The following is a 102,597-nucleotide window of genomic DNA, read 5'->3' on the forward strand; positions in this document are numbered from 1 at the left end:
CAAGTATTTTTACGGAATTTATCATTTTTTTAAATAAGTATGCCTCATTGTGCAGCATATAAATGCCACACTGATGCTAAAAAGAAAGCACAAGCTGGAACTAGACTGCATTTCTGCAGAGAAAATGCAAAGTGTGCTTGATCAGGTGTGGCAAAGTATCAGCAACAGAAATATATATATATATATATATATATATATATATATATATATATATATATGAGATCTAAGAAAGTGTGTGACAGTGTGTGTAGTGTGTGTGTATGTGCCTGCACGCTCTAAAATCTTGGTTTAAAATGGCTCAACTCGCGGCGCAACTTGACACTTCACACTCTAAAATCTTTCTTTTTTTTTAACATGATCTACAGCTGATGCTGGGTTGATTAACAGAGAGAGTGTGGCATGGTTTAAAACACAGATTTTAGAGTGCGAGGTGAGCAGCGTGACATGACACTTAAGGTTTTCTCCCAAAACTCCATTCATTTGAATGGGGGGGGAAATGCCTCTCTCTCTCTCTCTCTCTCTCTCTCTCTCTCTGTTAATCTACACAAAACCAGATGTAGATCATGTTAAAAAAAAAAAAGATTTTAGAGCTCAAAGTGTCATGTCACGCTGCAAGTTGAGCCATTTTAAACCGAGGTTTTAGAGCACAGACACACACTTTGTCACACACACTACGCCACACACTTTTAGATCACGTAAAAAAAAAAGATTTTGCAGGACCAGGTCTCATGTCTAATCCAGTTTCTGTCGCTGAGGCGAGCAGCATGACAGGGCACTAAGGTTTTCTCCCAAAACTCCATTCATTTGAATGGGGACAGCAAAAAAGCCATACACACTCTCTGTTAATCTACACAGAACCAGCTGTAGATCATGTTAAAAAAAAAGATTTTAAAGTGTGAAGTGTCATGTTGCGCTGCAAGTTGAGCCATTTTAAACCAAGATTTTAGAGTGCAGACACACACTTTGCCACACACTTTTAGATCATGTGTAAAAAAAAAAAAAAAAGATTTTGCAGCACCAGGTCTCATGTCTAATCTAGTTTCTGTCGCTGACACTTTGCCACAGCTGATCAAGCACACTTTGCATTTTCTCTGCAGAAATGCAGTCTAGTTCCAGCTTGTGCTTTCTTTTTAGCATCAGTGTGTGGCATTTATATGCTACACCATACTTATCCACCCTCATGACATTACCGTGAGACTCACGATATTTTTTCACTGAATCGCGCTCACACTTCCACTATCAAATTCTCATGATTTTTCATTAAAAAAAAATTATTCATGGAAAACAAAGCATTATCGATGCGCCAGTGGGTGCAATGTCCACTGAGTACATGATATTGCATTTCCAGAAGCCCAGTGAAAGAACTTTTGAAAGGATGTTCGTGATCGGTTGGCTGCAGGAAGTCGACCAATGAAATCACATCTTATTTTGTCTTCATCATTTCCACGTTACCAGCGGGAAGGACGCACATGATGAAAATGAGTGATCGCGATTCTGGATCTGAGGGCCCTCCAAATTCTAAAAAAACAGAAAAATTTCAAGTATCAAGGTGCAGCTGAGTATGATACGAAGTTTAATTCCAACTGGACCAAAATTTATCCATGCATTATCGCTGATTCAGCGAGCAAGCACCATTTCCGATGCACTGTTTGCAACAGGAGTATCAGTTGTAAACATCAAGGCCCTCAAGATATGTTAAACAATTTTTTGTGTTAAATGTGTTATTAATTTGTATTTCTCGGTATATAACCCCTGGCAAAAAATATGGAATCAGTGCACTTGGAGGATGTTCATTCAGCTGTTTTATTTTGTAACAAAAATAAATAAATCACAGATACGACATAAAATTAATTAATTTAACAGCTGAACATTCTGGCTTTGTAAAATATACACCTCAAAAAAATTAAATGAAATTGTAATTAGTGGCACTTTTTTTTAAGATCAAGTAGAGGAAAAAAATTATGGAATCATGAACTGTTAAGGTTCCCCCAGCTGGAACGGCTTCTTCTCGAGACCAATGCCCTCGTGCCACCTGCAGAATTCTGGAGCGAAAACACCGCGAAAAAAAACAGAGAACCGGAGATCGGGTTCACTGCTGTTTATTCACAGTTTTCTCGCCAAAGATGAAATATTACAAACAACCTTTTATAACAAATTATAATCTCTCTAAACGGCAGCTGTGTTTATGTATTGTGTCTGTCGAATATGTGTGTGTGTGTGTGTGTGTAGAATGTGTGTGTGTGTGGATTGTGTGTGGCCTTGGCTATGTACGTGCGTGTAGAGGGGTGGGTGTAGGATGTGTGTGTGTTGTGTGTGCGTATGTAAATGTGGATATCTTGTGTTAAGTCAGCAATCATGGAGTTCCTTAATTCCATTAATGTGTGTGTGTGTGTGTGTGTGTGTGTGTGTGTAAATGAAACCTTCAATCATAAGCAAAATAATATTTCATATCAACGGATGTTTCAGCAATTTCAGCATTTATGCACGTCAAAGCGCGAAATGTTTTTATGACAATTCTACTATGTGAACCAAAAAAAGTCACCATTAGTACTTTGTTGCACCTCCTCTGGCTTTTATGACGGCTTGAATTCTTTGAGGCGTGGAGTTCACTAATGAAAAACAATATTCTTTGTCAGTCAGGTTCCAACTTTCTTGTATAGCAGTTGACAGATCAGCTTTGCAAGATGGAGCCTTGTCATGGACCCCCCCCCCCCCCCCCCCCCCAAATTTCCACCATAAATTTTCAATCGGATTGAGATCCGGACCATTTGCTGGCTGTGTCGTTGAGTTGATCTGCCTTTCCTGAAGAAAAGTTTTAATGTTCTTTGCTCTGTGGCAAGATGCATCATCATTCTGAAAATGACTTCATCACCAAAAGTACTTTTGATTGATGGAATGAGAAAAGTGTCCAAAATTTCAATGTCCACCTGTGCATTTACTGTAGAGGTAATTAATGACTGCCATCTCTGCAGGTCCTTTTCCCGACATCCAACCCCATATCATCAACGACTGTGGAAATTTGCTTGTTTTCTTCAGGCAGTCATCTTTATATGTGTCATTGGAACGGCACCAAGCAAAAGTTCCAGCATCATCTCCTCGGCCAATGCAGTTTCGTGATTCAGCACTGAATATCACATTCATCCAATCGTCCACAGTCTATGACGGCGTCTCTTTAACCGACTGTAACCTTGTTTTCTTCTGTTTAGGTGTTAATGATGGTTTACGTTTGGCTTTTCTGTACATAAATCCCATTTCCTTCAGCCGATTTCTTACGGTCTGGTCACAAACATTGGCTCCTGTTTCTGCCTGTATGTTTGTTTTTCATTTCTTTTGTTGTGCATTTCCTATTTTCAAGGCGTATTGCTTTGAGTTTCCTGTCCTGATGCTTTGATGTTGTCTTCCTTGAGCTACCTGTATGTTTCCCTTTTACAACCTTCCCATTTTATTTGTACTTGCTCCAAATTTTGGAGCGGCACGGTGGTGCAGTGGTGAGCACCACTGTCGCCTCACAGCAAGAAGGTTCTGGGTTTGAATCTGTGTGGAGTTTGCATGTTCTCCCCATGTCTGTGTGGGTTTCCTTCGGGTGCTCCGGTTTCCCCCACGGTCCAAACACATGCAGTTAGGTTAACATGGGGCAGCCTTGGGCTGAAGTGCCCTTGAGCAAGGTACCTAACCCCTAACTACTCCCTGGGCGCTGTAGTATGGCTGCCCACTGCTCTGTGTGTGTGTGTGTGTGTGTGTGTGTGTGTGTGTGTGTGCACGAGCTCTCTTGCATGTGTTATTGTTTATTTGGCATTGTTTTGTTAATACATGTGGTGTCCTCATGAAGCTATTTTTTTTAATTAATGGTAACAAAAAAGGTGAAAGCTAAATATTCATCCTAAGGCCACCAATCCCCTCTTAAAGTTGGCAAAATCATTTTTGGCTGGGTGGGCTTTGCCCCCTAGACCCCCCACTAGGGCTTTGTTCTGGACCTGACCGGGACCTACAGCCCCTGGACCCCAGCTTTCTGACTTCTTTTTTTATTTTGGGGTTGACATCTATGCTACACAATGAGGCATGCTTATTTTAAAACTGATAAATTCAGTAAAAATACTTGTAAAACTACAATGTAAACAGAGAATATAAAAAGCTGACTTGCTCCAAGCGACCGCTACCTGATGTCATCGCATACATCAAGCCCATCTGGCCTTTTAAAGAAAATGAATTTTTCTTGAAGACTATTTGGTTTCTGAAAATGAAAGTTTGGTTTGTGAAATCTGCGACTACTTTTATTTAAAATAAGTTTGAGAATAAATCCACTGGAGGATCCCTTTTAATGTTTTAAATGAATGCATTTTCAATTTGAGTATCAGGATTATATCCAGATAGGGGTTGTCATCATAAAAAAAAGTAAGTGCACCCATTTATGAAGATAATCCATATCCAGGTATAATCCAGAGCGTAAATGGGGGTCACATGATGCCTATGTTACTTGTTAGCACCTTTTGAAATCTCCTTCTTTTCATGCCTTTATTCCATCTCACTCTCTTGGTCTCTGCAAACTGCATCCCTGTATTTAACATGTACTGTCTCGAGATTGTTGTGCAAATTTATCAAGGGATAATAAAATCATGTGCATTAAAAATTACACCGAAGAAGCATTATTATTATTTTTTTCTCTGCAGTACTCGAGGAGGTGTTCGATTAAAATTCTGTATACACCCGGTGGACTTAATAAGTACACCATACTTTTTGGTGACTAACTGCACACATTTCAACAGAAAAAACAGGCTAAGCATACAGCTACTTTAGCTATGTAATCTAATCCTCTAGATTAGTCATGCAATCTTATCCACCTCCCTGTGTGTGTTGGGTTTTTTCTTTCTTTCTGAAACAATCCTGTAATCCTGTTGCTTCAGTCTACAACCACCCTTTTTGTATGCACAACACAAGAGCACAAACATATAAACCTATGGAATTAGCAGGTTGTTCCGTATACCGTACTCTGGTTACCAGAGGTCGAGTGAGAACAAAGGCAGTCAGTGCTTCTTATGCAACATCACAACCCAACCCTTATAATATTATCTACACTCTCCATGTTTCTTGCACAATCAACATTTTTACACACTCTAAAACAAATGGTGCACCATCCAAGAGGCAAGATAAGTCCACTATACTCCAAAGCCACCTGATTTCACCCCGGTTTCAGTAAAACATCCCATGAAACCTGCATCTGTAATTCACAACTTGGCTAACGAGTGTTATTCAGCTCACTCTCGGAGACCATGATGACGTCTGATGACATGTAATAGTGTCTGGAATGCCAACATGGCACTTTCTTTACGCTTGGAATGCCTTTATCATGAAAACGGATCCATTCGAAGAATGAGATGAATGAGAAGAGGCACTACACTGCAAAAAATGGCCTTTCAAAAATAAGAAATAAAAGATTAAAACAAAGCATATTTGCTTGAATCAGGTGAAAAAAATCTGCCAATGGAACTAGTCAAATTTGACTTGGTAAGATTTCTTAAAGTAAGATGAAAAATCTAACCTGTTTTTAGATGAAATAATTCCAAAATAAGATTGGGGAACTTATTATGCGAGATCTGATTAACTCAAAATAATCAAAATAGTTCTTATAACAAGATCGTACTTCTTACATTTAGCCATTCAAGTCATTTTTATTTATTTCATTTTAAGGGTATTTCACTTAAATTCATGGCAAAGTCTTAGCAGTAAAAACTGAATTTAAGATAAATATACTAATATTAGGATTGTTAAATTCTACAACTAAGCATTGCTAGCTTAAAAGATTCTCCTTTTGTGACCTGTAATTAGTAAAATACTCTAGATATGAGACCAGAGACCATCTTGAATCAAGTTGATGACACGTGTAGCATTGCAACAAGTTTTTTTTTTTTTTTTTCCCATTTCAACATTCAAACATTAAAACATCTCTTAAGATTCCACTTCCCCAGGACCTCAGGCACCAAAATAATAATAATAATTTAAAAAAAGTCTACGCATTTTGACTTGCAGTGCTTACACAACGCCAAAGCAACAGTGCATTTTGGGGGCACTGACTATTCATGCGTACGAGGGGTTTACAAGATCAGGCACAAAAAAAACCCAACCAACTAAACAAAAAAAAAAAAAAAAAAACACTGAACTTAACTCACAGCATTCCAAAAAGACCTCACTAAAACGCCCTCCACTCACTCATAGCCTTTTTGAAGGCACTTGTCTGGTCTAGATTATGTACAGCATCTACGGTAGAAGGACCTCAATCTGAATGACTGAGAAAACAGTCGCAGTAAACTTAGGATATGTAAGGTGGAGTTGAATTGTAATGAAAGATTCAAAGATTTCAGTAAAGTTCATTTATTCACAAAACAAGCATACTTTTTTTTTCTTGAAACAAGATGAACCACATTTGACAAATGTCCAAAATGTACTTACTTGTTTAAAAAAAAAAAAACAACTTGTTTTATTTTCAAAGGTGCTCCAAGTAAGACTTTTTCAAGACATTTTGTCTATACAAGATTTTCAAGATGGACTGTCTTAAAAACTAGCCTTTCTAGCTAAATGAGGTTTTGCTTGTTGGGCAATTATGTCTTATAATAAGGGTGGCTAGATGTTTTAACTTGAAAATAGACAAATAAACTTCCTAAGATTTTTATTTTTTGCAGTGTAACCTTTTGTCCTCAAAACATGTCATTCCAAAATATGTTTCTGGAATGTTGCTATGCGTTCATGTTACTTCTTACACAAGGTGCATATTTCAGAGCAAGCAATGGGGACGATGTCTATTGTAAGAAAATGAAGACAAGAAGTATTTAAGATCATGGAATTAAATTTATGAACTGGAAGGGCACTCGGTAGAGTTCATACCTCTGCCAAGCCATATATTATCAACATCAAAATCAAATCACTTGAACCTTGGATAATACTTAAGCTGTACACCAAATTTCATCCAAATCCATTCACTATTTTTTGAGTTACTTTGGGAACAGGCAAAAAAAAAAAATCCTGGATCCGCATGCAAAGAGTATCTAGATCCTGGATCCACAGACATATCTGGATTTACATCAAAATCTAATCAGTTGTTCCTTGGCCCATGACTCACCTTTCCTCCAAATTTGACTAAAATCCGTTCACTACTTTTTGAGTTACGTTGGGAACAGATAAACAAACAGAGGCGAAAACATAACCTCCTCCAACAAGGTTGGCTGAGGTGAGCTGAGGTGAAAAGGCCAACAGTACAGTACATTTCCCTGTAATCCCTTATCAGATTAAATCCATTTAAAGAAATTGGACTACACTTCAAAAGTTTAACACTACAACACTAAACCAGGGCTTTGAACCAGTTCAAGGAACGAAAATGAAAACCAGGAACTTTTTCTATTTCACATGGAACAGAAATGAAACCAGAAACTTTATTATTTTTTATGTTCCGGAACAGAAACGCTTATTAAAAATAATGGTAACCGGTTAATACCGGTTTTTATTTCGTTCCTCAAAGTTTCCGTAGCCTACAAATAAAGTCATTCTTCTCCTGCGCAAGTTTCTATGACCCGCTGGGGTTCACTTCCTGTGTGATGTTCGCTGACTGAATGGAGGGAGCGGGAGGGTGGACTACTATCACGTCTCCACATCTTAAATAAGAGGTAAATATTGCAGTCTATCGTTATTCGAAAACGTCAATTTCAAACACGATATCAATATATTTGTCCACATTAATGAGAGGCTCGCGAACATTAAATGACGTTAACCTCTGTTAGCCTATCAATGCATAGGGCCTGACTAGCCTTTGGTAACACACTAAACGAATTATCTTTCATTTTTGGCACTTTTTCTGTTTGTGTAGATGGGAAGACATACTGAGAATCCAAATCGCCAACATTTGAAATAATAATTGTTTTGAATTATTTCTTGTCTTATTTAATGAAGGTTGTAATAGAATTAGCCTACATTTGGCTTAAGCTGGATGAGACAGAGACATAATTTTATAGCCATTTGTTAAACAGCTGACAGGGAACGTAATTAACCGTTCCGGGAACGAAATTTTTTTGTTCTAACCGGTTCGGGAACGTCTATTTAATGGTGGAACCCAAAACCGGAAACGTTAAAATTCCGTTTCTGTTCGGAACGAACCAATAGGAAAAAAATTCTGGTTCAAAGCCCTGCACTAAACCAAACCAAATCTGATTTCTGAACCTGTCTGATTTTGGTATCGGTCTTTACAGTGAACAGTCATTTCAACAGCATACAACATCCTAAAGTAGATGAAAGCTATTGTTATAAGATGGGACTTAAACTTTTTCTGAGGTTATGTTTACGTAAGCATACTTTAAGTATTTTTAGTGAGGTCTTGGCTACTCTGTTCACCTCTCATCATTCCTAGTGACATTACTTAAAGGTTCTGACTGCAAAGTTGAATTCTGAGCAAAATGTTCTATTTCTATTGCCGTTGGAGTTTCGAGATGTTTCGCTGCTGCACACACACACCGTGTATCCCATGTGTAAAACATTTTGTCGAGATAAAATGCGTCCTGCAGTATACAATTCTGGAGATCGCCGAAGCAAGCGAGCAACAATATCACGTGACCACCGTGGGGTGTGTTTTTGACCTACTTTTAACCAAAACAAGTCGGCGTGGGCAAACATGGCGGACTCGGCTCTCCCTTCAGCTAAAAGGCAGTGGAAAAGAAAAGGAAAGCCTGCCTAGTGAGTGCAACTACAAGATACAGCAAGGTTATATGGCGTGTCATTTTTCTGGACAGATGACTAAATCATTCTAGCTAGCGCTTAGCTATCTTAGCCTTAGAATGCATGGGCTAGATTCCACGGTGGCGAGTATGGAGTTGTACACCGAATGTTTTGATCTTACAGAGAAAGAAACAAGAACACAAAAGCAGGAACAGAGAAAAGATACAGTATATTTGTCTTTTGTTTCACGGATCTATTCGCTAACATCAACCACAAATTACATCCCTACGACTCAAAACTCTCCAAGGCGATGCAGAGTTATGATGTTTTCCATGCGTCACCATCTCAGTGTGATGCAGTTCCATAGTTATGCTGATTAGTTAAAGCTCCTCACATTCTGCTGTTTCCATAGGGCCATACTGTTTACCTCGAGAGGGAGGAAAACGGTCCCAAAAGTGACCCTCAGGACATCAAAATGATCACATCTCGTCTGCATGATATCGTTCTTGCGGGACATAGGAAAATACCGTGCAGAATAAAAAATTACATTTCAGATGACTTTGCAGTCAGCACCTTTTAAAGAAATCAGATTACTGAATGATATGTTCTCCTGTTAGATGTGAACACATCAATGCAATAAGTACTGAAATGAAAGTGAACAGTTTACACTGTACATATGTTCAGTGGCGTGCACGGATAGACACGAGGTGGTGCTCAAGCACCTGCCCCTCTGCCCTCTGTCCAAAAAAGTGCCCTTTTGAATTTTTTTTTTTACAGTTTACTGAGGCCAATGTCGACATGATCTTTTAGAAAAGCCGCGGCATTAAAAGCGTGTGTGAAAATAATGTCCCGATGTGTGCCCCCTCCGCACACACACCGGACCTCTGTCTCTCTTGCTCTGTCACGTGAACAAGCGTGCAGTGCATTCAATGGGAGGTTGCAGCAGCATAGCGTCCTGGAAGCCACGGCCTTGTCGTAGCGCAGACAACACATCGGGCAGTCAGTCAGCTCTTCCCCTGCCCCACCAGCCAGGTAACACATGAATCGAGTGAAAATGTATTGTTTGCCCTCTAAGCCCAAGCTGTAATTATTTTGTCGTGAAGTAGCCCGTCGCATACAGAAACAACTGCACATAAGTATTATATTTTTGCTAGACCATTTTCAGATTTAGGAAAACAAAAATTTCTTTTTCTATTTTGTTCAACTAGAGATTCCTGGCAAAGTCAAAAAGCCTTGATGTAATAAATTAAGTGGTCGTTTTACACCTTTAAAAACTAAAACGGGTCAGTGGCGACCCGAACACAAGAGGAGGGTTAAATCTCAGACTTTTATAATAAGGTGTTCCACATGTGCAAAAAAGTGCCCTTTTTCACCCCAGAGCACTTGCCCCCCAAAATGTCTGTGCACGCCACTGCATATGTTGATCTTGTTTTACAGGAAATACTGCATAACTCTTTGTTGGTTCTCTTCACCAGCAAGGTGTTTTCTTTGTGAACATGTCGGTGTTGACCTGTTCACAGCCATTATAAATATAGGCCACTTTAAATACTGTAAATGGTCACTTAAAACATAAAATGTAAATGTGACCAGACAAATACGGCCAAAACACAACATTAGGAACTGATCTCTCTCGATGGGAGAGAAATCCTAAATCTATATTCCTTGGTGCAGTTGGCATAAAAGAGGTCATAGACATTGTAAGGAGAAGTGAAAGTAAAACCTCCACTGACTGGAATGATATTGATATGAGTTTAATAAAAAAAGTTATTGAAGAAATTGCAGAACCATTTACTCACATATGTCTTTTCAATCTGGTAAATTTCCAAACAACATGAAAATAGCTAAAGTTATACCTTTATATAAATGTGGAGATAGACACCATTACACAAATTACAGGCCAGTTTCTTTACTCTCTCAGTTCTCCAAGATCCTCGAAAAACTGTTCACAGCAAAACTAGACAACTTCATTGAAACATATAAACTTTTAGCTGACAGTCAATACGGATTCCGGAAAGACAGATCAACAACCCTGGCATTAATGGAACTTATCGAGAAAATCACAAATGGTATAGACAATAAAAAACATGTTATGGGAATTTTCATAGATCTAAAGAAAGCATTTGATACAATAAATCACGACATTCTATTCAAAAAATTAGATAGGTATGGTATCAGAGGGGTTAGTTTGGACTGGGTGAGGAGCTACTTAAGTAACAGGCAGCAATTTGTAAAAATTGGAGATCACACATCTGAGTATTTGCCCATAACATGTGGAGTACCACAAGGGTCTGTCTTAGGTCCTAAACTGTTTATATTGTACATTAATGATTTATGTAATGTATCAAGTATAATGAAATGCATATTATTTGCTGATGATACAAGCATCTTTTGCTCCGGGGACAATCACAACTGAAATGAATAAATTAAAAAGGTGGTTTAACGTAAACAAATTGTCATTGAATTTGAGTAAAACAAAGATTATGTTATTTGGAAAATATAAGTCGAACCCTCAAGTTGAATTGAAAATTGACAACATAACCATAGAAAGAGTGTATGAAATAAAATTTCTGGGTGTGATTGTTGATCATAAAGTCTGCTGGAAACTGCATATTAATCATGTTAAAGCAAAAATAGCAAAGATTACTGCAATTTTGGGGAAATCAAGACACATTCTGGACTATAAATCACTACATACTCTGTATAATGCACTCATACTTCCATATCTGAGCTACTGTGTGGAGATATGGGGTAATACCTACAAATCTAACCTGCAGCCGTTATGCACATTACAAAAAAGAGCAATAAGAATCATCAATAATATGGGATATCTTGAGCATACAAACGCATTATTCGTAAAAGCACACACTCTGAAATTCACTGATCTGGTTAAACACAAGACTGCACAAATTATGTATAAAGCAAGACATGGCCTTCTTCCGGGTGAGGTACAAAATACGTTTATGGAAAGGCAGGGTGGGTATAACCTGAGAGAGGAAATGAATTTTAAGAGAGTAAATGTTAGAACAACTATGAAAAGTATGTGCATAACAGTCTGTGGGGTGAAATTGTGGAATGGTCTGGATAATGAACTCAAAAATAGCACCAACATAAAACTGTTTAAAAAATTATATAAAAACATGTTAATAAAAATATATGAGAATGAGGACAGGCAGACTATATAGGTGATGATGAAATTGAGAGTAAGTCTGTGACTGGTCATCTTGTATTTAGTGTATAGCTATAGGTATGTGTATATGTATGTACTGTATATATGTATTGTATGTGTGTCTATATGCATAACATAAGTATCTGTATATATGATTTGATTTGGTCGATATTATACCATGTCGGTATGTTTTGGTATGTTGGTATGTTTTCTTTTTTGTTTATTGCTTTTGTTTTCTTTTGTATATATAGTTTATTATGGTGGAAAGTGACATTTGATTAGCGGTGGTATAGAGGGTTAGGATTGGATAAATTATTACTTCTTCCTAATCCTTTCTGAACATTATGTTATTGCCTTGTGGCTACGCTATTCTGTTTGTTTATGATGATGTTTTGATTATTGTATTTTTTATTTAAATTTTTATTTTTATATCTTTCTTCTTTATTGTTCAGAATAAAGTAATCAATCAATCAAAAATCAATCAATCTTAATGGACCATCCATGGCTTTCCTGGGAGAGACAATGGGGGTCGCCATGACACCCGCCTCTCTTGGATGCCGGCCTTTTGAGTTCTGGTTTATCCAAGCGGCTGAGGGAGCCGAACGTAGCCGAGCAACGCTAGCTATGGCAACCATGTTTTAGTCAGAGGATAATGTCTTTTTAAATGATGTCTTTTTCTGGTTCAATGTGTGCCATCATCAGGTGCACAAACAACTCGCTGAAGCTTAAAGATTTTATGAATGGAATCTGTTTTGAGCACAAATGGACTGGCACTGTTGACGCGTTGTCTAGCACCATACACTGCTCGTCTGTACATGCGATTCCTGTCTTTCCACTAACCGTTGCATTTTGGACCTGAATCAGCAACATCAATGTGTAATTGTTGTTTAGATATTGTACATTATTCAAACATTACAGTCATTTAGCTGACGCTTTTATTCAAAGTGACTAACAATAAGTGCACGTAGCCTCGGTAGCCAAGAGAATCCAAGAGCTACCAGTGCTGAAGTACGAGTGTGAACAAATAGCCTGCAAATACCATCCAATACAGTGGCATGCAAAAGTTTGGGCACCCTTACTGAAAATGTCTGTTACTGTGAATAGTTAAGTGAGCAGGAGATGAACTGATCACCAAAAGGCATAAAGGTAAAGATGACACATTTCTTTTCAGCATTTTCTGCAAGATTTGTGTATTATTTTTGTTTTGTACAGTTGGAGAGTGAAAAAAGAAAAGGAATGCCATGCGAACGTTTGGGCACCCCAATACATTTGAGTTCTCAGGTAACTTTTACCAAGGTTCCAGTCCTTAATTAGCTTATTGAGCTGTGGCTTGTTCAAATTCTTCGTTAGGAAAGGTCAGATGATGCAGATTTCGAAGCTGTATAAATTCTCTGACTCCTCAAACTTGTCCCTAAAATCAACAGCCATGGGCTCCTCTAAGCAACTCCCTCGCATTCTGAATAATAAAATAATTGATGCTCTCAAAGCAGGAGAAGGCTACAAGAACATAGCAAAGTGTTTTCAGGTAGCTGTTTCCTCAGATTGTAATGTTATTAAGAAATGGCAGTTAACAGAAACAGTGGAGATCAAGGTGAGGTCTGGAAGATGAAGAAAACTTTCTGAAAGAACTGCTCGTTGGATTGCTAGAAAGGCAAATAAAAGGCAAGGCAAGTTTATTTATATAGCACATTTCATACACAGTGGCAGTTCAATGTGCTTTACAGAAGTAAAAGCAAAACAGTAAACAATAGAGAATAAAATTACATAAAATAAATGGGAAAAAATATAATAAGAATTAAACAATAGTAGAAATAAAATAATAAAATGAAGTAGAAGTTCAAATAGGGGGAGAAAAAAAACAGCAGAATAAAATAGAATAAAAGTTAAGTAAAATTTGAAACATGCAGAAACTGTAAAAGTACAGATTATAAAAACATGTAAAGAAGACAATATTAATTATTTAACAGAACGCATTTGAAAACAGCTTGGTCTTTAACCTAGATTTGAAGCTGCCAACAGCAGGAGCATTTTTAGTGTCCTCTGGCAGTTGGTTCCATAGCTGCACTGCATAGTAGCTAAAAGCTGCTTCACCACACTTTGTTTTAACAACAGGTTTTAATAGTAAATTTTTCTGTTGCGATCTAGTAGATCTGATTGGGTTAGGCCGCTGCAACATATCAGAGAGGTAATTGGGCCCTGTACCATTTAGAGATTTGTACACCAGCAGCAATGCTTTAAAGTCAATTCTGTAGCTTACTGGAAGCCAGTGAAGGGACCTTAGAATTGGAGTAATGTGCTCTGTTCTTTTTGTTCGTGTGAGAACCCTAGCCGCTGCATTTTGCACCAGCTGAAGTCGTTTGATGGTCTTTTTTGGCAGGCCTGTGAAAAGGCCATTGCAGTAATCAACCCTACTAGAGATGAAGGCATGTATGTTTGACTGCAGAAGACCTTCAGAAAGATTTAGCAGACCCTGGCGTGGTGGTGCACTGTTCTACTATGCAGCGACACCTGAACAAATATGACCTTCATGGAAAAGTCATCAGAAGAAAACCGTTCCTGCGCCCTAGCCACAAAATTCAGCGTCTGAAGTTTGCAAATGAACATCTAAATAAGCCTGATGCATTTTGGAAACAAGTCCTGTGGACTGACTGATGAAATCAAAATAGAACTTTTTGGCCACAATGTGCAAAGGCATGTTTGGAGAAAAAAGGGGGCCAAATTCCAGGAAAAGAACACCTCTCCAACTCTGAAGCATGGGCGTGGATCGATCATGCTTTGGGGTTGTGTTGCAGCCAGTGGCACAGGGCACATTTCATTGGTCAAGGGAAGCATGGATTCGAATAAATACCAGCAAACTCTGGAAGCAAACATCACACCATCTGTAAAAAGGTTGAAGTTAAAAAGAGGATGGGTCCTACGGTACAATAAGACGATGATCCAAAACACACCTCAAAATCTACAATGGAATACCTCAAGAGGCCCAAGCTGAAGGTTTTGCCCTGGAACTCACAGTCCCCTGACCTAAACATCACTGAAAATCTGTGGATAGATCTCAAAAGAGCAGTGTATGCAAGACAGCCCAAGAAACTTGTAGAACTGGAAGCCTTTTGCAACGACGAATGTGTGAAAATCCCCCAGGTAAGAACTGAAAGATTATTAGCTGGCTACAAAAAGTGTTTACAAGCTATGATACTTGCCAAAGGGGGTGTTACTAGGTACTAACCATGCAGGGTGTCCAAACTTTTGCTTCGGACCCTTATCCTTTTTTGTCATTTTGAAAATATAAAAGATGAAACTTAAAAATTGTATTTGCTTAAAATATAAAAGGAATGAGTCAACTTTAACTCTATGCCTTTTGGAGATCATTTCATCTTCAATTTGCTTAACTGTTCACAGTAACAGCAATTTTGACCAAGCGTGCCCAAACTTTTGCATACCACTGTCTCTGGAATGATCAGGGTAGTTAAGAAGTTGAAGAAGCTTGGACAAATACATAGACAAGGAATTATTTAAGTATGGTTATTGTTTCCAAAGTTTGACAGTATTTGTGTTAAAATGGTTAGCCTATGCTTATCTCCTAGCTTTTGCTTCTTGAGCCGGTACATATACATATTGAGCCTATATGATATTTGGCAGACAATTTTGTCCAAAGCGACTTACTATATATAAATACTACATTATTAGTAAACCAATACAATAATACACTCGCTCTACTCTGACATAGCCTACCTTCAAGATGATAGCTGCTGCATGACTGCAGGAGTTCCCTTTGTTTTGTTTTGTTTTGTTTTTTTGTTCTGGCTAGGCTCAACCTTAGCCTTTCAGCAAACAAACTCACCCTCTCTTTTACAAATCATTTTGCAAGTTTTATTACTGTGTAGATAATTGTACGCCTCTGTGCTTTTGTAGTTCCTTAGCTCCTCGCCATCAACGCCCTCACTAAGAATAAAATAATTGACAATGTCAATGTAGTTGATGTCGGGCCACAACTTCATGTCGTCTATCCATTCCGTGAGGGTAGACGGATGAGGCAGTTTGATCATCTTATCCCCACAGCACGTCAGAAAATCGGACCTGTGTAACCATCTTTTAGTCATCTTTGATCTTAACTACCTAGCAGTTAGCGTTAGCTACAAATGTCAACACAGTGGAGCGGAAGAAAAAATCCCGGCTTCTGCTATGACGCAGCAATGAATCACGGGAAAGGTCAGAGTTCCGGAAAGTTAGTACAATTCATTAGTTATTTTAAACAAAACATGATCTTATGAGGGTGGCACGGTGGTGTAGTGGTTAGCGCTGTCGCCTCACAGCAAGAAGGTCCGGGTTCGAGCCCCATGGCCGGCGAGGGCCTTTCTGTGCGGAGTTTGCATGTTCTCCCCGTGTCCGCGTGGGTTTCCTCTGGGTGCTCCGGTTTCCCCCACAGTCCAAAGACATGCAGGTTAGGTTAACTGGTGACTCTAAATTGACTGTAGGTGTGAATGGTTGTCTGTGTCTATGTGTCAGCCCTGTGATGACCTGGCGACTTGTCCAGGGTGTACCCTGCCTTTCGCCTGTAGTCAGTTGGGATAGGCTCCAGCTTGCCTGCGACCCTGTAGAACAGGATAAAGTGGCTTGAGATGATGAGATGATCTTATGAAAAATGTAAAGGAATTAAAATGCACCTAGGTCCAGTGTGTGTATACAGTGGAGTTTCTTCTACCGTATTTTACAGGGACACACCTATAGCCCTACCTACAGCAGTAATGTCTCTTATAAGTTCTTATAAATTGTTTAAGAGTCAAATTAGGGCTCAGTTTTGACCTTGTGGTCATTCCATTTAACTTTACTTTAATTATTACACTTTGATTTTACTGGTTAAATTCAGAATTGCATTTTTAGCGCTAAGTAGGTTTTACTTTGGGATGATTTACAGTCCCTTTTATTCACAATAGAAAGATATTTAAGTGGAAGTTACATAATTTTGTAAACTAAGTGCCTCTGACAGGATCCTTTGTCCGTCAGAAATGTCCTCTCCAGAAAACACTCACCATATGATGAGGTTGTAAATGATTTTTTTCATAAAACATTTGTCTCTTTTGAAGCAGAATACTCTGTTGCTGCACAGTAAAAAATAAACAAAAAAAAAACAGGACTTGAAACAGATGTGAGACGCATTTGATTTGCAGCGGAGCTTCACATGTGGTTGAAATGCGAGTCTGTCAAAAAATGCCTTCTCCGAAAAACCACAAGGATCATCACCACTTCAGTTGTTATTCCAGTTACCACCATGCACACACATCGCTGCACAGGACATGAAAATTTGTACTTAACAGACATCACATCCATTTTAGCAGTTTTTTTCACTTTGTATACCTTACACTTGTGGACTATAAGAAAGTGGGACAATTTTAGAAATACACAACTGTATATGCGTTCTTCTCACCACAAGTAACACGCCCAGTATGTGACCTGTAGCTCTGAAATTCTGCACAGTTCATTTCCATCTCAAAAAGGTCATTTTTGGCAGCAGAGAAACACAAAAATCTGAGGTCTGAATTCTGGACTATTGTGGACCTGAAAAGTATACCCTAATTGCCAAACAGCCTTTATATATTTGGTTACGCTGCATATATTATGGGGGGGTGGCACTGTCGCCTCGCAGCAAGAAGGTTCTGGGTTTGAGCCCAGTGGCTGACGGGGCCTTTCTGTGCGGAGTTTGCATGTTCTCCCCGTGTCTGCGTGGGCGTCCTCCGGGTGCTCCGGTTTCCCCCACAGTCCAAAGACATGCAGATTAGGATAATTGGTGGGTCTAAAGTGACCATGAGTGTGAATGTGAAGGTGTGTGAATGGTTGTTTGTCTGTATGTATCAGTCCTGTGATTAACTGGCAACTTGTCCAGGGTGTACCCCACCTCTCGCCCATAGCCAGCTGGGATAGGATCCAGCTTGCTCACAACCCTGCACAGGATAAGTGGTTACGGATAATGGATGGATGCATATATTATTTGGTCTGAGTAGGAGCTAGTATTTTCCCAATTTCTGACATGCCACGAACGCAGCATTACATGCAAAATTCAGAACTTTGAAATCACCGTGCAAATTTTTTACTTTTCATGTACTGCATGTACTGTGATTTACAGCTTTTTCCACCAAAATCAGAATACAAACAGTTTCCAATCAAATTCCTTCCCTCACCATGTGGTGCATAGGGTGGCACCGATCTCCGTTTCCATAGCCCTCTGCCTCTCGTCTATTACATAGCTAGGGTTACAGTGGGGGGCTAGTTCTCTGGTAACCATGAGAGTTTGACTCCCCACTCACATCTGTATTGCAGCATCCCTTGCTGCATGCTCGCTTACTCACTCGAGTTTGTTGACGGTGTAGTGGCTGCCGCTTTATGTCCCGGGGCTCCCTCATGCCTGTGTCACCTTCTGGCTCTCCCCTTTTAATTATGCTGTCATAGTTAGTTGCCGGAGTCCCTGCTTGTACTCAGTGCAATGTGTATACTCTTCCTACTTATTCAGGTGACACTGGGCATACCTAACAACCTGCATTTTCTCTCCCCCCCCCCCCCAAATCTGTCCCTCTGAGTTACATGTTGGTCCTGGGATCGAGATGCTGAACCTCTTCTGCTCCTCGGACCTGCCTGATCCATCCTGGTGCCCTGTGTCTGGTTGGAGTCTCATCGCATCGCTCCTGTGGAGGGCGGCCCCATGTGGACAGTTGGGGGTCACGCCTGGAGGACGCTCTAGACTCTTGCAGTGGTGCTTTTGTGGCTGGGCACTGCAGTTGACTTGCTGACTTTAGGACTGCAGTTGACTTGCTGACTTTGGGACTGCGGTTGTCATGAACGGTTTTGCGCTCGGGTTTCTGTCGGTGGGGGGTTTATAACATCAATGAAGCTGACTTTATGTTAGGACTGCTAATGTTATAGTCATGTTGTCTGTTGTTGCCCAGATGAGGATGGGTTCCCTTTTGAGTCTGGTTCCTCTCGAGGTTTCTTCCTCATGTCGTCTGAGGGAGTTTCTCCTTGCCACCGTTGCCACAGGCTTGCTCATTGGGGATAAAATTAGCTCACATTTTAAGTCATTCAAATTCTGTAAAGATGCTTTGCGACAATGTTTATTGTTAAAAGCGTTATACAAATAAACTTAACTTGCCATTTTTATGATGGGCTTTGGTATGACCCAACCGTGAGTAGAACTTGCAATCCCCCAATCGAGAGGCAGACACACTAACCACTAGGCCAACTCACGGTACAAATGGTTTCCCGTACGGAATTTTGGACAGCCTCTTGCTTCAAATTTGACAACATGGCGGAAAAATTTTGGCTCCATTTCTATAAAATGGAAGAACATGGAGCCACATTGTCCATGGTTGTTGTTTTTTTTTAAACATTTGTTGATTACAGTACTGCATCTGTGTGTGTGCACTTGAAATATAGAAGGCCTAGAAATTCATATATTTTTTCACCAGCCAGCCGGGCTAGTTACCTTCCAAAGTAACTAGCCAAACAGAAAATCAACTAGCCAAAATTTGTTCATGTATGAATTTTACTTCTCTCAAAAATAACACAAAAGAGAGTAGTTACCATTGTTCATGACTAATGTGCGTTTATTTCAAGATCCAAGTATTTTGATACTGTTGTTAAATACATAAATTAGAACAACACAGAGCACCATAATATAATATCAACAAATAATAATATATTGGAAAACTTGGCAACTTGGTGTATGAGTACTGAAAACAAATATACTTACTATCATGACTATAGCACCCAAAATATGTCCAACATGCTTTCTGTATTTAACCATTTATGAGAGAGAAAGCATTAGGAGCTTCATATTGACTAGGAATCAACTTGAAAAAAATTAATTATTCCATAAAACTCATGGGGTGGCACGGTGGTGTAGTGGTTAGCGCTGTTGCCTCACAGCAAGAAGGTCTGGGTTCGAGCCCCGTGGCCGGCGAGGGCCTTTCTGTGTGGAGTTTGCATGTTCTCCCTGTGTCCATGTGGGTTTCCTCTGGGTGCTCTGATTTCCCCCAAAGACATGCAGGTTAGGTTAACTGGTGACTCTAAAGTGAGTGTGAGTGGTTGTCTATGTGTCAGCCCTGTGATGACCTGGTGACTTGTCCAGGGTGTACCCTGCCTTTCGCCGGTAGTCAGCTGGGATAGGCTCCAGCTTGCCTGTGACCCTGTAGAACAGGATAAAGCGGCTAGAGATAGTGAGAGGAGATAAAAATCATATCGCAGCCAAGGCCTGCCCTGCTCCCACGTTTGCTTATAAGTCCTCTGTCGTTTCTCCTTCTCGTACGCTTTATCGGTGGCCTTTTTCTCCTCTTCAGACCGAGGTCGCTTTGTCCCCGTCTCTGGCGGTTTCTGTACACCTTTCAGAAAATTCCACATCGCAACATACGGTAACTTTGGCAGATGTAGATGTAAACAACAACAACAAAAGCACATGTTTAAATGGGCGATAATGTGGTCACATCTATTGAATTTGATAACGTGATTACGGTGATATTCAACCAGATGCGTTATATGCATATGCAGTAGTGAAAAAACCGACAGCCTGACTCGTACACGATATGATTCGGAATTCTTCGGTAGTTTCCGTCCTGTCGATAAACACAGACACGGCACACGCTTAATATGTGGCGGCTTCAGTTGACGGTGTGTCTGAATCTCATCTCATTATCTCTAGCCGCTTTATCCTGTTCTACAGGGTCGCAGGCAAGCTGGAACCTATCCCAGCTGACTACGGGAGAAAGGCAGGGTACACCCTGGACAAGTCGCCAGGTCATCACAGGGCTGACACATAGACACAGACAACCATTCACGGTCAATTTAGAGTCACCAGTTAACCTAACCTGCATGTCTTTGTACTGTGGGGGAAACCGGAGCACACCCACAACATGCAAACTCCGAACAGAAAGGCCCTCGCCGGCCACGGGGCTCGAACCCGGACCTTCTTGCTGTGAGGCGACAGCGCTAACCACTACACCACCATATTTTCTACGGTATTTTGTCAAAACGTAAACAGTTTATGGTGCCATCACCAAAGCTTTCTTCTTTCTATAGCCACAGTAATAAACTTCTTTTCTCTTTTAAGTTTCTTCAGAAAATCTTCCTTTTTCATGCCACCCGTTTTGATTGATTACGCATGCAAATTGAAACGATGACGTCATGGCGTTATTTCAGAGCCCTGATGAGGCGTGAGAGTGAAAAGCCTGCGTGGCCCTTTAAAGCCAGGGTCCTGCCTCCTGCTGCTCATCAGTTCCTCATCGACTCTGGTTACCTGTCGGCAGGTAGAGCACAGGACGGGAGCTGTTTGATTTGGGCTCAGCGGGAAATGATAATGAGGCGAAATTGGATTTGTTTTGCCTTCAGAAGTCACTTGCACATTGGGATATAAGAAGCAGAAAAGGTATCTTGTCTGGTGTAATTTATAACCTCCTTTCGGCGGTGTGTTTTGTATTAAATCTTGGTGTGAACACCTGTGTGGGCACTTTATAAACACTGGGGAAAGATTACAGTCTTTAGGTTGAGCCGAGTTTGGGTGTTTATATGGTAGAGTATGGGAGTTATGAATATCAGGTTGTTTGTTTGAAAACGCCTGAGAGAGGAAGTGGGTTGTGTTGCTGAACTTGATGAGTCTGACAGCCTTCCTGTAGGAACCTCCTCCGCAACACTCAAAGAACAACTTTGTTTGGTTTTTAAACCAACTCTGAAACGAAGTGACACTTATTTTCAAGTGGATAAATTGTTGGCCGCCAGTGTCTGTGGCTTATTGTGTAATTGTCGGTGTTTCCAGCTGTTTTGTGCTGAAACTCCTGGATGAATAGAAGGATGTCGGCCAGAGGGAGCGCGAGCTCTATGAAGACGCAGCTGGTGAGCGCGATTCAGCTCCAGGAGTTCGAGGAGGCGGAGCTTGAGGAGGCGGAGCTTGAGACTGTTGCAGCTGCCAAACCTGTGGAGGAAATGAAGGGTAATTAGTTGCAATTAGGGCAGCACGGTAGTGTAGTGGTTAGCACTACTGCCTCACACCAAGAAGGTCCTGGGTTCGAGTCCAGTGGCTGCAGGCATGGTTTTAAGGGGTGGCAAAAGGTGGCAGTTGCCACTGTAAAATATGTCTTGCCACCCCAGTTGCCCCCGTATTTTAAAAAGAATTATTTATTAAAACACACACTTTTGAAATTCAATTATCTATCTACAGACATACTAAGCCCTCATCTCATCGCTACCTACCATTATTTCACACCCCACCCCACCCCCGGAATTTTGAAATGGTTTCACCCAGTATGCTATTCATCTCATCTCATTATCTCTAGCCGCTTTATCCTGTTCTACAGGGTCGCAGGCAAGCTGGAGCCCATCCCAGCTGACTACGGGCGAAAGGCGGGGTACACCCTGGACAAGTCGCCAGGTCATCACAGGGCTGACACATAGACACAGACAACCATTCACACTCACATTCACACCTACAGTCAATTTAGAGTCACCAGTTAACCTAACCTGCATGTCTTTGGACTGTGGGGGAAACCGGAGCACCCGGAGGAAACCCACGCGGACACGGGGAGAACATGCAAACTCCACACAGAAAGGCCCTCACCGGCCACGGGGCTCGAACCCAGGACCTTCTTGCTGTGAGGCGACAGCGCTAACCACTACACCACCGTGCCGCCGGATTTACATATAAAAGGCATATACATTTTAAACTCATCTCATCTCATTATCTCTAGCCGCTTTATCCTTCTACAGGGTCGCAGGCAAGCTGGAGCCTATCCCAGCTGACTACGGGCGAAAGGCAGGGTACACCCTGGACAAGTCGCCAGGTCATCACAGGGCTGACACATAGACACAGACAACCATTCACATTCACACCTACGCTCAATTTAGAGTCACCAGTTAACCTAACCTGCATGTCTTTGGGGGAAACTGTGGGGGAAACCGGAGCACCCGGAGGAAACCCACGCGGACACGGGGAGAACATGCAAACTCCACACAGAAAGGCCCTCGCCGGCCCGTGTGCTATTCAGTTTAGTGATATACTTAATTTGTTTCTTTTAGTTTTACGGAAATCGAGGATGAACACATCTGTATAAATTTGAAGTCTTCAGTAAAGATCCACAGTCTAAACCGTTCGCTATCTGTCTATTTTTTGATACATCGCTAGGGCAGAATAGTTCCATTCATTGCTTGGGAATATACTTTCAGAAAAGATGGTTTAGATGATTTGAATCCGTTTTCCTTGATGGTACAATAGCTCAATACATATTTGACAAGATGACTTGATTGTGAGTCTTTCTTGAGCGTAAGTAAAACTGATTTCTACGATTTGCATAAACTGCTGCATCGACAACCTATGCCCCCCTCCTGGAACCTATGCCCGTCCTTTGCCACCCTAAGGAAAAATCTCTGGAGCCGCCACTGAGTGGCTGGTGAGGGCCTTTATGTGTGGAGTTCGCATGTTCTTTCCGGTTTCATCCAAAGGCTAATTGGTGGCTCTAAATTGAGTGTGAGTGGTAGGGTGGTCCCAAATTTTTTTTTTTTTTTTTAGGATTTTGTTACGACCACCTTACCTTTTTTTACATTGCCTAAAAAGTTATTCTGCGAAATTTGGTTAAGCTTGAACAATGTTTAGAGGTGCCACAAAGCCATTAAAAAAATTTTCACTCAAGACACAATATAAAATAATACAAACAATACAGTAATATAACTTCCTGTGTTCAAAGTAACAATAGCTATTACTTGTCTGTGATTTTCTAAACCCTTCGGTATTATGGTATCTTGTGGAGATAAAAGAACACACTAAGGACTTCCCTAGCAGAAGGAAGCTTTCTCCCAGACAGTTCCTTGGAAGTGGGACCAATTAACCAAACATAATTGTCCTTTCTGGTTTTGTGCTTTGCACCACCGGTACTACTTGTATTACTGTTGCTAGCCATGTGAAAAACATAGAAAGAAAAACATTCACAACTTCATCAGCATATTACGATCAGTGCTCATTGTTTAAGAACCCCTTAGTGCATGAAAGTTAACCTTCTATCAGTCTATAAACTCTTCCTGCCTCTTCTTTTTCATAGAAGTGGCATATTCCCTCTAGAACTGTGACTTTTTGGGGGTTTGAGAGCTTCTCTGCAACAGTCTACGCACCAACTAATGTTAATGGCTTAACCCGATTTGCAACCTCGTGTGGCACCTCTAAATATTAACCAATTTTTCTGAAATTTTGCTTGTTGCCTTCTTTTAGCCTATGTAAAAAAAATGGTAGGGTGGCCGGAATGTTTTGGTAAAAAAAAAAAATTTTCCCATACATTTCGGGACCACCCTAGTGAGTGGTTGTTTGTCTCTGTGTCAGCCCTGCGATGACCTGGTGACTTGTCCAGGGTGTCCCCTGCCTCTCACCCATGCCTGCAACCCTGTAGGCAGAGCCAGTTCAGACCTCCATGGGGCCCTAGGCAAAATTCTGCTAAGGGGCCCTCTTAACTGAACCCCAAAATGTTCAACAGTCGCATCTGACACCCAGTGCTTCCACTCATCCCCCCCCCCCCCCCCCCCAAACATATTGCACTAGTGTCACCACCTGTTGGTCTAACTCCAAATAAATACGGACCAGATCAAATCGAACTAAATGTGTAACAAATTACTCACCATTAAAAATGTCCCTTTCTGGATGCAAAATCATCAATAATGTCGTCATATGATATTTGCTTCCCCACATCATGGTTGATGCTCATGATGGCCAAACCACTCAGACGTTCCTGGGACATGGAAGATCTCAGATAGTTTTTGATCATTTTTAACTTGCTGAAGTTCCTCTCAGCTGAGGCAACTGTCACAGGCAGAGTGACAGCAATTCTCAGGGCTATCCGAAGGTTAGGATAGAGTTCCTCCAGATTTTTCTCACAAAGGAAAGAAAGCAGCTCAAAGGCAGTCATATTAGCTGGTGGTAGGTCAGGTAAATTTCTTGATTTCGTTTGCCAGATCAACTCCACTGATGTCACAGTCTTGGTTGAAGGTCAGAGTTTTCTCAAGTTCCATACACTGAGCCTTTAAGGAGTCACTGGACATCTGACATGCAGTGCTGAAGTTCAGCACTACTCCATATTTAGTCTTCACCTGGTTCAGAGTTTCAAATCGTTCATCAGTGGATGCTATTGTGGAGTCAACCACAATGTTGAAGAAGTTGACCTCAAGATTCTGCAGTGCATCAGGTCATCAGGTGCTTCGTAGCTAAAATGCTTTTTGCTGGTTCTCAGCCTTATGTCCTTCAAAACAGCTTCTACATTCATTTCCTCACAAATGCTTCTGGCTGTTGTCTGGGCATCTGAGAATAATCTAAATTATTATAACGAATGGGCGGCATGGTGGTGTAGTGGTTAGCGCTGTCGCCTCACAGCAAGAAGGTTCTGGGTTTGAGCCCCGTGGCCGGCGAGGGCCTTTCTGTGCAGAGTTTGCATGTTGTCCGCGTGGGTTTCCTCCGGGTGCTCCGGTTTCCCCCACAGTCCAAAGACATGCAGATTAGGTTAACTGGTGACTCTAAATTGACCGTAGGTGTGAATGTGAGTATGAATGGTTGTCTATGTGTCAGCCCTGTGATGACCTGGCGACTTGTCCAGGGTGTACCCCGCCTTTTGCCCGTAGTCAGCTGGGATAGGCTCCAGCTTGCCTGTGACCCTGTAGAACAGGATAAAGCGGCTAGAGATGATGAGAGATGATACTAATATATCTGCATCTATATTTGCCTGTGGGCTATCCAAGCAAACAAAATTCAATCTTAGTAAATATTTATCCATTACTTTCCATTTTGTATAAGTGCAGTTGTAACTACACTCAGAACGATTGATATAACACTTAAATTGTAGAAGCCAGCAAGACGCACACGGAGACCGTCCGGGGTTCACCCAGGGCTCACCGCCCTGTTATGTAGGTCAAACACCGACTAGCCCCGTCCCTCCCACTCTCCCACCCGGAGAGGAGAGTTACCTGACTGCTGTTCCCACTGTTCATTTTTATGCAGTTTCTTTTTCCTTTTTTCACTCCCCGAGGGATAACTCTGCTTCATCTTGCTAGATTGATGCACATGCACTGGGAATCTGACGTGCACGAGCAGCGCGACGGATGGTCACGTCGTCATGTTTTTGTTTTTTTTTCCCACGGGGCCTCTGAGTTTGCGGGGCCCTATGCAATGTGCGTAGTGTGCGTGTTGGGTGAACCGGTACTGCCTGTAGGACAGGATAAGTGGCTGGATGGATGGTTGTAATTATAAAGCACTGATGACATCTCATCTCATTATCTGTAGCCGCTTTATCCTGTTCTACAGGGTTGCAGGCAAGCTGGAGCCTATGGGTGACTATGGGTGAAAGGTGGGGTACACCCTGGACAAGTCGCCAGGTCATCACAGGGCTGACACGCAACCATTCACACTCGCATTCAGACCTACGGTCAATTTAGAGCCACCAGTTAACCTAACTGCAAGTCTTTGGACTGTGGGGGGAAACCGGAGCACCTGGAGGAAACCCACGCGGACACGGGGAGAACATGCAAACTCCACACAGAAAGGCCCCGTCAGCTACTGGGCTCAAACCCAGAACCTTCTTGCTATGAGGCAACAGTGCTAACCTATACCACCGTGCCGCACCAAAATGGGGTCGTCATACTTAATTTACAAGTGCTTACATAAATATTAACAAGACCATCAATGATGATGTAACTCACTCCGGCCCCATCTAGTCCAGAAGGAGCAATCTAAAGTGGGCCACCTTCCTTGTGCAATAAATGTTGCAAGCTATATACAAGTTATATATAGAAGCAATATCCACCCTAGGAATACTGATCTATTGGCTAGACAGAATCCAAAATGGCAAGGAATTGACCGAAAAGAAGCGTTTTTTTTTTTTTTTTTTTAACTGCTCATTAAGGCTTAGTTAGTCCGTAACTTCGTTAATAATTCCATCCATCCATTACCTGTAACCGCTTATCCTGTGCAGAGTCACAGGCAAGCCTGAACCTATCCCAGCTGACTATGGGCAAGAGGTGGGATACACCCTGGACAAGTCAACAGGTCATCACAGGGCTGATGCATAGAGACATTCACACCTATGGTCAATTTAGAGCCGCCAATTAGCCTAACCTGCATGTCTTTGGGGGAAACCGGAGCACCCAGAGGAAACCCATGCAGGCACGGGGAGAACATGCAAACTCCACACAGACAGGCCCTTGTCAGCCACTGGGTTCAAACCCAGAACCTTCTTGCTGTGAGGCGACAGTGCTAACCACTAGACCACCGTACCGCCCTTCATTAATAATTGTAATGAAGCAAATCTGGGTAGAAGTTCTATGCATCCTAGGTACCCCTACCTTCATGCCAGAAAGAATCAAAATCGGTGAAGATTTGAGGGAGAAGTGATTTGTGTGGAAACTGCTCGTTAGGGATCGATTAATTACTCCATATCTTCATTATTTGTTGCAATTATGCAAATTTGGGTAGAACCTACAGTATATACACCCCAGGCAGACCTACCTTCCTGCCAAAAAGAATGAAAGTCGGTGAAGAAGCAATTTTTATGAAATGTGGATGACGCCGGATGGACGACGGACATGATGACATAAGTTCATCACCTGTCGGCCGGATGAGCTAATAATTCTAATTGCAGATAATATAGAAATAAATTAAAGTATTCTCTCTCTCTCTAGTTTTCTGCCTGTCGGCAGGTCCAAGTTTCTAGGGAAGAATTAGAGACATGGTTTCCTGTTGCCTTCTACTGGATTATTATAGAGGTTTTCTCCTCTCAACCATTCACACACACAATTTAGAGTAGCCAGTTAACCTGGCCACATATCCTTGGACTGTGGGGGAAACTGGACCACCCGGAGGAAACCCACACAAACACAGGGAGAACATGTAAACTCCACTGGACTCAGACCCAGAACCTTCTTGCTATGAGGCGCCAGTGCTAACCACTACACCACCACGCTGCCCATAGTCTATGGAAGTATATAGAAAAGAGTTATCAAAACCTAATAAGCATACTATTTACAGTGTTCTCATCAAACTTGTCAGAACTAGGTGTGCAGCCACCTCTTGAAATAATGCAACTTTACGTCATGTTTAAAAATGGACACTGATCGAGGCTTGGAAATCGCCTTTGGGAGGGAGATCCAGGCAGAGACCTCTCTATAATGAAATGTGTTCTGTGCCTTAACAGTATGACACTTAGGAGTATTCAGATTGTTAGTATTTTTTAATGTAAGTGATTCAAGGGCCTGATGGAGCCATCAGACGAGATGAAAAGCGACCTATGGCACAAGGCATGTTACTATTACATCACAAATCAGCAATCATGACTGACTAATTTGACAACATTATTTCATCAAGTCCAAAAGAGGGGCGGCCTGGTGGTGTAGTGGTTAGTGCTGTCGCCTCACAGCAAGAAGGTCCTGGGTTCGAGCCCCGTGGCCGGCGAGGGCCTTTCTGTGTGGAGTTTGCATGTTCTCCGCGTGGGGGTGCTCCGGTTTCCCCCACAGTCCAAAGACATGCAGGTTAGGTTAACTGGTGACTCTAAATTGACTGTAGGTGTGAATGGTTGTCTGTGGCTACGTTTACACTAGACCGTATCTGTCTCGTTTTCTTCGCGGATGCACTGTCCGTTTACATTGAAACGCCTGGAAACGGGAATCCGCCAGCGTCCACGTATTCAATCCAGATCGTGTCAGCTCCGGTGCTGTGTAAACATTCAAAATACGCGGATACGCTGTGCTGAGCTCTAGCTGGCGTCTCATTGGACAACGTCACTGTGACCTCCACCTTCCTGATTCGCTGGCGTTGGTCATGTGACGCGACTGCTGAAAAACGGCGCGGACTTCCGCCTTGTATCACCTTTCATTAGAGTATAAAAGTATGAAAATACTGATGCAAATACTGCCCATTGTGTAGTTATGATTGTCTTTAGGCTTGCCATCCTTCCACTTGCAAGTAGTAAGTGATATGCGCTGGGATCACACACACAGCGGCTCAGTCCCGAATCGTGGCTTGTGCACTTCACTCGCGCGCTGTGTGAGCTGCACAGGGCCGGAGTGCGCACCCTCCAGAGGGCACTCACTGTTCAGGGCGGAGTGATTTGGAGCGCAGGATGCCTGCGGAGCCGAGCGTATCCGCGTATTGGCGTTGCTGTGTGCACGGCTAACGGTTTTAGTGTAAACGCGAATCGTTTTAAGAACGTTAATCTGATGATCCTCTGATTCGACGTAATGTAAACGTAGCCTGTGTCTATGTGTCAGCCCTGTGATGACCTGGCGACTTGTCCAGGGTGTACCCCGCCTTTCGCCCGTAGTCAGCTGGGATAGGCTCCAGCTCGCCTGCAACCCTGTAGAACAGGATAAAGCGGCTAGAGATAATGAGATGAGAAGTCCAAAAGATATGCATTAGTAGCTGTCTTAAATGCATCTGTATTTGGAGCAGTGGGAAATACAGATGCTGGTAGAGAGTTCCACATCCTACTCGTTCTAGGAATCAGGCTTGTAGTACTGAAGTCTGACTTGGACTTGAGCTCTGATGACTCGGACTCTGATTCGTGCATTAACTGCATTCGGACTCATAAATTGGGCACGAGGACTCTGATTTTTTTCTTTTTTTGTAACATGCCATAATAATTTGGCATAAGATATTTATATCTATATGTAAATTTTTGTTCTAATTTTGTGCAAGAAAATGCACATTCACCTGTTCATACGTCACGTTCAGGAACAAACTAATGTTAAACGTGGTGCTAAAATGCCTGGAGAGAACGCCCCTAGGATTGTCTGCTTTGCTTTTTCAGACTTCTCGTGCAGCGGGAAAAAATGCACTGCGATGTGTTCCATATGTAGAAGAACTATCGAGGAGACGACGGGGACGACCTCGAACTCCAATCGTCATTTGGCAAGACTCCACCCAGAGAAGGAAGTGACACGCTATGTTCATTGCTCTGCTGATAGCGGGGCTTGCTGAGTGATGAACTAGCTTTTTATCTGTAGCCTATTAACTAAAATGAGGCAGTCGAGCAGTAACGTTAGTCCAACACGGCAGCAGAGACACTTTCACATAAAGGCAGCAACAGCCACCGTCAAATGGTGCGGTTGGATCTTGTTCTCTGACTCGACTCAGATCAATAGTGGACTCGACTTGAAATTTTCTTTAATGGCTCGGACTGGAATCAGACTCGAGGTTTAGTGACTCGACTACAACACTGCTAGGAATATAGGAACAGAAGTGGACAGCAACGAAGTACATTTACTTGTACTGTACTTAAGTACACTTTTTGAGTATCTGTACTTGAGTATTAATTTTTTTGGAAACTTGTGACTTTAACTTCACTACATTTGAAAGACAAATATTGTACTTTTCACTCCACTACATTTCTATCAAGGTGCTCGTTACTCATTACTATGAAGCAGCTTTGAAAGTGGAGGTTTCTTCTTTTCTTTTCTAAAACGTGATTGGTTTTTTTTGCAGGTGACCCTGAGACAGCCGATCAGTAATCACTAGGGTCACGTCACGTCCAGAGACTGTATAAAATCAAGATCCGTGATTTCTCAGCAGCGTTATTTAACACAATCAGTCGATGGCAGAATGGAAGGAGGCGGATCTTCTGGAGAATGCACGCACTCATGGCTGTAGCTAGAACCCATGTTTCAGTTTTCTGAAAGGATTAAAGATTCATTTCATTTTAAATGTTTGCCAAAAACGAACCACATCACGGCCTTCAAAAACTTGCTGTCTGACCTGCGGAAGCATATTAAGGGATGTAGATGTTTTATTCCAAGAGAAAGCTTGCAACGAAGTTGTCTGTGCTTTTAGAGCAAGCGATAACGTTGCAATAGCTATGCAGTCTGGTTAGTCAAATGACTTTCTATGGATTTGCCCGCCAAGTTGTCGTAGCCTTGTCCACGGCTAATGATAACACGTAGCGAGTTAACTTGGACACGGTTAGTTAGCATGTAAACATGGAGTTATGCTAACATGAATAACGTTAACTTATCTGAAGTCCTTTCAGAAATGTTTTAGCATAGTCTTGCCAAATAAACAATGTAGAAATCTTTCTTTTCTAGTAACATTAGCTACCCAATATGATTTTGAGTTTGAAGAGTGTGCTAGCATGTCAGTTGGAGTTTCACTGACTAGCTAGCTTAACGTTAAACCACCATGATGGCACAGCGTGTATTCATTTTGTGAATTCACATTTCTGTCCTTGGTAACGGCGTTAGGTTTTGTAAGTGTTGTGGCAATAATACAACAGTGCATTCACAGGAAATGTACTTTTTTAATACTTAAGTATTTTTAAAGGCAAGTACTTTAACTTAAGTAAAAATTTGACTGGACAACTTTCACTTGTATCGGAGTAACATTTGACCAGTGGGATCTGTACTTTGACTTAAGTAATGAAGTTGGGTACTTTGTCCACCTCTGTATAGGAAGAGAGATGGAGCTTAGTATTAGACTTTGGTATGTTCACAGCATACGGGTGGCCACTCACAGCTGATCGAGTTACACTTCCTCTCCCAATAGGCAATATTCTGTTCAGCTCGACTGACGGTTGCAGGAAGTAGTGATGGTAGAAAATACACAGTGAAGCGATAGTTCTCCTGTGCTCCAGTGGGAAGATGCCCACCTTACAGGGGTCATCATTGTTTAAAAGGCGGAGAGCTTTCCTCTGCAGCCTATTGTATCTCATCACATTATTCCCAGTATTGTGTTGATGTATACTGGAGCGTTTCCTGAACAAGCTAGTAAGATAATCAGGGGCAAGATTATTCATGCATTTATACGTCTCTTATGGTTAATAAATCAGACACAGGCAAAAGCTTCAGTTCCTTGACAGTAGGTGTTATGTGATCACGTTTGCGCTGCCCATATAGAAAGAATTCAGGCAGCAAAATTCTGGACCAAATGTAACTTGTGTGTATTTGAATTGCTGGTACCTGACCAGACAGTCAAACAGTAAAAAAGCTTCGTAAAAATTAGAGTTAATGATTATCTGTCAGTCAAAAGTGTGACGGGTCCTACTTATTACTAGTTTGCTTATTAGATCTGCAGCTCGAGTCCTGATATTAGATTAGATAAAACTTTATTGATCCCTTTGGTTGGGATCCCTCAGGGGAATTAAGATTCCAGCAGCATCATTACAGATAAACAGAGAAAAGAAATAGAGAGAACTTCTAGATTAATTAAAATAAATTAAGTATTTACATATACAAATATAAAAAGAATAAGGGCGTATTCACACCTACGTTGTTTGGTCCGGACCAAACGAACCAAATTTCCCTTGGTCTGGACCTTTTGGGTTGGTCTGAATACGAACCACCGAACTCTGGTCCGGACCAAACAAGCGGACCGAGACCGAGCTGCAAGGTCGGACTTGGTCCGGACCAAAGTAACTCTGGTGCGGACCTTTTGGAGGTGTGAAAGCAGACCGGACCTAATCCGACAGTTTTGCTTTTTTGTACCTCGGGAGCTTCCGTCGTTTGTCGAGCATTATGGGAAACAGAGTCTTGACACTCCACCGCAAAGTGCAAACACTGTTTCGGTTGTCAAGGGAACCTTACAACAGTCGTTCAGTCATTCAGACCAGTGGTAGGCTAGACTACAGAGTACAAAAAATGAGTAGGGGGCAAACGTGGGCCGAGGAAGAAACGCGTACCCTTGTGGATATATGGGCAGATGTCCACATATCTGAGCTTTTGGAGAGAACACACAAAAATGCTGACGTGTTTGCTGTATTCAGTGAGAAAATGAAGGAGAAGGGGTTCACGCGCTCCCCAGAACAATGTCGGCTAAAAGTGAAGAAACTCCGTCAGACCTTCGTTAAAATCAGGGACATTCTTTCAAAAAGTGGCGGTACTAGCGACGCAAAAAAGAAATTCATCTATTACGATGGATAAGGCGAATATCCCGACACATACCTCCTCCGTCTTGCGTGAAGAGCCAGAACTGTCACAACATGATGTGCGCTCATCAGCGCTATCCTCCGTAGCCGCCTTGCCCTTTGTCGTCGTCGTTGATAAATTACTTGTACAACAGCATAGTAATCGCACAATTGTGAAAACAGTAAAAACTGGAAAAAACATATAGCTTTGATGACATTAAAAAGAATAACAGCACAGAAAGCTTCCATGACTACTTTTGAACTTAACGCTTTGTGCGCGTGTCGTCTCTGACCAATAGCTGAACGACCTCAGGGCGCGTGGCTTTGTTGACAGATTTTGGTCCGCTTACTAAAATGTACAGTGTGAAAGCGAACCGCGCCAAAATGAAAAAATAAAAAAAACATTTGGTTCGGACCAAAGCAAGTGAACTATCGAACTATCCTGGTCTGAATACACCCTAAGATATGGGGAAGAGAAGGAGGGGGAGGGGAAATATATGTTCATTGAACTACAAGTTCTTATTGACTATAACACCGAGGTCTTTAACTGAGGGAGCTACCCGTCGTTCATTCCCCAGGAACGTAATGGGTGGGATAGGCATCTGACTGAGGCTACGTTTACATTAGACCGTATCTGTCTCATTTTCTTCGCGGATGCACTGTCCGTTTACATTAAACCGCCTGGAAACGCCGGGAAACGGGAATCCGCCAGCGTCCACGTATTCAATCCAGATCGTGTCAGCTCCGGTGCTGTGTAAACATTCAGAATACGCGGATACGCTGTGCTGAGCTCTATCTGGCGTCTCATTGGACAACGTCACTGTGACATCCACCTTCCTGATTCGCTGGCGTTGGTCATGTGACGCGACTGCTGAAAAACGGCGCGGACTTCCGCCTTGTATCACCTTTCATTAAAGAGTATAAAAGTATGAAAATACTGCAAATACTGATGCAAATACTGCCCATTGTGTAGTTATGATTGCCTTTAGGCTTGCCATCCTTCCACTTGCAAGTGGTAAGTGATATGCGCTGGGATCACACACACAGCGGCTCAGTCCCGAATCACAGCTTGTTCACTTCACTCGCGTGCTCTGTGAGCTGCGCAAGGCCGGAGTGCGCACCCTCCAGAGGGCACTCGCTGTTCAGGGCGGAGTGATTTGGAGCGCAGGATGCCTGCGGAGCCGAGCGTATCCGTGTATTGGTATTGCTGTGTGCACGCAAATAGTGTATTGGTGTTGCTGTGTGCACACTAATCGTTTTAAAAACGTTAATCTGATGATCCGCTGATACGGTCTAATGTAAACATGGGCTGAGCATCCTGCTTGATCTAAACTCACAGAACTTGGTCTTGTCAGGATTAATCAGCAAACTGCTGCTTGAGGTTGTTGAGCCCTTTGTTGGAGAATGAGACGTAAAGGTTGGTATTGTCGACATACGACTCAACATGTCTTGCAAATTGATGGTTGCATCCGTAACATTCAAACCACTGATGGGTGACACGAATAACACTGATCACCTGTCAAGGGGTGGGATCTGTTAGCCAGCAAGTCACGTCAGTTCTCGAAGTTGACGTGTTGGAAGGAGGAAAAATGGGCAAGCGTAAGGATCTGATCGATTTTCACAAGGGCCAAATTGTGATGGCTGGACGACTGGGTCTGAGTGTCTCCGTAACACCAGGTCTTGTGAGGTGTTCCTGATATGCGGGGGTTAGTACCTACCAAAAAGTGGTCCAAGAAAGGACAACCGGTGAACCTAGCAACAGGGTCATGGGGAGCGAACGCTCGCCTGTCTGGTCCGATCCCACAGAAGAGCTTCCTGAAAAAAGTTAATTCTGGCTATGATAGAAAGGTGTCACGACATTGTAATGCATTCTGTTAGATTACTCAATGTGAGTAATCTAGGATATTCTAAATACTTTGGATTACTTTCAAATTGTCTTACATTTCATGTAACAATACCGTACATGGCATTCACAGGGTCCTGCTTGCTCAACTATTCTGTTGTTGTAGCAACTGGCTGAAGGCATGTGAGGAACCTTGAATACATATTAACACTTGCTGTAGAGGAGCAAATGCGCCGAGTAGGTTCACAAAAGCCATTTGATGATGTTTTGTCTGGTTAAAAAAAAAAAAAGAGGGAGGGAAGGCCCAAATTTTCCTTGAACTTTTCTTTATTTCCAGAACTGCAAGTAAAACAAAAAAACATTACAAAGATGAAAATGCACTGTTTTTCTACTGAATTTCCTGTCAAATTAACATTGAGTCATCACTCAGTTTTCTGAAGAGCATTTTCTGTTGCTACAAATCTTAAAATTGGCACAAAAGAAAGAGAAAATCGGTCCCTTACCTTTTCTTGATTTAAAATGATGAAAACATGAAATATAATAAGTCAGTCTTGTACACAGACGTGTGCTGTTCAACGCTCAGTGGAAGCCTGGTGAGCGCTGTTTCACGAGACTCAGAACGACATCCCGAAGATGACATCACCATCGGGTGAATCAGAGTCGAGGCTTTTGGTTGAATAAACAGGTTTAACTGTGATTTTTATTTCTTTTTAAATAATAAAAAGACTTCAGTGTTGTACTTTTTGTTTGTGTTTGGAATTCTGAGATTGATTGTGTCATAGCCATAATTCTGAGCATTAACGATATCAGCTCATGGACTTTCTAAAATCACAGCTTAAAAAATGTGTGTGTGTGTGTGTAGTGGTGCTTGAAAGTTTGTGAACCCTTTAGAATTTTCTATATTTCTGCATAAATATGACCTAAAACATCAGATTTTCACACAAGTCCTAAAAGTAGATAAAGAGAACCCAGTTAAACAAATGAGGCAAAAATATTATACTTGGTCATTTATTTATTGAGGAAAATGATCCAATATTACATATCTGTGAGTGGCAAAAGTATGTGAACCTCTAGGATTAGCGGTTAATTTGAAGGTGAAGTTAGAGTCAGGTGTTTTCAATCAATGGGATGACAATCAGGTGTGAGTGGGCACCCTGTTTTATTTAAAGAACAGGGATCTATCAAAGTCTGATCTTCACAACACATGTTTGTGGAAGTGTATCATGGCACGAACAAAGGAGATTTCTGAGGACCTCAGAAAAAGCGTTTTTGATGCTCATCAGGCTGGAAAAGGTTACAAAACCATCTCTAAAGAGTTTGGACTCCACCAATCCACAGCCAGACAGATTGTGTACAAATGGAGGAAATTCAAGACCATTGTTACCCTCCCCAGGAGTGGTCGACCAGCAAAGATCACTCCAAGAGTAAGGTGTGTAATAGCCAGCGAGGTCACAAAGGACCCCAAAGTAACTTCCAAGCAACTGAAGGCCTCTCTCACATTGGCTAATGTTCATGAGTCCATCATCAGGAGAACACTGAACAACAATGGTGTGCATGGCAGGGTTGCAAGGAGAAAGCCACTGCTCTCCAAAAAGAACATTGCTGCTCATCTGCAGTTTGCTAAAGATCATGTGGACAAGCCAGAAGGCTATTGGAAAAATGTTTTGTGGACGGATGAGACCAAAATAGAACTTTTTAGTTTAAATGAGAAGCGTTATGTTTGGAGAAAGGAAAACACTGCATTCCAGCATAAGAACCTTATCCCATCTGTGAAACATGGTGGTGGTAGTATCATGGTTTGGGCCTGTTTTGCTGCATCTGGGCCAGGACAGCTTGCCATCAATGATGGAACAATGAATTCTGAATTATACCAGTGAATTCTAAAGAAAAATGTCAGGACATCTGTCCATGAGCTGAATCTCGAGAGAGGGTGGGTCATGCAGCAAGACAACAACCCTAAACACACAAGTCATTCTACCAAAGAATGGTTAAAGAAGAATAAAGTTAATGTTTTGGAATGGCCAAGTCAAAGTCCTGACCTTAATCCAATCTAAATGTTGTGGAAGGACCTGAAGCGAGCAGTTCATGTGAGGAAACCCACCAACATCCCAGAGTTGAAGCTGTTCTGTATGGAGGAATGGGCTAAAATTCCTCCAAGCCGGTGTGCAGGACTGATCAACAGTTACCGCAAACATTTAGTTGCAGTTATTGCTGCACAAGGGGGTCACACCAGATACTGAAAGCAAAGGTTCACATACTTTTGCCACCCACAGATATATAATATTGGATCATTTTCCTCAGTAAATAAATGACCAAGTATAATATTTTTGTCTCATTTGTTTGACTGGGTTCTCTTTATCTACTTTTAGGACTTGTGTGAAAATCTGATGTTTTAAGTCATATTTATGCAGAAATATAGAAAATTCTAAAGGGTTCACAAACTTTCAAGCACCACTGTACATTCACTGGATACGAGCAATCGTGCGATCTGATGGACTACTCTACTACTAGGCTATTAGCTTATATACCATGAGTAGAGAACAAAAACAAAATGTTGCTGAACCAATTGATGACTAAATAAAAACTACTCGAAAACAAAAGTGGTTTGAAAGAGGAGTAAAAGAAGCCATCTTGGTCAGTGTGGAACGACCATCGCTGGAGGTGGTCTGAGACACCACTTATTAGCCACCTACAATGCAGTCCTTGGCACACTTCCCAGAAAACTGAATACACATCCACATCAAAACTCGGCTGACTTCAGTGACTCACATGATGGCAGAGAGAGCCAACGACCCACAGATCACCCTAATGACTCTCGAGGCCGCTAACACTGTTCACACCCAGCCTCCAGTGACCTACAGCTATGGGATGACTCAACAAATTTCCTTAGGGTTGCTTTTGGTCCACTAGAGGATAAATATCAGACAGAACTGAAGAAGCTTTTTGGATGAGTGGTGAAACGTTTTCGAGGATTTCAAGCAAGTCCAGTTGCCTTCTTTAGCACCTACGGTTTACTATGACCTGGAGGATTGAGAACATTCACAGAGATATCCTTTAGCCTCAACTTCAGGTACATGCATGGACCAAATGTACATTATCCTCAATGCATCAAGTTGTAGCTTAAACTTATTTTTATGTTGTAAAAAGAGTTTGTATTTAATAATAAATAAACGCCTTGGACTTGGAGGACACTCTGGGGGAAGCCGTGGCCTAAAGGTTAGCGAAGCAGCTTTGGGACTGAAAGGTTGCTGGTTTGAGTCCCTGGACCAGCAGGAATGGCTCAAGTGCCCTTGAGTAAGGCACTTGCTCCCTGGGGGCTGTAGTATAGTTGTTCTGTGTGTTTATGTATTCACTGCTTCAGGTGGGTTAAATGCAGAGGGGCAGTTTTGCTGTGCTTGAGTGTACATGTGACAAAAATAAAGGCTTCTTCTTCTACTTATCTACATTCTTCACCACAGTTTATTAACACGTTGGGGTCAACTTTTAAGTGCACTTATTAATGTTTATTATTATTTAAAAAGAAATTAGCATGGTTAAACTTGTTTATTCAACCAAAAGGCTTGAGTCTGATTCACCTGACAGTTGCATGAATCGAGACAACATCTGTGGTGACGATGTTCTTGGGGAGGTGTAATATGAAGACGCTGCAATTTTTTTTTCAGTCAAGAGCTTCTGGGAAATGCACTGAATTTAATTTGAGAGCAAATGACGATGTAAACTAAGAAATCAGTTCTTTCAAGTAATCCACGAAGGTCAAGAATGTAACTGTATCTGAATACAGTTACTCATATTTTGTATTCTAAATACGTAACGCTGTTACATGTATTCCGTTACTCCCCAACACTGCCCATACTGACACCTGTGCACCGCTGACAGCACCTACAACGGCCAGGTGAGCATCAGAAGTGGACCATGGAGCAACGGAAGAAGGTGGTCTGGTGTGAGAAACCACATTTTCCTTTACATCACGTTGACAGCTGAGTGCACGTGCACAGATTTCCTGGGGAAGAGATGGCACCAGGATGCACTATGTGAAGACCTTCGTGTCACGTAAAGCACCTAAAAAACAAAGGAATATACTATACTTTGCACTGACTTACTCGTCGAGTGGGAAGTGTTGTGTTGTTATAGGAAAATAATAAATCCCAAGGTGGTGTGATCTGGTCTGACACGGAGCAGAGGAGTTTGGTTTCTTCTTTATACGTGATTTTGCCTGTACTGTACAGTATGTACAGAACAGAAGCAGCTACAACATGAGTGATATTGTTCGCATGCTGGCCTGATCACCTTGTTTACATCTGGAAGATTAAATGCTCCATGTATATTTATTAGATGGAGCATCAGAGACAAAACATTCCCGTTTATCTGGTTTCCGAGTCAGACAGTAAAATGTTTAACAGTTTCATGCACACTGACATTAAACAGTGACAAGCTCTGTTTCTCTTTAACAATTTCTACTATCGTTATGATCGTGGTCATTTTTTTCAACGTTTAATGTATATCAAGTAACAACATTCAAGCAAAAAAAAAAAAAAGGAAATGTTTGAGGGAGAACAATGAAAAATAAACTTACAATAACCTGGGTACATAAGGTTATTATGCAATAATAAACAAAATATAATTTGTATTAGTCACTCCCTGTATGTGACAACAACCTTTTCATATTCACATGTTTAAGCTATGGGGTAGGGTCGTTCGACAGAAGCCAATTCTCATGGGGGGGGGCAGGGGGCAGGCACTTAGCGTGCAGGTGCAGGGGAGAGTGGGTGCGTTGCAAATTAGAAGCCAATTTGGTAGACAGAAGACGTAGTCCGGGTCGGGCATGGGTCGGTCGATGTACAAACAGGTCTGGCAAGAGTTCAAAGTCAGAAAATCAATGGAGAGCAGGGTCGAAGTCAGAAACTATAATCATAGGCTTGGTATGATCAGGCACGAGGACACAGAACAATACTTCGCAACCTGAGTGAGTGTTTAGTGAGCTTATACAGTATAGAGGGGTGATTACTGGGAAGATGGAAAACGCTGTGGTGCCTGGAAAACGTAGTCCGGAGCGGCCATGTTCGGATGCTGCTCCGAACTCAGATTTTCAGTGCTATTACTGACAAGGGGGGGACGACCAACGATCCAAGCCCACCTAAACAACCCCAAGCCATGAGGCAAAATGTGTTATGCCCTGTGTCCGAAATCGCCCCCTACTCACTATATAGTGAGGGCGCCATTTTGTAGTGCTGTCCGAAATGATAGTGAGGATTATTTACACCCTATATAGTGCATTCAAAGTATCCTACAATGCATCACGAAAAGTAGTGTACAACCGATGGTCACTAACCAAGCAATGTATACCATCATGCATTGCAGTCATACAGAAAGAAATCAAATCAAAGGTCTCAAATTTGATTTAATAAAAGGCAGCGGCAAAGAAGAAAGAAAGTATTCAGCCTTGATTTAAAAGAACTGAAAGATGCAGCAGACACAAAGTACTTTGTATTTATTAATGTGGGAAATACGCGCAGTATAATATGTATTTATTATTTTGAAAACCCACCAGCTGACTGATCCGGCACGTTTTAATTGTGTGACAGTAATGACGTAAATAATAGCGTGACCGACTAGTGTCCGAAAGCGTTTTTTTTTTTTTTTCATTTTTTACGATACAGTCCTCTATATAGTAATTCCCTATATAGTGAGTAGGGAGTAGTGAACGAGTGAGCGATTTCGGACACAGGGATGGTCTGATGAGACTGAGGTAGAAGTTTTTTTGGGCATATGTTTGGTGCAAAAGTACAAGACAGCTTATTACACAAAGAAATCCATGCCTAGAGTGAAGCATGGTGGTGGCAGCGTCATGCTATTTTGCTGCTTCTTTTCAACTGGGACTGGAGCTCAAGTCAGGATAGAAGGAATCATGGACAGCTTCAAACACCAGTCTGTTCTGGTATAAAACTTGCAGGTCTCTTTTATACAGCTGAAGTCGAAGTAGAAAATTTTCACCTTCCAACACGGTAACGCTCCAAAGCACAATCCGAGTCGACAAAGTAACATCTTCAGAAGAAGAAGACCAGATCTAAATTAGAGCCTGGATCTGGATCCTGTTGACAACCTGTTGAATGACTTGAAGAGGGCTGTGCACAGGAGATCCCCTCACAATCTGATAGAGCAGAAGATTGGAATAAAACCGTCAAATCAAGATGTGCTGAGTGAGTTGGACTGAATGCTGACAAAAAGACATTATAGGCAAAATGGAAGGCAAATCGAAATGAATATTTGATTACCTCTCCTGGGACGGAGTCCACCAGGGGGCAAGGTATTATTTTCAGTCCGGTTTCTTTGTTTTTTTTTTTGTAAACGATATTACAGGGAAATGGCTGGACCAATCTTCATGAAACTTTCAGGATAGCTGGCCATTAGTCTCAAATAGAACCTCCAACATTTTGGGGATCATCCAGTCAAGGTCAAGGTTTTTATGGCTACTGCCTCATACTAGCCACTATGTCGTCGTGCTGTAAGAATGTAAGCGTGTAACAATAGCGGACTGCGCATACATGTGTTCCGATTAAAATGGCCAGTGAGTGTATACAATTTGGTTCATCATTTGAAATAAATGGACTAAACTAAAGAAATCGCTTTCAGCCGTGTTTATGCTCATTACAGAGGGAAAGTGCGTTCCTATTTTAAAATATACTCCAGGTCGTCCCCCTTTCCTCGCCTTCTTCGGCCAGTGGTCCCATGTGTCATGTAGATGTGACACACTTCCGAGTTGTTACAGGAAGTTGTCGAAAAGAGTATTTTGACCACTGAGCTCTAGTGCCGGGCCATTTCCGGGAAATAAGAGTTTGGGTCATGGTGACAGCGTGTGTATGTCGGCCTCGGTTCGGAGGTTTCAGTTTCAAAAACTGTAAGAGGAAGAGTAGAATAATATAAAGTACATATGGTATATTTTACTTCTATGATTTTTAAATTGTTAATTTTTGGATTACGCTTCATTTTTGTGGCTACTGCCTCATTGAGTAAATATATATATATATGTGTCAGATCACAGAATCCAGGGACACATGTCCGCCCGGGGGCATTTTGAGTTTTTGACAGATTCAGAAAGTACAGTTTCTAAGTTTTCCAATGATGCCTTCCATGTGGAGATCTGACAATATTTGAAGAATGTGTGGCCTTTTGAAAGTGCATACTTCTTAAAACAGAAAAGGGAGAAAATCGCCCTCAAAGTTTTCCATCTCAGCTACTCTGGGTGCAGGGCGGGCACATAATGGTGCCCATTTGCATGACATTAAGGAAAGCCCTACCCCCTACCAGCAAGCACGATGCTACTTTCATGTAAACAAAGATCACCACATCTAGCTTGCTCATTCCATAGTGAAATTACATGCCTGTATGCAGCTTAAGTAGCCATGTGCTCAGCTCGTATCATACAGCTGATTGGCGAAAAAAAACCCAAAAGACTTAAATCATCATGTGAATGGCCCATATGGTAATTTACCCACACCCCCCAGCAGGCTACAGTCCTGACAAAAACGAGACAATTTGCAACAAAAAATGTATGCTTTTCCAACAAAACAATCTATTATCTGAAATACTGATTGCATTCTTCAAGATCTCAACTTGCACATTATGGAAAAAAACGAAAATCACAAATTTTGAAAAAAAAATGCTTCTTTTGCGATTATCTCGGATTCGTTTTGCCAGACATGTGTCCCTGGATTTGGTGAGGCGTCTCATATGCTATATTTACTGTATGGACATGGGATCAGAAAACTATTTTATTTCTAAGCAGTAGCTACATGGACCCATAGGGTACCTATTTTTTTCGCGATATCTTCCTTCATATTCATCATAAGTGCTACCGGGCGAGGTTTGTTTTGCCTGGCACTTGTTTGTTTGTTTGTTTGTTTGTTTGTTTGTTTGTTTGTTTGTTTGTTCTCCAGATTTCACCTCCATTGTGTTTGTTCTTCTACAGGATTCTGGGTATTATTTTTGTAATGATACAAAGTTTAAATTAATTATTGTTGTTTTTTTAACTTAAATGAATTATTTTATTTTTCTTCCTGGTTTGCTCAGTAACGTCTGACCTGTTTGTCCCTGTGCTGCCTCCTTCTTTGCTCTCACAGATCAGAAATGTTACACCGTGGAGGAAGCTGTGGAAAGCATCGGCTTTGGGCGCTTCCACGTCCTACTCTTTGTTATTATGGGCAGTGCCAATGTAAGAGCTTTGTGTTGTTTCTCTGTGATACAGTCCTGTACCTGTACCTGTCAGTAGCCTAACTCTGTATCTCTCCATTGGTGTGTGATGTAGATTGTAGAGGCGATGGAGATCATGTTGTTGGCTGTGGTGTCTCCTGAGGTCCGATGTGAGTGGCATCTGGAGGATTGGCAGGTGGCCCTGGTCTCCACGGTGAGATTTTCAACCAATCCGAATTGTCCTGTAGTTATTTATTGGCAGTCTGTGATAAGCTGTGATAAGGAAGGAGTAAGTCTTGGAGGCGTGTTGTTACAGGAAAATAATCAACGATGGGGTGGTGTGGTGCAGCCTGATGCGAAAAGGAACGACTGTTACTGTTTGTTATTTTCCTATTACAGTATATCCTGATGTGTTTTATTCCTCTTATACCACAAGAGTTTACCAACTCGAGCGGCGGCTACAATTATCGACACTTTAACGATCTTTTGGTCGTTGCAAAAGTAGAAAAGACTTTCAGTATGTAAACTGTGCATGAATAATTACTCAAACTTCCACTGGGGAAAAAAAATGACTTGATTCCCGATTACTTAGCATATCAGATCACATGACACCGTTCCACAAGTATTGACACCTTTGTCCATAGTTATTGACACTGTTCCACAATTATTGACATCCAGATGGTTATTTATAAAAAAAAATAATCGGTACGTGGTATTAAGTTAACAAAACATAGTTTTGATTTTAAATTAGTTTTCCATAGACTTATACAGTGCTTGGCGTAAATGAGTACACCCCCTTTGAAAAGTAACATTTTAAACAATATCTCAATGAACACAAACAATTTCCAAAATGTTGACAAGACAAAGTTTAATATAACATCTGTTTAACTTATAACGTGAAAGTAAGGTTTATAATATAACTTGGATTACACATTTTTCAGTTTTACTCAAATTAAGGTGGTGCAAAAATGAGTACACTCCACAACAAAAACTCCTACATCTAGTACTTTGTATGGCCTCCATGAGTTTTAATGACAGTTCCAAGTCTTCTAGGCATGGAATGAACAAGTTGGCGACATTTTGCAACATCAATCTTTTTCCATTCTTCAACAACGACCTCTTTCAGTGACTGGATGCTGGATGGAGAGTGATGCTCAACTTGTCTCTTCAGAATTCCCCAAAGAAAATAATTTCTTTACACCGCAAAAGTGAAGGCTACAAGAAGATCAGCAAAGCTTTACTTATCAGTCAGAATACTGTAGCAAAAGTGGTACAAAAATTTAAGAAAGATGGAACTGCAACCATCTCACGGAGACGTCCAGGTCGTCCATGGAAGTTAACACCTCGACAGGAGTGTCTTCTGATGAGAAGGGTTGAAGAAAATCGGCATGCAAGTTCACTGCAGTTATCTAAAGTAGTAGAAAGCCAAACTGGGGTGACTATTTCCTGTGACACAATACGGCGTACACTGCAGAGGAATGGCATGCATGGATGCCGTCCACGAAAGAAGCCTCTCCTAAAGCCCAGGCACAAAAAAGCGCGCCTAGAGTTTGCCAGGGCCCATGCTGACAAAGATGAAGACTACTGGGACTCTATACTCTGGAGTGATGAGACCAAGATAAATGTTTTTGGAACTGATGGCTTCAAAACTGTATGGCGTCGCAAAGGTGAGGAATACAAAGAAAAATGCATGGTGCCTACAGTGAAACATGGTGGTGGCAGTGTCCTTATGTGGGGCTGCATGAGTGCTGCTGGTGTCGGGGAGCTGCATTTCATTGATGGCATCATGAATTCACAGACGTATTGCTCTATACTGAAAGAGAAGATGCTACCATCACTCCGTGCCCTTGGTCGTCGTGCATGTTTCCAACATGACTAAACACACATCCAAGGCCACTGTTGGATTTCTGAAGAAGAACAGGGTGAAAGTGATTCAGTGGCCGAGTACGTCTCCTGATCTGAACCCAATCGAACACCTATAGGGAATTCTGAAGAGACAAGTTGAGCATCACTCTCCATCCAGCATCCAGTCACTAAAAGAGGTCGTTGTTGAAGAATGGAAAAAGATTGATGTTGCAAAATGTCGCCAACTTGTTCATTCCATGCCTAGAAGACTTGGTGCTGTCATTAAAAATCATGGAGGCCATACAAAGTACTAGATGGAGTAGTTTTTGTTGTGGGGTGTACTCATTTTTGCACCACCCTAATTTGAGTAAAACTGAAAAATGTGTAATCTAAGTTATATTATTAACCTTACGTTTTCCCGTTATAAGTTAAACAGATGTTATATTAAACTTTGTCTTGTCAACATTTTGGAAATTGTTTGTGTTCATTGAGATATTGTTTAAAATGTTACTTTTCAAAGGGGGTGCACTCATTTACGCTGAGCACTGTATATCGTACAAAATATCTTTTATATAAATATATGGATGTCGGTGTTTACGTAAATGAGGAAGTAATTGTAATGTTTGTAAACAAATGAACTGATAATGTTTAACCTGCGTCAGAAAATCTCTTTGTTCCACTTTCTAAGTATGTTCGTAGATCACATTTTGTTAATCATTCATTGTTGTTTGTATTAATTTCTAGTTTTGTAGTTTACCAATAAATATCAACAGGGAATTGATATTGTAACCGCATGAAACTCCAGGTCAAAGGTCACATCTCATTCCTTGAACCAAAATATAAAATGTCTACTGATATTGTAATATGTGGTAGATATTTACAACAAACACCAAAAAATAAAAAAATTCTGAATGGAATATAAAAATCTGAATATTTCAAGCATGTAATTTTTTATATGTTAGGAATTTAATTCTGGTCTAATTCTATTTATTGCAATCAGATTCCAAATACTCTATAAACATTTCATTCTGTTATGAATCAGAAAAAAAAAAATTATAAATCACAGCACTTTTATTTTTTTAAAGTACTTCATCTACTTCAACAATGTTACACAAAGATCGATCCATAACAGTTGTAAACATCACTTAATTCCACAGGGTGTCGATAATGGTGGACACCGGTGAAAATGATCACTATTATCGACACCTCATGTGACTTCTCAAACGCACGTTTAGATACAAAATGGCGGCTGTCAAATGAAAGCGTAAGAAACAAAATAGGTTTCGACGAGGAGTTCATGAAATATCGGTGAATTTGATCAGTAAAAACATGTCCATGATCTTTCCACCATGCTTACCTGTGATGATAACGTCCGGGTTTTCCGAAAAATTGCTGATCGTGCTGAAAAAAAATTCCATCTCAGGTAACGAGCTGTGTCATCAGACGACAAGGTCAAAGGATGAGGCGGGTCTTCTAACCAGAGACAATTAAGTGATGTTTACAACTGTTATGGATCGATCTTTGTGTATTAATTAACCAATAATAACTGTTGTAACTGAAACTCACCTTTGTAAAATAGTTTTTTATTGGTAAATCTGAAATGGTGTCGATATTTATGGACTGTCGATAATTGTAGCCACCGCTCGATTAGATTTTTTTTAATATAAAGAAATCAGCGTTTCCGCTAGAAAAAAATTCTGCCGGTCAAAGTGACCGGCAGAGGTTTCACCTTCCGGACATTTTGATAACATGCCGGTCAAATATTCCATCGTTCCTAATTAGCCTAGTGCAGAAAAATTGGAAGTAGACTAGTAGCTTAAAGAATGACAATTAGACCGTATAAAAATAATGCAACATGTTTATTGGCCTTACTTTCAAATAATTCCATGAACACTCATTGCGCAAACGACCCCATGCGTTATTCGCACGAGGTGCCCGAGTTATTTTTAAGAAACATATCATTAATGATGAACCAGCAATCATCCTTCCCCATATCAAACAAATCAGAAAAAAAATACAGGTTCTTCCTTGTGGTTTAATAAACTAATCCCCCTTCCCCACATCAAACAAATAAGACTAAATAACAGCCTAATAATAACACTGTGTCTTGACGTGCACCTGAATGGTGCAGGTTAAATTGTCAAATAGTAGGCTAACTATCAAATTATTCATAACACTGCCTCGTATAATTGAACTCCTCCTTTTTACGCTGTTTGGCAGTGTTGAAGTTGGCAGCTGCCGACATGAAATCGAAACTTTGCAGTGTCTCTCCACAACTGGCGATGCGCATAAGTTGCATCTGAGAGGCGACTTCACTGCTTCGTCTTGATCCGATTCTGCAGCGAAAACCTAGCCTAGTAAACTAGACCCAACCGCCTAGCAGCCAAAAATATTTTTTGCCTAGCGAATGGGTCTAGCCTCGCACCATATAAACAAAAACACCCCGGGCATCAAATCGTGCCCGCCAATCACAACGCAAGGTTTTTGTTTGGATTCTTTGGGCGGGCTTTTGCAGGAGTGACGACAAAGCTGCGCGACGCTGGAGAAAGCGTAACAGGAAAGATGGCTACGGGCTAGTGAACAGCGCGCGTTTGACTCCAATTTGGAATCAGTTTTAGAAGAATTAGACTTGGAGTTTTCGTTGAAACATGAGCAGGAAGAGGCTCTCCGCTCATTCCTTTTCAAGAAGGACGTTTTCGCTGTTTTGCCGACCGGCTATGGCAAAAGTCTGATCTACCAGCTGGCTCCGCTCGTAGCCAAAAGGATGGGGCTAGTTTGTGCAGTACGAAGAATTAATAAACAGCTTTGAAACATTACTTTTTGATTGTTTCTTATTTTCCCGTTATTTTAAATTTAAGGGAAATTATTTCACCAAACACCACTAAATAAAAACTCTCAAAAACAGTTTAAGCAAACCCTTGAAAAACACTTGGAAAAAAATGTGTATGTGGTACAGACTCCAAACTTGTGGTCATTATCTCCAAACTTCTTAATATCTAGAACCTGTTTATTAATTAATACGCATTTTGAAAAATTATTTATTTCAAGGCCTCCCCACTGCTTTCTGTCGCTCTGACTACGTCACAGTCACTGTTGCGCTGATTGGTCAGAGCGTTGGCCTATACGCACAGAGACAGTTTGAAAGACAGCGGTTTGTTCCTCCTACCCGCTTCGGAAATGTCTACGGATCGAGGCCAGACTAAATATTCACATTTAGTCTGGCTTGCCAGGCTAGCGAAAACCTCCTCTCTGCAGGAACACTCGAGACAGGGATCACACAGGCTATTTTGGCGAGCTTGGCCCACTCTGGAATTGCAATCCTCCATAGCCATATTTTTACGCAGATTACGCTGTAGAATCTTTGCTGCAAACAAACGCTGGTCGGCCAATCACACGTTCTTTCCGATGTGTTTTTATTAGGTTAAATTATTTTATTTTAATATTGTGTTACTACATTAGACCTAAATGGTAGTATCTCTCTCATTATCTCTAGCCGCTTTATCCTTCTACAGGGTCGCAGGCAAGCTGGAGCCTATCCCAGCTGACTACGGGCGAAAGGCGGGGTACACCCTGGACAAGTCGCCAGGTCATCACAGGGCTGACACATAGACACAGACAACCATTCACACTCACATTCACACCTACGGTCAATTTAGAGTCACCAGTTAACCTAACCTGCATGTCTTTGGACTGTGGGGGAAACCGGAGCCCCCGGAGGAAACCCACGCGGACACGGGGAGAACATGCAAACTCCGCACAGAAAGGCCCTCGCTGACCCCGGGGCTCGAACCCAGGACCTTCTTGCTGTGAGGTGACAGCGCTAACCACTACACCACCGTGCCACCCTAAATGGTAGTATTATTCTGAAATTCAAATTGTGTTAGAGAGACGGGATTATTAGTCAATTTCAATCGGACAGTTTGACCGGTGAGATTTAATTTTCTCGGACATTTTTTTTCCCGGCCAATGTCCGGTAATTACCGGACAACGGAATGTGTGAAAGAAATATGTGAACTTTTTTTTAAAAATGCCTTCCTTCCTTCCCTCCCTATTTTTTAAAAAATGCAAAATTAACATATCCTACCAGAAAATGTTTTTGTACCTAATAAATAAATAAATAAATAAATAAAAGTTATTATTGTAGAAATGTTTGCATAATAGAACAAGTACATGATAAACACTTAGAATGAATCACCTTCCAACCAATCAGAGCTGAGCGTTAATCAGCAACTTGGCATTTTATAGCTCTGGCGTATTCTCATCTCATCTCATTATCTCTAGCCGGTTTATCCTGTTCTACAGGGTCACAGGCAAGCTGGAGTCATGTGTCAGCTCTGGAGTATTAGAGTATATAATCTTTTCTGCTTTCTTAATTGTGTGTGTGTGTGTGTGTGTAGATGGTGTTCCTGGGCTTCATGTTATGCGGGGTGCTGAGTGGATATGTAGCAGATAAATATGGCCGCTGGAAGGTCAGATAACGTCATTTCCATCAAAGTCATCTTGCATGATGTTCATACACTTTATAGTCTGATAATGGTGTCTGATATCGGAGAAGTGCGTGTGTGTATGTTTGTCCGTACAGTTCTGATAGTTGTGTACACACAGGTGGTGTTCGGGGGCTTCATGTGGGCCGCATATTTCTCCATGCTCACGTCATTCGCACCATCCTACGGCTGGTTTATTTTTCTGCGCAGCATGGTGGGCTGTGGAGTAGCAGCCACATCACAAGGGTATACATACACACACTTCCTTTCACTAAACTTGTGTGTCCTGATGGGCCATCGATGTTTAAAGCCCACTGTGATTCATCCAGTCTTCTTGTTAAAGGTTTATTCTGAAGACAGAATTCATTCCTGCTAAATACAGAGGCCCTCTGCTGCCCCTGGCTACAGTAAGTGAGACATCAGAGCTCCGGTATAAATAGGAAGGAGGAGGAGGAGGAGGATGATGATGCATTCAAATTCCATGTTCCTCTGTGGTCAGATTTTCTGGATGTTGGGGTCGATGTTCATCATCATTCTGGGGATGACTGTGGTGCCCACGATGGGGTGGCGCTGGATGATTCGCTTCTCTGTCATCCCCAGTGTTCTCCTGATCATCCTCTTCCAGGTGAACCTCACATCACATCTCAACCAAATAACAATGAACACGGAAAAATAACGTCTTCTTTCTTTTTGTTTTGTTTTGTTTGTTTACAATATATTGTTTATTTACACCTCTTAATTTTTATCCTCCTTTTTTCTGTACTTCTTTCTTTACAGTTGACTTATACAATTGGCAATTTATATTTCACAGTTATTCCACAAAATCGAGTCGTACACGACAGGGCTTTACATTAGCACCCGCCCACCCACCAAATGCGGGTAAAATCCGGCTTTGGCGGGTAATGACTTTAGTCCCACTAGCCACTTTGGCGGGTGGTTTATTCTGTGGTATGACAATATATTTTAACTGTAGTTTTCTCTGAAGGCATCTGATATAATATATGCATTGCAATGTAATATTATGCGCCTACAACTCCCATGAGCACCTGCATAAACATTCTGACAACATGTTAGAATTGTTGAGAACGTACTTTAACGTCTCAGATAAAATCAGTGATACGGTAACCAGCGGTTAATGAACGAAGCAACAAAGTTGCTGACGACTGACAAGCGCACTATGTGGCAGCATATCGCTGGAGTTTCAAACCCTGCTGCTCAGGAAAAAAGGGGCAGAGATGATCAGAGCCGGAGCAGCATTTTAAAATCCCCATGTTGTAGTTCTTTATATTGTCTTACTGTATGTCTGTCTCAGACCGGACCGTGGGTCACTAGAACTATATTAATAAATAATGTACACGGAGGCGAGGTAACTTCTTGTGCTCTCTTTAGTGGCAGCTCAACAACAACAAGCATGAGCAGTCGTTGACAGCACCTGGAGTGCCGCAGGCTAACATAGTCGAGCACCGAACGCTCGATCAGATACACCACACCCCGAGGTCCGTGATGCGCAAAGCGCGCGCCGAAAAATGTTCGCCATATTTAAATGAGAGGGGTGCCACACAAGAGATCTATTCCTGAAATTACTTTTAATGGTGTTTGAACTAAATATCATCAGTTTTGAAAAAAAAAGTCATGTATGTGGCAAGAGTAAGAATAATTTAAGCTTGTTTAATGGTTTGATCTGGCCCAAGCAATGAACACAAAAGATACCCTAACCATGTAGCCTGTGGAACTGAGATACATTAACAATCTGGCATCCGTTACACCTACACAAAAAAATTCTGGGAAAAAAATCAGTATACGCCACCATATTTTAGGCAAAGTTATCCAAGGCAAACATAAGTTGAAACTTTCCACTCTATTGCTTTGGCTTATCGAATGATTTATTTTTAAAATCACAAACACGGCAGGCTACAACTGCGCTGCTTTGAAAATGTAAATTTAACAGCTTCATGAAAGTGCGCTGATGGTTACCATGGAAACCCCGTGTCTCCTGCACTGCGTTCCTCCACTGAGTCGCATGCTCATTCGCGTTTGCATTCTTGGTCTCAGAGCTGCGCGCACGAAACAGACACAGAAGACAGAATCAACGTTTAACATAGTTAACAATGCACTTTTTACGGAGACGTTTTAATGTTCTCATCTCATCTCATTATCTCTAGCCGCTTTATCCTGTTCTACAGGGTCGCAGGCAAGCTGGAGCCTATCCCAGCTGACTATGGGCAAAAGGCGGGGTACACCCTGGACAAGTCGCCAGGTCATCACAGGGCTGACACATAGACACAGACAACCATTCACACTCACATTCACACCTACGGTCAATTTAGAGTCACCAGTTAACCTAACCTGCATGTCTTTGGACTGTGGGGGAAACCGGAGCACCCGGAGGAAACCCACGCGGACACGGGGAGAACACGCAAACTCCGCACAGAAAGGCCCTCGCCGGCCACGGGGCTCGAACCCGGACCTTCTTGCTGTGAGGCAACAGCGCTAACCACTACACCACCATGCTATTACTTTGTTCAGTATTCTACGATTTTTTCGTGATGTCACGAAAAAAATCACGCAAAATTTCCCATTCATTTTCTATGGAATTAATTGAAAAAATCGCACATTTTCAATGTTTTTCAAACATCCGCTGCTCTGGCATGCTTTCACCTAGAGACATGATTCAAACTTTAAAACGGAGACAAACTTCTCCTGTGTGGCTCTGGCATTCAACTTTTTTTGCTAGGTTATATACTTTTTGATCAGTCACAGATCAATCACCATGATCAAATCTGGAGAAATTCAGACTTTATAATGGGTGTCTATGGTATTACACTTCAGTGAAGGTGATTAAGTTAGAGTGTAGAGAGCTTGAAAAAAATCGCTCAACATTTCTCATTTAAACTGTGTTTTCAGCCACATACTAAACTCTACACACATAATTTTCTCAAAAGTTGGAGTCACACTTGTCTTGATTCACACAATGTGTCTACCTAAACGATAGGATTTACAGTTTTTGAATGAGAAGCCTGAAAGTAACAAGAGGACAGGCGAACTGCCCAATTGACTCCCATTATAATCCTGACAGTGCTTTTACTACAAAATCAGAAATGTCACTTGTTTTCAACTCACTCTAGTGTCCACATTTTTTACACTAGGGACAAAAAATTACATCAATGTGTTCATGAGAGCCTTGTAGCACTCAATGTGAAAGAATTTTGTGAATAGCTCCTTTCGTTTTCGAGTAAATCGTCGTTGTTCGAGGCCTGTTCCTGAGCAAAAATCTGCAAAAAACTGACAAGATTTTGTGTGACTCATGCTGCGTTCATGTGCTATGGGAAGATGATATTTTCCAGTTGGGAAGTGGTATTTACCAGTGTGTTGTGTTCACATGCTTTTGTTGTTGTTGACAAATTAAAGATGGTGGACCAGATTCAGAATTGTTAGCTATCGTTAGCAATAGCGTCTGCTCTGGATAGGTAAAAACAAACCATAACAACACATTTTTAAAGGAAACGGATTTCTAACATATTATATTACACTTGTTAGTGACGCAACATTGCATAGACACCAAAAACTACCCACTAGTACTAGTAAAAAAAAACTTTAGTAGTGTACAATGCTTATCATTCAAGTGTCTTGTACCGCTCGCCGCCATGTTGAAAAGGTTAAAGTTCATCTCATCTCGGCAACTCATGTATCAAAATTTTCTACGAGTTGCCCAGTGGAAAATACCACAAGAGGGGGCGTTCATGTGTGCTTTCCATGTCGGCGTTTGGTATTTACCATAATTCCCATAGCACATGAACGCACCATCAGTGCACCTACTCAGGGCCGTCACCATGCCAACTGGGAGCAGAGAGGGAGCAGAGAGGGGAGGGGCTGCTGCCTCAAACACACACATAATCATAGCATTGTAGCATCATAGCATGTCACACATTCACAGCTAGCAAACATGCGTGACCGAACTGAGTGACCAAACTTCAAGAGACTTCATATGATGCCTCAGGGCAAGTCCCCACACATATCCGTCCCCTCATCTGAGACCTGCACTCGTCTTTTTCTTGGTTTTCACACATCCTATTTTCCGTCCGTAGGCTTCCATTGATTTTTGGCCCCATTCAAATGGATGGAGTGTTAGTACGCGAGCTGTTAGCATGTTAGTATGCTAGCTGTTAGCATGTTAGCATGCTCGCTACCTGTTAGCATGTTAGCATGCTTGCTAGCTGTTAGCATGCTAGCTAGCTGTTAGCATGTTAGCTAATTATTAGCATGTTAGCTTGTTAGCATGCCAGCTAGCTGTTAGCATGTTAGCTAGCTGTTAGCATGTTAGGCTGCTAGCTAGTTATTAGCATGTTAGCATGCTAGCTAGCTGTTAGCATGCTAGCATGCTAGCAAGTTGTTAGCATGTTAGCATGCTAGCTAGCTGTTAGCATGTTAGCTAGCTGTTAGCATCGCAGCCTCATAGAAAGTCACACATTCACACAGTACAGTACAACTCCTGCGATAGCGACTGCTACACCCACTGCATCACTCTCACGATTTCCCACAGGGGAATTGCTGTCTCTAGTCTTCCTATTAGCGTCTTGTTCATCTCCATGGCCGCAGGCAGCTACGAGGCCCCCACGCTCCGGACCTCGGTCATTTTTAAGAGCTGAAAATACATTTGTATGCTAAATATTCAACTGGATAAAAAAAATAAAGAATAACATTAAAACGTGGGGCGGTACGGTGGTGTAGTGGTTAGCACTGTCGCCTCACAGCAAGAAGGTCTGGGTTTGAGCCCCGTGGCCGGCGAGGGCCTTTCTGTGCGGAGTTTGCATGTTCTCCCCGTGTCCGCGTGGGTTTCCTCTGGGTGCTCCGGTTTCCCCCACAGTCCAAAGACATGCAGGTTAGGTTAACTGGTGACTCTAAATTGAGCGTAGGTGTGAATGTGAGTGTGAATGGTTGTCTGTGTCTATGTGTCAGCCCTGTGATGACCTGGCGACTTGTCCAGGGTGTACCCCGCCTTTTGCCCGTAGTCAGCTGGGATAGGCTCCAGCTTGCCTGCGACCCTGTAGAACAGGATAAAGTGGCTACAGATAATGAGATGAGATGTAAACAAACCGGTGAAATGACAGGAGCAATTTGAAAAATGCAATAATAATAATAATAATAATAATAATAATAATAATAATTCTTGAAAAGTAAAAAAGTTACGTTCTTACCATCAAATACTTTCATTCCATATTTTGTTGCTTCTTTTTTTTGTATTTTTTGGGGTTTTGTTTTCGAGTAGAGTTTTTTATTTCATCCTCAGTTGGTTCAGCAACACGCTCCGCCGTATTGTTTTTCTCTACTCACCGTATATGAGCTGATATCCTAGTAGTAGCCAATCAGAGCGCACGATTGCTCATATCCAGTGAATGTGGATAGAATAATTATGTATGTATTTTATTTGTTTGTTTGTTTGTTTGTTTCAGTCCTCTTTGTTTCTTTCTTTCTTTTGTTTGTTTATTTATTTATTTTGTTTGCTTAATTATTTCTTGAAATGTACTTGTTTATTTACAGTTGACTTGTTTATTCGTTTATTGGTTGGTTGTTTCTTTTTTTCTATCTTTTTTTCTTTGGTTTCTTTGCACTTTTGTTTATAATTACTGTAAATATTTCTGAATGCACAAACACTGCCGTTTCGTCAGAAATAAATCAGAGCTTGGGGGGCCCCAAGAAATTCAGCTTTACAGTGAATAGGTTCAATGAATACAGTGAATGAGAAGAAACCTAGAGACAGTGATTTCACAAATAAGGTCAGTGCCCATGAACAGGTTAAGTAACATTATTTGGAGAGGAGTAGGCCACTTTATAAGCTCATGCGTGTCTTTCCCTGTTTTTAAACCACATCCAGTTGGTCTGGTCACAATTTACAGGGCTAAAAGAGCTAGAAACATTGAAAAGGATAAGTGACGATTCAGTGGCTGGCTGATGGACCAAAATAATGTGAGATTTCACAGACTGCTCTGTTACCTTGAGTTTAGGATAAGCTCAAGGTCTTGTAGCAAGAAGTAGATAAGTCAGTGAGCATCGCCCATTAAACTTAGTGGACAGGATTCATTAATTGACAACAGGCTTATTCAGAGATATAAACGGCTACCGAGGAAGCTGTGAATTGCAGTCAAGGGATATTGGAAACACCCTGTAAGTGGTATTTATCCAGTTCACGTCTGAAAATACACAGTGATTCAGAGATTTCCCGTAAAAATGGTGATTTATCTGGGTGACTTCCAACACACCAAGGGAACTTAGCTGGGGTGATATCAGGGATACAGTGAAAAGGGAGATGTTTGATTATGGTTGAGTATGCCAGGGTTTCCCCAGGTTTGACCACCATAAATTTAAGACTTTTTTAAGACCTTTTTAAGACGACTTAAATGAGAATTAAGACCTACATCGCACCCATTATGTGGTCGTAGAACACCAGATCAAATTCCCAATAATGACAAATGTTTCAAGTAAAAATACTTTTATTATAAAAGTCATATACTTAAAAGTCATTATGTGTATTGCTTGTCGAATCTTCACATTCAAGACAAAAAAACAAGTCTAAACCTGGAAGAAAGGAGCACAATGTAGGGTCCAAGTCATGGCCTTAAAAGGTACACAAAAATGCAATAGGCATACCAACACATTAATCAAATCAAATCAAGTTTATTTGTATAGCGCTTTTAACAATAAACATTGTCGCAAAGCAGCTTTACAGAATTTGAACGACTTAAAACATGAGCTAATTTTATCCCTAATCTATCCCCAATGAGCAAGCCTGTGGCGACGGTGGCAAGGAAAAACTCCCTCAGACGACATGAGGAAGAAACCTCGAGAGGAACCAGACTCAAAAGGGAACCCATCCTCATTTGGGCAACAACAGACAGCCTGACTATAATATTAACAGTTTTAACAGGTATAACCCTCAACTGTCCTCATGGGGCCCGTCCTTCACAGGAGCGGTGCGATAAAACTCCGACCAGACACAGGGCACCAGGATGGATCAAGCAGGTCCAAGGGGCAGAAGAGGCCAGCATCTCAATCCCAGGATCAACATGTAACTCAGAGGGACAGATTGGGGGGGGGGAGAGAGAAAGAAAACACGTTGTTAGGTATGCCCTAAAAATGACAAGTATTAAATCTGTGTGGTAGGCTCGCAGAGACGAGAGTCTTTGCATCAGGCATAACACACAACAATGGCATGTTAATATGGTAAAATATATCATGACCTGCTCTGGCTGGATGCTTGATTGGGTGATGGGAGCACACTCCTCAGCAATGATGAGATGCAGATGGGACCCTTAGGGCTGGCCAAGACAATTCAGTTACATTTCACCGGGTCTGGGACATGCGACAGAATGTCTGACGGCCGATTCCTTGCAGGCTACGATAGCCAGTCGAGGTCTCCACCCTCTCCACCAAAAGATGCCAAAGGTGTGCACTCACCAGTCACAAAGCCAAACTGAGGGCCTCACTCGAGGCCTAAAGAACTGTCTCTGAACTAATTATGACCATGCACCCAGAGATGATACTTAAAATAAAAAAGTGATGTGGGTGTATTTTTTTAAATAAAATATCAAAACATTCACAACACTCTACACAGACAAACTCTTTGTCTTAGTTTCTCAGCACTTGCTTCAACCATTTTACATTTTGTACCCTTGTAAACGAGGGAGGGAGAGAGATACAGAGGGGCATAGATAAGAGATGAGGGGATAGATGGGAAGAGAGAGAGATAGAAAAGAGGTAAGCCTAAAGTCTCTTAAAGGTGCACAAAAATGCAATTGGCGTACCAATACATTGGTACAATGGTGTGCACTCACCAGTCAAAAAGCTAAACTGAGGGCCCAACTCAAGGCCTAAAGAACGGTCTCTAAACTAATTATGACCATGCACCCAGAGATGATAAACAGACAAACTCTTTGTCTTAGTTTCCCAGCATTCAACTTGCTTCAACCATTTTACATTTTGAAGAATAAAAAGAAATGTAAATACTCCTAGTAAACAAGGGAGGGAGGGAAGACATAGATGTGGAGATGGATAGATAAGAGACACAATGAGATAAATAGATAGATAGGAAAGAGGTATACAGATGGATAAGAGATTGATAGGCGAGAGCGATAGACATAATATAGATTGATAACAGAGTGGCAGACAGACATAAGAGATAGACAGGAGAGAGGAGAGGAAAGATAAAGAGATACAGTATAGATAGAATAGTGAGATATATAGATGGATAGGACAGACAGAGTGGTAGACAGTTAAGAGAGAGAGACAGACCGACAGATAGATAGGAGATAGACAGACAGGAGAGAGTGAGTGATAGACAGATATATATGAGAGAGTGAGTAAGAGAGAGAGACAGATAGATAGGAGAGTGGTCCATTTGTTTACTTTTCGTCGTCTTGTTTAGACTTTCGTCGAGCATTACGACGAATCCACCACTTGCCTCGTTAACGTCTTTGACCAACTCCTTTGTTATATAAGGAGCAAGACCGAATTTTGTTATGCAAAACGTTTTGTTTTTTCCACAGGAGAATGTTGTAGCGACTTCCGAGTCTGGGAACACAGCCTTAAAGAGTTCGCTTATGCCCTCATTCGAGCTGTACGAGTGGTGTTCCGTAATTGTTTTTAAAATCCAGAGCACCTCTGCCCGAAGTGTCAGGGTTCCACCGACACCCATCATGCCACTGCTCGGCCCTTGTGTTGTTGCTAGCCTTGCCGATGATGTCTGGCTTGGCTGATGCCGCTGACGTTCGACAGTGGTGCTAGTGCCAACTCCAGGTGCATTCGGAGATTGAACCGTGCAGAACTGAGCGATGGGCTGGTGGCGGCGGAGGGCAGATGCAATGTGCTTTGAGCTCTTCATGTGAGACTCTAAAGCGAAATGACCTATAGTGGACAACTTGAAGGTCTTTCGACAAACACAGCATCTTGCTTCACCGTCGCTTCCAGGAACCTCCCTCACCCAATCACGATATCTTTCATCTGAAAGCCACTGCTGATTAAAACGACACTTCCCCATGCTGCGATTCGCGGAGTCTCCTCTCCACCACGGACTCCGACGATTGCGCCGGCGCGAAAATGTATCAATATTGTTTCTTTCTTTGCGCATACTCCAAGAAATTCACTGATGTTATGCAAAACCCACGTTTTCACATTGTAGAATAGTATGAGTAAATTTAAGACCTTTGTTTAAAAAATTAAGACTTGGGCAAAGCAATTTAAGACTTTTTAAGGCCTTAATTTTGGAATATTACATTTAAGACTTTTTTAAGACTTTTAAGACCCCGTGGCTACCATGGTATGCAGTGCTTGAAAAACCTCATGTCCGATCATCCGAGACGACTAAAGTCTGTGCAAGGACGAGTAAAACTTTAATGGTAATCGTCTGATCGGACGACAAAAGTTAGCGCTGGCAACCTAAGCAACACAGGCACTAAGAGAGCAGGGAACCGGTCTAAAGTAGCTCATCTCATTTTACAGGAAATGCATTAAGTTTTATTCATCAACACGACAATAGATAAACAGTTTTTCCGTTTCCGGCTGAGAGTACGTTGTGCGCATTCTGGCTGCCGCTTCTCACCTGAGCTTTTTGTTTTATTTTCTCTCCTTTTTAATTTTATTTTTTGTGTGTTTGTGTAGTTTGATGTTTGTTTTTGTTTGAGTGTTTGTGTCTGCCAGTTGTGGTGTAGCTCCAGACCCGGTTTTGGGCGTCGGTTCCCTCCAGGCCTTGGTTCGCCATGGGTGGTGTCTGTGCTCCTCGCTATGGACTGCAGTGAGCTCGTTGCTCATTTTTTTTTTGTAACTTTATTTATAGGTTTTTACAATTATACAAACAACAACAGCAACCCAGTTCCCACCCACCCAAGGGTACACAACACATACATTACTCAGTTTAATTAAAAAAAGAAAAAGAAAAAAAGAAAAAAAAAGACATTGAAATATAGCAAGAGGAAAATAGAAATGAGAGTAGTTAAATTATATATAATAATAATAATAATAATAATAATAATGACAACAACAGCAACAATAACAACAACAATAATAATAAAAGGAGTCTGCCACCTTAAGGAACATCTTAACCTTTAGACACACTTTATAGATTTGTTTGTGAGTGTCCATTTACAAACAATGTAACTGTGCTGCACCCAGTGCCCTACCAGTCCAGTTGACATATGCACCATTGACGCTCAAGAGAAAGAAAGACTGTCTGCAAACTCTAGAAAAGGACTCCATGTATTGTGAAACCTGCTAGAAGATCTACCCCTTGAGTATCTAATACTGCGTTCATGTGCTATGGGAATTATGGTAAATACCAAACGCCGACATGGAAAGCACACATGAACGCCCCCTCTTGTGGTATTTTCCACTGGGCAACTCGTAGAAAATGCTGCGTTCATGTGCTAGGCCGACATGGAAAGCACACATGAACGCCCCCTCTTGTGGTATTTTCCACTGGGCAACTCGTAGAAAATTTTGATACACGAGTTGCCGAGATGAGATGAACTTTAACCTTTTCAACATGGCGGCGAGCGGTACAAGACACTTGAATGTTAAGCATTGTACGCTACTAAAGTTTTTTTTTTTTTTACTAGTATTAGTGGGTAGTTTTTTGTGTCTATGCAATGTTGCGTCATTAACAAGTGTAATATAATACGTTAGAAATCCGTTTCCTTTAAAAATGTGTTGTTATGGTTTGTTTTTACCTATCCAGAGCAGACGCTATTGCTAACGATAGCTAACTAACTATTGCTAACTTGAATCTGGTCCACCATCTTTAATTTGTCAACAACAACAAAAGCATGTGAACACAACACACTGGTAAATACCACTTCCCAACTGGAAAATATCATCTTCCCATAGCACATGAACGCAGCATAAGCTTTTCTAGGGGCAAAAAAGCCAAGACCTCCTTTACCCAACAAAGGAAGGACGGGGGACTAGCGGACTTCCACTGCTGCAAGATAAGTCTCCTAGCAAGAAGTGAAGCAAATGCTATGGCGTGTGCTTGGGACGTAGAGATCTGAACATTATCACCTACAACCCCAAAAATAGCAGTGATTGGGTCTAATGGGATATGCCTGCCACACATATGTGTAAAACCATCAAATATATGCATCCAGAAATTAGTCAGTGATGGACATGACCAGAACATATGTCCAAGAGTGGCCAAGCCCTGATGACATCTCAAACAATGTGGGTCAGTGTTTGGGTAAATGTTAGCCAACCGTTCCCTGGAGAAATGAAGCCTGTGCAGAATCTTAAACTGAATCAAATTGTGTCTAAGGCATAAAGATGAAGTATGAATCCAATCCAGGCAACCTTCCCAGGTCAGCGCTGAGATTGGAACACCAAGGTCCCGTTCCCAAGTGCATCTAATCTTCTCGGTTGAAGGCATAGCGAGATTCAAAATAATGTTGTACATAAAAGAAATGTTGCCCTTAAGAGTAGGATCCCGCCCAAGTATTCTGTCAAGCAAATCATTATCAGGTAAGTGAGGAAATGGGTAATGTTCTCTGGCAAAACTGTGAGCCTGTAAGTATCTGAAGAAGTGGACCTGGGGTAGCGAAAAATTCTTACGTAGAGTCTCAAAAGAAGAAAAGGTGTTACTCAAAAATAAATCATTGAAAAACACTATGCCACTATTGTACCATAAACGAAAAGCTGAGTCCGTTTTTGCAGCAGGGAAAATATCATTATTTATTATGGGCATAAAACCACTGGAGTGGGCCAGATTAAAATGTTTTCTAAATTGACGCCATATTTTAAGAGAGTGTTTTGTCACAAGATTAGAAGGGGAGTAGTTGGATTTTTTAGAAAAGGAAGTGCAAAGGCTAGGTAGTGGTGTAGAAGAGGGACATGATTCAATTTCCATGGCCACCCAGGTGGCGCTCTGCCCTGTTCTGAATGCTGTAATCCAATAGGGCAATTTAGAGAGATTGGCCGCCCAGTAGTAGAACATAAAATTGGGAAGTGCAAGTCCGCCTGCTAGTTTGGGCATCTCCAAGATAGCCCTCCTTGCTCTTGGGACAGAGTTGTGCCAAATAAATGATGAAATATGCGAATTCAGATCCTTAAAAAAAGTAAAAGGGAGAAACAATGGTAACATTTGAAACGCGTACAGAAATTGAGGAAGGACTGTCATCTTCACTGTGTTAACACGGCCTGCTAGTGAAATAGGCAAGGTAGACCACCGCTTCAGATCAAGTTTCATTTTTTCAATTAACCTTTTAAAATTGGCCTCATATAAGTTTTTGTAGGAGCGAGTGACCACAATACCAAGATACGTAAATGATTCTCTGTCCAGTCTGAATGGGCAAGCGTTATAATCAAGATTTTGTGCCAAACTGTTAATAGGAAAAATAATGCTTTTAGAAAAATTCAACTTGTAACCAGATATCCTTTTAGCATAATTTAGGAGATGCATGACATAGGGTAAAGAAACTGCGGGATCAGAGAGATACAAAAGAAGGTCGTCAGCATAGAGTGAAACCTTATGGGTGAAGCCCCCCCTCACAATGACAGGAACTCTATTGTCAGCTCTGAGAGCTATGGCCAGGGGTTCAATTGCTAAATTAAACAAAAAGGGTGATAGACAGCAGCCCTGCCTCACCCCGCGTTGGAGGGTAAAGAAATTAGAGTTTATTAAGTTAGTGCGCATGGCAGCCTGAGGAGTACTGTAAATTATGTTCATCCAAGTAAGAAAAGTTGGGCCAAAACCAAATCTACCAAGCACTTCAAAAAGGAATGACCATTGGATGCGGTCAAAAGCCCTCTCCGCATCTAGGGAAAGTAGAACTTCAGGAGTATCAGAGGAATGTTTGGAATGAAGTATGCTGAGAAGACGCCGCATGTTGAAAAAAGATTGCCTACCAGGCATGAAACCTGTTTGATCAGTGAAAATGAGATCAGAGATAACAGTTTCCAGTCGACGTGCTAAGATTTTTGTGAGAACTTTATAGTCATAACAAAGGAGGCTTATTGGGCGATATGCACTGCATTCTAGGGGGTCCTTTCCCTTCTTTAATAAGAGTGTTATTACAGCCTGGTTCATGGTATCTGGCATTCTCTTCGAAGATAGAATATCTGCATACAGACGACTTAATATGGGTGCCAATTTATTGGAAAAGGCTTTATAAAATTCAACTGATATCCCATCAGGGCCCGCTGCCTTTCCGCTTTGCAAAGAGCCGATAGCTTGTATGATTTCTTGGCATGATATAGGGGCATCGATAAAAGCTTGTGCTTCCTGACTTATCTGTGGAATTTCAAGTTTATCCAAGAACTCTTGGATCTCCCCAATATCAGCAATTGCCTCTGATGTATAAATATCTGTGTAATAATCTCTAAATTGGTCATTAATAGCCTGTGGGTGAGTGGTGATTTTATCTGGTGCAATGCGAATTTCAGGGATAGTGGTTTTAGCCGTTTTCTGACGTAATTGATGAGCGAGGAGTCTACCTGCTTTGTCACTGTGTTCATAATATGTTTGCTTTGATTTAAAGAGAAGTTGTTCTGTGTCTTTGACGGATAAGCAGTCATATTCAGATTTTAATAGCAGGCGTTCTTTATGCAAGTTTGAATCAGAAAGATCAGAAGCAGCCCTACTGTCTAGGTCCCCTATTTTCCTTGATAGTTCAGTAAGTTGAAAATTACGCGCTGATCGCAAGTTTGCTGTGTAGGAGATTATTTGGCCTCTTTTATATATGCCTTAAATGCCTCCCAAATTGTGCTGTAAGACACATCAGGCGTTGTGTTTGTTTCAAAAAAGAAATCTATTTGACTACTAATGAAATTAGTAAAATCCTTGTCATTGAGTAGCAATGGGTCAAAGCGCCATGTTCTGTGTTTAGTGCTACTATTAGGCATTCGAAGATCTAACTGCAGAGGGCAGTGATCTGATATAATAATACTGTGGTATTTTGAGTGATTGACAAAAGAAAGAGACCTATCATCAACAAGAATGTAATCTATCCTTGAGTAAGACCTGTGTACGGGAGAGTAAAAAGAGTACTGCCTGGTTGTTGGATTGGTTGTTGGCCTGGTTGGTTGTTGGACTTCTCCAAGGATCCCGTAACCTGTAATGACTTAAAAACGACAGAAGGACCTCACCAGACTTGGAAACACCGACCTGTGTACCAGCCCTGGACCGATCTAAAATCGGGTCTAGAACACAATTGAAGTCTCCTCCCATTATTAGATGATGTGAATTGATATCTGGTAGCTTGGCTATGAACTGTGAGAAAAACTGTGGATTGTCCCAATTGGGACCATATACGTTAGCTAGCATGATGGGAGTACCAAATAGTTTTCCTGTGACTATGATATATCGTCCATTTGTGTCAGTGATAACCTGCGACGGAGCAAAGGGCGTCCCCCTTTTAATCAAGATTGCCACCCCTCTGGCTCTGACCCCATAGTTAGAACAGAAAATGTGATCAATCCAACCCCTTTGTAATTTAGAGCATTCAGTAGTCAGAAGATGAGTCTCCTGTAAGAAAATAATATCTGGACCTAATGATTTTAAATGTGTGAAAATACGGGTACGTTTGATTGGGTGATTCATCCCCTTCACATTCCAACTGATGAGGCGTGTGGCGCAGGGCGAACAGCCACTCTGTGAAGTCATATTTTAAATGAACACTCAGGGAAATTCAGTACTAAAAGGCCCCAGTGGTGAGCAGACAAGACACATACATTGAAAAAAAAATGTGTTGTGTAAAATCGAAGAAGAAGAGAAAGAAGAATAAATAAAAAATAAAGAAAAAAAGTAATTGTACCCTATTCCCCTATGCCGACCTCCCCCCAACCTGGAGATCGCATAAACAACCCCTAGAAAGTGAAAGCACATAGCTCTACAGGTACCTTAACTGCTAAACAATGCAGTCTGCAGGGAGTAAGAAATGATAATGAACAGAGGTACATTCCAAACTTTGATATCACCTGAAGACGCATTTTGCCTCTTTTTTTTTTTTTAAGAAACAAAAAATGACCAGCAGTCACATCCAACCTTTTAACCATAGAAAACATGGAATGATGAAATAAAGTAATTTGTTTATAAACCAACCAAGATGCAGTGAGAAGAATAAGCTGCTAACAAGACAATAAATTTGTCCTGACTGCGATTATTACGGCTACACAAAACTTCTATTGTCCTAGTGACGTATGGAGGCCAAACATAAAGAAGAAATAACAGGCTATATCCGTAGTAAGATCTAAGGCTATATCTTAAGAAAAACTAATAAGTTGTCATTTAGTAGTCATTGTTGGTTAGTTAGCTCAAGATTAAAAAAAAATGGAGAAAGGGAGAGATATCACCTCTGCAGTCCCATGAACAACACAATCAATGTTGACGGCGAACAATGTTCTCAGTAACGTACGCCAGGGCAGCGTCAGGGTCAGTAAAGAAAGACTCGACCCCGTTGAATGTAATGCGGAGCCGGGCTGGGAAGAGAAGCCCAAACTTGACTCCAGGGGCATCCCTCAGAATCTGTTTGACACCGTAAAACACCGCCCGTGCTTTGGCCACTCGCGCAGTGTAATCCGGGAAGACAGAGATGGTCATGTCACGAACTTTGATCTTCTGTTTGGTCCTCGCTAGACGTAGAATTTCGTTGCAGTCCTGGAAGTAGTGAAGGCGCGCTATGACAGTCCTAGGTGGTTCCCCTTTTCCTGGAGCTGCCTGTAGTGAGCGATGTGATCGGTCGATCAGGGGAGCCTCGTCCAGCTTAAACGCCTCCTTGAGCAAAGCTGAGACCGCTGATGTAGAACAGCTGCCAGGAGATTCGGGTATACCGACTATCCTAACATTATTTCTGCGTGACCTCCCTTCTAAGTCGTCACATTTCTTTTGAAGATCATCGGTTAACTCTGTCAGGCGCTTCACTTCGCATTGTAGTGTAATTATGTCATCACTACACGTGGACAAGCTTTGCTCAGCGCCAGCTAGCGTGCTACGTAGCTCGGCTAGGTCTGAATTAGCAGTGTTTTTGAATTCTTCAAAACCAGATTTTAAAGCCAGAAGCTCCGATTTGAAAAATCCCAGTTCACTTTCAAGTACAGCACGAATCTCCTTCATTACACCAACTAAATCATCACGTAGTTCACGTTTAAAGCCTTCAAAATCAAAAGACATCGGTGTGCTTTCTTCTGAGGCCTTCGGCTCACCTGCAGTTTGACTTGTTAGCTTCGATGCAGATATGGTCGTTTGCCGTGTTTTGGTAGGTTTGGTCGACATCTAGCCTATCTAACACATGCACAACAAGGACAAAATAAACTTGAATTGCAATTTACAGGGAGTACCTCTGAAAATAATAGTTTGACCGTAGTTTCCTGCAGAGCTACACAAAAACACGTCTTACACCATGCTTGCTCAGCAGCGCCCCCCGTTGCTCATTTTAACATCGTGCTTGTCCAGCGCTCTGTGCAGCGGTGCTTTAGTGCTTGGCGTGATGTTCCGAGCGATGTTGCTCGGTGGCGTCGCGGTGGCTGTGCAAGTGGTTTGGGACATACCAGCGCTCTGCGTAGCGGTGCGTCTGTGCTCGCTTTGTGGATCCATGGTGTGGTGTTCCGAGTGATGTTGCCAGGTGGTGTCGTGGCGGCGGTTGTGCTGGTGGTTTGGAACTTGTTTTCGTGCACCTTTTGGTGGGACTGTGGCTGCTACACCATTGGAATGAGATCCTGACCTCTATTTGGTGGACTTTTTTTTTTCTTCCTCTAACTGTAAAGCGACCTTGGGTTTTGAGAAGGGCGCTATATAAGTTGAACTTATTATTATTATTATTATTATTATTATTATTATTATTATATAAAAGTACAAAAAATATTTTGAGGAAAACATTCAAATTTCCTTGTTTTTGGTAATAATTCGGGGGCGGCACGGTGATATAGTGGTTAGCGCTGTCGCCTCACAGCAAGAAGGTCCGGGTTCGAGCCCCGTGGCCAGCGAGGGCCTTTCTGTGTGGAGTTTGCATGTTCTCCCCGTGTCCATGTGGGTTTCCTCTGGGTGCTCTGGTTTCCCCCACAGTCCAAAGACATGCAGGTTAGGTTAACTGGTGACTCTAAATTGACCGTAGGTGTGAATGTGAGTGTGAATGGTTGTCTGTGTCTATGTGTCGGCCCTGTGATGACCTGGCGACTTGTCCAGGGTGTACCCCGCCTTTCGCCCGTAGTCAGCTGGGATAGGCTCCAGCTTGCCTGCGACCCTGCAGAACAGGATAAAGCGGCTAGAGATAATGAGATGAGATGGTAATAATTCGTCGAAGTATGCGTGTGTTCAAGTGTACTGGAAAAGCTCGGCTCAGGAGTCCATGTAATGATGTAATTATTCCAACTGGCTAAGGGCGACGAGGGTCAAGGACATCGTGTGCCAGCACCGCGGTTGAAGCGGGCAGGTGTCAAACTTGGTACTTTTATATCACGATTGGAGTTAATAATAAACGATATCGCTGAATAATGTTCCTTACCTCTAACCTGTGTGTGTGTGTGTGTGTGTGTGTGTGTGTGTGTGTGTATTACCATTAAAGTTTTACTCGTCCTTGCACAGACTTTAGTCATCTCGGCTGATCGGAAATGGCTTTTCTTCTGCATGTTTTGCATGAGTTCTTTGTGGAGGATGAAGGCATTTGTTGCAGCAATGTCCAGGAAGTGAAGAAAAAGCTTCTTGTACAACTTCACAGTTTCGTGCTGTGCTGTGTAGTACTGGATCAACGGGTCAGACAAATCCGCACCACCCATGAACTTGTTGTACTCTACCACGGGTTTGGGGCATGGAACAGACTGTCTTGACCAGGCACTTAGATTAGATTTTATTTGCCATTTGTGCATAAACCGGGTGGCACGGTGGTGTACTGGTTAGTTCTGTCGCCTCACAGCAAGAAGGTCCAGGTTCGAGCCCCGTGGCCGGCGAGGGCCTTTCTGTGTGGAGTTTGCATGTTCTCCCCGTGTCCGCGTGGGTTTCCTCCGGGTGCTCCGGTTTCCCCCACAGTTTCCCCCAAAGACATGCAGGTTAGGTTAACTGGTGACTCTAAATTGAGCGTAGGTGTGAATGTGAGTGTGAATGGTTGTCTGTGTCTATGTGTCAGCCCTGTGATGACCTGGTGACTTGTCCAGGGTGTACCCCGCCTTTCGCCCATAGTCAGCTGGGATAGGCTCCAGCTCACCTGCGACCCTGTAGAACAGGATAAAGCGGCTACAGATAATGAGATGAGATGAGAATAGAGGAAAAAAAATAGTGCAACAGTGATTAAAAAGTGTTCAGGTGAACAGTAAAAACGTCAATATGTGCAAAAATGCAAAATGAGGGGAGTGGGGGGGGCAGCATCAGAGCTTAGGCTTAGTGTTCATTAGTCTCACAGCTTCTGGGAAGAAGCTGCGCTGGAGCCTTGATGTTTTGGCCCTGATGCTGCAGAGTCTTTTTCCTGAGGGGAGGAGGCTGAATAGTCTGTGTGCTCGGTGGGTGGAGTCACCCATGATGCGGGCCGCTCTGCTCCTGCACCGGCTGTTGTAGATGTCTTCTATGGACAGCAGGCTGCAACGGGCGATCTTCTGTGCTGTGCGCACCACCCTCTGCAGAGCCTTCCTGTCCACAGCCAAGCAGTTTCCATACCAGGAGGTGATGGAGGAGGTCAGTGTGCTCTCCATCACACGCCTGTAGAAGGCTCCCAGGACCGCAGGGCTCAGTCCGGCCTGCCTTAGCCTCCTCAAAAAGTAGAGGCGTTGGTGGGCCTTCTTGACCACATTGGCTGTGTTCGTGGTCCACTTCAAGTCGCTAGAGATGTAGACCCCCAGGTACTTATCTTATCTAATCGTGGATGGTATAATAATTACAAACATGAACAGAATCAGCACATTTCAGTTGTAGCCGTAGTTATATAGTAACTATAATCATTCTTGTAATAATAATTTCAATAAACGGTTAATGTTCAGTTCCCTTTTCATTTATTCTCGATTCAAAGGCACAGCTGAGTCACACAGGTTGATCAGTGTGTAACGGACAGTAAGAATTTTATCCAAAATAGTTTTTTCCTGCCTTAGTCCATATATGGCCCTTTTCCACTACCCTTTTTCAGCTCGCTTCAGCTCACTTCAGCCCGACACGGTTCGCGTTTCGACTACCTCAGAACAGCACGACTCAGCTCGCTTCAGCCCTGCTCAGCACCCAAAACTCGCACGGTTTTGGAGTGGGGCTGAAGCGAGCCAAACCGAGCCGAGTGGGGCTAGGGGCGTGAGGAGACACTCCCCTGTGCACTGATTGGTGAGGAGGAGTGTCCTCACATGCCCACACACGCCCCGCGAGCACGCTGGGATCTGTAAACACCGTAAACCCGGAAGAAGAAGAATTACGAATTACGAGAATTTCTGAAGCCTTATGCGCCTCGCCTCATCTATACGCTCTTGCCAGTATCTGTTGGCGTTGTCGGTGACAACAAGCCACAGCACCAAGACCAGCAACACTAACGACTCCATGTCCTCCATGTTTATTGTTTACTATCCGGGTCGTGAGACTACCGCTTAAAAGGTCACTGATGTCACTGTTTGCGCCGCCTAACGACATCACGTGACGTCCACCCACTTTCGCTAACTCCACCCAATGTGTCCACCCACTTCCAGCCAGCACGGTTCAGCGCGGTTGTAGTCGAAATGCAACTCCAACAGCCCCACTCAGCTCGACTCAGCCCAACTCAGCACGGCACGGCTCAGCCCGACTCAGCCGCGTTGGTAGTGGAAAAGCGGCATTTCCATTTCACAAGCGTGCAGCTGTTGTAAAGTTCAGTGTGTTTGTGTAGAACTCTCTCGAACTATAGGTTCATTTCTACACTCTGGTTCCACGGTGACATTTTGCACAGGACTGTGTTCCTTTGATAACAGAAACAAAGCTCCAGCATTATTATTAAACTCATTCAAAACTCTCCACAGCTTAATATACCCTAAATTATTCATTCCTCTGCTACTAGAACTTCTTTCTTTCTGAATGTATCTGCATATATTGGTGTTATGGTTTTGTGGATTTATGATAATTATGCAGCTTCACCTGTAAAAAAAAAATCAACTGCATTCTGTCCTCTCCAAAATAAAATAAAGCTCTGGGCAAGTGGAATTGTTTTTCAGGCAAGTACGTTTTGGGTGTTGCTCGCCCATTGGGCAGGTAAGGCTGGGAGATATTTTTTTCGAAGATTGATATGGTTGATTGTCTATTATCAAATAACCAAAAAGTCTACTGGCTGCGTATGTTTTATTCTATCCACATTCACTGGATATGAGCAATCGCATGCTCAGATTATGCCGATATCAGCTCATATACCATGAATAGAGAAAAACAAAATGGCAGAGCGTGTTGCTGAACCAACCGAGGCCAAAATAAAAACTCTACTCAAAAACAAAGCCCCAAAAGTGTTATCAAGTATTTAAAAGAAACAACTAAAATAATATAGTTTTTGTCCCCCCCACACACACAATATCTCCTGTTCCACACTTCAGCCCAGTCAGTGGCAGTAATGCACCTTTAAGTTGGTTTCCCAACCGCCAAAAAACCCTGAAGAAGAAAACCCCCAAAAATACAAAAAAAAAGCAACAAAATATGAAATAAAAGTATTTGATGGTCAGAACATATATTTTTTAACTTTTCAGGAATCATCATTATAGCATTTTTCACAAATTGTTCCTGTCATTTCCCCAGTTTGCTTACATTCCAAGCGGAAATAATTTTGTCGGACATTTTGTACAAAGTTTTTAGTTATCGAATTTGCAAAAAATCAAAATAAAAATGCTCCGTTTCTCAAAATCCAGTGAATGCGGATAGAATAAAACAATTATTCCACTCAGTCTTGTCGTACATGGCTTATAGCCAACTCAGGGCTATACGCCTCGTCGGCTATCGGCTCATGTACGACTCGATTTTGTGGAATAACCGTTAAATGTACTGTGAAACCAGTGATTGTGATTTTTCTCAAAGTCGGTGTGAATGCCTCAAGGTGTTGAGCGATGTGTGATATCAGTCTTTTGCATGGTGATGTGAGCGAGAATAGCAGGGCCATGCTGTGCTCACACAGGTGCTGGCTGGACGGAATTGGGGTGTGTTGTGAGGTGAAATATATGAAATAAAAAAACTACCCACTGTAAAGGTTTACTGTCTTTCACTGCCTCACTCGGATCCTGGCCTCTGAAAGGAGGATGGAGGATGGACTAATCACATTTTGGGGAAAATGTAGTCTTGACTTTGAGTTGAAACCCTGAGGCTTGTACACCTCGGAGCTTCTCAAAGCTCTCCTCTCAGAGTCACCCAAACGGTCCCTAGTTCGGCGGTAGCACCACTTTATAGCGTGAAGCAGTCTTCCAGCCCTGACACAACACTGCTGAATTAATTACTAGAAGGATTTGGAAAAGACCTTTCCGTTTCGCCTCCAGTGGACAGGCAATGTGGTTTTTAATCATGACCCGCTGTCCTGGAACAACAACAGAGGTCCACACTTCCATGACCCATTGTTGTGCAGATCTAACAACGTCTGTTAGCTCCTCACAGTATTTCAGCAGCACATCAGAAGTCAGATGCACATCTGCGTGTCTTAGATCTATAGTTCCTGGTAGGGACATTGGCTGACCTGTGATGGTCTCATATGGGCTCAGACCAATACTTCTCATTGGAGTGAGTGGACCAAATGTTGCACAAAACAGTTGGCAATGCATCCACCTATGACACCCCATCCTGCTGTAACTTTGCCAGATGATGTTTCAAAGTCTGATTCTGATGTTCAACCTGTCCAGAAGCCTGACACCTGTATGGACAGTGAACCTTCCATTGGACTTTCAAACTTCTCATGACTTCCTGCACCACCTGGCCAGTTCTGTGATCTGAATGAAGGCATTCAGGCATTCCCCAATGGGGAAAAAGTTCTTAATCAGCGACTTGACTGTGTGCACAACTGTACCTGTTTTGGTGGGATAGACCTCAACCTAGCATGAAAACTTACCCACCACCAAGACATCCCGCTACTCCCTGACATGGGGGAAGAGTGATGTAGGTACATAAACCTGTAAGTTTTTGAAACTTCCTGCTGGTGCTGGGGTGTGAGCTGCAGGAGTTGGCACCCCTGCTGCTTTGTTGTTGTTGGCCTGGCACAGGATATAATGGTGCATGACATTGGATGCATGAGGGTTCCAACATGTAGAAGAAAATCAGTGAACCATGCTGTGATGCCTAGCATGTCCAAGACTGTGGATTTGTTGCACTAAAATATGGCAACAATGCCTCAGGGGCCACATATTTTCCACCTTTTGTCCATCCCCCAGCAGTGTCCTTACTCACTCCTCTGTCCATCTAGTCCCAGCTGAAATCATGACTGAGGGAAAATTAGGTGCAGTTTTAGCTGCCACATCAGCCATCGCATTACCTCTAGTTTCAGTAATGACCACAGCCAAATGTGTTGGTGGCTCACATGCTGACACATGGTCGGACACAAACGAGGCATGTTTGATAGGTGTCCCTGCAGCTGCTGTGCATAATATGTATATCGTGAGTCAACTGGTATTTAGGATGCAAGCATTAGTCAAAGCCAACAGTTCAGGCACCTGGGCTGAAAGATGATCAGGGAGACAACCCTCAGCAAGTACTGCGTCTGATGCGCAAACCAGCCAGAACATGAACTGAAACATCTGTAAGCAAAATCAAATCGGAATTTTCCAGAGGAATCTCAAACACTCGAAATCGATGAGTGTGATAACCTCACGCAATCATGATCACTTGAAGCACCTTCATCCTGAGTATCAGACATCGTTAATAAGACCGTCAATAACGGCGTAGCTCACTCTGGCCCCATCTAGTCCAGAAGGAATTATCTAAAGTGGGCCATCTTGTGCAATAAATGTTGCAAGCTATATATAGAAGCTGTATCCACCCTGGGAATACCAACCTATTTGCCAGAAAGAATCCAAAACGGCGAGGAATTGACTGAGAAGAAGCGATTTTTGTTGAACTGCTCATTAATGCTTAATTAGTCCATAACTTCATTAATAATTGTAATTAAGCAAATCTGTGTAGAAGTTATATGCACCCCTGGCAGATCTACCTTCCTGCCAAAAAGAATAAAAATCAGTGAAGAATTAAGACAGAAGAAGCGAATTTTGTGAAATGTGGACGATGGACAACACATGATGGGATAAGCTCCTAGCCGGTCAGCCGGATGAGCTAATGATGAAGGGTTGGTGATCTTGACCCTTTTCAGGGTGATATTAGGTGCTGTGAGAGCATCCAGCCGGTTAGACCATGTTTGGGTGGTCACTATGATCACATGTGCGGTGGACAGCAGAGACAAAATAGCACTTGAACAACATACAGTGAGATTTTGTGTTAGCATTAGTGGAGCACAGGGAGTGACTGCCAAGTAAGTGGCTTGAACAGCCCAGAAACTTGGACCAAATCCACTAGCATTAATATCTTAACGTAACCGAGTAGTACTGAACTGAACATAACTGGCCACTATGATCCTGCATCAGGCATGCAGTCATAAACCCCTCATGCTCATATACGTCCAGGGTGAATGGCAACTCTGATTGCACAAAACCGAAAGCAGGAGCAGTAGAGAAAGCAGCTTTAAGATCCATAAAAGCAGTTTCAGCTGATTCTGAAAATTGAACATTGTCTGTCTCTTGAACAGATCACACAATGGCGGAGCTATTCAGACATAATCCTCAATCCACAGACGAAAGTAATTACACATACCCAGAAATGACTAAAGGCCCTTGACTGTCGAGGGTTTAGCAAGATTATGCACAGCTGCAGCACAATCAGGAAGGATGGACCCATGTCCAGCTGTTACTGGCTGTCCTAGAAATTGAAGTGAAGTAGGAGGCAATTGAGTTTTATCAACATAACTTTGTGACCATATGCACTGAGAAATGTGAGCAGTGCCAGTAACTCTATGATGCACTTCCTGGTCAGGTGGCGCCAAAATAATCTGGACAATAAATTGCAGAATCACTGAATCTTTAACTGGGCAGTCTGATTCAGATTCAGATTCAGAAAACTTTATTTGTCCCATCAATGGGCAATTTAGTTTGTCAGTCCTAGTCTCCATCAATCATTCTCTCATCTCATTATCTCTAGCCGCTTTATCCTGTTCTACAGGGTCGCAGGCAAGCTGGAGCCTATCCCAGCTGACTACGGGCGAAAGGCGGGGTACACCCTGGACAAGTCGCCAGGTCATCACAGGGCTGACACATAGACACAGACAACCATTCACACTCACATTCACACCTATGGTCAATTTAGAGTCACCAGTTAACCTAACCTGCATGTCTTTGGACTGTGGGGGAAACCGGAGCACCCGGAGGAAACCCACGCGGACACGGGGAGAACATGCAAACTCCGCACAGAAAGGCCCTCGCCGGCCACAGGGCTCGAACCCGGACCTTCTTGCTGTGAGGCGACAGCGCTAACCACTACACCACCATGCCGCCCCCTCCATCAATCAACAAAACAATAAATAGCATAAATTAAAAAAATAAAGAAATAAGAATACAATAAATAGGAAGAAAATAAGACATACGTCCAATACACACACATTCAGCCAAACATCACATCCTGTCCTGTCAGTGCTAAACAACCCTTAATAGAACCAGTCCTCACTGGTGTGCTCTCTGGTGTACTCTACACCTACCATCTTATTTAATAATCTAATGGTTGCCGGGATAAAGGAGTTAAGGTGATGATACACGGGGCAACTTTTTGGGCAATGTTGCCGAGCAATGTTGCTGGGCAATTGCGTTTTGACTCTTTTCTATTGAGATTGGGCAACATTGTTTCTTTCTGAATGGTTTTGATAATCTCTGGCAACTTTTTGAGATAAGCCAATCAGAACGCGAGTATCGAGTCATGTGACCTCCGGTGAGGTTCGGATCAGAAATTTCAAACAAATATGGCGGCCGCTCAGTGTCAGTGGAGTGAAGAGATGGAGAGACTCCTCATCTGTTTTTACGCTGGTAAGTTATTTTAATATTCTATATGGAGGAATTTACCTCACCAAAGCTCTAAAAAACAACAGACAGCTTGATTAAATGGTCACAGCAAAAATTAAGACATTGATTTTTTTTAGCTAACTGTAAACTGCCGTTGCTAACTGTTGTTGCCCATTGTTAGTTGCCCTGAAAAGTTGCCCTGTGTCTCACCTAGTTGCCCGTTGCCAGCAACATTGCTCGGCAACATTGCCCAAAAAGTTGCCCCGTGTATCATCACCTTTAGAGTACCTCTTTGTTTTTGTCATGACAGAATAATAGTGCCTCCCTGACGGCATTAAGGAAAACTCTCCACCATGATCCACTCTCCACATGATCAGGCTGACTGATAATACTTCTAGCTTTATGGACTGCCTGTTTGTTAAACAGACCACTCAGGTGGGGTTTACATTAGACCGTATCAGCGGATCATCAGATTAACGTTTTTAAAAACGATTAGCATGCACACAGCAACGCCAATACACGATTCGCGTGCACACAGCAATGCCAATACACGGATACGCTAATCACATGACTAATTCGGCATGTAAGTTGAAATGTGTCAGTGCGGCTCATCGCTTCCTCCTCAGCGGCTGCGCTCCAAATCACTCCGCCCTGAACAGCGAGTGCCCTCTGGAGGGTGTGCACTCCGGCCCTGCGCAGCTCACAGAGCGCGGGAGTGAAGCGCACGAGCAGTGATTCGGGACTGAGCCGCTGTGCGCAAGTCACTCACCACTTGCAAGTGGAAGGATGGCAAGCCTAAAGACCATCATAACTACACAATGGGCAGTATTTGCATCAGTATTTGCAGTATTTTCATACTTTTATACTCTTTAATGAAAGGTGATACAAGGCGGAAGTCCGCGCCGTTTTTCAGCAGTCGCGTCACATGACCAACGCCAGCGAATCAGGAAGGTGGATGTCACAGTGACGTTGTCCAATGACGACGCCAGCTAGAGCTCAGCACAGCGTATCCGCGTATTCTCAATGTTTACACAGCACCGGATCAGACACGATCTGGATTGAATATGTGGACCCTGGCGGATTCCCGTTTCCCGGCGTTTCCAGGCGTTTTAATGTAAACGGACAGTGCATCCGCGAAGAAAACGAGACAGATACGGTCTAATGTAAACTTGGCCTCAGACTGTTTAGTTGGATTCCAGTAATCTTTGAGCAAGTGTTAACAATGCTACTGAGACTGTTCTTGTCTTTGACTGATAGACTGTTGAACCAACATAAAAAAGAAAAAGTTAAAAGACTTTCAATAAAAGACTGATAAAAGTTACGCAAAATAGTTTTAGAAACACTGAAAGAGTTTAGCATTCTCAGTAGATGAATTCTCTGTTGTCCCTTTTTAACAATTGTCTCTGTGTTTATGTGAAATTTCAGCTCACTGTCAAATATTGTACCTAGGTATTTGTATGTGTCGACGATTTCCACATCCTCCCCATGTATGACACTTGCCTTTGGCTCTGCCTTAGCCCTCCTAAAATCTATTATAAGCTCTTTTGTTTTACCAACATTTAGATCTAAAAAGTCGTTGTCGCACCACTCCACAAATGATGTCAATGCTAGCCCATGACTGGAATGCGGACCTTGGAACAATGATAGCAGCGCAGTGCCATCTGAAAACTTAACCAAGTAGCTTCCCCCATACGAAAAAGAACAGTAAAGAACTTATAAGAATTTACCACTGTCTTAGTAGTAAATCCTTATAAATATAAGGATGAATCTCATCTCATTATCTCTAGCCGCTTTATCCTTCTATAGGGTCGCAGGCAAGCTGGAGCCTATCCCAGCTGACTACGGGCGAAAGGCGGGGTACACCCTGGACAAGTCGCCAGGTCATCACAGGGCTGACACATAGACACAGACAACCATTCACACTCACATTCACACCTACGGTCAATTTAGAGTCACCAGTTAACCTAACCTGCATGTCTTTGGACTGTGGGGGAAACCGGAGCACCCGGAGGAAACCCACGCGGACAACATGCAAACTCCACACAAAAAGGCCCTCGCCGGCCCCGGGGCTCGAACCCAGGACCTTCTTGCTGTGAGGCGACAGCACTAACCACTACACCACCATGCTGCCCTAAGGATGAATCCTTATAAGGATTTATAAATAAATATATATGCCATGTATGATTTACTCCTGAAAGTGGCCCATTTTGCATTTTCCTCATACAAATTTTTTATGAAAATCTAGTATGTATGGAGTGAACATTGTGCATGGTTTTTACAGATAATGTGTATGATGAATTACACCGTCTTTGTATGCTTCATGTAATGTTTGTAGTTTTAAATTATATTTTACAGTTTAAAATGTATATGCCTTTTATATGTAAATCCGGCGGCACGGTGGTGTAGTGGTTAGCGCTGTCGCCTCACAGCAAGAAGGTCCTGGGTTCGAGCCCCGGGGCTGGCAAGGGCCTTTCTGTGTGGAGTTTGCATGTTCTCCCCGTGTCCGCGTGGGTTTCCTCCGGGTGCTCCGGTTTCCCCCACAGTCCAAAGACATGCAGGTTAGGTTAACTGGTGACTCTAAATTGACCGTAGGTGTGAATGTGAGTGTGAATGGTTGTCTGTGTCTATGTGTCAGCCCTGTGATGACCTGGCGACTTGTCCAGGGTGTACCCCACCTTTCGCCTGTAGTCAGCTGGGATAGGCTCCAGCTTGCCTGCGACCCTGTAGAAGGATAAAGCGGCTAGAGATAATGAGATGAGATATGTAAATCCAACACAAACATATGTGGATTTACATATAAAAGGCATATACATTTTAAACTGTAAAATATAATTTAAAACTACAAACATTACACGAAGCATACAAAGACGGTGTAATTCATCATACACATTATCTGTAAAAACCATGCACAATGTTCACTTCATACATACTAGATTTTCATAAAAAATTTGTATGAGGAAAATGCAAAATGGGCCACTTTCAGGAGTAAATCATACATGGCATATATATTTATGTATAAATCCTTATAAGGATTTATCCTTATATTTATAAGGATTTACTACTAAGACAGTGGTAAACTCTTATAAGTTCTTTACTGTTCTTTTTCGTACGGGCCTTGTTGGAAAGCCCTGCAGCTGTCTGTATACAAAATAAATAACAAAGGAGAGAGTACACATCCTTGCAGCGAGCCAGTATTTGAAGTAATAGCTTGGGACAGGTGACCATTTACTAAGACTCTCTGTGTTCTATCTGTTAAAAAATTTAAAAGCAGCAACAGTAGTTGATTTGGTAATTGAAAAACATGAGCTAGTCTTTCAATCAAGATATGCGGCTGCATTTTGTTAAAAGCAGAAGAAACATCTGCAAATAAAAGTCTAACATGGGAGCCAGGCTTCTCCAGGTGTTTATGTATTGTATCTAAAATAAAAAGTTTCGCGTCATCTACACTTCTACCAGTTTGATAAGCAAACTGTAATGGATCCAGCTTACCAGTGACCAAAGACATAATTTCAGCCTTAAGGATTTTTTCAAAATTCTTCATCACTAGAGATGTAAGAGCTACCGGTCTAAAATCTTTTAGCTCCTTGGGTTTATTTAATTTAGCTAATGGTATTATGGTGGAGCTCTTCCATATTTGGGGAACCTGGCCTTGTTTTGCACACATATTGAAGAGGGAGGTGAATACTCCACGTAGCTGGTCTGCACAATAGCGTAGTGTGCGGCCACAAACAGCATCAGGGCCAGCGGCTTTCCTAATATTGACCTTCTTAAACAGAGATGTTACTTGCTCCTGAGATATCATTAGGTCATTATTAGGAACCAGAGTGTTTCTCCACATCGAAATATTGTCAAGAAAGTCAGAGGATTCAAAACGTGAATAAAATAAATTGAAAGCATTTGGAAGGTCACATGACTCAACACCATTAACAGTAATAGGCATTCTACGTTCAGTATGTTGATTTAAAGATGCCATTGACTTTATTCCTCGCCAGGCTGCTCTAAGATCCCCTCCACTGTATTGTTCTTCCACTTTCCTTCTATATTTCATTTTAGCCTTCCTAATCTCATTTTTTACTTCTTTGGACACAGCTTTAATCTCCCAAATGTCCCCAGTGTAAAAAGTCCTCTTTTTCTTGTTAATCACAGACTTAAGTTCCTTCGTTACCCATGGTTTATTGTTCGGAAAAGTGACAATCTTCTTAGTTGGGATGACCATGTCCGCACAGAATGTGATATATGATGATACAGTGTCTGCTAGTTCATCAATGTTCTCAGACCCCTCCTGAAAGCACGCCCAGTCAGTACACTCGAAACATGCTTGCAGAGAAGAGATACTATCCTCTGACCACAGTTTCACAATTCTCTCCTCATGTTCTAAGCATCTGAAAGAGGGTTTATACACTGGCATAAGGTAAACACTGTTGTGGTAGGAAGCTCCCAAGGAAGGCATGGGTATGGATCTGTAAGCTCCCAATAGAGGTCTTTTTCTGTGTTGTAGTGCAAGTTACATATTGTTCATAAGTTCTCATAGTCCTCCTCACGTCACAGTGATTAAAATCTCCCAAGATGAATTTAGGTGCATCGGGGCAAATTTCATCCAGTTTGTGTGTAGTGTCTGCAATCAGCTGAGCAGCAGCTGCCGCATTTGTTCGTGGGTGAATATATACCAGTGTATAAAAAAGTTGTTGGAACTCACGCGGAAGGTAGATGGGACGGAGTGAGATGGAAAGTAGTTCTATGTCGGCGGTACAGATTTTATCTCTGACCGTTACGATGTTGCAATACCGCTCATTGATATAGAAACACACCCCTCCTCCTCTGTTCTTCCCCGTCGCCTCCGGTGACCTGTCAAGCCGAATTGGGCTTCCGAACCCAGTTATTGACAGATCCTCGTCTCGATCTAGGTCGGTGAGCCATGATTCCGTAAAAGCAAGTAGACACGACTCCCTGATCTCCCTTCTGGTCTTAGTCCATAGTTCCAGTTCGTCAGTCTTGTTACGGATGGATTGCACATTTGATAGCAGTATAGTGGGGAGTGGTGGTAACTTGCGGCGATTATCCAACCAAATGTTTTTAAGTCTCCGGCGTAGGCCACCTCTCCTTCCCCTTTTCCGAGGCTTCAAAGCCGGTTTGTACAGCGCCCTCGGGATAGTAGCAGGGATAACCCCGGCTGTTGAAGTCCGTAGCGAGAGGAGAAACTCTCTGCTGTATATAGCTCTCCCGGTGACTCCGCGTCCACCTGCTTCCCAACAGGTAGGAGAGCCCAGTAACAACGTTACCGAGAGAAAGATCACTAAAAGTTCCAAGAGAGCTTCCATAATTTGCATGGCTGAAAATCACTGACAGTACACATTCACACGCGAGGTAAGGTTTAAAATAGTCCTTTTTAAAAGGTAGAAAGTTACAAAGATAGAGACGCTAGGCTGCTGGGTCGCACACTAGGGAGCACCCCAGAAGTGACGCCATTGTCGCCAAAGTGGTTCTGACAAACGATGCCTCAGCGCCTGGTGTGGGAGACATGACCACTGATACTGATTACCTTCAAAGATAAAAGCTAACCATGGCTGGCTATGGCGGCAGGGTGGTGTCGTGGTTAGCCCTGTCACCTCACAGCAAGAAGGTCCTGGGTTCGAGTTTCCCCCACAGTCCAAAGACATGCAGGTTAGGCTAATTGGTGGGTCTCTATGTTTCAGCCCTGCGATGACCTGGTGACTTGTCCAGGGTGTACCCCACCTCTTGCCCATAGTCAGCTGGGATAGGCTCCAGCTTGTCAATGACCCTGCACAGTTAATGGTTACAGATAATGGCTGGCTGGCTATTGCGATGAAAAGAAACAGATCAAAACCCATTAGCCAGATCAATAACTAAAACCACTGTATACGAGTTTGGAATACCATTAAAAACAATGCTTGCCTGAGCTACACAAGGTGGAATTTGATCAATACTTGTATTACCGACACAGTAGTCAACTGTTGAGCTACAGAACTGTCCTCTACAGACCCTTCAGAGGGTCTTAGAGTAACTCAGCTTTCTTTACTGGCCCCCTTGGGTGGTAAACTGGTTTGTACTGTTGCCTCACAGCAACAAGGTTCTGGGTTTGAGTCCAGTGGCTGACGGGGGCTTTTCTGTGTGGAGTTTGGATGTTCTCCCTATGTCTGTGTGGAGTTTGGATGTTCTCCCTGTGTCTGTGTGGGTTTCCTCCGGATGCTCCGGTTTTCCCCACAGTTCAATGACATGCAGTTAGGTTAACATGGGGCAGCCATGGCCTGAGGTTGGGCTTGAGCAAGGGCATCTAACCAACAACTGCTCCCTGGGTGCTGTAGCATAGCTGCCCACTGCTCTGGGTATGTTTGTGTGCTCATTGCTCACTTGTGTGTGTGTGTGTTAAATGCAGAGGTTAAATTTCACTTGAGGCTTCTTGGCTTGGCTTCTTCTTGGCTTGGAGAGGAGAAGAGGAGGGGGCTGTGTGCTTTAACCAGAATGGCTCTGTCAAACAAATCAGTGATGGTAGGTCAGATCCCCTGTAAACACAGAGTGTGGGTTTAGATGACTCAGAATCCAATTACATGTGAAATCACATCAGTACCTAAAATAGGATGTCTAAAATTACAGAAATACAAATGAAGCCAGTCAGACAGGTTCAGTTCTATAGATGATCTTCACCAGTAACGTCACAAAGTACAGAATTCATTTCAGTCAGTGAAAGGTCAAAATTCCTCTCCACCTCTACTGGAATTACTGAAACCTGAGCTCCGGTATTAATTAAAAAAGCTGCATTCAAGATCATTCACTGTGACTGTCACATACTTAACAGTTATTCCACGAAATCGAGTCATTTTCGTACAAGAGCTGATACCGAGTCACCTATAAACCATGTACGACGAGATTGAGTGGAATAACTGATTTATTCTATCCACATTCACTGGATTTTGAGAAATGAAGCACTTTTATTTTTATTTTTTGCAAATTCAACAAATAAAAACTTTTATACAAAACATCCGACAAAATCATTTCCCCTTAGGTGGACTTCTTAAAAACCTATCGATGGCGGCACGAATTGACTTTAGTGTTTTTTGTTTTTTGTACAAAGTGCCATCTTGGGCGGCACGGTGGTGTAGTGGTTAGTTCTGTCGCCTCACAGCAAGAAGGTCCTGGGTTCGAGCCCTGTGGCCGGCGAGGGCCTTTCTGTACGGAGTTTGCATGTTCTCCCCGTGTCCGTGTGGGTTTCCTCCGGGTGCTCCGGTTTCCCCCACAGTCCAAAGACATGCAGGTTAGGTTAACTGGTGACTCTAAATTGAGCGTAGGTGTGAATGTGAGTGTGAATGGTTGTTTGTGTCTATGTGTCAGCCCTGTGATGACCTGGCGACTTGTCCAGGGTGTACCCCGCCTTTCGCCCGTAGTCAGCTGGGATAGGCTCCAGCTTGCCTGCGACCCTGTAGAACAGGATAAAGCGGCTACAGATAATGAGATGGAGAAGTGCCATCTTGCTGTCAAGGTATAAAATAGCTTTAGACATTTATTTAATTCTTCCTTGGATATTTCAGTGATATAATTTTCAAACTTCTTTGAGCTTTTGAACCAGTCTAAAAAAAATTCAACAAATTTTAATGCTTAAAGATGAAGAATGTAAACAAACTGGCGAAATGACAAGCAATTTGTGAAAAATGTAATAATAAAATAATATCTCATCTCATTATCTCTAGCCGCTTTATCCTGTTCTACAGGGTCACATAGACAACCATTCACACTCGCATTCACACCTACGGTCAATTTAGAGTCACCAGTTAACCTAACCTGCATGTCTTTGGACTGTGGGGGAAACCGGAGCACCCGGAGGAAACCCACGCGGACACGGGGAGAACATGCAAACTCCGCACAGAAAGGCCCTCGCCGGCCCCGGGGCTCGAACCCAGGACCTTCTTGCTGTGAGGCGACAGCGCTAACCACTACACCACCGTGCCGCCCCTAATAAAATAATAATTCTTGAAAAATTAAAAAAGATACGTTCTTTCCATCAAATACTTTCATTCCATATTTTGTTGCTTTTTTTTTGGTATTTTTGGGGTTTTGTTTTCAAGTAGAGTTTTTATTTCGTCCTCGGTTGGTTCAGGAACACAGTCCGCCAGTTTCTTTTTCTCTACTCACGGTTTATGAGCTGATATCCTAGTAGTAGAGTAACCAATCAGAGCACACGATTGCTCATATCCAGTGAATGTGGATAGAATACAGTGTTATCTTGCTTGTGTATCAGTGGCTGTAAGAAAAAAAAAAAGCTCTCACAGTGAACTAGTTTATTTATATTTTGTATATTTATATTTTTATGCAAATATTATTTGACTCTTCTTTCCTTCCTTCTTTCTTTTCCTGCATCATTGTGCCCTTCCATGCTACTTTTCCTCTTTCCTCCAGTTTATCCCAGAGTCTGTGAGGTTCCAGGTCTCGGCCGGGAATGTAGAAAAAGCTGTCACCACTTTAAAATGGATCGCTAAGATGAATGGAGCCAGCTTGCCTGAGGGGGAACTACAGGAACCAATAGTGGTGCGTTATCTCTCACGCTCTCTCTCTGTCTCGCTCACTCACTCACTCACTCACTCACTTACTCATTCACACAGCCTAGTGGTTATGTTGTGTGTTTTCAGACGAAGAGAGGAAATGCTGCCATATTGGTGAGTCAAACGTACAAGAGGACATCTCTGCTGCTGTGGTATTCATGGTACCGTCTCTTTTACACTCACCTTGTGTGTGTGTGTGTGTGTGTGTGTGTTTGAGAGTTTGAATAGAAGTATTGTTTTACAGAAGTCTCTGAGCAAACGTACATTATAAAAATGCCAAACCTGATGCCTGCAGGTTTGTGGCGTCTTTCTCCTATTACGGCTCTGTGCTGAGCAGCTCAGAGCTCCTGGAGAAGAACCTGCTCTGTGTGATCAATGCTGACGCAGAACATAACGTCAAACACAACACGCATGAGACGTTGTGTTACTGCATACCGTTCAACATGGCCGACTACCAGACCCTCCTCATCAGCTGCCTGGGAGAAGTGGCATGTGAGTTCCTGACGTGAATTCTACACCGTGTAGTCTTTGAAATAAAACGCACATGACTATATCACGACCCATGTTGATCGGTTTTCTTTGCAGTGATTCCTGTGAACATCGGCCTGTTGCACGTCGTGGGCCGAAAATCCAGCATGATCATCCTGCAGATCTTCTCGGCCATCTTCTTCATGCTGGTGAACATCTGCACCACAATGTGTGTACATTCTCCTGTTATAGTACAGTACACCACAGCTAGAACACATCTGTGTTTAAAGTACACTTAAAGAATTTAAACTAGAAGGGCACTCGGAGAACGCAGCTCTCCACCATGAACATTAATCGACTCTTGTATGATATCCAAATCTGCAACCCACTGTATCAGTCTGGATAGATTTCCCAAACTATTAGAATTATATGCCTACATGTCTCTATCCCAGAGGATTAGTGGAACCTGGGAATGTGGAGTGTGATATGGAGTCATCGTATTTCTACACTGGCTATGCAGAAAATTCACTATTGAACTTTACTGTCATCTACTGGATTTTAAGGTGTATGACAGTGTCGAGTGCAGACTTCCACCAAAGCCAAATGCAATGTTAGCAAAAGTGGAAATAAACTCGTAAATTTGCCCCATGACTCAGATCCACTCCAAAACTGATTCTGTTCTTGCTTGGCCCCTGCCACACCCTTCCACCAAGTTTCATAGAAATCGAGCTGGCAGGTTTTGGGCAATCCGACCAGACAAACGAACAAACCACTCTGAAAACATAACCTTCTTGGTGGACGTAGCTATTGTAGTGATGTGATAATAATAAGCCTGCATTTATAGGATTTTAGACCACACTGCTGAATTCTCGATTCTGATTGGTCAGAGGATATTGGTTCATTTCTCATTGTTGTTCTTGAGCATTTGAACACAGTGATTTGTATAGTGGACTTTCTTTCTTTCTTTCTTTCTTTCTTTCTTTCTTTCTTTCTTTCTTTCTTTCGTCCTTTCTTTCGTCCTTTCTTTCGTCCTTTCTTTCTTTCTTTCTTTTGTCCTGTCTCTTTCTTTCTTTCATCCTGTCCTTTTGTCTTTCTTTCTTTCTTTCTTTCTTTCTTTCTTTCTTTCTTTCTTTCTTTCTTTCATCCTGTCCTTTCTTTCTTTCTTTCTTTCTTTCTTTCTTTCTTTCTTTCTTTCTTTCTTTTTCTTTCTTTCGTCCTGTCTTTCTTTCTTTCTTTCTTTTGTCCTGTCTCTTTCTTTCTTTCATCCTGTCCTTTTGTCTTTCTTTCTTTCTTTCTTTCTTTCTTTCTTTCTTTCTTTCTTTCTTTCATCCTGTCCTTTCTTTCTTTCTTTCTTTCTTTCTTTCTTTCTTTCTTTCTTTCTTTCGTCCTGTCTTTCTTTCTTTCTTTCTTTCTTTCTTTCTTTTTCTTTCTGTCCTTCTTTTGTCCTGTCTCTTTCTTTCTGTCCTTCTTTTGTCCTCTTTCTTTCTTTCTTTCTTTCTTTCTTTCTTTCTTTCTTTCTTTCTTTCTTTCTTTCTTTCTCTCTGTCCTTTCGTCTTGTCTTTCTTTCTTTCTTTCTTTCTTTCTTTCTTTCTTTCCTTTTTTGTTCTTTCTTTCTTTCTTTCTTTCTTTCTTTCTTTCTTTCTTTCTTTCTTTCTTTCTTTCATCCTTTCTTTCTTTCTTTCTTTTGTCCTGTCTCTTTCTTTCTTTCATCCTGTCCTTTTGTCTTTCTTTCTTTCTTTCTTTCTTTCTTTCTTTCTTTCTTTCTTTCTTTCTTTCTCTTTCTGTCCTTCTTTTGTCCTGTCTCTTTCTTTCTGTCCTTCTTTTGTCCTCTTTCTTTCTTTCTTTCTTTCTTTCTTTCTTTCTTTCTTTCTTTCTTTCTTTCTTTTTTTCTTTCTTTCTTTCTTTCTTTCTTTCTGTCCTTCTTTTGTCCTCTTTCTTTCTTTCTTTCTTTCTTTCTTTCTTTCTTTCTTTCTTTCTTTCTCTGTCTGTCCTTTCGTCTTGTCTTTCTTTCTTTCTTTCTTTCTTTCTTTCTTTCTTTCTTTCTTTCTTTCATCCTTTCTTCCTAATAATCTTAATAATCTAAATAACATAATTGTTTCAGGCCAATATGTTTTAACTTGAACAGAAACGTTGGCCTCATTTCCCTTCATCTGTGCCCACGAGCCTGATTGTGATTTTCCCATTTTAAAATATCTCAGTAAAGGATTTAGTCTTCCAGAACAATCCGTCTCACAAAAGCCAGAAGATCGAGCGTTTCCACCATTTCAACTTGAAAGAAAGTGTTAGCTTACACACTTCACTGTAGGCCTAGTTAATACTTTAGGATGAAAATCTTTGTCCTTTTTTCTCTTTTGTCCTTTTTAAATACAGTAAACTGATAGTAAATAATTTACTTGCTTAACATTAAAGTGGGCGGCACGGTGGTGTAGTGGTTAGCGCTGTCGCCTCACAGCAAGAAGGTCCTGGGTTCGAGCCCCGGGGCCGGCGAGGGCCTTTCTGTGTGGAGTTTGCATGTTCTCCCCGTGTCCGCGTGGGTTTCCTCCGGGTGCTCCGGTTTCCCCCACAGTCCAAAGACATGCAGGTTAGGTTAACTGGTGACTCTAAATTGACCGTAGGTGTGAATGTGAGTGTGAATGGTTGTCTGTGTCTATGTGTCAGCCCTGTGATGACCTGGCGACTTGTCCAGGGTGTACCCCGCCTTTCGCCCGTAGTCAGCTGGGATAGGCTCCAGCTTGCCTGCGACCCTGTAGAAGGATAAAGCGGCTAGAGATAATGAATGAATGAATGAATGAACATTAAAGTGACCGTCAGATTTTAGTTCACATTCTCTAAGCATTCTCAGAAAGCGATGGAGCCCACAGTCGAGGGCGTGTGAGACAGCTGGAAGGGGGCGGGGCTTTCAGGAAGTGTCTGTTAATATCTTATAAGAGAGTAGAAAGAGTTCAAAAGACTGACACATGTTGGTTGTGTCATCTGAGGAGAAAAAAAGAGCTCTGTTGATGTATTTGTGTACAGTAACTTGTACTTGCATAAAGGTTGGCAGGTCTGGTAATAAATCTAATGGGTGATAAACATCACAGGATAATGTGGCAATGTCGTATCATGATAATATATCGTTATATCACTCAAGCCTAAAAGGTGTACAGGGTAATAGTTAGCAAGTGACCGTGAGCTCTTCTCTTTTCACCCCTGCAGGTTTGGTTTCACAGTGTTGCTCTTCCTGCTGCGGTCACTGGTCTCCATGAATTTTAATGTGGTTTATATTTACACTGCAGAGGTGAGCTTCTTTTAGATGAACAGTGAGTCTGGGAAAATTTGCATTGTCCATTAGTTTATTTGCATGAATAAGGTCAGGGGCGCAGATACGTTTTTTGAACTGGGGGGGACAAAGCTGCCAGCAAACCAACCCCAACCCCCAACATGTGTTGTCAACATGTGTTGACTTTCTAACTATGCCTGTGTGTTGCGTGAACGGCAGTCAGTCAACAACTCTTCGCAAAGTTTCCTTATGAAACAATATGCTCGCCGAAATTATGGCAGGGAACGCCAGATTAAACATTAAAACTGCCTTCTGAGCACTGTATCTACAGGCTACCACCGAAAGAAGGAGGCTACCAGAAAGGCATCTCTACTCTGTACGATTTTACTTTCACTACGACATTACTTTGAACAGACTATCAAAAAATTGCAAGGTGATATGATAAAGTAAGGCACAGTTTACTTACAGTCGTTGTTTTTTGAAAAAACGATGCAATCGTTTTCTGCCTTTTCGGTTTGGCACCCTTCATCATGCCGTGTTGGGGTCCTGAACTAGGAGCTGTCCCCGATATGCCTGTCAAACTTGTTGTGGGTAACCATAGCAACCAAGCTCGAGCTCACAACCTGTGCAGTCTGCACAGCTCAACCAACCGAATATCAGTCTTTGTTTTGTTTTATGTGAGTTGTTGCAACTATGTATGTACTGCTGTGCACCTCAATAAACCGAATGGTAATTAGTCTTTTGATTTTTCCGTGAGGTTTGCCTTATGCAAAGAAAGACAGCATAGACGTTTTTTCCTCCCTATAAGTGGGGGGGACCGAACGAGGTGAATTTAAATCTGGGTGGGACAAATCCCACCCGTCCCACCCTCTATCTGCGCCCGTGGATAAGGTTACCGTAATATGACTGATAAATCTACTGAGATGTACAGGACGTATATTGCAGTAATGCTGTGTTCCTGCAGGTTTACCCGACAACAGTGCGCTCCTTAGGGATGGGCTTCTGTACTTCATTCAGTCGAATCGGTGGGATGGTCGCACCCTTTATAGCACAGGTAACGTTTGCTTTGCTCTGTGTGTGTGTTCATGCTCAGAAATATTTATGCATATCTGTGTGGTGGTTTGGGAAAATCCATCAGATGTCACTGTGGCTGAATTCTGGCAATAAGTCTAATCTCCCGCTGGCTGAAAGGCCCAAAGAGGGATTGTGTCACAGCAATGTCTGTCCATCCGTCTGTCCGTCCGTCCCGGGAAGGGTGCTCACTTTCTGAAATCAACTCCCCTTACAGTTTTTGGAGGAATTTCACAAAACTTGGCAGGATTCTTTGTTATATGTTGGTAATACACATATTACAATTTCGTTCAATTCAGTCAGGTTTTACCAGAGTTACAGCCCTTGATTAACAAAATTATAATTTGACAAGTTCATGAGAGTGTGTTTTCCTTCTGAAATCAACTCCTCTTACAATTTTTGGTGGAATTTCACCAAACTTGGCAAAAGGCATTGTTATATGTCGACAGTATGCAGATTGTTATTTTGTTCAATTCGGTCACATTTGACCAGAGTTACAGCCCTTGATTAACAACCTTGTACTTTCACAATTTCATGAAGGCGTGCTCGCCTTCTGAAATCAACAACTCTCATAATTTTTGGAGGAATTTCTCAAAGCTTGGCAAAAGGCCTTGTTATATGACGGTAATACGCGTATTGCGATTTAATTTCGTTTGTGGAAATTTTCCCAGAGTTTTGACCCTTGATTAAATAACTTGTACTTTGACAATTTCATGAGGGTGAACGTTCTTCTGAAATCAACTCCGCTCACAATTTGTGGAGGAATTTCACCAAACTTGGCAAAAGGCTTTGTTATATGACAGTTATACGCAGATTGAAATTTTGTTTAATTTGGGCAAATTTTACCAGAGTTATGCCCTTGATTATTAACAAGCTTATACTTTGGCAATTTCATCAAGGTGTGCTTGCTTTCTGACATCAACTTCCCTCACAATTTTTGGAGGAATTTCATGTAATTTGGCAAAAAGTTTTTTATCCCCCACTGGCTGAAAGGCCCGAAGGAGGATTATGTCGTGTTGATGTCCATCCGTCCATCTGTCTGTCCATCCCAGGAAGGGTGCTCACCTTCTGAAATCAATTCCTCTCACAATTTTTGGAGGAATTTCATGAAACTTGACAGGATTCTTTGTTACATGTCGGTAATACACATATTGCAATTTTATTCAATTCGGTCACATTTTACCAGAGTTATGGCCGAGTTGCCAGCGGGGAATATCGTGCTCTTGAAGCACTCTTGTTAATCTTATCTTAGCGATGATCTTGCTGTCTTCTTGCAAAAAAAGTAGCCAGCTTAATACACTACCATTCAAAAGTTTGGGGTCACTTTGAAATATCCTTATTTTTGAAAGAAAAGCACTGTTCTTTTCAATGAAGATCACTTTAAACTAAATCAGAAATCCACTCTATACATTGCTAATGTGCTAAATGACTATTCTAGCTGCAAATGTCTGGTTTTTGGTGCAATATCTCCATAGGTGTATAGAGGCCCATTTCCAGCAACTCTCACTCCAGTGTTCTAATGGTACAATGTGTTTGCTCATTGCCTCAGAAGGCTAATGGATGATTAGAAAACCCTTGTACAATCATGTTAGCACAGCTGAAAACAGTTGAGCTCTTTAGAGAAGCTATAAAACTGACCTTCCTTTGAGCAGATTGAGTTTCTGGAGCATCACATTTGTGGGGTCGATTAAATGCTCAAAATGGCCAGAAAAATGTCTTGACTATATTTTCTATTCATTTTACAACTTATGGTGGGAAATAAAAGTGTGACTTTTCATGGAAAACACAAAATTGTCTGGGTGACCCCAAACTTTTGAACGGTAGTGTAAACAGCAGTGAAAACAGACAGCTTAGCTTGCACACTCAGTCACATCTAAACTCTTGCCAGCGAAGTGTGATTCCATCACAGTGAACATCACACTTCAGTCAAGTTGTTGGTGATCTAGGTGCTGGAGTGAAAGAGAGAAAATTCTAATCAGTTCAGTTTGTAATCAGATACTGACTGTCAAAATATCCACGATGCTCCTGCACCACAACCAGAATGAGATCTTTAAAGTGCCATTCCACCATTGGATGTATTCTTTGGCATAAAATACAATATATTTTATGACAACATGACTAGACAGAGAAATCGTTTAGCTTCAAAATGATATATCAAACATAATTTTTTGACAACGACAAGTATATTAATTTTGCGACCAAAGCCACCTACCCTTTTAATTTCCGCGCGGTAGTGAAATCAAATCAAATCAAATCAAATCAAGTTTATTTGTACAGCGCTTTTAACAATAAACATTGTCGCAAAGCAGCTTTACAGAATTTGAACGACTTAAAACATGAGCTAATTTTATCCCTAATCTATCCCCAATGAGCAAGCCTGTGGCGACGGTGGCAAGGAAAAACTCCCTCAGACAACATGAGGAAGAAACCTCGAGAGGAACCAGACTCAAAAGGGAACCCATCCTCATTTGGGCAACAACAGACAGCCTGACTATAATATTAACAGTTTTAACAGGTATAACCCTCAACTGTCCTCATGGGGCCGTCCTTCACAGGAGCGGTACGATAAAACTCCGACCAGACACAGGGCACCAGGATGGATCAAGCAGGTCCGAGGGGCAGAAGAGGCCAGCATCTCAATCCCAGGATCAACATGTAACTCAGAGGGACAGATTGGGGGGGGGGAGAAAGAAAACACGTTGTTAGGTATGCCCTAAAAATGACAAGTATTAAATCTGTGTGGTAGGCTTGCAGAGACGAGAGTCTTTACTGAAATGTGATGTCATCGGCAGGTTCCCCTTCTTGTGTACCACGTGTCGGTCTATTTTTAGACCAGGAAACCCCCAAAGTGAGAGAGTCATTTCTCCTCGTATATGGGGGCCAAAAAAAATTGCGAAAAATTTTGAGTTAATCTTTCAGTTAGCTAGATTTATTGGTATTAGCTAGATTTATTGGTATTATTTTTTATCGCGTTCTATCCGCCATTGCTGATAATATGTGCCACGTCACGTGGTACACAAGAAGGGGAACCTGCCGATGACATCACGCACAGAAATTAAAAGGGTAGGTGACTTTTGTCGCAAAATTAATATACTTGTCGTTGTCAAAAAATTATGTTTGATATATCATTTTGAAGCTAAAAGATTTCTCTATCTAGTGATACCATTTATATATGTTGTCAAAATATATTGTATTTTATGCCAAAGAATACATCCAATGGTGGAATGGCAATTTAAATGCAGTTTTCTCCCTTTTGGATGAAGTGTAGATGTTGTAATTTGACTTGTGGTTGAGAAAAAGTGAAAATTCTGTCATTTTCAGTGCTACATACAGCAGAAAATTTCATCATGTGAAAGACTTTCCCAGGCTGTCACACACATTAAATTTTAAGTGTTAACTGTGCTGCTTTATTTTTTAATTTTTTTTTAAATTGTAGCTGTTTATCATATTTTTCTTTGGGGTTTCTCCCCCTGGTTAGAAATATAATCTTCCTAAAGAGTCATTTTTCAGTCTCAGTCCCAGTATTCGTTTCTTCAGGTTTGCTTTAGGAGGTGTGACTGTGTGTTGTGTGTCTCAGGTGTTGATGTCTAAGTCTGTGCTGTTAGCGATGTCTCCGTTTGCTCTGGCATGCTGCCTGTGCGCTATCGCCATGGTCCTGTTACCCATCGAGACCAGAGGACGAGCGTTACTGGTAAACATTCAAAGCTTGAGTAGTTGTTGCACGTTGCTCATTGTGTGTTGTTTGTATTTTCCATTCATGATATCACGCTTCGTTTGCTTCTCTCACTCGTGAATATGTTCACCACTCAAAGATAAACTTCATATCTTCATGCAACCTTGTAATGTCATCTTTGTACAGAGTGGTGAATGGATATATCACAAGTGAGAGAAGCAAACAAGTGATATCTTCCCCTGTTGAAAAATATAAACTTCATATCTTTGCACCACCATGTAATGTTCTTTATATTATATGGACGACATCCACAAAAAAATGCACAAGTCGATCAAAAGAATTTTAGCTTTGAACCGGTTCGCCATTTTGGCAATGCGCGTCTAATCAGTGAGAAAACATTGGGAGTGACATCATCAGAGTGAAATCTCGGGAATTGTTATACACAGGACACATTTTCCATGGAATAAAAACATGTATTCTGTTCCCTTCTAGCGGATAGTATGCAATATTGTAATCATATCACTACTATATATATATGAGTGATTCCACGCTTATGGGTACTGAAATGGGGACATGAACTTATTTTTAAAAATTCACCTAAAACCATTTCTTTTTTATGATGAATGATATGAATGATATGTTAAAAGATAACTTTAATTTTCTGAGATGTAATAAAAACATATTTATATGCCAAAGTCAGAACGTAACAGAAGTGTTGTGGACATATATATTCTCAATTTTAACAATGTAGAATTACTTTTTGAAACATAGGAAGGTGATGTTTTAGCAAATATAATTAATAAACATGTGTAGTAGAATAAACATACACATTCTTTCAATAAGATTAACATGGTATATAGCTAGATTGTAATTAACAGACGCGAGATGGACAATCGTAACAGAAGTAATGTAACAGACATCATTTTGGAACTCATAGGCTTGACTTTGGCATATAAATATGTTTTTATTACATCTCAGAAAATTAAAGTTATCTTTTAACATATCATTCATTAAAGATTACATGTTTTGTGACCTGATGGTAAAAAAAGAAATGGTTTTAGGTGAATTTTTAAAAATAAGTTCATGTCCCCATTTCAGTACCCATAAGCGTGGAATCACTCATATATATATATGTGTGTGTGTGTGTGTGTGTGTGTGTGTGATTTTTATTTATATATACACTATATATATATATATGTGTGTGTGTGTGTGTGTACACACACATTATATATATATATATATATATATATATATATATATATATATATATATATATATATACACACACACACCACATTTTATATATACAGTACCAGTCAAAAGTTTGGAAACGCCTCTAATTCAGTGGTTTTTCATTATTTTAAAATTTTCTGAATTGTAGATTAATACTAAAGTCATCGACATTATGAAGAAAAATATATGGAATTATTTGGTAAACAAAAAAGTGTTAATCAAACCAGAATATGTTTTATATTTTAGATTCTTCAAAGTAGGCACCTTTTGCTTAGATGACAGCTTTGCACATCTTGGCATTTTCTTTTTTAAAGATTTTTTTTGGGCTTTTTTCAACTTTATGGAGCACTTGCATGTGACGTCACAGCCGATCCAGATTGTCACAGACGCCATCTTGTAGGTCAAACGCCATATTTCCGCCTTCTACTTCTGCTTTTACTTCTACCTTTTCTTCTGGAAAACCCTACTATATACAATTCTACTACAACGGTTGCGGCTACAAGCTCTCCCTACCTGTGCACGTTTTTTATGTTTTTTGTGTGTATTTTTGCGTGTTGTTCGTCTGTACCGGACTTCAATATCCACTACAACCGTATGGACTTACTGGACATTGGTTTCCAGCAGAAAATGACGGTTTGTAGCGATTTCCATCGCATGCACAACATTCCGGACGAGATAGCGAGACCAGCGGGGTCTCCGTGGATTGTTATCGGAAGCAAAGCGAAGGAGGCGGCGCCGGGAGCGGAAGCAAAAGCGAGGCTGCAGGCAGAGCCGGCCTGTTGACTAAGCTCAGAAAACAGCCACTCAAACCTCTACTGCTAAGCCTCTACCTCTCCAACGCCAGATCCATGTAAACAAGACGGACGATTTGGAATTACAGCTGGAATTACCTTATTCTATTCTATAATCGGCTGGTCAGTGCTATACTCAATACTTAAGTGACTTACCCATCCAATGAGGATTCTTGTTTACAAGATGCCACATCTGAGTCGCTGACAAATCCTGAATTTCTGTAAAGATAACTGTCCAGAGATTTATAAGCACGCAGTGCTTCACCACTGAACAGCGAGGGAAAGTTAATGAGGTAATTATACACGTCTGGGTATTCCGCTGGCAGTTCAAAATCCGGTCGTGAAAACTCCGTCCGGTAAGCCATAAGGGTCACTAATCTGTAGATCGTTTATTTTAGACATATATCTAGTTATCTGTTCATTAGAAAAATGAGCCGTGTAGTCCGTCGGTTGAAATTGATCCATTCTGTACACGAGTGCAGCAGTATTTTTGACCGACAAGATGGCGGTTGTGTACTTTCCGGTCACGTGACTGCAAGATCTCTATAGGATAGGACAGTGTGGAGACAGGAAATGAACGGGAGAGAGAGACGGGGAGGGATCGGGAAATGGCCTCGGGTCGGAATCAAACCCGGGTCTCCGGATTTATGGTATGGCACCTTAGCCACCTGAGCCACAACACCCCCACAGCTTGGCAGTTTCTCAGTCAGCTTTACGAGGTAGTCACCTGGAATGGCTTTCAGTTTACAGCTGTGCCTTGTCAAGAGTTAATTTCTTGAATTTCTTGACCTCTTAATGTGTTTGAGACCATCAGTTGTGTTGTGAAGAGGTAGAGTTGGTATACAGTGAACGGCCCTATTTGAGTGTTCTAATCCATATTATTCCAAGAACTACTCAACTAAGTAAAGAAAAATGACAGTCCATCATTACTTTAAGAAATGAAGGTCAGTCAGTCCGAAAAAGTTTGGGATGAGTTGGACCGTAGAGTGAAGGCAAAGCAGCCGACGAGTGCTCAGCACCTCTGGGAACTCCTTCAAGACTGTTGGAAAAGCATTTCGAGTGATGACCTCATGAAGCTGATTGAGAGAATGTCAAGAGTGTGCAAAGCTGTAATCAAAGCAAAAGGTGCCTACTTTGAAGAATCTAAAACATATTTTGGTTTGATTAACATTTTAAAGTTTACTAAATGATTCCTTTCGTATTGCTGCATAGTCTGGATGACTTCAGTATTAATTTATAATGTAGGAAAAAAAAACATAGAATTTGAAGGTGTTTCCAAAGAGAGAGATAGTACTGTCTGTGCAAAAGTCTTAGGCACCCTGTTTTATTTTGTACAAACTTTGTTATAGAGGGTGGCACGGTGGTGTAGTGGTTAGCACTGTCACCTCACAGCAAGAAGGTTCTGGGTTTGAGCCCAGTGGCTGATGGGGCCTTTCTGTGCGGAGTTTGCATGGTGTCGGCGTGGGTTTCCTCCGGGTGCTCCGGTTTCCCCCACAGTTTCCCCCAAAGACATGCAGGTTAGGTTAACTGGTGACTCTAAATTGACCGTAGGTGTGAATGTGAGTGTGAATGGTTGTCTGTGTCTATGTGTCAGCCCTGTGATGACCTGGCGACTTGTCCAGGGTGTACCCCGCCTTTCGCCCGTAGTCAGCTGGGATAGGCTCCAGCTTGCCTGCGACCCTGTAGAAGGATAAAGCGGCTAGAGATGATGATGATGAGATGAGATTTATGTAAGAGACACTTTTAATACAAAGAGAACCTAATGAAGGCTGCTGAGTTTTGCTTTAAAATTAAGAAGTCAGTGTGACAGTCAAAGTGTCCAGAAGAACTGTGGCTGGTTCTGCAAATTGCTCAGGAAAATATACTAACTGATTTTCTGATAACACAAATTGTTTCCAAGACTTTTATTTTTTAAAGCAAAACCGTCATCACACCAAATATTGACTACAGTGTTGTAGTCGAGTCACTAAACCTCGAGGCCGAGTCCAGTCTTGAATCCCCAAGTGTTCAAGTGTGAGTCATTAAAAAAAATTTCAAGTCGAGTCCACTACTGATCCGAGTCGAGTCCGAGAACAAGACTCCAACCGCACCATTTGACGGTGGCTGTTTTAGTGCCATTAACATTAGTTTGTTCCTGAACATGACGTATGAACAGGTGAATGTGCTTCTCTTTGTCAGGGAGTGTGAAGTATTCTATCAGAGATGGTTGGGAGACGGATGTAAGTGCAGAAGGTGTGTTTATTAATACAAGTGAAGACGGTAAACAATCCAGAACGGCAGGCAAATTTGTAAAACGGTGAAACAGGCGATAGGTCGAGCGAGGCACAAACAGGCTATCAAAGACAAGAAACAGGAAATCAGGGATCAGGAAACCAAACAAGGAAATAAGTCTCGGTAATGTGTCAGCAACGCAACTCAATACTTCGCAAAGTAAGTGTGCTTTCACAGTTTTTATATCGGTGCGCTGATTGCGCCTTAATCCTGTGCAGGTGCGAGTCATTTACGGCGCGCCCGAGAGTCCGCTTGGTGCACGCGCTGTCCGGAGCGCACCCAAGAGTCTATCTGATGCGCGCGCCAAGGCGTGCAGGTGTGACACACTTACACAAAATTAGTACAAAAATTAACGTAGATATAAATATCTTATGGCAAATTATTATGGAATGTTACAACAAAGAAAGAAAAAAATCAGTCTCTCCAATTTACGAGTCGGGGCGGCACGGTGGTGCAGTGGTTAGCGCTGTCGCCTCACAGCAAGAAGGTCCGGGTTCGAGCCCCGTGGCCGGCGAGGGCCTTTCTGTGTGGAGTTTGCATGTTCTCCCCGTGTCCGCGTGGGTTTCCTCCGGGTGCTCCGGTTTCCCCCACAGTCCAAAGACATGCAGGTTAGGTTAACTGGTGACTCTAAATTGACCGTAGGTGTGAATGTGAGTGTGAATGGTTGTCTGTGTCTATGTGTCAGCCCTGTGATGACCTGGCGACTTGTCCAGGGTGTACCCCGCCTTTCGCCCGTAGTCAGCTGGGATAGGCTCCAGCTTGCCTGCGACCCTGTAGAAGGATAAAGCAGCTAGAGATAATGAGATGAGATGAGAATTTACAAGTCCGGAGGCAGTTAATGCACGAGTCTGAGTCCATGTCCGAATCATGAGTGCTCAAGTCCTTAAAATGAGGGTACGAGTCGGACTTGAGTACTACAAACCTGATTGACTTTTATTTATTCCTGTTCACTGCTCTTTATAGTATTTTGTCATACAGAAATTCATTTAACTTCATTATTTTTGAAGACATCTTCGCTTTACAACATTTTTTTTTTTGGATGTGCCTAAGACTTTTGCGCAGTACTTTACATACTGTATACTGATCTATAGTATCTATGCCATATTTTGTTGTTTTCTTTGATGTATTAAAGATATTCAACAATAGACCTTTTTAATTCTGTAATAATTATATCAGCGGTTTAAAATGACAAGTTCTCAGGCACTTTAATGAAATGTCTTATTCTTTTTCTTTTTTTTATATTGCAGCAAAATGAATAATGCACACCTGCTCATCAAGAAACTATGAATATCTAATAACTCTGGATTTTTTTCCTTTGTTTTTTTTCTAAATTTATTAAAATTAGATCACAAAATCACTCTGTGGAATTGTGTCTTTCTTTAAAAAATTTCATCCCAACATTGCTAATGGTATCCAGTATCTTGTGTGCATGTGTGTGTGTGTGTGTATAGTAAAGTAAAAATATCTTTAAGATATGTGAATTCATCAAATATTTCTAATTGTGAGACTTTTATAAAATAATAATTATTGAATGGTTAATTAGTTTAACTCCCAACACCAGTCAGCACCTCCAGACTTTGCTTATGCTTCGAACAACATGAACGTCATAAAAAGTACATCACATAAGAAATAGTTACTGAATATTATACATTTATTCCTAGTTTAAAAAAAATGTACTTGATTGGTATTTAAAACATGCTATAAATGTGTTATTAGTGTCAAATGTAAGTATTTTATGTTAAATAAATGTGTTAAAGTACTTAAAAAAGTAAAAAAGAAAACTACATCTACTGTTCTTTCACACTGTTTCATATCAAACAGCATTTTAGAGCAAGCTACAATACACCCACCAGTCACTTTATTAGGAACACACATCCACCTGCTGTTTTATACAGTTCTCTCATCAGCCGATCCCTCGACAGCAACACGATGCATCAAATCACGCAGATACAAATCAAGAGCTTCGGATAATGTTCACAATGTTCAAACATCCGAATGGGAAAAATTGTGATCTCACAGTGAAGTGTGACTTTCTTTCACTGTGGCGTGGGTGTTGGTTTGAGCCAGATGGACTGGTTTATTCGAGTATTTCAGAAACTGCTGATCTCCTGGGGGTTTCACACACAACAGTCTCTAGAGTTTACACAGAATGGTGCGAAAAACAAAAAACACTGAGTGAGCGACAGTTCTGTGGGTGGAAACAAACGCCTTGTTCATAAGAGAGGTCAGAGGAAAATGAACAGATTGGTTCGAGCTTTTTTTTCCAGGAAGGATATAGTAACTCATAGCAACTCTTTACAACCGTGGTGAGCAGAAAAGCATCTCAGCATGCAACAGCAGCACAGAAGACCACATTGGATTCTACTCCTGCAGCCAAGAACAGGAATCTTAGAATCAAGAAACAAGTTCCTGTTAAAGTGGCCGGTGAGTGTATTGTGTAATTATATTTTTAATATCATAGGAAGTAATGTTAATATCTTAATATTCTCCCTTTTTTGTGAAGTAATTTGTTTGTTGGTTATTCATCATTTTTCAGTATTCATATTTTTTTTTGTCATTGTGTATGTTACTAGAAGAGAGATTGACGAGATTATTAGTAGTACATTACTATTCAAAATGCAATAGGAGTACAAAGTTACTTAATACATGTTATTTACCAGCTGGGAGGTCCGTATCGTGAAATACCATGACCGAGGTCTTGAAAGTACTGAGCGAGGCCCTCTGGGCCGAGGTCAGTATTCAAGGCCGAGGTCACGGTATTTAACCATACGGACCGACCTTAAGCTGATAAATAATATATTTATTTTTTTCTTTACCAAATTCTAACAGAAAACGAGAGCGCCCGAAAGGGAAAACCGAGCCGAGCCACCATTTTGAATCTTCATTCACGGCTGTAATGCAAATGGCTTCCTCCTCGGTATACAAGTGCTCTTCCATGGCAGGGAAAAAACTACATTTTGCCACCTATGTAGTCCCCTAGCCCTGTGATGACCTGGCGACTTGTCCAGGGTGTACCCCACCTTTCGCCCGTAGTCAGCTGGGATAGGCTCCAGCTTGCCTGCGACCCTGTAGAACAGGATAAAGCGGCTAGAGATAATGAGATGAGATGTAGTCCCCTATTTATACAAAATTGAGTCATTCAAGATTCAGCCATGTTCTTGCTCGGCGTTAGCGACAGTTGGAGGTTTTTAGCTTTCTCCTGAAATATTTTCTTTTATTACTTCTTCCTCAGGGTAGTAAAACTCGCTTTTGCTGTGAACACTGAAACAGAGATCGGTGCCGCCCGATGCGCCACATGGCGCGGGAAGGAATTTGACTTTTTTTGATGCTGTAAAATTAATTCTATTCTCCTGAGAAATGCAAAAATAAATGTTGACAAAAATTGCTACGATGTTTGTTGTTGTTGTGAACGAGCAAGTCGCCAAAGGTCCGTAACCGGGGTCCGTAACTGGGATCCGTATTGTAGGATACGGACCCGCTCGCCAGCCAATCAAAGCGCAGGATTTGATGGAAACCAGACATTGAAAAAAATAATTATGAATATTTAACAGTTATTCCACGAAATCGAGTCGTACATGAGCTGATAGCTGATGAGGCACGTAGCACCGAGTTGGCTATAAGCCACGTACGACGTGATTGAGTGGAATAACTGTTTTATTCTATCTGCATTTACTGGATTTTGAGAAACAGAGCATTTTTATTTTTACTTTTTGCAAATTTGATAAATGAAAACTTTATACAAAATGTCTGACAAAATCACTTCTGCTTAGAATGTAAACAAACCGGCAAAATGACAGGAGCAATTTGTGAAAAATGGCAGAATAATAATAATTCTTGAAAAATAAAAAAAGATACGTTCTTACCATCAAATACTTTCATGCTATATTTTGTTGCTTTTTTTGTGTTTTTGGGGTTTTGTTTTCGAGTAGAGTTTTTATTTCGTCCTTGGTTGGTTCACTAACACGCGCCACCATTTTCTTCTTCTTCTTCTTTAGGGGTTTATTTATTTATTTGGTGGTTGTCAAACCAACTTAAAGGTGTATTACCGCCACCGACTGGGCTGGAGTGTGGACCAGGAGATACTGGGGGGGGCGACACAACTATATTCTTTTAGCTGTTTGTGTTTCTTTTAAATATTTGATAAAGTGTGATATCTGACTTGATGCGCTACACCATTTTGTTTTTCTCTACTCATGGTATCTGGGGGCGGCATGGTGGTGTAGTGGTTAGCGCTGTCGCCTCACAGCAAGAAGGTCCGGGTTCGAGCCCCGTGGCCGGCGAGGGCCTTTCTGTGCGGAGTTTGCATGTTCTCCCCGTGTCCGTGTGGGTTTCCTCCGGGTGCTCCGGTTTCCCCCACAGTCCAAAGACATGCAGGTTAGGTTAACTGGTGACTCTAAATTGAGCGTAGGTGTGAATGTGAGTGTGAATGGTTGTCTGTGTCTATGTGTCAGCCCTGTGATGACCTGGCGACTTGTCCAGGGTGTACCCCGCCTTTCGCCCGTAGTCAGCTGGGATAGGCTCCAGCTTGCCTGCGACCCTGTAGAACAGGATAAAGCGGCTAGAGATGATGAGATGAGATGAGATGGTATCTGAGCTGATATCCTAGTACTGTAGTAGAGTAGCCAATCAGAGTGCATGATTGCTCCAGTGAATGGAATAAATATAATTATACAGTATGTGCTTGATGGAGTAAAATTCAGATACTGTTGTAGATCTGAAATCATTTTATTATAGCACAGAAAGCAAATTAGATTTTTTTAAATTAGTTCTAATTTTTATACAATTAAAGACTACTGTAGAACATGATAAAGGAAAGCTCTGGTATTTTTTTTTTTTCTAACCTGGACTCAATTTTCCCTTTTTTTGGGGTCCAAATTTTCACTAGGAACTGAGTTTCCCTTTAAGCATCATACTCATTGGTGTGACTGCAAGGAAACTACAAAGTGGTATAGGATAATCACGTTTAGTGTATTTTAGTGCATTTTTTTCCTGCTCATTAGGGATGATAACTCAATAAACAGGCCAAAATTTAAGTAGATTGGTACAGTACTAATTTCAAGAAAGGTCATTCTTTAAAAAGAAATGTAATTGCGTGAAAGAAACATCTGCTAACGGAGTTAACAAGTTAGCAAGCGAAATGTGTAGAAATGTATAGAGATTTAATGGGGAGAGCAGGGAGACTTGGGACACGTTTTCAGCTTTTGTAGACTGTGTGAAATTCATTGTAGGTAGCGTCACATTCATACTGCATTAGAGAGTATTTACTGTACCCTCTAACCACAACATTATGGCCCTTTTCCACTACCCTTTTTCAGCTCGCTTCAGCCCGACACGGCTCGCGTTTTGACTGTCTAAGAACAGCACGACTCAGCTCGCTTCAGCCCTGCTCAGCCCCCAAAACTCGCACGGTTTTGGAGTGGGTCTGAAGCGAGCCAAACCGAGCTGAGTGAGGCTAGGGGCGTGAGGAGACACTCCCCGTGCACTGATTGGTGAGGAGGAGTGTCCTCACATGCCCACACACGCCCCGCGAGCACGCTGGGATCTGTAAACACCGTAAACCCGGAAGAAGGAGAATTACGAGAATTATGAAGCCTTATGCGCCTCGCCTCATCTATACGCTCTTGCCAGTATCTGTTGGCGTTGTCGGCGACAACAAGCCACAGCACCAAGACCAGCAACACTAACGACTCCATGTCCTCCATGTTTATTGTTTACTCTCTGGGTCGTGAGACTACCGCTTAAAAGATCACTGATGTCACTGTTTGCGCCGCCTAACGACATCACCTGACGTCCACCCACTTTCGCTAACTCTACCCAATGTGTCCACCCACTTCCAGCCAGCATGGTTCAGCGCGGTTGTAGTCGAAATGCAACTCCAACAGCCCCGCTCAGCTCGACTCAGCTCGACTCAGCCCGACTCAGCACGGCACGGCTCAGCCCAACTCAGCCGCGTTGGTAGTGGAAAAGCGGCATTAGTTTCTCAGCTCATCACATATCCTGGCCTTCAGGACTCACTTTTTTGGCATTATTTTGTGCAGGGAGACATGAGACATTGAGGGGAGACATGGGACAAAAATAAAATACCTAGCTTAATCCTACAGGTTTTATTTTCATTTATTATCCAAACTTGTCCCATCTGAACTGTATGAACACACAATGCTGGTACAGCGACAGAAAAATGTCCCTTTACCCAAAACCTGACTCGACAAAACGGCTCCATTAACAAGAAGGAATGAAATGCAGGGACACGCCCACATTTTTAACAAATATAACTCTCAACAAATCCCCGATTCACCAGCGTACATTACACTATAGAATGGGGATGGAGGCGAAGTAGAAAATACAAGTTTAAGTTGATAAAATATTGACCTGCACAAACCTTACTGCAGTGTCCAGCTTCATGGCTCCAAAGGAACTCGGTTACTCTCAGTGGGAAACACCGAACTTCTGATGTCATCTTAAACCTGATTGGTTGAAATTAGTTTATGGGAATACAAACTGTCCCAAGTGTCCCCGCTCTCCCCTATTATACTTGTATTGTACTTGTATAATTAATCTACTGCTAATACTCGTGTTATTTGTATGAATGTACTACTATGAGAAATATTAGTGAGTTTTGCCTTTAAGAAGTTTCTAGTTGCTTTACTGTAATGTTCTTCCAGGTGAAATCAGCTCTCGCTAGATGGAGACATCACACTGCTTTTAAAGACACATGAGCACAACTTGTGATCATCTGCAACTGCAATCTCTCTCTCTCTCTGTCTGTCACTGTCTCTGTCTCTCTCTCTCTGTCTGTCACTGTCTCTCTCTTGTGCTCTCTCTCTCTTTGTCTGTCTGTCTGTTGCTGTCTCTGTCTGTCTGTCTCTCTCTCTGTCTCTCACACACACTCTCTCTCTGTCTGTGTCTCTGTCTCTCTCTCACTTTCTCTGTTTGTCTTTGTCTGTCTCCATCTGTCTCTCACTATATGTCTGTCTGTCTCTCTCTCTCTGTCTGTCTCTCTCTCTCACTCTGTTTGTCTCTGTCTTTCTCTCACTTTCTCTGTTTGTCTCTGCCTCTCTGTCTGTCTGTCACTGTGTCTGTCTCTCTGTCTCTGTCTGTCTGTCTCTCTTTTGCTCTCTCTCTCTCTCTCTCTCTCTCTCTCTCTCTCTCTCTCTTAATCTTATTACAGAATCTCAGTGCAGGTGTAATGAGGGGATTAGGATGTACTCCATGTCT

General features: G+C 41.9%; 1 protein-coding gene across 2 annotated transcripts; it reads left to right on the plus strand.

Annotated features, from left to right (window-relative positions):
* The first annotated feature begins 21,107 nt into the window (after window positions 1-21,107).
* Window positions 21,108-96,739, plus strand: svopl (SVOP-like). Of its 2 annotated transcripts, XM_060903352.1 has the most exons (16): window positions 21,108-21,266; window positions 21,654-21,827; window positions 42,706-42,797; window positions 42,891-42,989; window positions 49,018-49,089; window positions 49,226-49,350; window positions 49,448-49,511; window positions 49,604-49,729; window positions 82,474-82,602; window positions 82,704-82,777; window positions 82,912-83,108; window positions 83,202-83,313; window positions 86,280-86,361; window positions 87,308-87,397; window positions 90,992-91,105; window positions 96,630-96,739. In XM_060903352.1, exons 2-16 carry the CDS (start codon window positions 21,677-21,679, stop codon window positions 96,639-96,641), a joined length of 1,539 nt encoding a protein of 512 aa, XP_060759335.1. In that variant the 5' UTR covers window positions 21,108-21,266; window positions 21,654-21,676; the 3' UTR covers window positions 96,642-96,739. The 2 variants fall into 2 exon arrangements, with proteins under 2 accessions (XP_060759335.1, XP_060759336.1); XM_060903353.1 differs by lacking the exon at window positions 86,280-86,361 and having other exon boundaries at window positions 83,202-83,293.
* Window positions 96,740-102,597: the final 5,858 nt, after the last annotated feature.

Source organism: Neoarius graeffei, chromosome 21 (assembly GCF_027579695.1).
Source record: "Neoarius graeffei isolate fNeoGra1 chromosome 21, fNeoGra1.pri, whole genome shotgun sequence".
NCBI classification, from domain to species: Eukaryota; Metazoa; Chordata; class Actinopteri; order Siluriformes; family Ariidae; genus Neoarius; species Neoarius graeffei.

Bases quoted from the DNA above. Each gene is read 5' to 3' on its own strand.
- svopl (XM_060903352.1), top strand. From the start codon at position 21,677: ATGAATAGAAGGATGTCGGCCAGAGGGAGCGCGAGCTCTATGAAGACG. The intron at 42,990-49,017 runs GTGAGATTTTCA...GTGTGTGTGTAG, and splicing joins AGGTGGCCCTGGTCTCCACG to ATGGTGTTCCTGGGCTTCAT. The intron at 82,778-82,911 runs GTACCGTCTCTT...TGATGCCTGCAG, and splicing joins CTGCTGCTGTGGTATTCATG to GTTTGTGGCGTCTTTCTCCT.